The 144,179-nt window shown below is 43.5% G+C and overlaps 2 protein-coding genes, 2 long non-coding RNA genes and 1 other non-coding gene across 5 annotated transcripts; 2 read left to right on the top strand and 3 right to left on the bottom strand.

Annotated features, from left to right (window-relative positions):
• Nucleotides 1–16,361: 16,361 nt before the first annotated feature.
• PDK3 (pyruvate dehydrogenase kinase 3) lies at nt 16,362–95,684 on the bottom strand. The gene is made up of 11 exons (XM_045006724.1): nt 95,423–95,684; nt 68,656–68,797; nt 52,429–52,500; nt 46,757–46,941; nt 44,451–44,540; nt 36,475–36,552; nt 35,825–35,901; nt 33,702–33,803; nt 33,340–33,450; nt 26,657–26,770; nt 16,362–18,775 (listed from the first exon to the last, which is right to left on the bottom strand). Exons 1-11 carry the CDS (start codon nt 95,526–95,528, stop codon nt 18,632–18,634), a joined length of 1,221 nt encoding a protein of 406 aa, XP_044862659.1. The 5' UTR covers nt 95,529–95,684; the 3' UTR covers nt 16,362–18,631.
• A 298-nt stretch (nt 95,685–95,982) lies between these two features.
• Nucleotides 95,983–96,332, top strand: LOC123348936 (ubiquitin). The gene has a single exon (XM_044986645.1). It carries the CDS (start codon nt 96,030–96,032, stop codon nt 96,261–96,263), a length of 234 nt encoding a protein of 77 aa, XP_044842580.1. The 5' UTR covers nt 95,983–96,029; the 3' UTR covers nt 96,264–96,332.
• A 2,616-nt stretch (nt 96,333–98,948) lies between these two features.
• On the bottom strand, nt 98,949–109,501 carry LOC123348944. The gene is made up of 3 exons (XR_006573286.1): nt 109,422–109,501; nt 107,843–107,966; nt 98,949–99,071 (listed from the first exon to the last, which is right to left on the bottom strand). It is a non-coding gene; the product is annotated as an uncharacterized LOC123348944 (long non-coding RNA).
• Nucleotides 109,502–109,660: 159 nt separating this feature from the next.
• On the top strand, nt 109,661–117,512 carry LOC123366445. Its single transcript, XR_006578072.1, has 3 exons — nt 109,661–109,904; nt 115,331–115,466; nt 117,455–117,512. It is a non-coding gene; the product is annotated as an uncharacterized LOC123366445 (long non-coding RNA).
• Nucleotides 117,513–139,050: 21,538 nt separating this feature from the next.
• LOC123362308 lies at nt 139,051–139,213 on the bottom strand. The gene has a single exon (XR_006576416.1). It is a non-coding gene; the product is annotated as a U1 spliceosomal RNA (small nuclear RNA).
• Nucleotides 139,214–144,179: the final 4,966 nt, after the last annotated feature.

Consider the following 144,179-nt stretch of genomic DNA (forward strand, 5'->3'; position numbering starts at 1 on the left):
GGGAGGGTTCTCTGGCCTGGACCTGACTGTGGCCTCATGGCAACTTCCATGAGGTGCTTCTTGAGCTGGAAAGTTCAGCCTTCCTGGGTATGGGCAGGGAAGGAGAGGCAGATACTGCATCTGGATGCAACATGGGCTTCTCCCAAGCAATACAGGCAGCACTGGTGCTCATCACTGATTGAAAATGAATAAGGGCAGGAAGTGCAGCTCTTGAACCCAGCATCTTTGGCATAGTCCAGTACCCAGGCATGGGTACGGGGGGCTGAGGGAGAGGAGAGGTGGGAAACTGCCAAAGCAGCATCGCAAAGTCCTTGAAAACTACTACTAATACTAAAAAAATACTACACAAACAATAAAAATGCTAACTATGTACAAGAATGAACCAGTCTTTTCAGAAAAAACTGGAAAGTGCGTCACAAGGTACAAGACAGCAGAAGCTCTGACTCAGACCATGTGACAGTGAAAAGAAACTGAGGGCACATTCAGTCCACCCACCCTTTATTGCCTCGGTTGAAGCCATGAGATGGTACAAGGGCACAACAGTGGACCAACAGACACTACTACTTTTTAAAGCACTGGCTCCGGATGCATGCATGTAACCCTCAGTGGAATACAAGAAGAAGCATCACTCGAAGAACCTGCTTTCCCCCCTGCCCAGTCAATGCACAGCCTGTCATTATATCTCAGGAGAGAGACTGGTTTTGACTCAGCTGTAGGCTCATTCATTAAGGCCGGTGATGACTACTATTAAGGGAAGTGAGTCTTATGTATCACACAATCTCCAATTAAATAAAGGGCTCAAATGAGTCCATTACTTATTCCTGAGATCTCTGAGAGTGATGAAAACAGAATTCAGTGTGGACCAAGAGATTTGCCAGTGAGCTGCTAACAAAAGTACCCCCATGACTACAAAAGGATACTTTCATAATTTTTATAATTTTATCCTTAAATTAATTTTTCTGAATAATCCTTTTTCCAAACACAAAAAGGGTTATTTTCTGCCTACATGCCTTACTTCAGACCAAAGAAAATGAAGTAAAGCCTCCTTATGAGGACAGCACATGCATAATGACTCATTAACATCCTGCATGTGAACTGAAACACAAAATGGCTGCTGCCTCACAACTGAGCCAGAGGCAGGGCAGAGATTCCTCTACATGTAAACTTGCAGAACAAAATTACTATCTCCTTTCAGCTATTCTTAAACTGAAGTCTTTTAGGGTATGTCCTCACTGCAGAGTTAATCAGGGCTTTGACTCAGGTGTTGGCCCAACCTGGCCACAATCCACACACAAAACATTCTCACCAGAGCTTGATGGTGATTTAACTGGCTCCTTTGGGGGTATATGAGCCAGACTTTCACTTGGGCTGGTAACCTGCTCTCTTTGCTGTGAGGACACAGGTTAAACCACTTGAGTCTAACAGTCTTCTCATCCCTTCTGACAATTTCCCAGGTGTGCTCAGGAGGACAGAAGTTCTCCCACAATTCCCTGGGAAGAATCATAGCAAGTGAGCTTTCTACAGCACAGACAACCATGGATACACCCCCAGGAGTCCACACACATCACAGAGCAGTAGCAGTGAGGACATAGTAACTTTGGTAGGGCTTTGCGGTGCCTGGCTAACACTCAGGCTAGGCTAACCCAGGGGCTGATCACTCAAGTTAACTACAGTGAAGAGACATACCCTTACAGAAAATAGGTGCAATGACAGAGAGCGCAAGTTCCAGACTTTTCCTTTGCTGTTAACCAGAGACCACACCCAGTCTGGAACTCACAGCATAGAGACATCTAGTGGCTGCATAATGTACTTCAAGTAAATGCTTTGTGTACCCTTTATTTTCCTCCCATTTTGCTTTAAAAAGAAATCATAGTAGCTATTCTACAAGCATCCTGTTGCAATACGTAAGAATTTAAAATATAGAATTTGCGCTCAAATAAAATCCTAATTCAACACACACATTACATAAAGATTTTAAAGTTTTTTTTTTCTAAAATACAATTATTTGGTGGCAAGAAGCTCTTTGGAGGCGTCCTCCCAACAGAGACTAACTCTGGTGAATAAAGTCTACAGTTTCAATTGCAATTTTGTGTCATGGGTCTGCCACAACCTGTAGCATCTTCCAGTCAAAGTTAATAGATTTGCAAGTGGTTAGGTCAGTCTCTCCATTACCAAACACACCAGGGCATCCCCAGCAGTAAAGAAGGTGTTGCACCATGTTAACTAGTATGTGGCAATTAACACATGGTAAAATTCTAGTGTGGACAAGGCAGCTGTAAATTCTCTCAAATGTTGGCAGGCTCTTCCCTAGTGTTCACCTCGACCTGCTAATTCAACTGCCATGTTCACATAAAGATTTTACCAAGTGTTTGGTCACATATCATAAGCTTGCACCTTTTGCTTAGCAAACATAAGGCCTAAGCCTGGAAGGAAAATTGATCTTCAACCCATAATACGATTGTGCTCCCCTTACTGCTCCTTTGTGATATAGAATAGTGGCCTGTTTATTTGTTTTAAAATATTCTTATTTATTCTGTATGCTAAAAAGATCAGGTCCTGACTCTTTCCAGGAGGACTTCAGCAATATTTGGAGAAATGGGAAGAGGACATCACAGGAAGCCAAAACTTGAGTTGTAGGTCTCTTCAGGTGCATCCACACGAGGAAAAACAGTAATTTCTTAGTTACCACATGGTAACTAACACAGGGAAAACCCTAGTGAAAATAAAGCGCTTTGTAATTTTCACAGGTGTTAGCCGCTAAACTAGGGAGGGAGCCAATTCCACATGCTAGAGACCCTAAGACCACAAATTCAGGAGAAACAGGTAAAATAAATTTAGCAGGGAAGCAACAATTTTAATGTCACCTCTACCAACTCTACACCAGGGGATTTTTATCCTACTTAGGGACAATTCTCCACTGGGAATCTTTGGTCAGTTTAAAATATTCCTTAGTTCAGCCATAGGTTACTGGGCTAAATGTAGGAATATTTAGTAATATTCTATGGCCTATGTTATCCAGGAGATAAGACTAGATTGTATTAGTCCCCTTTTGTCTTAAAAACCTTTGAGGAAGGAGCTGGAGCTCATATGAGTTGATCAGGATTTGGGTATTTGCCTTTTTTGTTGCGTGTTCTGGGCTTTGTGGCTTTAACTTTGCATTTGTAGTTTGTAAGAAAAACTGGTCTCTTTAGGGATCCTTTTGGTGTGGGTTTGAGCCCCTGTGCTTAACATATTGCAATATATGATTAGAGACAAGGTAAGAGTAGATCCCTTTAAGAGTTCAGATTCCCATCCTGAGAAGACAGGGAATCAGGAAGTATGCCAGACTCCTTGCAAAGTGATTATCACCCAGCTAACTATGTGGAAGAGGATGATGGAGCTTTCCCAGGTGACTGAACTGGCAAGGATTTTATGGACTTTCCCCTGAAGATTCCTTCATCAGTGAGGCTGCAGTGGCATGGTAAATCCCAGGTGCTCACAAAGACTGACCTGCCCTTGTGAAAATGTCCTAGCTGGTGTAGGTCCTCACTCCAAGTCCCATCTCATTGCAAAACAAGAGTTCATGGGCTGGGAGTAGTTGTGGCAGAGTGCCCTTTTTGTGGCTTCTGAGAGGGCCTCCACACAGATAGTGCTTCTTGGCCTCCTCTATGTCCCTCCGGATGGAGGGACAAGTAGCAGGTGGGCAGAGTCCTGGAAATTTTAAGGTAAAAGAAAGTAAGGAAAAATGTTGCTTGCTCTTGCCCCAAAATAAGGCTTACAAGATGGACTGCAATGGATAAATCAGGGATACTGAACAGCTGCTCCATTTGAATAGATGGAGGAAGAGACTATGGAAGGGGCCATCAAGACCCAGAACCCCATGAACAAGCATGAACAGCTTTCAGCATTTGGGGGTGAGGGGGAGATGCAACCTAAATCTCTGGAGAAGAGATCAGATCCAGAAACACTTTGTTTTCCTTTGGAGGTGCCCATGGTTAATGGCACAGACCAAGAATGTATACATTATACGATACAATCTTTTGGTTCACAAAAAAACTAGCTTTAAACTAACCCTTCGGCAGTTCAAGAAAGCAGATAAAGAAATCAAATGGTCTAATACCTCAAAATAATGATCCTCATGTTTTTAAGCATATAAAGAAGGTAAAATGCAGAGAGGAAAATTCCCCAAGTTGCACAGTGAATTAGAACACATTTTCTTCCTAGCAGAGATGTGCCTCTTTCAACGTAATCCAGAAAAAGATGTGTTACAATAAGTTTATGGTCTGTTGCTCAATTTATGGAAACATTTTTACCTGCTCCATATATTTTTTCTAATCAGGTTTCCCAACAAACAAAATCTTTTTTTTCCATTAAAAATATAGAAAATTAACTGAACTATAAAGCCATCATCCATTTATGAAATGTAGATTATTTATAATCTGCTTCCCATCACTGAACAGCTAGCTGGTTGGAGTGACCATAAGGCAAGGTGGTCCTAACATATGTACTGTACATATGTATTAACTTGTATTTTCTTTTCACCTTGAAGGTAACCCAGAAAAATACTTTCCATACTTTTATGAATATTTGCTGTCCTCAATTTACAAGTGCAGTAGTTCCTTTTTTACTGGATCACAGCAGTTTATAATTAAGAGAGTCAAATGTCAACACACTGCATTTATGCAAATCTGCAGCAAACAAGATCTGACACTTATTTTACCACATAAAACTATTCCTCATTATCAAAGTGATTTATGCTGAGTTGATTTTTCTGATTTGGCTGTCTGAAGGGTCTCAGGTATGCATGCTATTCCAAATAAAGAAAACAAGGAGGATCTTTTTAATATTCATACTGTATGTGTACGTAAGTAAAAAGTGACAGAAGACTTCCTGCATAAGAATTAACATTAGTTTTCATCAGAGACAAACTCATTTTAAGTCGAAAAGTGATCCAAATAAGAGGCCAAGTTTTGTAATTTCTCTCCCTCATGAAATAGCCCACAGTGAGACCACTAACATGAGAAAAGATTGCTGGATCAGGTCCAGTATTTGTATCTAGTTATACCAATCATCAATAAGATTGGTGCCAGCTACTCCAATGGCCGGCTGCCTGGAATTTTATTTTGAAACACTAGGTCCCCCAATTAGAGAGAAAACAGAAATCAATTCATTGTTAAAATCACATGGATAAAACGTAGGTGCACAAAACAAGTTTATTCTTTAATTAGAATGCAGCCAATCAATGATGGCCCAGAGAACAAGTGCTATCATTACTGCACCACCAGACAAAGTGACTCCATGTATATCAGTCGCTTGAAATAACGGAGCTCCAGGACAATGCAACAGGATCATCTTTGTTTCAGTATTTGGGGTTTTTATAGATGTTTGAACCTTTATCTCAAAGCAGGAGACTTGTAACACTGTCCAGTGCCACAAACATTGCTTAGGTATAAGTTATTTTCATGCCCCATTAAAATGAAGATGATGTTCAGTTTGTGTACTGTAAAACAAAAACTTTCAGAAAAATAACGCCATAATAAAGCATACAGTGCAATATTAAGATCTAATGCTTTTAAATATATCAGAAGATTCAGACTCTTACTGAAACATATTTGAAGATCCCGAGTGCATGATATCATGTTTGTGCAATAACAGTTAAACTAGTGTGCTACAATACAGAATAAACCTTTTTGGCTTGATACACGATGCAGCATACACAGTAGTTCTCAAACACTGATGTACTTTGCAAAATTTTGGGCACTATCTTGTAGGTGGTTAGGAGTTGTTGATGCCACCCTCTTTTAAAGATAAATGAAGGTCACCGATCTCCTGCTGGAAAAACTAAACCTTTAGTTCACCAACATCCTGAAGTCCAGAAACCACCCGTCATGCAGCATACAGAATGGTATATGAACAAACAAAATGAAGAGAGAAAAGAATAAAATAGGTTCCTCAAACTATTTAACCTTGTATTCAGTTAATTTGCAACAACATGACTCACTCTTTTATAGTGACAGAGTTGTCTTAAGCTTAGATATGTAAAAGAATCATTCATGGACCAAAGTCACATATTAAACGTGCTTCTACAGAACAGTGGGTCTATTAACATAAAAAGAACACATGATTAAGGTGAAACAAAACAGGAAAAATAGAAAATGTTGCATAGGGAAAGAATACCAGTGCGAAGTCTATACCCCAATACAATGTGCAGCATGCTAAAATGGGTTTCGCATTTTAGGTGCCCACACACTTTACATACATGGGAAAACCCTGTGTCACTTTTTAAAAAACACAAAAAATACTAGTGACCCTATCCATTGAAAGAAGTAGTCCAGTGTAATACAAAAAGTAGCAACACCTGATCAATGTTAAAGGGTGGGATTGAAAGTTACAATAATAAGGGATTGTCTATATGAAAACATACTGCAAACATAATTTACTTGTTTAATCATAAAGAGCAATGCCAATTTAACTTGATTAAGTGTTTACTTCACTGCATTGCTTTTTTTCCCCAATCATAAACAATTTCAAATTACTTAGATTAAGAGCAAAGTAAAAGAAAGTGTTGGCAGCTACCAATTTAAGTGTTTTGCCTTGCTAACCTTCACTCCAGCAGAAGCAAACGAGGTGCATACTGTCCTCAGAACAGAAGACACATAAAAAGGAATATGTTTGAATGAGAGATCCAGGAGTAGGTTGTCTCAAAGGCGGATACGGAACAGTCTTCTAATGAATTGCTTGGAATGAGTCACCGGCCCAACTGATGCTTTTGATCAGAATATGTAATAGATTTAATTTACTAATTAATATAATTTTATAATACGGTTTGAAAAATCAGTACAACCCCAACAAAAATGAACAGCCCCAACGGCAAGAGACACTATGAATACAGACAAATTTGACTCAAACAGCTTACAAGTTCAATTTTTCTATTAAGAAAATTCTTCAGACAAAAAAAATACAGTGTAGAAAATATTTTAAAACTGATTACTATTTAAGACTTCTGGTTACACTGGCAGAAAAAAATCCACATACTGAATAACCAGACTGAACTGCATTAAAGAAGTCTGCAAAATAAAAATCTATGAATAGTGTAATGGGAGATGAGTACTAGTGCATAAATTGGGTCTTTGATGTGATCCTGTGTCCTGGAGCTACACGTTAATTATATTGCTGCTGCAACTGGTAGCTCTCTATTCTAGGACAGCTACTGTCAGACATTAGATAATACATACTGACAGATTTTGCTATTTCAATGCTATGTAATTAACCGCTTCCTACCTCTGAGATGCCAATGGGCAGGCAGTGAGGAAATACAATGCAGATTCCTTACAGATAATAAAAGTATTTCTTCAGGGAAAAGAAAGTGACCTCAGACCTAGCAATATATTTATTCTTTAATTTAGTTGAGTGGTTAGAGAAAGAGACTGGGAATCAGGGAACCTGGGTTTCAATCCCTTTATCTGCCCCAGAAGTGTTAGGTAAGTAACTTAAACTCCTCTGTGCCCCTATTTTTCCTTCTATAAAATGAGGAAAATTATTCCGTACTTGCCTAACTTCACAAAGAGGTTTGAGAATTTCAGGATGAAAGTTGCCTGGTGTTCTTTTGACAGTTCAAATGTCCAATGTTATCTAAGAACATTTAAAGCCACAAAGCCACAAAGATGCACAAAAACAAACATTACAACTCAGAAAAAAAGAAATAGCATTTAATTATGGAAAAATGTGGTGACAAGACAAACTATCCAGACATACATATAAATACGGCACACTGGAATTTTAAATATTTTGCAAATCTATTTTTCTCAAATATAAGTAACATATTCCAAGACAACAAATAATGCTTTTCCATGCAAATCCAGTCTTCAAAATTAAAATAATTTAGGTATGAAAAATAATCCACTATATACTCATAATAATTAACCTTCCTGCGGTTGATTTTGTCATCCTTATTATTACTGAACAGGAGTGCTTAATAAAAATTCTAGTAGAAAATATTACCATCTATAGTTGAAAATTATTCAGAATTACAGTATCCAACAAAAGTCTAGCTACATCTAATTAAACTGGATTAGCATGTCTCTGAAAAGGATTTATAGCATAGGGGAAAAAGCGCTTTGCCAATCCAGTCCCATTTCATTGTTTAATTCTTAAGCTTTGACAGTATCAAAAATCCAAAGTCAGTAATTCCTCATCTGGTACATTAAGCATTTTATTTAAAAATGCATACAATTTAAAAATAAGATACACATGTAACAGAACCAGTTTGCAGACTCAAATCACTCGTTGCCATTATAGGTTTCCATCACACTTACCAGAGAAGAGGATGCACTGGAGTTCTAAGCATTTTACTAGCTACTGGCTCAATTTAGACACACGAGTTCAGATACTTGTCCTTCTCAGCTGCAGAACTTTCAACAGAGTTTCTACAGTTTATAGGTCACAGGGCAAACACGAGCTTCTGGACAGCTCAAGTGCAGGAACTTAAACTGGCGAGGAATCACTATATCCCAATGAAGTACATGGGAAGTAGCCTACACTGACTGCTGGCACTGTATCCATTCAACTAAGAGAGAACACTAATATTGACAGATAGGTGAGTCACTATGACCACATGAAACACAGTGCTATCATCTCTTTAAAATGGCTGCAGGATCTGCAATTTTTGTAGCACCTTGAATTGAGAAAGCCTTGAAGGTGCTCTGATACAATGGCAATGCACACAACACCTAGAAAGGTAAGTTCTCTGCCCCACCAGCAAATGTCACGGTACATTAGCAAATTCCCAAAGCTGCTTTTGAATTGCTTAATTATTGCTTGGGGATAAAAAAATCCTTGAGCAAAACCTAATCAAGTTAATTGTCAGAAGTGGCTGTATAGATTCTTCTCAAATGCAAAATGACAGCTGGTCTGTCCAACATGCTCATGGGACCCATAAGAACACCACAGTTTGCCCGGACACCCATGGTTTTAAGCAACAGCAATATCCACCAGTTGCCTTTTGCCTTCCTTCAGTCAGCAACTGGCATGCCAGATCCCAGTAAATTCAGATCTCAAGTTTTTTATGCAGTTTGAACCAGATTGTGATGTACAGGAGTGAAGACAATAGAAAGATATTAGAATGGTATCTTTCCCCTTTTTGCTTCACTTATCTTTTGGTTATATGAATGGTGAGATCAATCTTTCCCTGATCAAAGGACTATGTCCTGTCTACCAACAAGTTCCCTGAGACTTTAGCAGAAAGTTTGGAAGTCTTAAAGACATACCAGAAAAGTGAAATTGTACAGAAAGGAATTAATCACTTAAATTTCAAGCTTTTCAGGGGCAACAGTCTTCATATGCATTTGTACAATGCCCAACACTGGGACCCTCATTCTCACTGGGCTTCTGGGTAATAAATATCAAATAAAAATGGTCGATTTTCGCAACTAGTGACTTGAGCCACCATAAAATAAGCCTGATTTTCACGGAGTGGGCATCACTGGCAATCAGGCTGGTAACCAGGTAAGGGATCTCACTCTTTAAGAGAGTAACAGGCCCCGCTGAGCACATGGTTGCTCAGGGTGGAATATAAAAGGAAGGGGAAGCTGGGTCAAAAGGGGAAATAAAGGGAAGAGTGTGTCCTCTCCCCTGCTGGCTGTCTGAGGCAGGCAAAGCCTCTGGAGATTATCTGCCCAGTGTCTCTCAGCTGATTTGGGTTTTTGTTTTGTGAAGATTGTGTGGAAAGGCCCTTAAAAGGTTTGGTGGTTTATTTCCATTCCCTTGCTGGCGAAACGGCCCACCAGCTTACAGACTCCAAGTTGTCTCTAGTAGGGCACCCAAAATCACGTAACAAACAGATAGTGAGATAAAAGTCAAACAACCTACAGCAATCCTTGCACCAAAAAATGCTGGACATCAAGTTTAGAGTGTGTATTACATGTACAAGTACTGAAGCGCCTTAATTCTTCATGTTCTTCAATATAAACCTTGCTAGTGTTTTTTTCTATATACATGCTACTGTGTATATGTCCCTCTAATAGGACAGCTTTTTCCGGAACCCAACATCAGAGTTTTGCTGTGGTCTCTGGGTATTTCAAAAGAGCACTTCATATTTACAAACTGTCACACTGACCAATTTGACCAATTGACTGGTAGGTGGCAACTTACTTTATTTAAATTTACCACAGGACCCTTCAAGATAAAACAACCCCTGCAGTTGAATCCACTGACATTGAGGAGGAGGATAGGGATTGTTAGGAGCACCTGTTAGTACTATCACATTCTAGGCAGTAATTTCCCAATTCCTAGCCAAGAGACCTGGGGCTCTCACTCTCCTATGAATATGCTGAGGGAACAGCAACTAATTTGATTCAGGAAATACAAGTCCATCAGATATACACAGAATGAAAAACAGCTGTGATAAAAGTCACAGTCATAAGCTGTTGAGTTTAGATTATAAATGAAAAGAGGAAAGCAAGTTTTATTCTAGGATCGCCTGGGATAGCAGATTTACGAAGATATCAGATGAATGTGTGACAAAGTTTTTCAAAAGGCTGGACTCAGTATGGTTTGTGCAGTCATGAGTAAAGCATCTATTAAATTCTACAAAAATGCCAAAATCACACATATGCTTTCTGAGTTGTCATACTGTTTGGTAAGCAGCCATCTTTTGACTTATGATTCACAACTCTACCTACTTGTGTTTCAAAATCCTTCTCAAAGCAACTATTTTATTCAATTTTGTTTACTAAATTTTTTTTTTTACAAAAGTATTGCAGTGTTGTAGGTTCTTGGTATGGTGCCTTCATTAAAGAATTGTGTAATATAGACCTTGCTAGCATGAGGCTCTAGTTTCCTTAAAATAAGTCGTAATTATTCCGAGTGTCACAAGAGCCACTAGAAGATAAGTTAACTAAAAAAAGAAATTTAATTTTCATTTCCTTTAGATTGAAAATGAGAAGGCCTTATTGTCAAAGTAAATTGTTTATGACAAGGTTATGAGACTCTTTGGAAGTTGTGTTCAGAAGTTCCCTAAAAAGCAAGAACCTAGATCATATCTGACAGGAACGCAACAACATATATACACATCTATATTTATTAAACAGATTAAAACTTTCAACCTTAAAAATCAATCCAGAAAACTCAGATTACCTTGTAACTATGAAATAAATACACCTGAATGAAACCTACTGACAAGTCATGGTACTAGAGACGCTCTTTTTAAGGAAGCAGTTATATCGATTACATGCAGATCATAGATATAATTGAACATAAAACAAACAGAAACTAAGATTTGGCATTACTAAATAAACCTTTGGGGGGAAAACCATTTGAAACTCCCAAACCTCTGTGTCCAAGATAACCCGGGAAAAATTCAAAATGGCTGATAATAAAAACAGAGCAGACTAACAAAAACTCAACTATTTAAGTACTGATTTTGTGACACACAGTTACCCTGGGCTCTATATGGAAGTACTTCTGACATCAAAAGTAAAATCCACATCAAATTTGAAGAAACTAATGGTATGTTTACAGTTTCCTTGCTAAAACTGCCTAATACCCCCATTCAGCAATTCACTTAACCACCTGCTTAACTTTAACAAAGTCAGAGAAATTTAAGCATGTGCTTAAGCTAAATATGTACTTAAGCATGTTGCTGAATAAAGGCCTGAATAAAGCCCCTTCTGACTAATATACATCTACACAGTTGGTCAGTTCCCTTAAAGACCTCACCACCATATAATCTTTTTCTTAAAAATTTGACAACAATGAAAAGAAAAAAGGAAGGAAGCTTGAGCATATACAACAAACAGATGGTTCCCAGATTAGAAACAATTCCAACACAAACAAAAACTCATCTCCATGGAATGTCTTGAAAAAAGTTGACTACCCCTCTCCACACACACCTAAATAGCCAAACTAATTCAAACTGTTATTTACCAACATTATAACCCATGCCCCCTCAAGGGATTAACAATATGATAAAAGTGCTTTTGCTCTCGAGCATGCCTAGTGACCCAAAGCAGGTACCATTATGAATACTTTTCAGTGACCTATTATTCCAAGTGATTCTACCAGACAGGTATCTGCACCATAAACCATCTGACAACAATTTCATGCTATGTTAGCAGTTTCAGCAGAGAGAGAGCAAGGAAGGAATGGACATGGGGTCTCACACCTGAAGGCAGTCCCTGCTGAACAGGTTTGAAGCACATTGGCAGAGCAGAGTGGGGAAACTTGCACAACCATTGCCCATAGTTTGTAGATGGAGGACTTTGATTTCCAGGACTGTCAAACTGGCATCTTTCAGGGGTATTCAAATCAAAGGAAATTTTCAAACAAATAAATAAAAGAAATAAAAAAGGCATGCTACAGTACTAGGTGGCGCACATCAAAGTATCATGTAAAACATATACAGTCCTACCAATATTACCCAAGTGTTTTGAATTGTAGAAGAAAGGAGCAAATTTAATTATGCCAATCTGAACTACTTTAAGGCATCTTTAGTAATGAAATTAAAACAAATGAAATAAAAGATAATAAAAATTAAGTCAACAGAAAAAGTATTTTACAGAGCACCACAGATGGAGATTATTTTAAGGACTGTTGATAGTTTAGGTCCTGATCCTGCAAACTGATTGACTTGAATAGGATTACTCTCATGAGTAGTTAACACATCTATAAGTGTCTGCAGGACTGAGCCCTGAGGTTGCTATATCCTTAGTAGTTGTGTTTCTTTAATAATCTTTTGCTAAACTCCTCTTCTTATTAAATACTAAAATAAATCATCTTTAGTGTAAACTGCATCAGAGGATTCTTTTATTGCTGAACCACATTAGAATATTTTCATTCATGAGTAAGTGAATATCCAGAAAGAGGAGATGATGAGCTGTTACAAAACCACAGCATCTTTGCTACAACCAAGGAAACACGCATACTAATTAAATGACTAACAATTGCCAACTTGGCATGGATAGTGTCGAGAGATAAATATACTTGACCCTAAAATTTAGGTGTTTTTATACAAAATTATTTAAATCAGTCAAGCTCACTTTGCAATTTATAGCACCTTAGATGTACGCATCTAAAAGCACTTTATAAAAAAATTAAGGGTGAAATCAACGGGAGTTTTGCCACTGACTTCAACATGGCCAAGATTTCACCCAAATGCTTTGTCTAGCTTGTGAGATCACACCCCACCCCACTGAAATGCAGTCACCTTTAGGCTGGAAGCAAAAACTGTTTCATAGTAACATGAATTCTGCACAACATTTAAGGCTATTAAATATATATATCCAACTGGAGCTATAGGCAGGATTTATAACTGGAAATAAAATTGGCAAGAACACCAAGATGTACATCATAAAAACAAGAACGGGCATACCGGGTCAGACCAATGGTCCATCTAGCCCAGTATCCTGTCTTCCAACAGTGATCTGCATGACATGCTTCAGAGGGAAATGAACAAGGCAATTTATTGAGTAATCCATCCCGTTGTTCAGTCCCAGCTTCTGGCAGTCAGAGGTTTAGGAACACCAGTGCATAAGACTGCATCCCTGCCCATCTTGGCATTGACAGATCTATCCTCCATGAACGTATCCAATTCTTTTTTAAACTCAGTTATACTTTTGGCTTTCAGAACATCCTCTGGCAAGGAGTTCCACAGGTTGACTGTGTTTTGTGTGAAGTACTTCCTTAAATCTGCTGATTATTGATTTCATTGGGTGACACCTGGTTCTTGTGTTCTGTGAAGGGGTAAATACCTCCTTATGCACTCTCTCCTTACCATTCATGATTTCATAGATCTCTATCATATCCCTCCTTGCTTGTCTCTTTTCTAAGCTGAACAGTCCCAGTCTTCTTAATTTTTCCTCATGTGGAATCTGTTCTAGACCCTTAGTCATTTGTGTTGCCTTTCTCTGTACTTTTCCAATTCTAATATATCTGTTTTGAGATGGGGTAACCAGAACTGCAGTATTCAAGCTGTGGGCATACAATGGATTTATATAGTGGCATTATATTTTTTGTCTTATTATCTATCCCTTTCCTAATGGTACCTAATATTGTCAGCTTTTTTGACTGTGCTGCACATTGAGCAAATGTTCTCAGAGAACTATCCACAATGACCCAACAATCTCTTTCTTGGGTGGTAACAGCTAATTTAGATCCCATCATTTTGTATGTATAGTTGGGATCATGCTCTCCAATGTGCATAACTTTGCATTTATCAACATTCAATTTCATTTGCCATTTTGTTGCCCAGTCACCGAGTTTTGTGAGATCCCATTGTAGCTCTTCACAGTCAGCTTTGGACTCAACTATCTTGCATAATTGTGTGTCATCTGCAAATTTTGCTACCTCACTGTTTACCCCTTTTTCCAAGATCATCTGAGTATGTTAAGCAGCACAGGTCCCAGTACAAATCTTTGGAGGGTACCCAGCTATTGACCACTCCATTGTGAAAACTGACCATTTATTCCTACTCTTTGTATCCTATCTTTTAACCAGTTACTGATCCATGAGAGGACATCCATACTCCTTCAAAAAGTGGGAAGGGAACTACAAAACCATAGGAGGACAAAATCTCCATTTAAAATATTATCCAAAAGATAACACAAACTGCATGAAACTCTTCTCCCTATCAAACTTCCCCTGCTGACAATTCCTCTCCACTCCCACAGGCCAACATGCTGCAGAGGGAGATTACTTGAGTTAGGGAGATCAAACATGGGGCAGAAGTGAGCTCTGTGCGGGTAGGTAGGCTGGTGGCTTAGGTAAGGCAGAAAAAAAGAGGTACTCCCCTAGGGAAATCCTGCACAACTGCAGCACAGCAGAAAAATGCCCTCTCCACAGAATCCCTTTGCTTCCTTGCAGAAAATGGTTTCTGTGAGGAAGCAAAGAGAAGCTTCACCAGTGCTCACTCACCCCTCCTGACAGCTCAGATGCAGCTGTTCAGGCAGCCAGGGGAAGAGGAGTCTGGGGATACCCTGGCCACCCGGGGACGGACGTTAGGAGGGGTTTGGAGGAGGCCGGAGATGGAGTTCCCCCTCCCCACTTCCCTTCCCGAAGCAGCCAGGGCTGGGTCAGATCAAGCCCCAGGAACTTCTCCTGGCTACAGGAAGCTCTGCACCATGGGAGGGGTGTGTGTGTGTCTGGGTGCAGGAGGGCGGTGAGGCTCGGGGGGTTCCAAGAGCAGGGAGGTGAGGCTCAGTGGGGGACGGGTGTTGGTGCAGAGGGGGGGTCCGGATTCACAGGTATTGGGCGGACGGGGGGGGGGCAGCTTCCTGTACAGTGACCCCTCCCCCCAACCCGTGTAACTGGAATCCTACCCACTGAGTCCTCTTTGTATCAGGAGCCCCCCACACTCAGAACCCCCCCCACCGAGCCCCCCAAACCCCACCCTGCCTCCCCCCTGCATCAGGAGCCACCCCTAGCTAGACCCCCACCCCATTGAGCTCCAACCAGCTGCACCCTGACCAAGCCCTAACCACCTTCACCTCATACTCCCTTGCAGAGTCCCATTTCCCCTGCACCAGAACCTCGCACCGAGCCCCCGTGCACCGATTCCCTCCAGACCCTCCACCGAGCTGCTCACACGCAGGCTGCACCACACAGAACCTTGGCACTCTTGAGGAAATTCTGCACCAAAAAAAATAAAAACATTAAAATTCTGCAAAGTTCTGCATTTAATTGTCAAAATAACACAAACACAACAACAATATAATCATACCATTTTCAATTATTTTGGTATTTCAAAATACTTGTCAGCAAATAATTGAAAATGGTGTGATTATACCGTGTTATTTTGACAAATAAAAGATGCAGAATTTTAAAATATTTTGCGCAGAATATTTAATTTTTTGGCACAGAATTCCCTCAGGAGTAGGGAAAGGGAGACCAACCACTGGGAGTGGGGTCTGCCTGCACTCAGCAAGCGTGACAAGAGGATGACAGGAAAACAGAGGAAGTAGGAGAGCCTGGTGGAAAGAGAAGAGAGTAGAATCTGCTCTCATCTCCCTTCTCTGAACTATCAGGACATGCAGAGGATTCAACGAATAAATTGCCAATTGCAGCCATTTCAGAGGACATGAGTTTTCAAGTATGTAATAGGATGTGAAGAAAATGTATATGGCACCAACACCTCTTCCCTAGAGCAGTAAGGAGCATCTGGTGGCCAATCTGCAAGTGACAGAAACTTTCTTTGCTTAAGGAGGACCAAAGCATTCATCCTATTCAGTAGTCAGATTAGCCCTGAATGGCAAACAAATTGTTTTAGTTAAAGTAGTGACTCAGCCATTATGGTAATACCTGCCCTTCATATCTTCACTTCTCATTCACTGGCTTCTGTATTTATTTTCTTAATGTACTTCTGCTACACAAAAGGGAATTTCTGCTTAACATTCCTGTGCATGGACTATTTTATTCATTTTCATTTATAAACCAGTCACCCAAGATTTCCCCAAACAGAAGCAGTCTAGACCTAAAAATCACTCAATGAGTCGTAACATGACTTTTTCCTAATAACTGCAAAAATTTTACACTTCTCATACATGTACTCTGTTCTTTGAAGTTCGTAGTTAATTATATTTTCAAGCAAATTTTACATTTTGCCACTTCTTGCATAATCAGTTTCACAGTCTCCCCGTATGACCAGTTTTCATCTACTTTTTTGGGGAATCTTTCAAACAGCAACAAGGATACAACTTAAAAAGAAGGAGATTGTAAAAGTACAAAAGATGGCAGGAACATTTTTTTTTCAAACTGACTAGATTTCTGGTCTAATGTGTCCTTTAAAATTAAGACTCTAGCCATTTAAAGTATTCTTCAGTGACTACATTGATTTTTCCACAGTGACAGAAGGACCACTTGGCTGTAGCATGTGAATGGCAGTTTTCTCTCTCTTCAACCATGCGGGATTATTGTTTAACATCGGCCCTCAATCCTGCACACAATTTTACAGGTGGTTAACTTCCATACAAGTATGTGGAAGTGTCTGCAGGGTCAGGACTTTATCTTTTCTCAGTTTGTGCATCAAAAACATGGAGTGCTGAGAGACTGAATTGCTTACAAGGTGCTTTGAGATCCTTGGATGAAGTGTGTTATGTAAGTGCAAAGTAACATCATTACTCTAACTCAAACAAAGTTTTTTAAAAAAATATCCAGGAAGTTCTCACCCTTTCCTTATTTATCTAACAGACTAATTCTTACAAAATAAATATTCAGGAGGACAAAGGGATATTTTGCTGAGTTTTAGTAAACAAGCTTTGTCTAGTTAAAATCTTGCAATATCTTTCAAACAATATCAAAACACCAGAGATATTGAGGGTGCATCTTCAAGTACAGTTGTTATTAGAACCCATTCTACCTTTACTCTTGTAGTTAGGATATTACCAGAACGCCTGGCCTCTATAGTACACTCTATATCAGAGGCAACATTTGGTGGAAACTTGGTATAGTACAGCTTCTTGACATTCATAAGTAACTCTCAACCAATTTTAGAGAATGCTGTTAAATGAATCTCTCTCTCTCTCCTTGGAAGAAGTCATCAACTTCTTATCAGCCATCTCCTATTTTTAATTATCCTTCATTGTTTCTATTATGCTCCCAGTTAAATATTTAGACCAGTAATGCTTTCCAAAAGCCAGTGTGCAACTACTCTCTATATACAGTACAAATTCAAATTACCAGACTATTGTCTTTTGCTACATAGATAAATAACTTGGCAAATTATTTACCGTTTTACAACTAATCAGGTTCCAGGTGACCAACATTCTTAAGGCAAATTCATTTACGTGACTGGCTGTCTGGTTTCTCAGTATGCTTTCACAAAAGCAAAGCAAAAAAGTATCTGACAGGCAAAGAACATCACAAAATTTATTCTTTCACCTCTGTATCAATGGGAGTTACTTGCAAGAATGGAGAGAAGCACTGACCCCTTATAATCTTTTCTTAAAATAATTTATGTGATTTATCATTTGGCATTTTGTGCAAATTCAGTAAAACATTAAGGTGCATATTAAGAGGTGAAAGTTGCAATGCCTTACAAGAATATATACTTTTGGTTGCACTTGACAAATGGATTTGGGAATATGGGGAAAGCATCAGTTTAAAACTACAGAAACGTTCTAAGAACTATGCATCTCTGTTGTCATTAGCTATAAGATCTGAAGAGCCCAAAAGGATTTTATATAACAGATGACACTGAATGTGCAATATGAAACTGCAGCAAAGAGTGGATTTTCTAAGCACACATTCAGCTATGTTAGAACTTGTCTGTTACATCATATTGTTGTGTAAGATGCTATTGACTATTAAAGGGATTCTACAGATCTTGCTGATTTTTATTTGTGCCTAAAAACTGGCCTTTAAGAAGTAATACCCTTTCGCTATACAGTTGTGTACTTAAGTGCAATCACAGTGCAATTCCATTTGTCAATATAAAACCAAACTAACCAAGCATATTTTGATAAAGTTGTTATAACACCACCCACATCAAAAATGCTTAGTGCTTTTCTTAAGTTTCATACATCACTTTGTTTTTGCAATTTCAGTGCCCTGATAGGACTTTGTATGGAAGTAATTGGCTACTATGGTTCAGAGGATTTTGGAACAAAGCATAGACTTTAAACTGAATGCAGAAGTCATCTTCGGGAGAGACAAAGGTGGTAAATTATCGATTAGCTTTGTATTTAGACGCATCCCTGGGTTCACTGCTAGGATTGCTCCAGTCATCAGCTTCGGGTGTAGTCTTGTAGTGCCGCCATGCTGACTTATTAAAAACTGGAAGTCTTTCAAATGATTCACTTGAAAGAGCCTATAAAATGAAAGCAACGGTAAGAGATTGTTGTACGTATCTCAGCAACAAAGCAGTAGACAAGATAACAGACTCTTTGTGAACACTAACTTCTGCATTCAAAAAAAGTTTCAACTATTTACATGTCCCCCACACATGATATTTTAGAAGCCACTTTGACTATGCTTATGGTGACCCAGTTCAAAATGGGTTGACCATATTGCAATAAAAATCCATGAAAAAAAATCCATTTTGAAATGCTCCCCGTCTCCATGGGAATGGTGGCTAAAAAGAGAATAAAAAGAAAGTGGTTAAAAGAAAAAAGTTTTAGGGGGCACTTTAGTTGGTTTTTTAAAAAAACTATTTTGGCAGGCCCATTCCCCTAGAGCAGTGGCTCTCAACCTTTCCAGACTACTGTACCCCTTTCAGGAATCTGATTGGTCTTGCACACCCCCAAGTTTCACCTCACTTAAAAAAAGACAGTTACCTTTTCCGTAACTGGTGTTCTTCGAGATGTGTTGCTCATGTCTACTCCACAGTAGGTGTGCGTGCTCGCCACATGCACCGATGCTGAAAGTTTTTCCCCTAGCAGTACCCGTAGGGGGGGGGAGCACCCCCCGCAACCCTGGAGTGGTGCCTGCCTGGCATGGTATAAGGGGAGCTGCACACTCCACCCATCCTCAGTTTCTTCTTGCCAGGCAACTCCGACAGAGGGGAAGGATGGCGGGATGTGGAATAGATATGAGCAACACATCTTGAAGAATACCAGTTACAGAAAAGGTAACTGTCTTTTCTTCTTCGAGTGATTGCTCACGTGTATTCCACAGTAAGTGATTCCAAGCTATATCTGTTGGAGGTGGGTAGGAGTTCACAAGTTCCCAGGACGGATGACGGCCCTGCCGAACCTGGCGTCATCCCTGGTTTGGGAGACGATCGCATAGTGCGAGGTGAACGCGTGAACCGAAGACCACGTGGCAGCCCTACAAATGTCCTGAATGGGGATGTGGGCCATGAAGGCAGCTGACGAGGCCTGTGCCTGGGACAAGTGTGCTCTCATAATGGGCAGTGGGGAAATGCCGGCCAGTTCATAACAGCACTGGATGCACGAAGTGATCCAGTTGGAAAGCCTCTGGGTGGAGATCGGCTGGCCCCTTGCGCGCTCAGCCAAGGCGATAAACAGTTGCGAGGACTTCCTGAATGGCATAGTTCGCTCGAGGTAGAGAGCCAAGGCCCACTGCACATCAAGCGTGTGAAAGCGGTGTTCCTCACTGGATGCCTGAGGCTTGGGGTAGAGGACTGGTAGAAATGTGTCCTGACCCATGTCGTATGCGGAGACCACCTTAGAGAGGAAAGCGAGGTGTGGGTGGAGCTGGACCTTGTCCTTGTGAAAGACCGTGTATGGGGGGTTCAGCGGTCAGGGCCCTGAGCTCTGAGACTTGTCTAGCCGACGTGATAGCAACCAGGAAGGCCACCTTCCACAAGAGGTGATACTAGGAGCACGTGGTCAGCGGTTCAAACGGGGGCCCTGTGAGACGAGCTAAGACCAGGTTTATGTCCCACTGTGGAACTGGGGGTCTACAGTACAGGAAGAGGAGTTCCAGACTTTTAAGGAACTGGCCACTCATAGCGTGGGAGAACACCGTGTGTCCTTGCACTGGCAGATGGAAGGCCGATATGGCCGCCAGGTGCACCTTGACCAATGAGGGCGCCAGGCCCTGGGCCCTCAGGTGGAGGAGGTAATCAAGGATAAGCTGGATAGAGGGGGACACTGGGGAGACACCCTGGTCCGCCGCCCAGTTTCAAGGAGGATGCGCTGAACCTGTTCCAAGCACACCCTCTTCTCTCCTCCTAACCATTGAGCAGCCACTCCATGTGATGGAGAGCCGCTGGTTTGGTTTGGAGGAGGTGGCCCTGTGACAGCAGGTCCGAGCGGAGCTGTAACAGCCACGGCGGAGGTACCACCAGGCTCATGAGGCTCCCGTACCAGTACTGACTCGGCCATGTCGGGGTGATCAGGAGGACCCGGGCCTTTCCAAGACCCTGCTGATTAGAGGGAACCAGGGAAAGGCATAGAGAAGCCTGCCTGACCAGGACAGGAGAAAGGCATTGGTAATAACGCCCCTCCCCAGACCCATCCTGGAGCAGAACCGGGGGGATCCCCGGTTCTGTCAAGTCACGAACAGGTCCACCTGAGGAGTTCCCCACCTTCGGAAGAGCCAGTGGGCCACTTCCTGGTGGAGAGACCACTCGTGTTGCGAGGAGAAGTCCCTGCTTAGGCGATCCACCTCCTTGTTCTGGAAGCCCGGTAAGTGGAAGGCCTTCAGGTGGATATTGTGGGCTATACAGAAGTCCCATAGCCCGAGGGCTTCTTGGCAGAGGATCGGGCCCTGCCTTACCTATTGATATAGAATATGGAGGCCGTGTTGTCCATGAGGACCTTGACTACCTTGGTCTCCAGATGGGAGTGGAAGGCCATACACGCCAGCCGCACCGCCCTGAGTTCTTTGACACTTATGTGTAGAGTCAGGTCTTGAGCCGACCACAGGCCTTGGGTCTGAATGCTCCCCACGTGGGCACCCCAACCCAGGTCAGACGCATCGGACACCGGCTCCAACGATGGGGCCTCATCCCTGAACGGGACCCCTTGGATCACGTTGACTGGGGTGGACTACCACCTCAGGGAGGTGATCACCTAGTGTGGCACTGTGAGGACCTTCTACATCCTGTCTGTGGCCTGGGAGAAATTTGAGGCCAGCCAGAGCTGGAGGGGTCTCATCCTGAGTCTGGAGTGATGGACCACGTACGTGCACGCCAACATATGACCCAAGAGCTGCAGGCAAACCCTGGCTATTGTAACTGGGAACCTCATGACCGAGTCGATGAGACCCTTCAGAGTCTTGAACCTGCCTGGCGGGAGGGAGGCCTTGGCTGACACTGCATCCAAGAGCTACCCGATAAACTCTATGCATTGGACCAGGATTAATGTGGACTTGGTGTTGTTTACCAGAAGGCCCAAGGTGGTGCACATGGACAGGAGGAGTGCCACGTGATTCCTCACCTGCGACCGGGAGGTGCCCTTGACTAGCCAATTGTCCAGATGTGGAAAGTTCTGGACCCCCTGCCATCTGAGGTAGGCCGCTACCACTGACATGCATTTTGTAGACACCCTGGGGGCAGTAGACAGTCCAAATGGGAGGACCATAAATTGGTAATGATTGTGTCCCACCGGGAATGGGGAACCGCAGCTGTGTCGGATGTGGAAGTACGTGTCCTGCAGATCGAGGGCGATGTACCAGTCCCCAGGATCCAGGGTGGGAATGATGGAGGCCAGGGAGACCATGTGGAACTTGAGCTTCACCATGTGCTGGTTTAGGCCCCATAGGTTCAGTATGGGTCTGAGCCCCCTTTGGCCTTCATGATAAGGAAGTAATGGGAGTAGTACCCCATGCCCGTGAATTGCTCAGACACTGCCTCTATCGCTCCTTGTTCCAGGAGCCGCCCCACCTCCTGCTCGAGCAGGGCTTCGTGTGAGGGGTCCCTCGGGAGGGACAGGGGCGGGGGGTGGTTGGGCGGGGAGGAGTTAAACTGGAGGGTGTAACCCCAGGAGATGGTGCTGAGGACCCATCGGTCCGAGGTGATCCACGACCATTCTGGGAGGAAAGCACACAACTGGTTGGAGAAGGGAAGCTTTATTGCGGTTGGATCCCTGACAAGGACTGGCGGGTTGCCCCCGAGCGTCCTGTCAAAAATGCCTTTTCCCCGCCTGCTTGCCCTTGGAGGGACCAGGCTGGAGGGCAGGTCGAAACTGTCTATGAGGGCATCTCTTATAGTCCCACTGCTTCTTATGGGCGGCCTCATACTTCAGAAGGGAAGCCGGGGTAGAACTCTGCTGCAGCTTAAATTTAGGTTTTGCCGGAGCCGGGACATATAGACCCAGTGTTTGGAGGGTCATGCAGGAGTCATTCATGCCATGCAGCCTTGTATCTGTTTCCTCTGCAAACAGAGCTTTCCCATCAAACGGGAGGTCCTGCATGGAAGACTGCATCTTGCTGGACAGCCCAGAGAGCAAGAGCCATGACGCCCGTCTCATGGACACCGCTGAGGCCACAGATAACGCAGCTGTCTCCACAGTATCCGAGGCAGCCTGCAGGGAAGCTCAAGCTGCTGATGTCCCTTCCTCCACGAGCACCCTGAACTCCTTCTTATCATGCTCCTGGAGGGAGTCCTCAAACTTGGACAGGGAGCCCCACAGATTGAATTCGTACTGGCCCAGGAGAGCCTGATGGTTCGCCACCCGTAACTGAAAGCTCGAAGATTAATAAATTTTCCTACCGAATGAGTCCAGTCTCCGAGAGTCTTTGTTCTTTGGGGTCGCGGCTGGCTGACCTTGTCATTCCCTGTGGTTGACCGACTCAACCACAAGGGAGTATATAGATACTCATGCCCTTAGCGGGTATGAAGTACTTTCACTCTGCCTTCTTTGATATAGGGGCCGAGGCCAGTGTTTGCCACAGGGCATTCAAAATCTTAGCCACCCTTTCATGGAGTGGCAAGGCCACCCTACCCAGTGCTGATGGGGACTGCACGTTGAACAGGGAGTCCGCAGGCTCTTCCATCTCGTCTGCCTGGAGGGCGTAGGCTTGCTGCCACCCTCTTTAAGAGGTCTTGGTGGGCCCTGAAGTCCTCCTGCGGGATTCAGGGGGGCAGGGCCGCAATTGCCTCATCCAGGTGGGTGAAGAGGCTAGCGCGGTGCTCAGGGCATCATCCGGCACTGGAGGATCTACCACCTGGTCGGACTCCGGGCATGGTGCCAAGGACGTGTGTTCCACCGACTCTCTTGTTGGGGGTCTGGAGATGGAAGCTGACGGAGCCTCCGAAGCTCCGGCCACCGAGCGAGCTCCCGCTGGAGCCCACAGTGCCCACTGGTACCACTGGGCCGGCCACAACGCTCAGTGCTACTGCACTTGCTGTGGCACTGGTGGAGCCGGCTGTCCGAGTTGGCCGGTCTGGCTCGTTGAAGCGCGGCTACGAACGGAGACCCGGCTGGCGTAGGATCCATTGCTGTCTCTCGACCGAGAGGAGCAGCGGTGCCGGGATCTGTGATGATCACAGGACGATGATCTCGACATAGAGGACCAGTACCGATGGTAACTGCTGCTCTGCAAACAGCCTTGACAGGCGGACCTGTGACAGTGAGACGCCGGCGATCGACGCCCAGGGCTGCGATGTCTCGGCGGAGACTCAGAGCGGAGTCTGAGCGGGAACAGCGTCGAGGACCGTGCCTTGACGGACTGCAGTACCCTCTCCAGGACGAGGACCGATGACAACGTCTGCCGCGGTCCCATGGATATCCGCTGTCTGAGGAGGACCAGTGCCGTGAGTCCTGGTCAGACAGAACCAAGCCCGACAGTCTAGTCGGCATCAGGGGCGATCCACGTGGACTTTGCCCCGAGCAGACGCTGGGCGGTGATCCACGTCGGGAACGTTCCCTTGATCGAGACCGGTACTGAGCCAAGGAGATCCCAAATGGTGGCTTGCCTCTGGAGCTGGGGGCCGACATCAGTGGAGCTCTGGGCACCAGCATGGGCACCCCTGCACTGCCTCTTTCCTGCCCCCATTCCAACCCCTTCCCCGAAATCCCCACCCCAACTCTGCCCCCTCCCTGCCCCCGGGAACGGTGGGTCGGGGTCAGCGCCGACTCAATCAGAATTGCCCGTTGCCTAATGTCTCTTTCCCTTTTAATCCAGGGCTTAAACTATTTGCAAATTTTGCACCTTTCGCTGCTGTAGGTTTCTCCCAAACAGCTCAAACAGTCTGTGTGCGGGTCACTTCTTGGCATAGAATGCCGACAAGAACCACACGACTTAAATGCCAGGGCTTGGGGCATGCCCCTGCCCGGACTCACTAACTAAAACTAACTATTCAGCTAACTAACTACAGGTACTAAACGAACAAACAGTTCTGGGAACGAGCTACAGCGAAGCTGGAGCAGAGCAGTTCCGATGCACTTTCACTGGCAGCAAGAAGGAACTGAGGGTGGGTGGAGTGTGGGGCTCCCCTTATACCGCGCCAGGCAGGTGCCACTCCAGGAGTCGCGGGGGACACCCTCCCCCCCCCCCTACGGTTTCGGCTAGGGGAAAAACTTTCGGCACTGGTGCACGTGGTGAGCACGCACACCTACTGTGGAATACACATGAGCAATCACTCCAAGAACTACCTGCTTACAAAATCAGACATAAAAATACAAAAATGTCATAGCACACTATTACTGCTTATTTTCTCATTTTTACCATATAATCATAAAATAAATCATTTAGAATATAAATACTGTACTTACATTTCAGTTTATAGTACTATACAGAGCAGTATAAACAAGTCATTGTCTGTATGAAATTTTAGTTTGTACCTACTTCACTAGTGCTTCTTATGCTGCCTGTTGTAAAACTAGGCAAATATCGAGATGACGATGTACCCCCTGGAAAACCTCTGCGTAGCCCCATGGGTACATGTACCCCTGGTTGAGAACCACTGCCCTAGATCTAACGTGATTAATTTGAATCTAGAACTGAAGCCAGCTGGCTTGACACAATCCAGGCAAGACTGAGATAGTGTTGGTGGGTCATGGAGAAGCAGCTGGAAGAGGTGGTACGATTCAAAGAGGGACCACAACTGTGAGTTGTAACATGAGTGCACAACTTGGGGTTTCTGTTAGATCCTGGGCTGCTCCTGGATGTACAGGTAGCAGTTTTTTCTATTTATTGCATTTTCCTAGGCTGGTGAGTAAGCCCACCAACATTCAACTTCTCTCTCCAGTTAGGACCTTGCCACACTTATCCACACCTTCGTCAAATCAAGATTAGATTATTGTAATGCACTCTATGTGGGGTTACACTTTGGTACCATTCAGAAGATGAAGCTAGTGGAGAATTACTTATTAAGTGCTTACTCAGTGCAGCTGCACGGACTAGCACTATGTGACATGCACTGGCTTGAAATAAGCTTCTGGGTCAGATTCAAGCAGTTGGCTTTAAATGTCCTGATTTATTTGCGACCTGGTTACCTGAGTGATGCCTCTCCCCGCAGGATATACTGCTACAGTTGAGCTCAGCAGACACTCTCGAGATGGAACTCCCTTAATATAAGAGAGGGGGAGCGCCTGGCAGAACGTTCGCCATGAGAGTTCCTCTATTTTGTGATGATCTAGAGTCTGACCTCCTGTATAACACAGGCCATAAAACTTCCCCACAATAATTCCTACAGCGCATCTTTTAGAAAAACATCCAATCCTGATTTAAAGCTTGCCAGTGATGGAGAATCAATCCTTGGTAAATTCAAACAATAATTATCTAACCTTCATTGGCTAGGGGCAAGGTTCGTACTAAGGGGGGAGCCCCAAAGATGGGGGAAGTAAAAGTGAAGACAGAGGAGGAGAAAAAAAAATAGATATGGAACATTTTAACCTGTATCATTATTCTACACTCCAATGTGCACTTCTTCCTGCTCTCCCAATTTAATTGTGGTCACAAGTGTCAGAAACCAAAAGAACAAAAGTATTAACAAAAGTTGCCTGCCATCAAACCAGAGTCTTGGGTATCTCATCACTTTAATATGGATCAAAATCAAAATCTGGAACAAAGACCCAACATTAAGGGATAAAAAACATACTGGAAACAAGCTAATTCAATATCAAAGCCTGTTGTCAAAAATGCCACATTTATAACTTCAGTTTTTAGATTCTGCATGTCTGATTTAAATAAAGTACAATAATACAAGTTAAAAAACTGTACATATACACTGGAAACAAACTTAAGTGTGAAATGAGGAACAGCTGACTGTTCTGCCTGACAAGAGAATTAATTATATTGAGAGCTTTACTATCTTAAGATGGAATCAAGTTGTTACCTTCAAATAAATTACAGCATCAGTACCCACGCCTTCCATTGAATAGAGTTTGAGATCTCCTTGAAAGTATCTAGCATAAAGACGAGAGATTGGCAAACCATACCCAAATCCAGCCTACAAAACAAAACAAGAATTTGTGGTGAGGAAGTTAAAAATCAATACACTGTATGAGCTATAATTATTTATCAAAACAAGGTTAAAGAAAGCTAATTATTTGCACCAATTTGCCCTTCAGACTTTCTTTTGTTCCTCAGCCTATATAATATATTGCAGCCTTCTTTCTGCCTATACAAGATTTACTCGCTTAAATATTAAAAAGAAAAATCGCCAACAGCAGTATACATTTTGGCAATATACAAAAATAAGGATCAAATCTGATTAGAGGCTTTAGTAGACTAGCTCATGCATGTTGTTACTTTCCCAAGAATACAGTTAATTTAGCAGCACAAACAGTAAGCAGTCCCTACCAAACAAAAGAGGATGATGCTCTGTACAGTTCTCTCATGAGATAGCTTGTGCTGCAATATTTCATTCATTGTTGGTGGTACTGAGTAGCTGACAGCAGTTTACTATCTTGGAATAGAATGTGGAAAAAGCAAGACACAGCCCTGCATACTTCAGCTGATCTAACAATGTAGACCAATGACTGTTGATGGCATGTTGCAACATGCTGCAATGGAGGACAGAAGGGAGGTGTAGGGAAAGTAAGGACTCCAACTTTACCAATAATATACAAAATAGTAATAAGCAGATAGCCCTTGCTATGGTTACCCATCACCAAAAAAAATCATGCTGCAGCATAGTAGCCCTTCTGTTAAATATTAAGGCCCCATTATAAGCCACACTCTACTTGCCTAGGCACAGACTCCTCATTCATAGGCTTGAAGTGGTTACACACTAAGACCTGTATCCCCAATTACATAGGAGACAAAGTCTTCCTCTTTCATGACCCTAGCCTATGGAAATGAGGGTTATCATACTGGCAGTCTTCTCTTTCACTGCAGATAGTGGAACAAGTTTTTACCTGCAGATCCAAACTTTCAGCCCCTGTGACAGAGTGCAGAGAGTTACCAGGTGAGCTTGCACTCTGATCACTCAGTTCCCTCAGAAAAGGATGATTAGATAATTAACTTAAATTACTCCACACAGGAGTGTGTGAGGGGGGGGAGGCTGGGCGAGCTGAAGAGCCAACTGGCCCATCAGCTCAAGGCTGATAAGAAGGGCACAGGAAAGCAGCGAGGGGGAGAGAGGATCAGGGCTAGCTGAGCCCACTCTCATCTGGATCTCAGACTAAAAAAAAAACGCAGCTCCTCTCAGGCCCCGGGGGAAGGGCCAAAAGCACAAGGTACACTGCAAATAGTACTGCTGAAAGAGACTGTAAATTAATGGCACAGTTGGATAAACAACTAAGGGAGTCTAAGCAGGTTTCTTTGATGCAAAAAGACAGGAGCGGAGCATGCCCTGTTTCAACCCCCCACAACGTGTGCCCAGCTGAGGCAGAGAATCACCATACTTGTTATTTGTTTGCATCCCCCTATATTGGCAAGGACTTTCCAAAGTAAGAAAGATAGGCTGCAATAAACAAAGTGCTTGAAAACTATGCTCTTACAAAGCAATGACCAACAAAATGCTGCCAAGAAAGTCTGAACTACAGCAAAACAACAAGAAAGGCAAACCAGAATCACAGGAAAAGGACCGAAATGCTCATTTAACATTCAGTCATTTATATAATCTAGTCCTTGTGGAGAATCACATCCCACAAACGTGGGCAGGCAAATGGCTGCTCCAGCTTCTAGGCTAACTAACGCACTGACTAGAGGAATCACTTACCTCTGTGGTTCCCTAGCAAGCCCATCCACTGTTTGGAGGGCAGTAATGACGAACAGAGCTGTTGTACGAAACCCTGTATGGGAATTCTAGTACCACCAATATCCAGTAACAAGTTGCATAATAAGGCTGTTAATGTGTCATCTTGACAGACTTCAGAGAAAAGTTACTAATGAGGTTAGTGTTAATAACCCTGGCTTGAGCCAGGCATTATGTATGTGAGTTGCTGTGCTAACTTCCTCACATAGCTCTGCCAAAGAACCTCAGCCCTGACTTTTTTCAGAAAATCAACAATGGTCCAAGCATCACATTGCGTACAAACTGCATTATTATAATCTTGCTCTGTCTTCGCCTCTTCTCCATCTCCTTAATTTAGGACCTTAATTATAAAAGTAAAGTACATCACACTGTCTTCCTCTTGAGTGATACACTTTAAGCTGTATGGAAAAGTAGCATCAAATTGCAATGAGTCACTCACTACACAAGCATATATCCACTGGGAGCACTATACTTATTACTATGGCCACCATCTTGAAAGCAGAAACTTTCAATCAGTTCAGACCCAAAATCTGCCTCCCAGAAAAGAAGGTAAATATCATGTAAGGTCCTCAGGGAAATAGAGTAATACATGCAATGAACACACAAATGATATACATGTACATACATTAAAATTATTAGTATGCATATTGTGTTACAAACAAAAACGTGTACACAGAGTGGAAGAGTATCTTGTGAGAAGTGTACCTTGTGATTCTTTAGGGCAAGACCTGGGCATTTTATATTTTGGAAAACCAGGAAACCCCCATTCCAATACAATGTTTCTAGCCTTGGTAGACTGCAAGATATGTGGTGTCAGATCCTTAGCTGATGTAAAATGGCACTGAAGTCAACAATGCAACACTGAATTTACATCAGCTGAGGATCAGGCCTGGATTTTAAAATACACAATGGGATGCTATGTTATAAAGGTTTTACTAGCATGAGTTTGGGATGCCCTACACAATTAATGCATGGCTTCAACACTCATGAGTAATACAGCTATTCCAAACTCATATTGATAAAACCTTTATACCCCACCTCCCATGACATATTCTCTCATGTTATGCAGCTTTATCATTTCTATCTTTACAGACACACATACTACACATACACACTCTTCCAGGGAAGTTGCCTGATTTTTACAGAAGCTAAATGCAGAGACCTGGATTGGTTTACAGCATTGCTCAACTTTTAAGTTGATGGCTATAACAGTAAGTTGGAGGGAAATGGAGGCGAGAAATGGTGAAGATAATTCCTGGAAACACTTGTCATGCTGCTTGTTATATAGTTATTAGTATCTGTGCTTCCACTGTGAAAATAGCTGTCTGCTTACTTGCTCTTTCTTTTAAATTAAAAAACAGCATGCCATAAACTCACTTCTCAAAGACTGCCATTAACACAGGACATACAGACACATGCATCACTTGGAGACATCTCATTTTAAGAGCACATTTATTTCTTGTGAATCGTTAACAAGGGAAGAATTCTTCCTAGGACAGCAAAATAATCAATTTCCAAAGAAATGTTTTAAAAAACAACACTCAAATCTTTGCTGGACATAGGACACTAATTATTTTGCTAAAGTCAAAAAGCATGTGAATTGGGAGAGCTAACAGTTGACATGATTCACCCTCAAGAGTGGATCAAGACTAAACAGAACCCACTGTCCCTAAATTTTGGGCACGCAGTCTTTCTTGTTTCCTGTCCCTTTTGTTTGTGCCATCCCACACCAATTCATTCCTTTATTCTACCTTTCCCTCCCCATATTCTCCAGCTCACTCTTTGGAAAGCAAACTTCCTATTTTTCATGCAGTGTTTTGGTGGACACCCTGAAGGCCATAAGGTTCAGATTCCAGGGATCTTGTTTTAACATGACCCTGTTCTCTCAAGTAAAAGTACACCAACTAACACACATTAATTGCTGTGTCAGGGCTGTCCTTGCTCTAGGACACAGAATACAGGCAATGGGGGCAAAACTCTGGTCTTTGAGAAAACAAGCTTTCTAACATCAATCTTTCATCACGCATTAGACTGTGCAGCAGATACATGGGAAATGTATTCCACACTGTATTAAATATGCTCTGTTAGCATTATCTATTAGATCTAAATTAAAGCACATTTTCCCCACTATAAATAGTTACCTTGTATATATCAGGCAGATTTTAAATGTGTGACTTAAACCATTCTCTTAAAGATTTAACTGTCATTAAACATAAGTGTTAATGGACTCAACTGTTGTCAATTATAAATACATAGTATGGGCGATCCCAAGACCTTGTCAGGATCAGTGGGGGCCCTAAGCAGGAATATTTTTGGTGCCTCCCCCACACAACACGTACGAATAATTAATGGGGGAGGGGCGTGAGCTGCTTGGGGCCCTAAGCAATTGCTTAGTTTGCTGATGCCTACCACGAGGACTGGCTGCCATGGTAACAAGGTTTCTCCACTGACCTAATTTTGTAGCAGAAGTTATTGAAATAGAAGGAACATTAATCAATGAACAAAAACCAAAATCAAAGTTAAAAACAGAAAAATAAAAGTAATCATTTTACATTATATGACAAGGTCTGATATATGTTACATAAACTAAAATAAGAGTATCATATAATCTCAGGGGAAATAGAAGATGGCACAACTGGATAAGCAAAAGCCCCAATTCTGCAAGCACTGATGCACATGCTTAGAAATAAGCATGCTTGTCAGTTGTTGCAGGATTGGGTCCCAAGTGAGAAGGTATGGATTAAGTGGATGAGAGATTAGATATTAAATGGAACTATTCTATACAGAATTAGGAAAGACAGGAAGGCGGTTTTTAACTGGCTTCACAGATGGAAAAGAAGTGACTGAAAATGACACAGGAAATAATTTGCTCATAATAGTCTAGATCTTACAAAAGTTTAAAAGGGCAGGAGTTTAGGAAAACTATAAAAGGAGAAATTAAAGTAGTGATGACAAAATGTGATTAAGGAATGAATAAGAGATTTTATCGGATTCATGGTATGGATGAGTTCTAGACAAAGGTGGTGCAGTAAGAAGAGAGACTAGAGTCAAGGAGGACTAAACAATTCCTGATACTGGGAACAAACTTCAGGTTTAAATTAAAGAGCCCATTCCATGTTGCTGACTATCCAAGAGGATTTACTAGAAAAAGAGCACTTCTGTTTTTGAAGCATTTGGTATTAATCTAGAATATGAAAGAGTCAAAAGCAGCAATAGAAAGATGAGAGTGCAAGTCAACAGAGATGTAGATTGGGGTTCATTTGCACTGAAGGAGCATCTGTGGCTGAAGCAAACAATGAGACACCCAAAAAGAGAAGCAGATGGTTGAGGTGGAGCCTTGAAGCTCTCCACTCAAATAACCTGAAGGAAAACAGTAATTTTCTCTGTACCAATGAGATTGTTCCATGCCAGAACTAGATTTTAAGCTCTCTAGTGCAGGCATAATACCTTCTTATTTGCTTACAAACAGCAAAGCAAACTAATGGAGTTCACCACCACTGCCAAATACCAACAAGAACACGCTTGGTAGGATAGTATTTAAAAGATGAAGAGGAAAGTGCCAAAGATACCATTTTTACTTGACATACTCAAGGATAAAAACCGCATAAGAAACTGTACAGAACAAACAAGATGAGAAGAGGGGTATCTATGATTAGAGGCAAGTGTACTGTAGGTCATTAACCAATCTTCTTATTAAATAATGCCAGCCAAGTGGTACACTAGTGAGACCAATTTTTCAATGATCCAATACATACAAAATGTATAAATCCTGTAATAAGGAATCATATATAACAGAAGGGCCAAATCTGAAAAGTATTCCGCACCCAGCAGCTCCCATTGTTCTTAATGGGAGCTACTGGGTGCTGAACATTTTTGTAAATCTGGCACAGAAGATACTACTGAAGAGGAATAGAATGACAGATGCCACTATTAAAGAGCAAAGACTAAAATGAGTTAGCTGGTGACACCACATATTACAAACAAATTTTGATTTCATTTTTTTTTAGAGGACAAAGACTTAAACCTGTATAAAAAAAAAGTCATTTTTTAAAAATCTGATACAAACTCACTTCTACTTACTCTGTAAGTGCTATAATACTGAAAAATGTGGCTCAGCTAATTGGCTACTATTTGGTGTACATGCAAAACACTATAGCAGGGGTAGGCAACCTATGGCACGCGTGCCGAAGTCAGCACATGAGCTGATTTTCAGTGGCACTCATACTGCCCGGGTCCTGGCCACCGGTCTGGGGGGCTCTGCATTTTAATTTAATTTTAAATGAAGCTTCTTAAACATTTTAAAAACCTTATTTACTTTACATACAAAAATAGTTTACTTATATATTATAGACATAGAAAGAGACCTTCTAAAAACGTTAAAATGTATTACTGGCACACGAAACCTTAAATTAGAGAGAATAAATGAAGACTCGGCACACCACTTCTGAAAGGTTGCCAACTCCTGCACTATAGGCTAGTTAGTTTAGATACTAAACACCTTTCACACTAGTGTTTTAAAATGCTGCGCTGTAGATAGATCTAGTTATTTCCAATAATATGGTTTTCAGGACACTCAAAGGAAAGTAATTTCCTACTCCACAGTTAAGTTGCTAAAAATGAATAATAGTGAAGAATCAGCAGCGTTTTCTCCTGGTAAGTTTTGCCAACACAGATTTCCTGATGATATCCAATTTCTGTGATAGAAAAACTTCAACAAGTTTTAATGTAGGAAAACAGATTACTCTAGGAGAGAGACTAGAGTGTAACTGCACTTACGTTCTGAAAAAAGTATTTTACCCTGACCCACAGATGCTTACCAAAGGTGCAGCTCTTGTTGGCTCCAAACTAGGCCTAGGTGCTGTTGAGTACATGTAGTTAAACAGTCGATCTATTTTTCTCAGAGGGACACCACCTCCTTGATCACTTATCTACAGAAAAAAGTCAAGGTTTTACTTGAACACTCAATATCTGCTCGGGAACAGAAAGTTCAAGCATCAAACACGGACAAAGCATTATTTAAATTACTTGTATAAACATTAATGCAAATGGAATGAGTGCCAGAACCTATACAGAGAACATAATTTAGTCGTAAAATTAAAGATAAATTTATCAAAAACATTACTAATGTGAGCATTTCTTTGAAAGTCAGTTCAGCAGTTTAAAAATATTATTAGTTTACCTTTATGGATAGATCTTCTTTCCCCAAAGTGACTAATGTTTTAATTGATGGATAGCCTTCTTTCCTACCTTCATGTAATTCCACTGTAGCTCTCATTGAGTTCTAAAGTTAAAACCATATGTTTTAGATTCTGATATATTCTCCACCTCAACTTTACCATAAATACTTTTAGTAAGAATGTACAAACTGGATACATTTTCACTGTGTTATTCTGAAAAACTTGTGAATAAAACTGCCCTACATGTATACATGGATACAGAAGAGGATATAGGTGAGTGAATTCAAGATGTAATTGACAGCAAGTCAACTATCAATTTATTACATTTTTATATTGTAATAGTTTACTGTAAGTAACTTAATATTTCTATTGGATACAATACCAGAAAGCACAAAACAATACAGTAGAACCTTGGAGTTATGAACACCAGAGTTACGAACTGACCAGTCAACCACAAATCTCATTTGGAACTGGAAGTACACAATCAGGCAGCAGCAGAGACAAAATAAAAACAAACAAAGAGAAGCAAATACAGTACAGTAGTGTGTTAAATGTAAATTACTAAAAAGATAAAGAGAAAGCAGCATTTTTCTTTTGCACAGTAAAATTTCAAAGCTGTATTAACTCAATGTTCAGTTGTAAACTTTTGAAAGAACAACCATAAAGTTTTGTTAAGAGTTACCAGCATTTCAGAGTTACAAACGACCTCCATTTCCGAGATGTTCGTAACTCTAAGGTTCTACTGTAAAGAAACGTATTTCTACATTAAATTACTCATACATACCAACACTGCCCACCTCCACAGTACAGACATTAACACTTGTATTAGTCATATAGATGAAATAAATCACTATACTTTGAAAATAAGTGCAACAGAAGTATAGTAAAGCCTTGATGTGCCTGACCCACATCAAAACTGTTATGTTGCAGTCATTTAATCAATGCAATTTGCACTCACAGTACATCACAAATGTAACACCACTTAAAGCTACTACTGTGTGTCTGACTTCTATATTAGTGCACAAATGATATTTTATAGTTTTACAAACACATCTACAGCATCACTCCACAAATTCGCACCAACTCTGTCCTAGAGAAAGTCACATATCATATAGCTCATGACAGGAAAGGGGAAAGATAGCAGTCAAGTACATGCACATTAATGGAGAACACAAAAAGAAAAATATATTCTTTGGAAAAACTCCACATTGCTTTCTACTGAATTTATTTGTTTTCTTTAATTTATAAAATGTGCGCAATTATGCCTTTCAGGGAACTTGCACATTATTTCACAAAACATACAATTTTTGCAGTTTAATATCTCTCCTATTGTCTCTGCTTTACAGTTTAACTTGTCAGTTATTCTGAAAATTAGTAAACAATTTTTTAAAAGTTAAACCATTCAAAAAGAAAACTGACATCCCTCAAGAGGAACACTAGCAGCCACCCAAATATTCCAGCCTTTAAACCAGGGGCCAGCAACCTCTGGCACGCGGCTCGCCAGGGTAAGTACTCTGGGGGGCCAGACCAGTTTGCTTACCTGCTGCGTCGGCAGGTTTGGGGGACCGTGGCTCCCACTGGCCACGGTTCGCCGTCCCAGGCCAATGGGGATGGCGGGAAGCAGCGCGGGTGAGGGATGTGCTGGCCGCGGCTTCCCGCCACCCCCATTGGCCTGGGACGGCGAACCGTGGCCAGTGGGAGCCGTGGTCCGCCGACGCAGCAGGTAAACAAACTGGCCTGGCCCACCAGGGTGCTTACCCTGGCGAGCCGCGTGCCAGAGGTTGCTGACCCCTGCTTTAAACCATCCAATAAGGCACAAATCCTGAGCAAAATAATAAGGTTTTGTACTGTACCATGAAGGTTAGTGTTAGAAATTTTACCACAAGCTGTTTTGAGTTAACCAAATGCAGAAAAGGGTACAACCATCACTGGAGAGTAAATGAGCGTTTGAAGTGTGTGCACTAGGGAAGGGCTCAAGAGCTAACTGTCATCACGTCACTCCAAACTTTCAAAAACAAAAAAATATGAGAACGCGAGGAAGAATTTTTTTTCCAAACATAATGGCTGAGAAGAACCTTAACTACAACATGCAATTACAATCAAAGCATTAATAAATCTTACCTACCTTGAACAACTCAAATAGCATATGAAACAGATGTGAGGGTACATAGACTACTTGAATAGGCTTGTCTGGAGCTTTAGCTAGAAATAAATAAAATTTCAGTTAGCTAAAAAGTTTTTTCAACATATTCCCTTTATGGTATCACAATTCACTCCATCTACTGTAGTAAGCTGAATTTGTAACAAATAAAGACAACTGTATAACTATGTTCTCTCTCACTTTCCAAACATGTAATAGTAGAACTTGAAAACATACTTCACGATTAAACACAGAATGCAGTCATATCAGATGGTAAGTAGAATCAGGCCTGGTAATTACCTACACAAGGTAACTCGGAAGAAAGCAAATGCAGCTGCCGGAAGTGATATTTGATTCACCATGCAGCACTTTCCCCTCAGCATCAAGAATTAAACAAATGCTCCTCTATGTTAGGGTACTCCTACCACTGGAGTCACTTTATTTAACTAATTAACTTTGCTGCCCCAAAAGGGAGAGTAATTAGGAGGGCAAGGGAAGAGACATCTCTGTATATGATCTTTGTAACTCAGTTTAAAAACTTATCTATTGAGTAAACAACAGCTAGCAATTATTCTTGTTCTATTAAACTTATATACCCCCTTATAGCACTTAAAATAAAATGAACTTCCTATTACCATTGAATTCTTCAACGTCCAACTCTGGTGCAACCAGATAGTACTGCTCACACAACATCTTAGCTGTTTCATAAGCATCTGTGAAAGAATAAAGCAGCATACTTTATCCCGAATTCTGCATTTATACAAAAAGGCTAGCAATGTTCATTCAACATCTCAGAATAACAAGGCTGCAAGCAGATATCTGACTTTTTAGGCACTGATTTACAAGTCTGAAATCAGTGTGCATTTTCATGTTACTTTTACTGTATATCTATGTTCCCATCCCCCAAGAAAGGGCACATTATTTTAAAAAAGGATTTACTATTGTAAGTACTGAGTTATATGGGTTGTGCAAGTAGAGGCAAACAACAGTCATCTTGCCTTGGAAATGTATGGTAGTATGAGAGCATACTTAACAGCACACAACCAGGCAAACGGCATCCTTAGGACAAGAGCCAAGGGGTGGGTTACAAGATCTGGCAACTCTGGGATGGTTTAAGCCAGGGTTTCTCAAACAGGGGTCGCCGCTTGTGTAGGGAAAGCCCCTGGTGGGCTGGGCCGGTGTGTTTACCTGCCCCGTCTGCAGGTCCAGCCAGTGGGAGCTGCGATTGGCCGGACCTGCGGACGAGGCAGGTAAACACACCGGCCCAGCCCGCCAGGGGTTTTCCCTACACAAGCGGCGACCCCTGTTTGAGAAACCCTGGTTTAAGCAGAGTAGGTGAAAGTAGTTGAGTATAGGCCAGCTGCCGTTCACTAAGGGTATGTCTACACTACACTACTGGATTATTCCAATTTTACAGAAATCGAGTTTTGGAAACAGACTGCATAAAGCCCAGTCAAGGCAGGGGTGAGGTCCATAGGTGAACTGTGTATGAAGCCGAAAAGGGGATTGGGGAGTACCAGATAGAACATCCCTCCCTATAATCCCTGTGTTTATGTTATACACAGGTACACTGAATTCTGACGGAGATATAGTAGACTCAGGAGTCATTAGGAGAAGCCTCCATACTCTGGTCTGAGGCTGATAAAGAAAAGGAATACTCCTCTAATGGTGGAACAGGAATCACTGTAATTTCTTTGGGGACAACCCTTACAGACACCATATGTGCACTCTGTGCCAAACTTCTAGTGCAGCTTGGACCGATGTGGGATGATGACTTGGGAAGCAGAAATTGCTGTAGCATGCATCAAAGAGGCAGGATCCCAGGAACTGGTAGCAGACCCAGTGCTTACTAAGGAACTAAGATTGCTCAGATTTGGATGGATCTTGTTTACCCAGATCAGAGGCTGGTCTCAGATTTATCCAAGAGAAAAAAGGTTTCAGTGAGCTTCTCTTGTTTTCTGAGTTTGTTATGAAAATGAACAACCAACAGAACATTTGCTCATGATATGCCGCTCAGTGAATATAAAAATAAACATTTTAAATGGCCACAATTAAGCGGTATAGCTGTCTTGCTTACAATACTTAGCAATACTTAAAACTGCTTGGAGATGTTTGTTCAGCCGCGAGGATTGAAGACCCAGTGCCAGATAACAGAAAAAAGTGTTTAAAAGCATTACCTGAAAAGAAACCTAACAACATACACTTAACTAACAAAACTATACTACAACTATTCTAAAAGTAACTGTAGTAAGAGGAGGTCCTGAGATATAAACCTTGATATTAGAGGCCCAGTATGAGGCCTAAGGCCTGAACTAAAGTAATGGTCAAGACTTTGCTAACATAAAGCAAAGTTAAGCTGTGAGCCAGAGACAGGCCCTGCTCACAGAAGCTGGCAAGGAAAGGGCTGATGCGGCAAAAAGAGACATACCTAAAAGGTACTGGACACCAGATATCAGAACATTCGCATACTTGTACACTCCACACAGATAATAAGGAACAAGCTGACCCATCCCAATGACAGGGCCAAAAGGGTAATATGATGGATAGAGTTGTTTTGTTCGAACCAGCATGTACAAGATGAGAGGCGGCACCTTACTACGTAAAGGGGTTGCACCTCAATACGTCAGGAGTGATGTGTAACTTGTTTGTACCTCTGTATAAGAATACACCTCTGAGTGGATGTCTTTGTCCAGCCTAAGGGGCAGTGGAAAGTCACGCCACTGACTGAGCTGAGTCCATTGCCAGGGGGCACATATTCGTAGTATGTCCTGTAGAGTAAAGTCTAGAGGGAACTATTACTGTGCTTCGTTTGACAATAAACCTGGCCGATGTGCCTTCGTACCTTACTAGAGTCTGTGGTCACTGGGGGTTCTCGTCGGGTCTGCTGTGTCAGCTATTTGCGCAGAGTTGGGACAGCACATAGAGGGAACACACGCACACAGATGATTGATATCAACATTGAACAGAGCAGAGCACCACACCGGTAGCTACTGACGACAGTAACTATCTATACAAATTTAAAAATTAATTATGCAAATATGCAAAAATAAACATATTGCTTGCAAGTCTGTATCTTACCCGTGGGCATTAAGAAGGACCTCAAAGACAGTTGGTCCCACCCTGCCATTTTATGCTCTCAGGAGGTAGGCTTGAGGGCACTTACAATACAGGCCTGGGCCAAAGGATACTGCTGGCCAAAAGATTCCAATCTCAAGAGCACTAGGAACACACGGGCACCAAGAGTGGAACACATATCGAAAAGCACTTGAAGAACTCACTTAGAAGGGTGAAACTGATAGGTGTGGATCCATGGTGTGTGTAGCTTAAATTAATTATTGTAGAAACTTGAAATGTGTTTTCCGTGTTTATTTTTCATGATTAATATAAGTTACTACACCTCTACCCTGATATAATGCGGTCCTCGGGAGCCAAAAAAATCTCACTGCCTTATAGGTGACACTGCTTTATATCGGGTACGCCGTGCCGGACTGGACCGGCTTCCCCGGTGGTGATTTAAAGGGCCTGGTGCTCCAGCTGCTGCGGAGAGCCCCAGGCCCTTTAAATCACCACCAGAGCTCTGGCAGCGGGGCTCGGGTGGGGATTTAAAGGGCCCGGGGCTCCACACAAATTCGGATATAACGCGGTAAAGCAGCAGGGCTCGGGTGGCGCTTTAAAGGGCTCGGGGCTCCCCGCTGCTTTACCGCGTTATATCCGAATTCGTGTTATATCGTGACACGTTCTATTGGGGTAGAGGTGTATTTTGTCTAATGGCAGTATCTTAGTGCTGCGTAACAATGTCAACCTTACACCAGTCCTTAGAACAGGGCTCTCTATCCTGGGTGCATATCTTGATCCTCAGCAATCCCTTTGATCACACAGACACTGCTGAGAGTCACAGCTACTTGCCTTTTTTTTTTTTTTTTTTTTTTTTTTTTTAAATCACAGAGTCCCATTGGTCAGGAATAGGATGAGAAGCACGCATTAACAGAATGCTGCTGCTTACTACAGTCTTTCATCTTCCCTCTAATTAATTAATTAAATTTTCCTTGGCAATATTTCTAACATAAATCTGATTAAGCATGTGGATTTCAGAACATGGCTCTTAAACCAGAAACTGTATCCTCAGGGCCCAACTTCCAGAAGAAGACCATGCAGAGTACAGGCTGAAAGCAACTAATGATTAAAGGTCTAGAAAACATGACCTATGAGAAAAGATTGAAAAAAAACAAACCTAGGTTTGTTTAGTCTGGAGAAGAGAAGACTGGGTGGGGGAGGAAGGGGGAGAGACATGATAACAGTTTTCAAGTACATAAAAGGTTGTTACAAGAAGGAGGGAGAAAAAATATTCTAGTTAACCTCAGAGGATAGGACAAGAAGCAATTAACTTAAATTGCAGAAAGGGAGGTTTAGGTTGGACATTAGGAAAAATTTCCTAACTGTCAGGGGAGCTAAGAACTGGAACAAATTGCCTAAGCAGTCTGTGGAATCTCCATCATTGAAGATTTTTAAGAACAGGTTAGACAAACACCTGTCAGGAATGGTCCAGTTATTACTTAGTGCTGCCTTGGATGCAGGGGACTGGACTAGAAGACCTCTTGAGGTCCCTTCCAGTCCTACACTGCTATGACTCTTTGCACAAAATATACATTCTTTGAAATCTACTTAGGGCAGAGCTCAAACTCACCGTATGTGGGTACTTCTCAGGTTCACTGGCTACAGTATGTCAGTTTTTTGGTTTGGTGGACTATTTGGGGTGTCCCTTAGTCAAAATATGAGGTCATTTGAACACTAACCCTGGCCCCAGGCCTCCTCAAGACACAGCAACTTTCAACAAATAAACGTGGATTTTAGCACACTTAGAAAAATCAGTAAGCTAGTCTCAACTAGAAAATGCATTTTGAGGGGTACTGAAACTATGAGAATTTGGGTCAAATTCAGCAAATAGTTTTAGCTGGGAAAAAAACCCAAAATGAAAATTTTAAAAATGTCATTTCATATCAACATTTTGTTTCAATATATCATTTCAAATTGATATTAAAAATATTTCATTTTACCTTAATAAAAAGAATTTAAGTTTTTTGTTTTATCAAGAAAAAATGAATAAATTCAAGTTTCAGTTTGAAACTGTTTTATTCCCCCCCTTCTAATTTTTCAGTTCAGCCACTGAATCAAAAAACAATTATTAATCAACTCTAGTCTCATCTTTAACTAGTGGTGCTACAGTCTCACTATAACAAAACAACTCAAGGATTATATAGCCGTGCCCAAGTGATCAATACTTGTTAGATTTGAATGTTGTAATACAGTAGCTTAGATTTCAAGACTCATCAATATGGCATCAATAATTACTATGGTTTAGAACAGGAAAACAAAATCAAAGGAACATCAAGAATCCATTTTGATTATATTTCCTGCTTTGGCAATCTATGCCATATCTCCACCTGCTGACAAAAAATTGCAACACAATGCACACAAAAGCTATCTTGGAAACACACTGCACAAAACAGCACTTCTTATAAGGCAGCCATTGTTAACTGATAAAAATAAACTGTTTCACCAATTACAATGTATACTGGAAAACACTAATTTATGAAGAATTTGCAACTGCAATGACTTCATAAAAAAAAAGAAAATCTGAATCTATAGGGTTAGAATTCTTTGATATCAAAATAACACAAACTCTTATAATTTATTCTCAAGTTTTGTAATTTATAGTTATTTATAATTCATACACTACATTTCACATGGTTTCACCAAACATTCAAAAACTCCTTTTAAAAAAGCTCAGTAAAAATGAGGTCACTTTGAGATAGTCACTTACTCCAAAAGCAAAACTGGGATAAGGTTAACATTAATTTCAAATGCTTATAAAGCAGCAAGACTGTAAGTGAAACATTACAGACACATCAACTGATACACAAATGTATAACAAAGGGTGAAATAAAGTACCACATTGCTTGAATACAGTTTCACTTGCAATCAGTACTACGGAATTAGTATATATATTAGGCAGCTGCTACTTAAATATTGAAAAAAGCTTTGTAATTCTGCTGTATTAGAGGCTTGCTGAACAAACTTGTTCTGTAGGGTTTAGCATGTCTTTTTTCTTCCTTTTTAATATACTTGAACTTCTATACTGTTGCTTACATAAATTATGTATTTTATAGCATATATCAAAATAAAAATTTCAAGTACGAGCATGGATAGATTCTGTAGTTTTAAAAAGGTGCTTTGTGTTCCACTAGTTTCTCATGTGGTGTCTCTCCTTCCTTCATAAGGATCATAATACCCTCTCCTAGCACTAAGGATTCCCTCCAACTACTTTCTTCATTTTTCTTCCCTCTTTTAAAGCATTGTGGTCACACTCCCTTAGAGGCGATCAGTTTTGCTCTTTGAGTTAATATGGAGGAAATCAGATCAACGGAGAACAGCATGAAGAGATACCTCCTCTCATGAGTGTAAAATGGTTATGCTTCCACTATGTTCATAGCCCTTGTCAACCCAAGAACTGAAGATCAAGATTTGATGCCCAACACCAGTTCTCATATGGCATCCCAATATTCTTGCACTAGATTACATCCTGGCATAGTTGGACAAAATATGTCTTCACATGAGAATATATCAACTGAGAATTCAGATACACACATTCCATACACAGATAACACTTATAGATACCCAATGTTTGTATGCCTGTACTGTTACAGACAACAAAAAAGATTCAGGGTTATTAATACAGTACTTTGAGTAATAATTCATTTAAAGTACAATACAGAAATATATTTCTTGCACCCCTCAGAAGCAGTGCAAAGGCTTAGGGGAGTTGGGGTAACAGCGGACTTGAGGGAGAAGGAAGTAATTGCTGGGAAAGGAGCCTGGGTGTGAACTTCGAGGGTTGTTGGGTATGGGTGGGAAAAGTATGAAACAGGTTTTTTGCGGGGGTGGGGAGGGATTGTTAGGGAGCTTCCCCCATGCAGACCCTGGCTGACCCCTAGTCTCTTCCATTCAGTCAGGAACATCTGCCCCTGTCCCCCATGTGTCCTTGAACTTCCTGTCCACATGTATTCCTCCACTCCCACTCAGACATTTATTCTCCCCATCCAGCTCTGCACCTCCTCCCCCATACCCAGGTGTCCCTGCACCCCTTCTCCCTGTTATAGAATATCAGGGTTGGAAGGGACCTTAGGAGGTCATCTAGTCTAGCTCAAAGCAGGACCGATCCCCAGATTTTTGCCCCAGATCCCTATATGGCCCCCTCAAGGACTAAACTCACAACCCTGGGTTTAGCAGGCCAATGCTCAAACCACTGAGCTATCCCTGTCCTCCATCTCCACACATCTCTGTATCCGCACTCAGCCAACCCCTGTCCCTATGTGGCCCTGCACCCCCTCCACCATTCCCATGTGTCTCTGTGCCCCCACTTAGACACCCCCATCTCCCTATCTGGCCTTGCAGCTCCCTCCCCTCGGTGGCCCTATGCCTGCACTCCCATTCAGCCCCTGCCCCAGTCTGTCCTCCCTCACTAGCCCTTATGAGCCCCTGTCCAATCCCCCAGCAGCATCATGCTGTCTGTCTCCTCATAGCTCCTGTCTCCTGACCTCGTCCGACAGGCGCCCCGAAAAAAGCAGTTTCTCTCTTCCCCAGATGGCTGGAAGCTGCTGCTTTGTTCTATCTCCACAGTGCCCTCTGGTGGGCAAAAGGCAGAACTGCAGCAACTTTCCAGTGAAGTTACAGTATTTTCTGATGGGACTGATGGGAGAGGCTGCTCTGTTCTAGCACCAAAGCGCTCTCTGATGAGCAAAAGGTGTAATTGCAGCAACTTTCCAGTAGAAGCTTTTTTCTGCACAAAAAATTTAAAATTATGTCTGGCTCATTAACTATGTGTGCACGCAGTGCGACAGAATTCCCCCAGGAGTAATTATAATGTCACTTTCTTATGGTGTTTGTTTCTTTATTGTAGAGCCTTACTTGAATAATTGTACAAGAACAGATGATTACCTATACCCTTGATTTCCTTTAGAAAGTAGAATATGTATTCTTAAATACTTTCTGGAAAATAATTTAACAACCACATCAAACATAAGAAAAGGATAAAAAACTTTAATCTGTCCTTGTAGTACAAAATAAAGTTATAATTCTATTTTTTGTAGCTATATTAACATTCCACTAGTTTCAGATTTTTGGATTTTGAGGCTACTAGAAAGTGTGATCTAGTAGATAAAGCACCAGGCTCAGACACAGAGACATGAGTTCTAGTTCCAGTTCTAGTTCTGCCCCTGGCCTGCTGGGTGTCCTTGGACAAGACTGTACTTCACCTCTGTCTCAGTTTCCCAATATGTAAAAAGGAGATAACTGTACCCACCTTCCTAGTCAAGTACATTGAGATCCACAGATGAAAAGTGCTGTAAGAGCTAGATATTAATAATATTATTAGAAACTTTGATATTTTTATGGCCTCGCTATAAGCAACTGAATGTGTATCATTCCTTAGAGGTTTTTTAAAATTTTAATTAAATGGAAATAAATTTTCTGCCTTGGACACCTTAACTAGTTATGTATGTATAACTGTAAATTGGGGTTTGAAACAATACAAATATTAAATTTATCTACTTACCTTTCACTACCTCAGCCACATTACAGGTAGGATCAATACTTCCAATATGCTTGGGATGAGCAGGATTAGTATCTCCACCAAAAAGGAGTGCTAAGAGGAAAAAAAGTTGATAGTTAAGTGAATGGCTATTACATTTAAAACAACATAAAAAAAGTTAAATCAGACAATGTGTTGACAAGATTCGGTGTCACACTGCAAAAAAAGATACTCCTCCATAATGTCAGTCCCTGATCAAGACTATTGCCCTCTTGCTAGAAAAAAACCACTTTGTTTAGTAATTATAGCTTGCAATATCTGATATGATGTGAGAAATGAATGCATTGGAGTCCATTTATGTCTATCCAGAAGAAAGAGAAAAAGTCTCATAGTTTTGGGGATAGATTAGAGCAGGGGTAGGCAACCTATGGCATGCGTGTTCAGTGGCACTCACACTGCCTGGGATCCTGGTCACCGGTCCGGTGGGCTCTGCATTTTAATTTAATTTTAAATGAAGCTTCTTAAACATTTTAAAAATCTTATTTACTTTACATACAACAATAGTTTAGTTATATATTATAGACTTATAGAAAGAGACCTTTCTAAAAACATTAAAATGTATTACTGGCACGCAAAACCTTAAATTAGCGTGACTAAATGAAGACTCGGCACAGCACTTCTGAAAGGTTGCCAACCCCTGGACTAGAGTCAGTACAGATACAACTGAATTCATATAATTATCTCAGTGCACAGCTATTACAATAATGAGGATGTTACAATAAGAAGGTCCCAGTAGGTAGGAACTGTAAGTATAAAAGGTTTCTAATACTTAGCACCCATTTGTCAACAATAAATTAAACAAAATTCTGTAGGGGTCAAGGCCAAATTACATGAAGCCTCTGTTTTCAAAACTTGTCCTAGCCATCTCTCTTTCAACACTTGAGAGCCATTTGCCCTTAACTAATCAAGGCTGGACCACTAGAGTTTGTATACACAAAGAAATTCCCCCAGTTTGATTAAAGGTGTAATATTAAACTGGTTTAGTTAAACTGCTGCAACTCTGTACAAACTAATGATATAAGCCAGGTTTAAATTGGTATGAGTGTCCAGATTCAATGTTGCACCAGCTAACTAAACCAGTTAACATCACAGTTAGTTAAACGGGTGCAACTGGTTTCCTTAGACTAGACCTACAAACTCTGATAATAATAAATAAAGGTTTCATCCTAACATTTATTTTCTAAGAGGGGCCTTTTTATTTATCTAGCTTTGTTGTCTTTGTTTCTATGTCTGGCCAGATTTATTGCTAAGTGGATATACTATTCTAATCTTTTTATCCTTGTTATACTAGTGCATTTAACACCTTTCACTGGTCATATTATAAATAAAAGTTACTGGATACATATGTAATTGTTAGTAAAATACCCTGGATTTAACCTTTTTCCTACTATATAATCCTACCATATGTAGTGTGCCCATGTTTCTAAGATGTCACAAACAGAAAAATACTGGACAGGGAATGAAACCCTAGAGCCATGATACAAATATACACTTCAAGAGATCACAAGATTGACCTTAACTTTGAAATGCAACAAATATTGGTTACTGGGAGCTATGTAAGTAATTTCTTTCACACTACAAGATGAATACCAACAATGGATACTTAAACAGTACAAACCTGAGAATCTAATTTGAGGGAAAGTGTGAAAATCAGAACTACTGTGTTGATTAATAAAGGGAAGAATAAAAATTTAACTCTCAGGTGAGAAATACAGTTTTTTTTAGAAAAGAAAAAAAGAAGAGGTTGGTGAATTAACAACAGGAGACAGCATAACTTGCTGGAAACTATTTAGCTCTTAAAATATGCACAGTGAACAAACACACAAAAAACTGAAAAGGAGGAAGACTTTTTTGTGTCTGATGATGAAACGTGTCAAATCTACAGAGCGGACTGGTAGGCAGAGAAGATGCAGTTATTTTACTAGTACCTAAAAATACCTTATACATCACCTTGCACACTGTATCTGCTAACAGAGTGAAAAAAATGTACAGTCACATTGACAAAATAGAACTGTGGAGTTTCACTGCAAGCCTATCACTTTGGAATACAGGGCTATTATTCTGCTTAGTGGTTCAGATTAATTTCTAGACACCTCAAAAATACTGCACTACTTAAAAAACCAATTGTCACAATATATCATATACCATCTTCACCTCAGAATATTAAAATTAGTCATTGGTGCGAGGAATGCCAAATCAATGCTGTCATTTTAGGTTTATAAGCAACAACCAATTATTCCTCCAAGTTGAAAAACAAAGCAATTACTTACTGTGCTGGTTAATAAGCATGCGGAAAGAGATGCGGTTGGTGTAGAACCTATCTAGAAAATACTGGATGTTACTGCTAACAAATGGATCAAAGCCATACTTTTCCTTGTACTCAATCACCCCTTGAGCCATGGTAGGAACCACATCATTGTGTCTGTTTCTTACTTTAATTAAAACTTCTAAAAAGCTGAAAGAAACAAAATTAGAAAGAGAATGTTAGAGTAACAGGAATCTCTGCATCTCACACCACATATAAGAATTTCTTATTGTTTATCCCCCAGAGTCTCCAAAAGTTTATCAAAGAAACAAAAGTCCAACTACATTACTACCTACCACACGTCATGCTAAAGGGAAATATATTAGGGTGCAACTGTATGTTCAAACTAGTGTAAACATTCAAGGCCTCTTGATAACTAGTTATGTCCCATAAAAAATTATTTAAAATTGTGTTTTTGCCAGACCTTTCTTATCTGTCAATCCAGAACAGATGTCACATATTCTGCTTGGTTCGCAAATTCTGCAGGAGACAGTGGATTGGTGGGGAGCTCTCTCAGAAGAGACCAGTTAGCTGATTATCAGAATTACCAGAAAGGTGTCCCCAGAGTTTGTTTTTAGAATAGATACCAGATGGAAGGAATTTATGAGGATGATTATGTTTAGGTAATGAGCAGTATCGCCATGTGCACAGACAATTCTGTTCAGTTTCTTTTTATGCCTCTAGAGGGCAGAAAACACACAATGGTGCTTTCTCCTTTTTCCTGTGGTATCTTCCCCTTTGAGATCAAGAAGTTTTAGGAGCATACTTTCAGTTATTCTTTTTAATGGTATTGATGCAAGACAACAGTAGGCATATGTTCTAAAATAGATGGAAAATGTTACTTTCTTGTCAAAGCAGACCAGAGCCTGTGATACTTAAAGAATTACCCTTTCCTTTTACATACAATTCTTTTGAGGTACAAAATATTGAAAAGAACCATTCACATTTTTAAAAAGGATGACTTGAATATCTTTTTATTAATCTCAAAACATGAAAAGTTAGCAATCTTCACCTCTGACACTTTTCTCATTGACATTAATGACGATCATATACTACATTGACAATGCTTTCTTCCTTCCTTCAGGATCAAATAGAAACAAATGCAACATACTTTCCAAAAGGAAGCAAAGATGGTGATGCTTTTATTAAGTTGTAGCTGTGTCTGCAAAACTAAGGAGTCTTTTTATATGCTAACTCAATGGGTTTATAATGAGCACAGAAGAACAGTATTTGACAAACTGAGTGAATAATTCATTAAATTAGAACCTAAGCACCACCTCTGGAAGGAAATAATAATAATACATTAGATTGTATGAAGTTATAGAAAATGGAAGACTGATTAGTCACTAGAATTTACTTCTTCTAAGGCCTTGTTTACACTACAGAGTTTTGTCAACGCAAATTATGCGGACAATCAAAAACCACTATAATCACATTGCTTGTGCACATTCACATAACACCCTTTCCGTTGGCAAAGCATGTCCACAGTTGGTGCTCTAGCATCAACAGTGAGAGCAATGCACTGTAGGTTGCTATCCCACTGTGCTTCTCGCCATTTTCTGCAGCTAGCAATTGTGGGAAGGCGGAGTGGATTGCAATGCATCATGGGTGCAGACAATGTCCTATGATGCAGTTTTTTCCATCTCATCATTCCATAGACTTCTGACTGCATTCTGCAGCATTTCCAACGGCCCCTGTTTACTGTGCACCTGCCATCTCAGTCTAAAAGGATGGATCCTGCACTGTCGTCTACTGTTGTGGTCACTGGTCTGAACATATTGCACATGGTCATGTAGTATATCACAAGCTCCCAATCTGAACAGGAATCAGAAGTGCCTGACCTGCTGTGTGCCATGGAAACAAGCAACACCAGATTACTGCTGGCATTCATGGAGCAGCTGCACATGGTGGACCATTGATTTTGAGCTTTGGAAACAAGCATTGAATGGTGGGATCGTATTGTGATGCAGGTCTGGGATGACGAGCAGTGGCTGCAGAACTTTTGGATGCGGAAAGCCACCTTCCAGGGACTGGGTAAAGAGCTCGCCCCAGCATTGCAGGGTGAGGACACCAAAATGAGACTTTCGCCCTTGAACTCTGTAGTCAACAAACTTGTTTTATCTAAACCAGTGTGTTTGGTTTGAAGTGTTTGGGAAACTCCATTCCAGGTAACAGGATTTGTGCACATAATTTTCTATTAATGAAATGATGGACTTTATATGAGCTTGTATTGTCCAGAAGGAGAGAGCTGGGCACTACAAGATGCACATGTCTAGGGGAAAGTCTGGGACTTGGAGTTTGCTGGTGTTGCCCTGCAGCGTAATTCATTGGTGGCTGGCTATAGCAATCAAAGTAATATCTGGGAGTAATTCACATGCTGAAGGCTGCGTGTGAGCTAAGCAAGAGTGGTTGCTCTCACAGTAAACAGTATAAAAGGCACCCCAGGCTGGAGAAGTGAGTGGACACTGCTGTTCAACAGTCCAGATTGTACCCTGGGTAATGTCACATGTACCTCTCTTAATGAGTAATAATGTATCCATTTCCCCTAAAGATGCTTTCCCCTTCAGCCTACATTGCTGATTGTGAAGGAATGTTCCTCTTTTAAAATAACATATTCACCATCTCCCATCTAATCAGCAATTCTTAAGTGCCTCCACAAATGGCTCATCTAGTCTTTCAAAATGACATCTTACTTTGCAAAATAAGCAGTAATGTGGAAGTCTTAACAGACCACTGCCTAATCCCAAATCTAAAGAATTTTAAAATAAAGAAGGGCTGTTCTTACATACTCACCTCCCTTGATGATTGGACAAGCATCCCCTCTTCAAAACTACTTTAATGCTTAAGGCTTCAGAGATTCTTTTAAATAGATTAGGCCTTTCTGATTATGTGTGATCTGTAACCACTGAAATCTCAGAGTTAAATGCCAAGAAAAGAGAGGTTTCAGCCCTCTGCTTCCTAGCTGTGAATGGCAAAATCATTTTTTTGGTTGCAAAGAAGTACAGTAACATAAAATCTTATTTTCTCTTCTGCAAATAGAGACACAGTGCTACAAGGAAACAAACCTGAATTTCTTTATGTTTCATATCAGAAAGCATGCTTGCCTAGAAACCAGAATCCTTCAGCAGTACAGAGGACGACATATATTATAAAGGAATCCTTAGTTATTTCTAGGATGCAACTGCTCCTCCTCCTATCTTCAAAGATGCTTTGCTTCACTCTTGAATATATTTCTGTCTATGAACTAAGATAGTTCTAAATGTTTTTTAAAAAGGCTAACAAACTGAATATATGTTTATTTGAGTTTATCACTTTTTCTTAATCTTGCTATGTCCCATGTCTGTCAAGTTGGCCCCTGATCTTTTCACGTTAGACTGTAGAAGAGCACCAATTATTTCAAACAAAGCTCACATAACACCAGAATGGAGAAATTTATTAATATTCTGAGTTAGTCATTAGTAACCAAGTTTTCAAAATACTGCATACCATTTCACCAAGACCAGAGTAAGTAACAGTGAGTTGCACAGAGCAGGAATTCTTAGAAAGCTGATTAAACCTAGTCAACTTCATGTGCTTTGGCAGATGTGCATGAAGGCAGCATCAATAAGAAAAAGAGGAGTTCTATACTCCTTCATTTTATAACTTCCTACCCAGAAACAATAGCTACATGAAGACAAGCTGAGATTATGTAACAAGATCCATAGTAGATCTTAGTAGTCAATACATTTGGAGAATTCTATTGGCAAATAACCTTGTATTTTTCATGAAAAATCTTTCACTGATGCCCCCACTTACAGAGATTACCTAGCATTAACCCCTTTGGAGCAAGGCTGAAGAGCTCCATAATTTGTAAACAGACCAAAGGAGCAGTTTTACCAAAATGTGCATCAGATCTAACTTCTGACCTGGCTTTTGTATAAGCACAAGAGTGTCACCACAGCTTTAGCAGAGTAAGCGTGGTAACCTGTAATAGCAATTTCTGAATAAGTCACAATTCAAGTGACTATCCATTTAGATTACTACTGATTGGATATGTTAACCCTTTTTGACCTATCCTCAAACACAAGAAAAGAGTTATGCAAAAACTTTCATCTCTCCACCTAAAAGGAGAAGGCATTTTTGATATCCAGCGTATGGAGAAAGTCTTCCACTTGAAGGATTTATAATGAGAGATAGGCAGAGGGACTCATTTTAAATGGAATTTGTATATAAGCTGAGTGAGAAATTTGTGATGAAGTTTGAGAATCACTTAAAAACCAAGAATGAAACATGAGGACATATCTTATTTACCTTTTATTTACCAGAAGAGAAAATAGCTATTAGAAATGTCAGTTTAAAGTGCAGTTCTGGTCTACACAGGAAAAAACTAAACACAACATCTTACGCAACAGATCAGCAACAAGTCTAATCCGTTTACTTTAATGACAAAAAGAATTTATTACTTCAATTCTGTTAGCACTGCAGAACCAATATAACTGAGGGAGCATCGGCAGAGTTTATTCCTTCTCATGCATCATCCACAAAATTGTCTACCAAGTTTCAAATGAAGGGCCAAATTCTGTGTTCAGTCATACCTGTGTAAACTCAAAGGAATCATATGGTTATGCAGATGTAATGGAGAACTTTTGGAACTTGCTTTCTCCTCAACTCTGTAACAGTCCAAGTCCATTAGCCTTCAGAGTCCCCACCTTCTCTCCCTTGACTATGAAGATATGAATGTAGGACAGGGCTGAATAGCAGTGGTGTTGGAGTCTGTTGATTAGTTTTTGTTATATTTATGCTGTTACTAGATTATTTGATATGATTTTGGGTAACTGATGGGTCAGCCTATATATTAGTATATTTTTAAGAGAGTGTCAAGGGTGCCTACAGTATTGGATGGACTCTCTAAATTGCAGTTTATTAAACATCTAAGGTAAATAAAAAGACAATCTACAGAATCTTTCCTTTAATGGTATTGATGCATGAGCAAGAAAGGAGCTAGTATGATTTTCTCATCTGAGGTAGAGTGTTTGTTACTGACAGTAAGAAAATCAGAATAAGATTGATCTTCAGTGGAAGTTGTGGCTTGCTCTTCTCTGGTCTGAATTTGGCCCATGAAATCTTTCACTTCGAAGTCACTAGTCTGAATTCAGCTCTGATAGATAGCAATGAAGGGTTAAATCCTGTCCCCATTGTAATCAATGGCAACACTCCCATTGTGTGTCCAATAGTGACAGGATTTCACCCGAAGTAGTTTTTATTGCCTGGTAAGTGTTCTGTTCCAAGTTATAGATCTGTGTGAAATATTAATACATTAACATAATATATTAAAATATTATAACAGAGTACCTGAGCTCGAGGAAAACAGAGTACTTAAGTAGGTTTTTTAGTAGTACCTTTAGTATACCTTTATTTATATATAATTTTTTCTTTTACATATCTTTAATTTAACACATTATACAGTATTGCAAGTTAGGAACTAGCAGGATACAGCATAGGTTGTTCAAACAAACTTAGATTTTATGTTTGAGTTAGTACAAACTCAGTCTTTACCTGAATTCTACGTTTCAAATTTGATTACTTCTGTGCTGTTACAATAAACAGAAATCCTGGCTTGTAACAGATCATTTTAGTTTAAAATAAATCATTACTTACTTATCCAGAATATGAGGATCCTCAGGGCTTTTATTTTCATATTCTAAAAACTCAAGGAAACTTTGCATGTACCTGAAATATAAAGAGAGGTGACATTAAGAACTAGGGGTAAAATGTTCAAAGACACCTAAGTGACACAGAAGCCCACTCAGACAGATCATATCTGGCCATGGCACTCTTACTGAAGAAATATCAGGACTTACAGAAACCATCCTCAAGCCACTCACCACACAAAGGGCCAGCTTCCTTCAAGACATAACCAACTTCCTCTAGAAACTCCACAGCATTAACAACCTCTCTCAGAACATCATCCTTGCCATTGCAGATGTCACCTCCCTATAACCCACATCCTTCACAATGATGGCATGACCACCTGCCTCACATATGTACAAGGCAATGGACACCACTCACTATTGCCCAAGCATACTGTCAAACTCATCCATTTCATCCTCACCCATAATATTTTTACATTCAACAACGCTTTGTCCAAACCCTAGGAACCGCCACGGGTACTAGGATGGTTCTCCAATATATGGCAACCTCTTCATGGGATACCTTGAAGAAGAATTTCTGGACAAATGCACCATGAAACCAACTATATACCTTAGATATATTGATGATACTTTCATCCTCTGGACAACCAACCGAAATTCCCTCACTGATTTCCACCACAACTTCAATGATCACCACAATTCCATTAAACTCTCTCTAGAACACTCCCGGCACCAACATCAACTTCCCGGACACCCTGATCAGCTTCAGCAATGGAACCCTACTGACCACTGTATACAAGAAACCCATGGCTCATCACACTTACATACACAGATCAAGTAACCACCCCAAATACACCAAGAAACCTGTTATCTGCAGCCAGGCACTCAGATATCACAGAATATACTCAGTGGAGAAAGTCCAGGATACACCTTAACACACTTAAAACTGCCTTCACCAAACAAGACCACTCCCCCAGAGAAGTAGATCGTGTCATGGAACACGCCACCCAAATACTCCAAGAGAAACGCCTTCAAAACAGGAAAAAACCCTCTGACCACAGACACCTAGTTGTCACCTACCACCCCATACTGGAATCCATACAGGGTATCATTTAATAGTTACAACCTATACTTGTTGAGGAACACATCTTGAAAGAAATCTTTCCCAAACCCCCTCTTCTGGTCTTCAAACAACAGACACCCCTGCCCCACAATCTCACCAAGCTCATTATCAGAAGCAAGTCCCCCACAGACCAGGACCCACCAACTCAATGCAGCACCAGACCCTACCATAACTGATGAAAAACTTGCAGACATATACAATGGTCAATACCCTTCAACACACTTTTCAAGATCCATGGGTCATATACATGCCTATCACAATATGTTGCGTACCTCATCCAGTGCACTAAATACCCCAATAACTATTTGGGTGAAACCAAACACTACACTTTTGAATGAATTCACAGAGAAAAATGATAAAAGACAGGACACCATATCACCTGTGGGCAAACACTTTTCTCAAAATGACAACTGACCTCTCAGTCCTCATCCTCAAAGGAAACCTACACAACACCTTCAACAGACAAACCTGAAAGCTTAAATTCATAACTTTGCTCTACACTAAAAATCAGGGTCTTAATAAAGACACTGGATTTATGGCTTGTTCAACAATCTGTAGCCCAATAATCTCCCTTTTTTGTTCTATGACTGCAGCCGTGTTAACAGGCTACATCACCCTGAATAGTATCTTAGAATGTGTTAACTACTTATGTTAAACAATCTGTTACAACTTGTATTTAGCTGTGACACCCTGAGTAGGTTTATAAACCCAAAGAAGAGCTCTGAAAGCTCAAAAGCCGTCCCAGGGCAATGGGGGTGGCGGGAACTGCGATCGGCCGAACCTGCCGACAAGGCAGGTAAACAAACTGGCCTGGTCCGGCCCACCAGGGTGCTTAGCCTGGCGAGCCGTGTGCTAGAGGTTGCCGATCCCTGACATATACAGTACACAAAAAGAGTTCCCTACAAAGGCTGCTACAAAGTGGGACAATTCCAAGAAAAGAAAAAAAAAGGACAGTCAGAATTAGCATGCATAAAAAAATCTATAATTTAAACCAAAAAACAGAAATCCACACTTTTAAATTAAAAAATCTAATTTAAATAATCAATTTCTTTAAATTAAATACAGGTTCTTTTTTAAAAATAAACCTATTCAATATTCAATTTGAAATTGACAACCTATGTTAAGTATCAGAGGGGTAGCCGTGTTAGTCTGGTTCTGTAGAAGCAGCAAAGAATCCTGTGGCACCTTATAGACTAACAGATGTTTTGCAGCATGAGCTTTCGTGGGTGCTTGCTTGCATCCAAAGAAGTGGGTATTCACCCACGAAAGCTCATGCTGCAAAACGTCTGTTAGTCTATAAGGTGCCACAGGAACCTATGTTAAGGCAAACTTATTATAAGCCCTAAAAATAATTTAAATACCAAAAATAATATTAAGCAGTACACGTGTTGGCTGCCAAGTTTTAAAGAAAGTCAAACCATTAAAATGGTTGAAGTCACTGGCTAAAGCACCTGAAATAGGAGGTCTTGGCAATATGCATCAGAGCCCAGATTGCAGGTATCCGTGGCAACTGTGATAGTAAGGAAGATAAAAGCTCTCCTACCAAGGAAGCTGCTGGAACACTCAAGTCTCCTTTGAAGACTGTTTCCACTGGTGTGCAGTAATGCACCACAGAGTGCTGCAAAGATCTCATATTCAGATGAGCAAAGAGTGTGACACAGGTCATGAGGAGACTATCAGGCCCAGCAGTCTTAGGACAAGTTGTGTAGTTGTTCCAAGATTTGCCAAGGAGTCTTGAATTTTCAAAAAAAAAAACAACAACCCATCTCTCTTCTGGAAGAAAGTCTCTGGCCCAAATGGAGTCCAGGACAGCTCCGATGAAAGTAATCCTTTGCACAGGTTGAAGTGAGGACTTTCTCAAGACTGGAAGAATATGTAAATGTATAGGATCTGAGGAGACTCCTGTTAAGAGTTGACCCTTCGGAGTCAGTCATCCAGATATGTCGGCAAATATTCCTGAGTGTCTGAAGTGAGCAGCAACCACCACAAGCCAAAAGGAAGGACTCACTTGGTAGTGTCTCGTCCTCACACAAAGAATCTCAAGTATTTGATGTGAGTGATTTCCAAATGACAGTGGATAACTTTTAAACCAAGAGAGTCATACTAATCTCCTGGAGATAATGAAGGGATAACAAATGACCATCCTTAACATGAATGTACCTGTTGAGGTTTTTGAGATCCAGGATCAGTCTCAGAGTGCCCCTTTTCTTCGTGATTAGAAAACAGTAGAAAATATGGCCCTGAGACTAGAGTGCCAAAAATGTGTTTCGAGTCCTGTGTCAAAAGACTTTGGAATAGAGGCTGGGCTCTCAGAACCATTGATGGGCCTGTCACAGTATCACACTGTGGAGACTGAGAAATCACTGATGAGCCTCAAGCCTCTTCCCCATCTAGCAGAGGAAGTGAAGACATAGGAAATCACACGCTAGGTTACCCACTGGGTCTCACCGAGACATAGAAAGGACTGGACATGGGTGCTTGTCTCAAGTACGATCACTGGACAAGAAGAGCACCTCTTGAAGCCCTTACATAGTCCCAGTGAGAGCTGAAGGTTCATAGCCTTCTCTTGTGCCATCTTATACATGTCTAAACTGTTTACAAAAAATAGTTAGACTATTTAGCTAGACTAAAGGAAAGGGTATTCCAGAAGAAAAGGTGTGTTCCTTGTGCTCTCTGCAGTTGTGGCAAAGAAACTGAGGTATACACCACCTTCAACACAGAGTAAGACAACATCACCACACTAGTGCAAAAACTCATGCACTCCCCAGAAAACACTACTCTTCAAATAATTCTGCAGCTCAATGGCAGGGGCGCTGTATCCGAGAAGTTGGAATCAGAGACCTCCAAAGTTATTTTTCTTAACCTCAAATCTAAGGCCTGGTCTACACTAAGGGGGGGGGGGGTGTCCAACTAAGGTACGGGACTTCAGCTACGCGAATAGCGTAGCTGAAGTCGAAGTACCTTAGTTCAGGCTACTCACCCGTCCAGACGCCGCGGGAACGAAGTCCGCGGCTCCCCTGTCGACTCCGCCACCGCCGTTTGCGGTGGTGGAGTTCCGGAGTCGACGGGAGCGCGTCCAGAGTTCGAACTATCGCGTCTAGATTAGACGCGATAGTTCGAACTCCGAGAAGTCGAACACCGCCCGTCGACCCGGCAGGTAAGTGTAGACCTACCCTGAGTTCTTCAACCTTTCTACACTAACCTTGTCAGACGGTTCAAAGCCCCATCTAACTAGCAAGTGGAGGGAAAAAAGTAACCCTAACTGAAACATATATCCAAGTCATCTGCAGCTGTTTCCCTAGCAGCTTGTAGCACCTTAATGCACAGAGTGAAAAATAAAGATTAAGAATGCAAACCTAGTCAGAGTGGATTTGGGGTTGTACTGAAACTTTGAACATCAGCTCAAGTCCTTGAATTGATGCCGTTCCATATTTTTCTTTTCTTTTATTTGAAGTTAGTTTTTCAATCTGCTTTCAGGCACATTTATTAAACATCTTTCTGCTTACCTAAGAGCAGTTTGAAAAACTATTAAACTTCAACAAAATAGAAAGGTATAAAACTGAACAAATTTACTTGAAATGGAGATGCACAATTCTGATAAATTAAGTATGTTTCATTATCCAAGTTATATTCTTCCCAATATGCTATAGCAGAAACTGCCTAGGCAAACAGAAAAATGGGCAGAAAAGCAATTCATTTCTATAGTATAATCTGTTGATATACAAGTTATTTCATTCCACGTTGCACTTTCCTTTGATCATGAACATGGAAAGACAGATTTGAGTAGCTGAATGTGGGAACAAGAACGGATTTACGCCTGGACAATGTCTGGCAACATTTTAGCAAAACATTACATATAGTGACTGTTACTGAGCAGGAGGAAGGAAAGCACTATCCAGTAGTGGTGTGCTGTACCACTATAAAATAGACACATACATTATAGGATTTGAACTTTCAAAAAATAACTAGCTGATTGGCATAATTTATAAACACAAAGTCAATTACAGTTTACAGTTCTGGATGAGTCACTGATCACAGCCTGTACAATCTTAAAATTTGTCTTCCCCTTGGCATTGAAGTGTTTGTGTTTTCCAACTGTCTTTAAAAAAAAATGGCAGCACAGGAATATTAAACATCTGCAGTGTTAGGGGTTTGTTTGTTTGTTAATAAAAGTAAATTCAATATGGCACACTTTCAGGTGAAAGCAGTGTAAGAAGTGGCCACACTATCGGCTCCTAAATTCTCTCTTTATTGTTTACTCTACATTTTCTTTACTGGTGCTAGGAGTATGTAGAAATAGAAAATGGTAGGCCAATGCCCCTGCTAAGGTTTTCCTTTAGAGACCATCTCTGTTGTACTCAAGCACTGAACAAATATATTACATCTTCACAGCAAGTCCTGTTAATATAGTCTCAGTGTGTGCTGTGAAAGACTTCTTCACAGCCATCCCCTAAATGGCCATGGCTTCTCCACTTGGGTCAAGGATCAAGGATTGTTTTTCCACAGAGGAAAAAAATTAATTAAAATTAGCATATGTTACTATATAGAAGACGAGTACTTATTCTCAAAATGTGTTACCTATTTAAAATAGGCTCAGTTAAAATAGGCATTTTGAAAATGACTGTGTAGGGCTTTCTGCAAATGTTTATAAATTTGTCACCTTCAAGACTCCTAACAGCACTGGCTCCATCTGTTTGCTTTCCCTACCACTCCGTTAAACCAACGATGCTAGACTCTACTATCCATTGTCCATTTTTCACACCTTCACGCTTGCTTCCATACTGCACCTTACGCTTTATATGCCCTCTGAAAATTTGCCTATAAAGACCCACTTCTCCCAGGAAGCTAGGAAACTGCCCACCTATACTGGCTGTATTAGGGGCCAGTGAGGATTACTGGTAATTAGTCATATTTAAAAAAATAAAAATAATTTGGAACCATCAAAATGTAAACAGGTCTATGTAACTCTAATCTTATTACCATAACTCTGATCCTCTTTTTCCTTCCCCTCCAATTTCTTTAACACAGACTTATGCCTTATCTTTACTTAGATTATATACTCTTTGGTATGGAGTTAGTGTCTCTTGTTTGGGCTACCTTCATGACAGTGGGGCTCCGGGGCACTACTGTAATACAAATAAATAATTTAAATTACCATTAACTATTGCAGCACTGATTGGCAGACTTGTTGCAAATGAATAACGCATCACATGACTGACTCTGTTCATTTATTTTGTCAAATGTTGTTTAGTTTTACTTGTTTGATAAAACCTGGCAGCATACAAATAAATACAGTATCGTATCTTTCATAAAAATAGTAAGATTTTAGAATTACAACATCTGCTGACAAATTTTGCTGAAGTAAGAAAAGACTATGGTTTGGGGAGGGGAGTTGGCATTTTATAAAGTGCACCATTTAGCTAAATGTGATTAGTAAAACTCTGCTGTATAAAATTCAGAAACATCTTTGAATAATGCTTATAAACAAACAGTTACTCACCTTCTCATAACTGTTGTTCTTTGAGATATGCTGCATACATCCATTCCACCATAGGCTGTGCGTCTTGTGCACCAGTGCCTAAGTTTTCCCTAGCGGTACACCTAGGGGCAGCCATGCCTATGCTTTGGCTTCCCTCATGATCCAAGACAAAGGTATAGAACACCGTTTCCCAAACTTGGGACGCCGCTTGTTTAGGAAAAGCCCCTGGTGGGCCGGGCTGGTTTGTTTACCTGCCACGTCCACAGGTCCGGCCGATCACGGCTCCCACTGGCTGCGGTTTGCCGCTACAGGCCAATGGGAGCTGCTGAAAACGGCGCGGGCCGAGGGACGTACTGACCGCCGCTTCCCGCAGCCTGTGGCTGACTGGAAAAGTGACTGAAGAGGCAGAAGGTGGAGACCTTCTTCTTTGTGATCTTTGTTTTCATCTAGAATGGTCAGGTTGTCTGTAGGGATAGCCTGAGCTGGAAATGAGGATGGTGAGCATTGCCCTGCTAAACCCAGGACTGTGAGTTCAATCCTTGAGGGGGCCACTAGGGATCTGGGGCAAAATCAGTACTTGGTCCTGCAAGTGAAGGCAGGGGGCGGGACTCGATGACCTTTCAAGGTCCCTTCCAGTTCTATGAGATAGGTGCCTCTCCATATATTAAATATTAAAAAAAATTGTCCTCTTTGTGGCCAGTGTGCATAGGCCTAGGGACTTTAAGGGTATGTCTACATAGCAATTAAACACTTGTGGCTGGCCTGTGTCAGCTGACTAAGACTCAGACTGCAGGGCAGTAAAACTGTGGTGCAGACATTTGGGCTTGTGCTGGAGCCCAGGCTCTGGGACCCTCTGGTACTTCTGCAGGAATCCCCGAAAACCACAACCACAAGGAACTGTGCAGTTACTGATGTCACCATGACCTTCGCTGCAGAATCTGCGGTATCTAAGGAAGGCTGCAAAGTACATCAAGAAACCAAACACCTTTCCACCAAGAGGCACTAAAACTCTTCTTTGGAGTCATCAGGCAATTTATTTACAAATCTAGACACTGCCTCCGAATTTGAATAGTCATACCGAGCCAAGAGGGGCTGGTAGTTGGCAATGTGAAGTTGTAACCCTGCAGTCAAATAAATCTCTCTCCCCAAAAGCTCAAGCTTTTTTACATACTTTTCTTTTGGGGTAGCCTTAGGTCTACCTTGACAATGTCCTTCATTCACTGCAGCCACAACCAGTGAACCTGGGATAGTGTGAATAAAAATCTGTTCCAACCACTGGGATGGAACCTGGTATTTGCGCTCTATGAGCTTAGCCATTGGTGGAATAGATGAGTGGGTTTGCCAGAGTGACCTGGTTAACTGCATTATCACCTCACTCATAGGAAGGGCTACTTTCCCTGCAATAGCCGGGTACAATATGTCTGTAAGCTTATGCAGATCTTCCTCCATCATCTCCATCTAAATACCAAGATCTACAGCCACTCTTTTCAGGATCTCTTGGTAGCTTTATAAGTCATCTGGTACAATGGAGGAAACTTCCAGTACCATAATCTCATCCAGTGACAAGGATAATGTAATCAGAGGAGACAAGGCAGAATTCTCATGAGGCTGATCTTGCACTACTGAGGCAGACAGCTGGTCCAAGGAAGGGTCCAGAAATTTGATATCCAGAAGCTGTTTGGTACTCAGTACTAGCAGTCTCTCAATACTGGGTAAGGAAGCCTCCCTTCTCATGGTCTGCTTCTATGAGAAAGAGGAGATATCCATCTCAATGCTAGAGAGGCATCACCACAGGCACCCAATATGGCCAATGAGGGAGCTGATACGGCATCAGAGACCAGTTGTGCCTAGACCAGGTTTACCAATCCTTCAGTCTGCTCATGTCAGAATACCTTCTGTGAAAGTGGGAATGGGTTCTGGAGGAAACCCTGGACTCTCTGAAGTAGGAGACATGGACCTACTTTGGACTCCAACAGGGAGTAACAGTACTCCCAAGGCCAAGATGGTGCGGTATCAGGAGACATCCTCTGATACTGGGATTGGAATCTATGTTAAGACTGTAATACCAGGGGTAGCATCAAAGGCTTCCTGGCTATTGGTACTGCGTGTTGAGGTGAAGCAGGTACTAGGAGCGTAGACACTGTCAATGAAAAAATCATTGAGGATGGTACCAGTCTTGAGACTGCATCAGTACCGAAGACTGCGCAAATTGTGACAGTTCTGGCAGAGGACCTTTGCCTTGAATCAGCAGTGAGAGTGGTACCAAAAGGCACAGCAAATCCTTCACGGCCACACAGATCTCTGGTATTGTCAGCACTGAAATGGATAGTAGTCATTGCTGCTTATACTGGGACAATCTACTGTCATTACCAATGAAACAGCCAGTCTTGACAGTCCTGGGGCAGGCACTGGTGTCAACAAGTCAGTCTTGTGAGAGCCACAGTGGGTCAATACTGGAGAGCAGTGAGCCTAGGGACATGCTCTACCTTGAATAATGGAGTGGCCTTCCACTGCCGAGGAGTCCCAGCACTGAGGACTTTGAAGAAGCTGATTCCATCTTCTTCTTAAGCTTCAGACAGGAGTGGTCCACGCTCTTATGCTTTCTAGAGGACAGCCCCAGCGGAGGGGATCTCCTATGATTTCTGTCTGTTGACAGGGCTGGGGGGGCATGACTAGATGGAGTGGTTAAAGAGCTCCCATGACCCAAATGAGTGGGTTCTGATGCTGGGCAAAGAGCACCCTCTATGAGGCTGTATCTAAAAGATTAGATCTCTCTCTGCTTCTTTGTTCTGTATTTGAAGCAGTGGCAGATCAGACACCTGTAGTACTCAAGTAACCTCACCCAAGTACTTTGAGCAATGAGAGTTCAGGTCACTAATGGGCATCGCCTTATGACAGGGAGAGCAGGGCTTTTTACTAGAACACCTTGGCACAAGCTCTTCGAGTACCTGATGAGGCCCAGAAAGACCTACATAAAGAAAGTAAAATAAAGGTTTAAAAACCAAGAATAAAAGGAATAAAGAAAGAAAACCACCAAGAGAGGCAATAGCAAGTATCCCTAGTAAAAGTTAACTATAAAAAATATTTGAAATAGGTATTCACCCATGAAAGCTTATGCTCCAATACATCTGTTAGTCAATAAGGTGCCACAGGACTCTCTGTTGCTTTTTATAAAAAATATTGATCACAGAGGAATGCTTTTTGACTGTAAAGTACTGAAATTCTCTGACCACTGATCATGGATGGTAAGAAAGAACTGAGGGATAGGCAGGGTGGCTCCACTCTTTATACCAGGGGTGGCCAAACTTACTGACTCTCCGAATCGCATATGACAATCTTCAGAAGTTTGAGAGCTGGGGCAGGCCTGCCGGGGCTTGGGGTTTCAGGCCCACAGGAGGCACCTGACAGGGCTCTGGGCTTCAGCCCTGTGTGGAAAGGGATCTCGGGACTTCAGCTCCGTGGGAGGCGCCTGCCAGGACTCAGGACTTCAGCCCTGCGTGGATGGGGTCTTGGGATTTCAGGCTCACAGGAGGTACCTGCCACGGCTTCAGGCTTCAACCCTGTGAGAAGTGCCTGCCTGGGCTCAGGGCTTCAGCCCTGTTCCTGATGAAGCACTGAGCCCCAGAAGGCATGCGCTACAGTGCTGAAGCCCTGAGCCCTCCCTCTCTGCTGGGCAGAAGACAGAGGCGACGGGGGGAGGGGAGTCATAGGGGGTAACGTGCCATCTGAGAGTTTTGCCAGGGTTTGATGGCCCCACTCTGTCACAAGGTGCTGCTGGGTCCCCTCCTTCCTGCATGGCAGCTGCTGAAGCCGGCAAGCTGGGAGCTGTGGCCAAGCGGGGGAGAGAGTGGCAAACAGATAGGAGCTGCAGGGAGAGCTGTGGCTTTTGCTGCTACCTCTCCTTATGGAGCTAAAGCACTGGCTCTCCACATGGAGCTAACATCTGGGAGCTGCAGGGAGGAGTCACTGAGGATAAGACCGGGGGTATCTTGAGGGGGCATGACTCAAGCTGTTGGGGGGGGAGGGGAGATAATCTTTAAATTGTGCCCCCCCCCCCAGCATGCATCAGTTGTCTCTAGCAGAAGCCCCTAGCTCCACCACCCCACCACAGGGCAGAAACCCTGGGCTCCCCACATTCCCCTAGTAGACGGAGAATGGGGGCAGGAGGTTTGGGGGGGGGCTCCACAAGCTGCACTTTAACAGTAAAAATGCCGCAGTTTAGCCATCTTTATACCCTCAGCTTAAAGCATGAGGGAAGCCAAGGCTCAGGTGTGGCTGCCCCAGTACTGATGCATGAGACACACACACACTTACGGTGGAACAGACATATGGATTCACTTGAAGAAACTTGGCTTAAAATACCAAATCATTAAAGATGTTGACAAGCATGCTTGAAGCTGCAACCACCACCGCTGTAATTTTACATGCAGTTCTCCTATCGGCAGCCAGCAAAATACATGCATCCTTGCCCTTTGGGAATGCCTTACTTTTAAAAGCAAATGAAATGTGATGTTTCTCATTTATATTAATTCAGTATACACAAAAGTCTAGTACTTCTTATGACGTTATCTGATTAAAATATGACCACACAGATCATTGTTGCAACCACTGTTATATATCTGCAACAAAACTTGTGCAAAATGTGGCATGTACGATGTCTATGGAAAGGTTAGAATTTTCTGAATATGATTATGCTATTTGTATGCATGTATCATTTTTATATTTAAAGTTTGAGTATTTGCTCTATACCTGTATTTCTAACGTATTTGCTTCTGGGAAACACCCACAAGATGTATAGCCAGCACATTTTAAAGGAACTATTCAAATTAAGTGTCTCATCAGGAAACACTTAACTGACATTGGACCATGGGAGACGCCCATCTACACTGAATGGACTGTCCTGCAAACATACTGTCTGGAGCATAGGTAATGGCTTCCTGCAATGACTAGGGTATGTCTTCACTAGCAACGTTAAAGTGCTGCCGCAGCAGTGCTTTAACGTGGCTGTGTAGTTGCAGCACCAGCGCTGGGAGAGCTGTCTCCCAGAGCTGTAAAAAAACAAAACAAAATAAAAAAAACACCCCACAAAGGGAGTAGCTCCCAGCGCTGGTCTACACTGCCACTTTACAGCACTGAAACTTGCAGCGCTCGGGGGGGTGTTTTTTCACACCCCTAAGCAAGAAAGTTGCAGCACTGTAAAGTGGCAGTGTAGACAAGGCCTAAGCAAAATCGGGCATGCACAGGTGACTTGCCCATGTGACTCCAAAAAAGTCTGATGGGGAACTACATCTTACCATCCGTAATTTTCCACTAGCTGTGCTGAGGGCTTTGTTTGAAACAATGGGTTTCCCTCTACATGGCAGAAGATATAAAAGGCCCCGGGAACCTGTCCATTTTGCCTCTTTCCTGCTTAAACCTCTAGACTATGGACTAACCAATGGACTGAGGACCTTCCAATGATTTGGAAGCAGCCAGAGACTTCACTTACGCCAGCAGTTTATTCCATCACTGCTACAAGCCTGAACCGAGAACTTTGCATTTATTGTATGTATTTGATTCCTTTAACCAATTTTAACTCTCACCTTTTGTTCTTCCTTTTTATAAATAAACCTTTCGATTCTAGATACTAAAGGATTGGCAACAGTGTGATTTTGGGGTGAGATCTGAGCTGTATATTGACCTGGGTGTGTGGCTGGTCCTTTGGGATCAGAAGAACCTGTTATTTGATGAAACTGGTTTTAAAGAACCACTCATCTTCAAATCTAGTGTTTTTGGCAGTGATTTAAGGACTGGGATATCTCAGGAAACTGCTTTTATGACTTCCTGTTAGCCAGTGTGGTCAAACAGAAGTTTACTTTTGCTGCGCGTTTGGTATATCTTATGGGAGATATAACCCAAAACTGGAGGTTATCTGCCCTATTTCTCAGCAGTTTGTCCTGAATTTGGTATTCTCAGTTGTGTCCCACAAAGGCATGGTTACACTTGTGAAAAATTCACAAGTTGATGGATTTATGACGATTTGAAAGTATTAGACAATATTTAAAATATGACATTTAGGAGGTGATTAATTTCAGGTATAATAAATTTTGTCCAAGATTCTTCATCAATAAATTTAAGTGACCTGTTAAAACGCTTGAATTTCAGAAGGAAAAAAAAAAAGATTTATTCTTCTAACATTAATGAGTTAGTAAATTTGGCCTTATACAAGTAAATATTTTTCTTTTTAAATAACATCTGATTGCCAAAACAAAATATTTGAGAGAGAAACATAACATCATTTGAGGAAATACAAAAATCCATATCTTTTAACAACTCTTTAGAGTCAACATTTATATGACATGGAAATACAACACTGAAAATATTTGTTGCAATTTCTCACAATCAAATATTATCTGTTAAAAGTCCAAAACCACATGTATTTCTATTTTCTCAAAAAAAGCCGATTTCACACATCGTGTTATTAAACAGAAGATCAAGAATTTAATCTTCCTAAAATGAACCCATTACAATAACAAACAAACATAATACATTCCTCTAATCATGGACTTCAAATGTCATTTCCTGAACCATTACAAAAACTCCATCTGTGAGGTTATCAGTTAGACCTCTGCGCCATCTTGAAGACATTGGTGATTCATTAATATCCTGACAATAAAAGACAGTTACCTACTTTTTCATACGTGTTGTTCTTCAAGATGTGTTGCTCCGACTTGGGTGCCGGCTGTGCCGGGGGCAGCTTGTCTGATGTGGCCTGGGAGGAACAGTGGGAGTACAGAACTGGTACAACAGGTACACCCCACGGGTTCCAGTACTGCCACTGAACAGGCCATTGCCCCTACCTCCACACCACTGCCGGAGGAGCCATGCTGGTCTCGCGGGCTGGTGGCGATTCGTCTTTTATAGGTGAGGTGCTGAACTCCCCTTCAGACTTGGACCATGGCCCTTCTGGTGACCAGGGCAGAGCCATAGATGCCTGAGTCTGCTGACTGACCCTCGTCGGTGATGAGTAAGGAGAGAGTCAGGACCGGTGCCTGCCCAAGGAGTGGTACCGGGGAGCCGGAGACCGGTGCCGCAACCAGGAACAATCCCGCACCGGGAGCGATCCATGCCTGGGAGACTGCCTAGGCAATGGGGATCTGCGCCACTGCAAACTCTGGCAGGAGGTCTGACGGTACCATGGGTATGGGGATCGGCATCGCGACTCAGATGTCCCGTGCCTTGGAGGTGGAGACCTTTGTGTCAGGGACCTATGTCTTCTAACTAGGGACTGAGGCTGCAGTGCTGGGGTCCAAGGCCACGGCAGTGGGGACCGTCACCTGCGGCGTTGGGATCAGGGATGCTCCGCTGCTTTAGGGGGCAGTCCCATAACCGTCTTGCTCGTAGATACTGGGGGCCTTGGTTGGGTCCATCCCCTGGCTTGAGGTCTGCTGTGCCGGTCAGCCTGCTTGCTCTTTGGCCACTGGGCCCACTTCGGACACAGATGACCCTACTAGGGGCCAGGACCCACTGCCGCTCCCAGGAGTCAGAGGTGAGTCCCTGGCTGGACTAGGGGGTCTGACCGCAGCGGTACTCCCGAGCAGCTCTGGGGCGGGCACATGGCCTGACACAGGTCCTTTGTCCAAAGCCCCCTTTTCCTCTGGTGCTGGAGGGTCCGTCGACTTCTTCTTAGGCACCAGGGAGGGGGAACGGTGCCGGGAGGGTTCCGTTGCCGGTGATGCGCTGCGCACCAATGCCAAGGTTCCGGGTGTGGAGTCCAATCAAGAGGGCTCCAAGGTCTGACGAAGCGCAGCCTCTATGAGGAGAGCACTCAAGTGGATATCCTGCTCCTTCTGAGTTCAAGGGCGAAAGTCTTTGCAGATCCTGCATTTATCCTGTCTGTGGGACTCCCCAAACACTTTAAACAGCTCTCATGGGGGTCACTAATGGCAAATGGCCGGCTGCACGATGAACATGGCTTAAAGCCTGGAGAACAGGGCATGCCCAGCTCCAAGGCATAGTCCCAGCCTGGACTCTAACACTTAGGTACTTAGTTAGATCTTTAAGTTAACAACTAACAACAAAGGAGACAGAACAATGGACTGTAAGAACCGCTAACGCTCCTGCAATGCGGTAAGAAGGAACTGAAAGGCTGTAGGGTCAGCAGGGCCTAATATACTAGCACATGAGCACAGCACTCAAGAAGGCACTACAGCCGATCCTATGGGTAACACTAAGGCAAAAATCTCTGATGACTGTGCATGTGGCCGTGCACACACCTAGAATGGAATCGACATGAGCAAGTACTCCAGGAAGAACTAACTATACACATTTCAGAGTAACATCCGTGTTAGTCTATCTGCAAAAAGAACAGAAGTACTTTGTTAGTCTCTAAGGTACCACAAGTATTCCTGTTCTTTATACACATTTGCAGCTCACAATATAGAGAGGCACTGATAGCTCAGTTTAAAGCAAGATCTTAACTTGAGATGCAAATATTCCTAACTTCCATAGCTCTACTGTATTTTTCACACATGAATTCACTTTCACATTTCATGTATTTGGCATAGACTTACTGATTTTTAGGTAATGAAGTTTGAAATGGTCTGTAAGAAAACAGCTGGGATTGCATGATATCTTTACATGAATAAGACAAGTTTAAACCAGATATTGCACAAAATCTAACACTAATTTATATTTTTTAGGTCTGAAGTTTGAGATATGACCAAACATTAAATAATTAACCTATTACTTTACCACCTGAAAAGATTAATGTTATTGAATTCCCATCAAGTTAAGATGCAACTTATGAATACAAAAATTGTGGCCAAATTCACTCGAGAAATTCCACAGAGTATACAAAAGGTATTTTTACATAAATTTTGTGGATTTATTCTTCTCAAACATGAACAGCATGAAGAGTTGTGCCTCATGGCAGAACTTGTTCAGAGCCCAATGAATGCAACCAAGGAAGAAGTTTACAGACCTTTGCTCAACTTACAAGTAGAGATAAATGGCATTGAGTAGATGCCAGAATTTGGTATTAACACTAATTCAAATCAGCTGAGAAGATAGGATGAATAGTTTGTCTCAGGCCAACTGGACAAACTACAGAGTTTTGGAGTTCCAAGAGACCAACAGAATTAAAGCTTTAAAAACACAAGCTATGAGAACAGGAAAAGCTTAAATCAGTTTTCAAATTTTTTGATGAGGGGATAGCTGGAGAAAGAAGAAACTTTTTAAATGTGCAGGGACCTATTCTGATGAGAGAATCCATGATAGCTACAATTAAATTAGGTTGATGTTTAGTCTTCCCTTTAAAAAGAAGCAGGCCTTGTAGCAGCTACTGATTTAGAACTCTAAAATCTTCCACTGAAATCACTCATGCACAGAATTTCTGGGCTCCTACTCAAAAAAACAATTGATGGAGTCCCCATTCTATCTCTGAAAATTGTATCAGAGTATTTGTTTAGTATCAAACAGCAGAAAATGAGGCCTCATTTGTATATGTATAATAGTTCAACGGGGAAAAATGTTATAAAAATAAATTATTCAAATTAGAGAACTGGATAATATTCATTTTCATATGTAAAACTTTTAAATACATTTACAGTGGCAGAAATATACTGATTTCTTAATCCATTCTCCATACTTACCAACTCTGAACTAGTGCAACTGAAGGCCTGTTTAGCAAGTTATCAGGCAGCAAATTGACTTCTCTCATGGTATTAGCTAGCCGCACAGGAAGTTCTTTCCGTAGGAACATATATGATGTTTTCTCACATGCATTATCACGTCCTGTTAGAAAAAATAAAGAATTCTATTGAAATAGACTACGGTATAGAATTTGCAGCTCTAGAATGAAATAAAATGTTGCTGTTAGAAAACAAAGATCAAGTAAAGTACCCTAAGTCTGGTCCCCCTTTGATCCCTCCAGTTCCCTTCTCACTCTTCAGGATACTACATTTATCTTTACCTCTCTAGCTCCTTCCCCATGTCCATCTGTCAGTACCCCTTTCAAGCCCCTTTCCTTCATTTCATATCTTCAGGTTGCACCTGCCTTAAAAGGTCCTGCCCCCAATTCATTCTTCCAAGCTCTACCCAATCACAGTTTGTCTCTAGTGCTCAAAACCTCTACCCCAGCCACACACACACACACACACACACACACACACACGGAAAAAAAAAGCTTACTACAAAAGAAAAATAATTTACAGTAATTTTCTCCAATACCAGGAGGCTTTTTTTTCCTATTGCTTTTGTTGTAGAAGCAATTCCATAGCAATTGTACTTCTACAATGCTCTTGTCTACAATGCTAGCACTTCTGTTCTAGAAAAGCTACTAATGTTATAGAATCATTTTTGATACAAGGATTTCTTAGATTCCCTTTTAAAATCAATATTAAATAAACTTGCCTATGCAGGATAAAATACCTACTAACTCTTTTCAGCACTATTACTACTTTATCAAGAGTTATAATCCCACATTTGGGATTGTGAAGAGACTGTATACAAAACTACTCAAGATAGTTAAGTCCCAGGCAGACTGCGAAGAACTACAAAAGGATCTCTCAAAACTGGGTGACTGGGCAACAAAATGGCAGAAGAAACTCAATGCTGATAAATTCAAAGTAATGCACATTGGAAAACATAATCCCAGATATACATATAAAATGATGGGGTCTAAATTAGCTGTTACCACTCAAGAAAGAGATCTTGGAGTCATTGTGGATAGTTCTCTGAAAACACCCACTCAATGTGCAGCACCAGTCAAAAAAGCAAACAGAATGCTGGGAATCATTAAGAAAGGGATACATAATAAGACAGAAAATATCATATTGTCTCTATATAAATCCATGGTACACCTTGAATACTGCGTGTAGATGTGGTCACCGCATCTCAAAAAAGATGTATTGGAATTGGAAAAAGTTCAGAAAAGGGCAACAAAAATTATTAGAGGTATGGAACGGCTTCCGTATTAAGAGAGATTAATAAGACTTGGACTTTTCAGATTGGAAAAGAGACGACTAAGGGGGGATATGATTGAGGTCTATAAAATCATGACTGTTCTGGAGAAAGTAAATAAGGAAGTGCTATTTACTCCTCATAACACAAGAACTAGGGATCACAAAATGAAATTAGTAAGCAGCAGGTTTAAAAAACAAACAAAAAGGAAGTATTTCTTCACACGATGCACAGTCAACCTGTGGAACTCTTTCCCAGAGGATGTTGTGAAACCCAAGACTGTAACAGGGTTCAAAAAAGAACTAGATAAATTCATGGAGGACAGGTCCACCAATGGCTATTAGCCAGAATGGGCAGAGATGGTGTCCCCAGCCTCTGTTTGCCAGAAGCTGGGAATGAGCTACAGGGAAGGGATCACTTGATGATTACCTGTTCTGTTCATTCCCTCTGGGGCACCTGGCATTGGCCACTGTCAGAAGACAGGATACTGGGCTAGATGGATCTTTGGTCTGACCCAGTATGGCCGTTCTTATTTTCTTAGGTATCAAAATTGAGACGTACAACATAATTTTTGTATATATATTCCATAAGTTTCCTTTGCCAAGTCTCACACTGATGACTTGGCAGATCCAAGGCTATCTTCTGTGTAGGTTTGTTCCACTGCTTGACATTTTGTCAGTACATAACAGAACCTCTTAAAACAAAAACTTTTTTTTATTCTCAACTAATACCTTTATCTACCTGCATACCATCTCCTATATTTTCTCTAACATAAAATATATAAGTTCTATAGATAACTAGTGACTCCAGTAACCTAACCAATTTATATGCTAGCTTTACTTTTACATTTCTCATATTTTATGCAAGCTGGAAAGTTTTGGTTGCCATTATACATAAAAATGTTGCCCATAATCAGAGTCCAATTAAACATTTCAAAACCTAAAACGAACACACATATACAATCAATACAAACATGAGGCCCGCTTCTTCCCTCAGCTACACAAGTGAAGGTCAATATCACTACTACTACTACTAATTGCAGTCATGAAAGCAGAACTGGGCTCCTTTTTACCAACCCTAATTTTGTAAATTCACATATACAGGGTGTTTCTAGAGAGGTGGTTAGAAAAAAAAATCTTAAATTGTAATATCATCTAGCAAATTTCATTGAGTAGAATCGCACAATGCCATTTTTATAATCCTTTTTAAACTATAAGCACTCTTTAAACTGTACATTAGGAGACTGAGTCTGCCTTTGTCCAGTTAAATTCTTGAACCTCTACAGTCCTGTAAAGTCAATTGTATTTAGTACCGGTATTAGCAGAAATATTGAAAAATTCTGGCAAGCTCAGTTGGAATAGTACTGTAAATATAGCAACTTTATGACTGTTAATATTTGCAATACCCAGGGTAAAAGATGCAGAAGGAAAACTAATTTCACAGCAGTGAATCTGTGGCAACAAGTTTCCTGGTTTAGCTCCATAGCTTAAAAATGTTTCATGATAAAAATATTCCTTTGAATCTCTCTTAGGGTGACCAGACAGCAAATGTGAAAAATCGGGACAGAGGTGGGGGGTAATAGGAGCCTATATAAGAAAAAGACGCAAACATCGGGACTATCCCTATAAAATCGGGACATCTGGTCACCCCAATCTCTCTTCATTTCTAAGGTGAATTTTTAAAACTGTCATTCTGCAAAACATTGCTTTGCAAACTATTTATATTCTGTGCTTCCGAAGTCAAAGTTTAGTTAACATTGCTACAAAAACTGCCTTTTGCATTCTAATAGCATTACTAAATAAGGAACGCAAAATAAAATTAGGCCCTGGTCCACCAAAAAAGTTGACGCTGTAGCTACTGGTCTACCAAATCTTTGTGCCATAACTGGAGAAACCTATGAGCACATTATTTGTGAATGGCAGCATTCTGTGCATCCTTTCCCCCATACCTACAATGGCAGTTGTGAACAGCCAGACTGTCATAACAGTATATGGCAACTTGGCTTCTGAGAGGGCTTTTCCAAGAATATTCAGCAGCCATCCAAAGAGGAGGCATAGTCAACATAGCTTGTTAACTTGTAAAGAGGTTGGAAGGGGGAGTGAGCTAACATGTTCTTTCTAGCTGTCATTTCTGTTCATCTAGTCAACTATAAAAGAGCAAGCAGAGGACAGCAGGGCTCAAGTATTTAAGGGGAGGAGAAGAAAAAAAGATTCTCCAGTAGTCAGATGAAACCAACAAGTCTTGTCAAGAAGCTTTCAATCCCCGCCCCCAAACATATCTCTCCTATGAATAGATTTTGTTGGGCATGGGGAGCAGGCAATTGTGAAGAGGACTGACTGAAAAAGAGTGACTGGCACAGCTAATTCATTTCAGGACAAGACATTTTCCAAGAATTGGATAATGTTATTCTGCCATTTTGCTAGAGTTAACTAAAGTTGATTTACCACTTCATTAGCGATTACAAGTAAGAATAGGGTGTGATGGGGTGTCCACCTCACTTGAGGCCTAAAGGTGTAAATTATGCCAGTTAATCTTAGGCTGCACCTGGAGGAAACCTAGGGAGTGCTACAGCCTAATTGCAAATGAAATCCAACTGGAGAGAGGAGCTGGGCAGGGTCTATAAAGAGAGGAAGTTGGCAGACTGCAGGAGGAAACCTGCAGCTGCACTCCCTGATACAAGGGGGAAGAGCAAGACGCTGCAAGGACAGAGTAGGAAGCAGTCCAGGGAAGGAGCAGTAAGGGCTAGGAGAGTAAAAGTCCAGAGCTGCTGGATTAAGGGTCCCTGGACAGGAACCTGGTGTAAAGGGTGGGCTCCAGTTCCCCTACTAGCCACTGGGGGAGCAGCACAGACCAGGTAGTGGGGAGACAACAGCCTGGGACAGTTTGCCTGTGATACCCTGGAAGGGGGAAGAATTTAAATGGGGCTTGGCCCAAGGGCTAAGCTATGAAGAGGACAATGCTGCGGGTATGTCTACACGGGCAACTTCAAGCGCTGCTGTGGGAATGCTCCTGCGGCAGCGCTTTGAAGTGCGAGTGTGGTCGCACACGAGCACTGGGAGAGAGCTCTCCCAGCACTCCTGGTAATCCACCTCCACGAGGGGATTAGCTCCGAGCACTGGGATATAAGGTTTTTATATTTTTCTGCAGTTTTGGTGGGGAATAGTTTTTTTAAACCATTTGGTGAAAGTGACACACCTTCACAAAATATTTTGGTCAAATGAATCTACATTTTTTGCTGCAAAAATTTATCAAAAATGTCATCCCTCTTTACTATTTATCTTTCACTAAAATTCAGCTTGTGCTTTGTCAGCTGTATTCTCTAAGGCAGCGGTGGGCAACCTGCGGTCCACGGGCCACATGCAGCCTATCAGGGTAATCGCTGGCGGGCTGCGAAACAGTTTGTTTACATTGATCGTCCACAGGCACGGCCACCCATAGCTCCCAGTGGCCGCGGTTTGCGGTTCCCAGCCAAAGGGAGCTGCGGGAAGTGGTGGCCAGCATGTCCCTGCAGCCCGCTCTGCTTCCCGCAGCTCCCATTGGCCGGGAACAGCAAATCACAGCCAGTGGGAGCTGTGGGCGGCTGTGCCTGTGGACGGTCAATGTAAACAAACCGCCTTGCGTGTGGCCCACAGGGGAGGAGGCGGAGAAGAGGTGGGGCGGAGTCAAGCACCCACCGGGAACAGTGGAAGTCAGCGCCTATGCTTTTGTGGGTATGACTTATGTCTCTCAGGGGTGTGAAAAAAACAACAAAAAACCACCCTTGAGTGACATAAGTTACACCGACAGAAATGTTGATGTGGACGGTGCTATGTCAGCGGGAGAGCTACCACTCATGGAGGCAGTTTTATTATGCCGACATGAGAGTTCTCTCCTGTCTGCATAGAGCGGCAACACGAGCATCAGTACAGCTGTACCACTGTAAGCTTTCTAGTGTAAACATGGCCTAAGAAAATTGAAATTTCCTTTGAGTTTCCACTTTAATCTTAAAATGTATCATTTTACTGGATTCCCATTGTGTGAATAAACAAAAGTATTCATTGGAGACATCTGTGTCAAAATATATACACAGGTATTTGAAATATATATTCAATACTAATATATACTAATTAGTATATACTATGTCCGTAAGCATACTAGTGATGCTTACGGACACTATCCTTCACTGCAGAGCTTAATTGAGTGATTAGGCCTTTGACTCAGAGACTATGCGTATTTTCAGATTTCCCACCCTTACCCAGGAGTAGAAAATTCTATGGCAATATCCAAACAGACTAGGTAGGCTCAGAGACCTGTGTTTTACTTGTCATGGGCTATAAGTATTTCACTATAGGCAAAAGAGAAACTGAAAGTGTCTTTTGTGACTATGACCAACACAACTGCTTAAAAAATGAACAAAAAATACAAGGTACTGATTAAGATACGTTCAGGCAGCCCAAGAAAGGTTAAAAGCATTGCTATGCATATAATAACTAAGATTTGCAATTTGAAAACCCCTCAAGCACATTGCAACTGGCACAATCAAGGTCACACTTTAAGACAGTCCCATTATAATCAGTTGAACAGCACAGCATTCAACATCTGTTCACAGATAACATACACTAGTAAGACAGCGCCCAATCAGGTTTAAAACAAGCATTTGAAGCTTTTTTTGTGTGCTCGTTTAAGGCATGTCAATCAATGGACTGTTATGTTCTATGGACTTCTGTAATTGTTGTTTTAAGGCCCAATCCTGCAAATACTTAATATTAATTTTACTCACATGTGTTTTTGCAGAATGTGCCCCTTCAGTTACACATAAGTAAATTCTGAAAATGTTGTATTAGTCAGCAAGTGCTAGCCACTAAAAGAACTAATTATAAAACTGTATAGTTGCTTTCAATAAAATACACTGATAATAAAGGCTGCATGTCGGTCATGGAAGTCACAGGTTCCATGACTTTCTGGGACCTGTGCGACTTCTTCAGTGACCGGTGCAGCTGACCCCGGGGCAGCTCTGGGGCCAGCCACACTGGCTGCTGCTTGGCCATTGCCCCAGAGCAGCTGGTCCTGGGCATTGCCCCAGAACAGTAGCCTGGGAGCAGCAGTGGCACCCCGAACCACCCTCCCAATTGGAGTAGAAGCAGTCGGCGCTGCCGCTCCCCCCTCCCCAGCAGTGGCAGCGGGGGGGGGGGGGGGGGCCCGAGCGCCTCCCAGTAGCAGCAGTGGCATCCCGGGCCGACCCCCCCTCCTTGGCAGTGGTGGAGCCCCGGAGCACACCCACCTCCGAGCAGCAGCATCCCTGGGGTCCCAGAGCGCATGCATGGAACGCCCCTCCCCACCAGCACCTGAGATTTAGCTAGGGGTATTTTTAGTCAAAGTCATGGACAGGTCACAGGCAATAACCAAAAAGTCATGGCCCAGTGACCTGTCCATGACTTTTACGAAAAATACCCATGATTAAACCATAGCCTTATGAGGATATACAATAGGAGTCCTATTTTGTCATGTACTTCATTAGATTTAAAAAATCTTAGCATTTTGGACCCCCATGTAACCACCTGGTAATGGTTTTCTTTGTGTAGCTACTTCGAAAAATTCCTGAAAAAAATTGGAAGGAAACTCAGGTAAGGGACAGGAGTCTTATTTGTCAATGAAGTGGCAGATTTGGCCCTCAACCCATAGATTTCTGGTCATCCTCAAGGGACAGAACGATTTTAATGTAGTCCCAGGACCTCTGCAGAGTTTCCTTGACTCCCAACTACAGTCTCAGCAGTTGCGCTGCCATACATCAAAACCCATCCTCAAAAGGGAATGGGAAGGTAGGGAAAGAGAAAAGAGGAATTACTGCTCATCTGACCAGCACCAACTGTGGGTGTTTTTCCAGACTGAAATCCACACACACATGCAGGAAGCATGCCATGTCCAGGGGTTGCTTCTTAGCAGTTCCTTTTCCCATCGGGAGCTGCAAAAAGGACATCCCGCTTGGGCTATGTCTACACTACCGCAGTAAGTCGATCTACACTATGCAACTCCAGCTACATGAATAACGTAGCTGGAGTCGATGTACTTTAGGTCGAGTTACTGAGGGGCGGGTCAACAGGAGAAAATCTCCCGTCAACTTACCTTACTGTTTTCGTCGGGGGTAGAGTACAAGGGTTGACTGGAGAGCGATCTGCTGTCAATTTGGCAGGTCTTCACTAGACCCGCTAAACCAACCGCCGATGGATCAATCCCAGAGTGTCAATTCCGGCTGTAGTATAGACCTGCCCTAAGTCTGGGGGCAATGGAAAAACACAGCTGAGCCATTAATCTTTCCTCACCATGGATCTAGCCCCTAATTTAGAGCATATTTTGTTACCTTCAATTCTGTGAAGCAGAGGGTAGGATATGGTCCATTATTTTAGGGAATTACTTCTTCATACAGATATTAAGCACTTTTCACAATTAAGATTGCCCAACGTGCTTCCCAGGAACCATCATTTATTAAATTTCACAACCTTTTTAACATGTTCAAACTAAAACCAACCTTTGAAAATGAAATTTCTGAACTTATTGTAGTGTCTTCAAACTTTTTGTTATACTGATCAATTTTTTCTTTCAAAAAGTATATGTCCTGTCTCCTACAAGTATGAAGTGTTTTTATGGTTTTATTTTTATCTCTACAGTTTAGTCAATACACATACTTCAGGTCAGATTTTAGTACCTGTTATTCTGGTGTAAATATGGATTAACTCTATGAGCACCAACAAACTAACTTTGAAATTACATTGGTGTGGTTAAGATTGGAATCTGACCCTAAATTTATAAAGCATTTATAAAGCAGCCTTTTCCAAGGCACTACACTATAATATAGATGTATAAAATATAATAAAGACATACTACCATGCTTTTAAGATTCTGCATGAAAGAAAGAAATAGCAGAGGAAAGGGATGTGCAACAAAGAAAAAGGCAGGCATTGGGAGGAAATATTTTAAACATGAGGGACAACAGTGATCATACTTTATATTTTCCCAAAATGTGGTTTTTTAAACATTTTTTAATTAAATTTTGTAAAAGAGTTGAAGACTTCGCAGATTTCAAGCGGTAACAAATTACAATGGTATAGAAAGGTAAGCCACATGGTACCATAAACATAGCTCTTGTTATAAATTACTACTCAACAGCCTGCTGTTTTCCTACTTCAAGTAATACATCACAAATACAGCTTTATGTTGTCTTGTTAAATTATATGAAATTAAAAAGCATGTATAGCAATGAGGAGTCATGAATTCCTGCCCTGAAGATGCTAAATTACAAGATATCAAATTTTGCTCAAGTGTGATAAGTAGAAATCGGTTTGAAGAAAAAACAGAACAGAATCTGAAAGTCACTATTACGGATAAAAGAAGGGCTGCATCCTAAAAAAAAATTAGTGAGTAACTTTATTCACTTGAGTAGTTCCCACAACGTAAGTGGAACTACTGACAGAGTGGTTGGGAATTTTTCAAACCAGCTTTTGCATTGGACAATACCAATTCATCAACACAAACCTTTTGCAGAAAGTTTCTGAGGTCGAAGAGGGAAATTGTGGTGAGAGAGTCTCTAGAATAGCCAACAGGCCCAGGTTCAAGTCCCAGCTCTGCCATTCTGCCTTATCCCAGATGAATACCTGAACTACCAGGTTACATCTGGGATAGGGTCATTCACTGGGCAAAAGAGAGAATGACTCTATAGCCTGGTGATTAGGGCACATACCTGGGATGTGGGAGCATGGACTTGAACCTGGGATTCCCACATCCCCAGTGAGTATCCTGACCATAAGGCTATTGGATGGGCAGATTCTCTCTCTCTCCCCCTCACCCCAATCTCCCAATGCAGAATGGGAAAGATTTTTGAAATCTCAAAGTTTTGCAGGACAGAAGAACCGTTTCCCATCCAGCTCTAACTCAGATGAGTAAAGAGCTTAACTGTTTGCAGAAATGGGACCTAAAAGGAAAAAAGCCTCAGATTTAGGAGCTCAAAAGCTATGGGATCCATAGAGTCTTGTGCTTGTGCACAGACAAGTGCTGAATCTGATACTAAGGGAGGAAAAGAGTACAAAAATATTCAAGTAGGGAGTTAGGACAGCTGGTACATGGCTTGTTAGTGCTTTTTCCCAAAATAAATTAAAGAAGTAATACCATGATCTGTACCAAATTCTTACTTTGGTATTAAAATCCATACCTAGCCACCATTGCCTCAACTGTAGGTTATTAATCCTAGCCTCACATTTCTTGTTTGGTATTTTAACCCTGGCTTTTTCATTCTTCAGATATTTTATTTTTACTTTATTTTTTTTATTTATAAATTTAAACTCTTCCCTTTTTATTTTTAATTCTTGTCTGTATTTTAAAATTTATTTTTAGCTTTCACCTTTTCATCTATGTTTATTTTGTAGAAGCTTAACTAGTTTGTATTCAAGTGAATACAAGTGAGTTAACCTCAAACTCTTAATGGGATTTTATTTTCTCTAAGTGATGGATGTACCTTCTTTGAAATATTATTAAACGTGTTCCTTAATGAGCAAGATTTTTAGTCATAAGCTGAGTTACATTATATTTACATATATAATTCACATATTTCTACATATTTCTAACTTAACAAGCACAAGTAAAGTGAAACCTGACGTTTTTCCACAGAACAACAAACAGATTCCAATGTACTGAATAATGTATTTGTATTAATCAATCTCCTCCTCTTCAGTAGAATGCAGTCTGCTGAAGAAGCATACACCTTTCTCATACTGACTGATTCTGGTTCCCCATGGTGATAACACTCTTCCATCTTGGTGGTGGGTTTTTTTGGTGACAAATAGTTAAGTACTGAGAACCCCTCAAGTTTTAGTCACATGTCTACTGATTAAGCACAATGGAACTGTAACATCTAAAGTTGTTGGTTCAAGACTTCTCTTTTAAAGTTACTCACTCTTTAAAAACACTGAACCCCGCTGGCTACTTTAACTTACACCGGACACATTTTGGCCCATTAAGCTGCCCAAAATCTGAAGCTCAGGTAAGTGGTATAAAACCACGTTTGCTCCCCAGCCAGCATCTGTGCCTCACTTCACCAGCTATAACTCAGTATAGAAGTCCTAAGTCTTCTGACCCAGTCAGAGGCCAGGACATTATTTAGTTAGACATTTCAACTATTTTTTTAAATTATTTTTAGCTTTAACCTTTTTCATCTATGTCTATTTTATAAGGGCGTAACTAGTTGGTATGCAAGTGAATACAAGTGAGTTATCCTCAACACTCTTAATAAAAGGTCAGATTTTATGTATACCAGACAAAAATTTTAAGAGCCCACTAAAAAAAATGAATTTTTTTTGGAGGGAGAACATTCTTTCAGCAGCTTTTTAGTCCAGAAGTGTCAGTTTTATAAAGATTTTAAATACCATTTCATATGTAGTCAACCTAACATATTCAAGAATCTGCTTTAGAAAAAAAGATTTCAAGACTACACTGCTGCTACTCTGAAACATATTAAATGTGTTTTTACAGATCCCTGCATAAAACACTGTGCAGAGATCCTTACTGAGGAATTAGTAAATGGTTTGCATGACTGTTGCAGCTCCTGTAGGAGAATGTAGAGTGGTGAGATAACAGTGTTGTTAATTCAGCACTTCCGTTCTTAAAATGTCCCCTCATTCCAGGTACTTATAGTGTCTCAATCAAAATTCCTACTGAGCAACTTGATAAACACATTTGCTGCACAGAGGGGATTTGAAAGAGAGATTTGCTGGGGGGGGGAAGGAATCTAGATTTTATACATGCACAAGATAAGCAGGGCAGCTTGTTTTGGCTATGTTCTGGATTCTCTTCATCACACTTGGCAACAAAACACAATGCATTTCCTTTAGAACAGTGGTTCTCAAACTAGGGCCGCTGCTTGTTCAGGGAAAGCCCCTGGCGGGCCGGACCGGTTTGTTTACCTGCCGCGTGCACAGGTTTGGCCGATTGCAGCTCCCACTGGCTGCGGTTCCCCAAAAGAGTCTGGATTTTTATATAAGATTATACACTTTATTAGGTGTGTGGGGAACAAGTGAAAGCAAAACAAAGATTAATACTAGCTAGCTACAAAATGTAATAGCTATAAACTTTCTGTAACAAATTCAGTTCTGGTGTAAAAAGGTACAACTCCACTGGCATCTGTGTGAAATCCACTGGAATCTATGTCGTAGAACTGACTTCAGCCTGCTCACTTCTAGCTAAAATGACATTTACAATAGTAATTAAAAATTATTTAAAAAACACTTTCTGGTTGTGTTTTCTAACTTTTTTCTGAATTGGAAACCTGAGAACTTGGGTGTATACCAGTTTCACTGGAACCTGCATAATTTACTTCCAAATGGCAGATCTACGTAGCCCTTCACTAGCTAATGATTGAGTTTTCTCAAGTGGTCAAGGTACCACCTACATACAATGTTTACAGAAACATTTTACCCTCCAAGAGTATTATTTCCTGAGCAAATCTATGGTGCCATAACAAAATTCAAGTGTTTGTTGGAGTTGCAGGTAAATCGAATGTGCTGATGTCCAAATTATATACATTCATCTTCTCTGATTACTTCCAAGTGCTCTTCACGAAGCAACAAAGTTTTGTTTAATTCCATTTGAAAGAAAGAACAATAAGACCAAATAGTACTTTAACCAGAGCACCCACTAATTTTTCCCTATGGGTGCTCCAGCACCGGCGCACCCATGCAGTCGGCGCCTATGTTTACACACCCCACCCTTCAATCTCATTCCTCTTCCCAGCCTGCTTTGAGGCAGGGAGAGAGGAAGGAGGTGTGTGACAGTTGCTACCGCAAGCTCCAAACATTAAGGGACTCTCTACCACATAGCTACTGCACCTGGTTCTGATCCTCACTGCCCTACTCCTCCAGTAAAAAGAGAAGTGGTTCTGGTTGTTCTCAGCACCAGTTCCAGTTGCATTGATTGCCAGCTCTCCCCTTACCCTGAGAAATGCAGCAGCTCCTCATCCCAAATTAACTCAGCTGGCTTGGCAGGTTTTTGAGCCCTGCTCATAGAATATCAGGATTGGAAGGGACCTCAGGAGGTCATCTAGTCCAATCCCCTGCTCAAAGCAGGACCAATCCCCAAATCGCCTCCTCAAGGATTGAACTCACAACCCTGGGTTTAGCAGGCCAATGCTCAAACCACTGAGCTATCCCTCCCCTCATATTACTAATTCCGCTAGAGACTACAGGCATTCAAAATACATCACTTTATTTAGATCACAATGAAATTAGCTTAAAATTAGTTAGTATTTCCATTGCAGACAACATCACAAAGAGAAAAATACCAGGTTTCAAGAGTGTCTTAGTTCACAAAAAAAAAATTGGAGATTGTATTGTATCCAATAAAAGGATGTATGAATCTCCCCAAATGACTACAGCTACTTCATAAATGGATGAAGGTGGGAGGGTAAAGAGAAAAGTTAGACCCCATAATAGGATTAGAATATCCAATCTTCAGGACAAAGAGGCTTGCCTTTTTATTTTCCAGTGCCACATATGCCAAGGATGATAAAAAAAAATGCAACAGGCAATGCCTTATTCACGCTAGCTGTTTGTGTGCACAAATATTTATTTCTTCTGCACGTATATTATCCAGCCACCAAGCAAAAAGCTACCTTTTAAACCAAGTTCAGTGAAAGAGTTACAGTTTGATTATAGACAAAACATCAGTGTGAATTAAGAACACACTTCCTATCTAGGAGTTGGGGATTAATATATTATCATTGTTAATTATTTGTATTGCCATAGCACCTAGAATCCCCAGTCATAGACCCCAATGAGCTAGGCACTGTACAAATATAGACCAAAAGGATGGTCTCTGCCCAAGAGAGATTACAATCTAAGTATAAGATGAGACAATAGATGGATACAGACAGATTGACAGGGGAGTACAAGGAAACAGTGAGGTAATACCAGTCAGCATGATAGGCAGAGGTCTCGGCATAGCCTTACCCATAACTAATGAAGTATTATCCTGTGATGGGGCACTCTTTCTGAGTGGAATAAAATAGCCATAAGAAAGCACAATGAAACTTGGACTGAAGCTTAGGCTTGCTCTATAACGGGGGTCGGCAACCTTTCAGCAGTGGTGTGCCGAGTCTTCATTTATTCACTTTAATTTAAGGTTTCGTGTGCCGGCAATACATTTTAATGTTTTTTAGAAGGTCTCTCTCTATAAGTCTATATATTATATAACTAAACTAGTGTTGTATTGTAAAATAAATAAGGTTTTCAAAATGTTTAAGAAGCTTCATTTAAAATTAAATTAAAATGTTGATCTTATGCCACCAGCCTGCTGGTCTGGGGTTCTGTTCACCTAGGCTGGCAGCGGGCTGAGTGAGGCCTGCAGCCGGGACCCCAGCTGGCGAGGGTCCAGCAGCCAGAACCCCAGACCAGCAGCGGGCTGTGTGGGGCCAGCAGCTGGGATCCCAGACCGGCAGTGGGCTGAGCAGCTCAGCCTGCTGCCGCTCAGGGGCTCCGACCAGCCAGCTGCCAGTCTGAGGTCCCCGGCCCTGCCCACATACAGTGGGTACCTACCTTCTCCCTGGTTCAGGCCCATTCTCTTCCTCTGTCTGCACTGAGCTGAGGGTGGGAGTGCATTGAGCACAGGGCTGGGGGTGAAGGGTCTGGCCAGGAGCTAGAATAAGGGAGGGGGCTCAGGGTTGGGGCAGGAGGTTTGGGTGTGGGGCACTTACCTGGGCAGCTCCCATTTGGTGCGAGGGGTGCAGATAGGAATGGGGGGGTGCAGGAGCTCCCGTTTGGTGCTAGGGTGGGGGTGGGGTATGTGTGGGGGTGCCAGAGTCAGGGCTGGGGTCGTGGGGGGGTGTGTGAAGGAGTCAAGCAGAGGGCTGGGTGTGTATGAGGGGGGTACAGGGCTCTGGACACGGGCCTGGGGGGTGTGCAGGGCTGCGGGGCTCAGGGCAGAGGTGGGTGTGTGTGGGGGTGTGTGTGTGTGTGTGTGTGTGCGCGCGTGCGGTCAGGGCAGAGGGCTGGATGTGTGTGAGGGGGGGTCAGAGCTCCCCCCACTCCTGCGGCCCCCAGCCAGCTCACCCACTCGGGGCCCTGCACCGCACGAGTGCAACTATCATCCCCCGGCGAGAGAGTCCCCTCTGGCTGTGTCTGGAGGAGCCTCTTCGGGCGGCGCATAACCCCCGCGATATGCAAGCGCCTCGCCCCAGGGCTCTCTGGCCACCACTGATTCCCGCTCGCCTGCACCTGCTACGTGCTCAGCGCTGCCGGCCGTGGGGCTCTCCGCTCCTCCTAGCTCACAAACAGCAGGTACCGATCCATGGCCGCGGCCGGGCACCTCCTCCTGGGGACGCTCAGCAGCCGGTGCTGCTGCCGCCACCGGCCTCTCCCACCTCCACCGCTCCTGCTTCCTGCCACCGGGAGTCGGGACCAGGTCCGGCAGCGAACCCGCTCCCGTGGCACACCGCCAATCCACCATGGCCAGCTATACCAAGGCGGCCAAGGTGAGTGGGCCCCTCCGCGCACCCAGGCAGGGCTCCTCGCCGGGTGAGGGAATGCGGGAGCCCATGGGCAGGCCGCTGAGGCGGCTCCTCTCTCAGGGAGCACGGGCTCTGTCCCTCACTAGCTGTGTGTTCACGGGACTCCGGCAGGCAGCAGCGTGCCATTAAAAATCGGTTCATGTGCCGTCTTTGGCACACATGCCATAGGTTGCTGACCCCTGCTCTATAAGATTTTAAGAATCAAAGATGGTGCTCTGGGAGTAGGAAAGATTGGGTCTTACTAGCAACATCTGCCTCCTCTCATCCTCCGCTTGTGTTGTGGAACATCTCTAGCAGAAATCCCACGACCAACTTGACTTCCTCCACAATGAATTTATTCTCCTCTTCTCCACTTTTGCCATCTTTCTAGCTAACCAATTCTGCGTTTCCAATTTATTGAATCCCATGTCCACAATCCCAGCTGCCTTTTTGCCAGCTTTAGCTCACTCCTCAACCCCTGCCCTCTTCCTTTCTCTCTACACAGGGTCTCTTGGCAGTTTCCTCCAAGAGAAAATTGACAAAATACAACATGATCCCTCTTCCCTTTCCCTCTTACAATTTTTCTCCTCTCATCACAAACACAGAAGTTTCTCATCTGCTGCTCCTGAGTAGACTATGGTTTTAAATTGAGTTTAGATATTAGCATGAGTAATAGGCCAAAAGCATGTGACCTTTCTTACTATTTCCTTCTTTTTGGAGGATTGTTTGTGTTAAACTTGTAGAGACTCTTGAAATACCAGTATTATATTATTTAAGGTTAGGGATGAGGTCATAGAACTACAGGAAATATGGTTTATTACAGGGATCAGCAGCCTTTTGCATGCGGCCCATCAAGGAAATCCGCTGGTGAGCCAGGACGGTTTGTTTACCTGTAGTGCCCGCAGGTTCGGCTGATTGCAGCTCCCACTGGTCGCGGTTCTCCAATCCAGGCCACTGAGAGCTGCAGGAAGTGATGGCCAGCACATCCCTCGGCCTGCGCCATTTTAGGCAGCCCCTATTGGCCTGGAACAGCGAACCACAGCCAGTGGGAGCAGCAATTGGCCAAACCTGCGGACGCTGCAGGTAAACAAGCCAGCCCGGCCCGCCAGTGGATTTCCCTGATGGGCCGCGTGCCAAAGGTTGCCGATCCCTGGTTTATTAGGTAACAGGTACAGTAAATATTTGGTTTGTTTAGTTTATTATAAAGAAATGCTTAGTTCTCTAGTTAGGAAGAAATATGGTAAAATAAGATAAGAAAGCCTTGGAGAAAGAGGCCCAGTCATTAATCTTGTCTTGATCAGGGCAAAGAACAGGATTTCATCTGGCCTTAGCTAAGGTTCATTTACCAGCAATGACATCAGTTGTTTGTTACAGTGAAGAAAAAAAGCCAAGATTTCCTATGTTTTTTTGTCAGAACTTTCCTCAACTCCCTCTCCCTCCTTGAGTCACACTACAATAGGAACCTACCTCCCACACCTGATCCTGTTGTAAATATTTTGGCCAATGCTTATAACTGTAATGTTGCTAGGATATGGAATATAGGCATGTATATGCTTAGATCTGTGTTTTGAATGTAAGCAACAAGTGGCATTTGGACTAATAAAGGAATGCTTGTGTGGAAACTGAGTCATGATATACCTTAAAAACTTATTAGGAAATTAGTTCCAACATACTTGGTGCTTTCAAAGGGCCAATTTCATATAGCTGAAAACAATTATGACCTTTCAGCTGGAAGGAAGAATTTAGTTAGAGAAATGTGAAAAATAATTAGGAATGTTTAAGAATACTTTATTAGATACCCAAAAAGCCACAACTGAAGGCAGCGGCTTTATTGGTCAAAAAACAAACAAACAAACAAAAAAACAGATCTGGTTTAGAGGGGAAGTGAAGGCAGCTATAAAACATAAAAAAAATTAACAAATGGAAAAGAGGGGAAGCTGACAGTAATAAAGATAAGTCAGAAGCTAGGAAATGTGGAAAATTGATAACGGAAGCAAAGGGACAAAAGGGAAAGACTATGGCCAGCAGAGTTAAGGACAATATGAAGGAGTTTTTAAATGTATGTTAGATATAAAAAAGAATCTTAACAATGGTATTGGTCCACTACTAGAATGAAATGGAAGAATTATCAATAGTAATGCAGAAAAGGCAAAAGTGTTCAATAAACATCTATGTTCTATATTTTGGAAAAAAGTAGATGTAATCATATAATATAACACTCTTCCCATTCCACTGGTATCTCAGGAGGATGTTAAATATCAGCTATTAAGGTTAGACATTTTTAAATAAGCAGGTCCAGATAACTTGCACCCAAGAGTTCTAAAAGAGCTGGCTAATGAAGACCATTAATGACGATTTTCAGTAAGTCTTGGCACACTGGGGACGTTCCAACAGACTGGAAGAAAGCTATGTTGTGACAATATTTAAAAAAAAAGGGTAAATGGGATGACCCAGGTAATTATAGGCCTGTCAGTCTGATATCAATCTCAGGCAAGATAATGGAATGGCTAATACAGGACTTGATTAATAATAAAATTAATGCCAATCAACATGGGTTTATGGAAAACAGATCCTGCCAAACTTTCTTTTTTAAGAGATTATAAATTTGGTTGATAAAGGTAATAGTGTTGATGTAATATACTTAAACTTCTGTAGGGCATTTGACTTAGTACAGCACGACACTTTGATTAAAAAACTAGAATATAAAGTTAACATGGCTCACATTAAATGGATTAAGAACTGGCTAATTGATAGGTCTCAAAATGTAACTAAACAAGAATCATCATGGAATGGGTGTATTTCTAGTAGTGTCCAACAGGGATTTATTTAGCATTTTTATCTACGGTATGACCTGGAATCACTGATAAAGTCTGCAGATGACACAAAAATTGGGAGGAGTGATAAATAATGAAAAGAAGAGGTATTGATATAGAGCAATCTGGATCATTTTGTAAACTGGGCACAAGCAAACAATTCATGTTTTGATATGAATAAATGTAAATGTATATACATCTAGGAACAAAGAACATAGGCTATACTTACAGTATGGGGGACTCTATACTTTGAAGCGGTGATTCTAAAAAGATTTGGGGGTTGTAGTGGATAATCAGCTGAACATGAGCTCCCAGTATAATGCTGTAGCCAAAAGGGCTAATGCAATCCTTGGATGTACAAATACAGGAATCTCAAGTAGAAGTGGAGAGGGTATCGTACTTCTATATTTGGCATTTCTGCGACCACAGCTGGAACACTGTGTCCAGTTCCAGTATCCACAATTGAAGAAATAGGTTGAAAAATTGGACAGGGTTCAGAGAGGAAAACCTACCTTGTAGTGACAGACTCAGGGGGCTCAGTCTATTGAATGTACTAAAGAGAGTGAAGGGGTTTAATTATACTCTAAGTACCTACATGGGGAACACATATTTAATAATGGGCTCTTCAATCTAGCAGACAAAGATATAACATGATCCAATGGCTGGAAGTTGAAGCTAAACAAATTCAAACAGGAAATAAGGCATACATTTTTAACAGTGAGAGTAATTAACCACTGGTACAATTTACCAAGGGTAGTGGTGGATTCTCTATAACTAAGGCCGCGAGTCATTCACGGAGATCACAGAAGTCACAGCTTCTGTGACTTTCCATGACCTCCATGAATTTTGCAGTCGCAGTTGCAGCTGACCCCAGGGCCATCCCAGCAGTGGTGAGGCCCCGGAGCCAACCGCGGTCCAGGACCAACAGCAGCATCCTGGGCCGGCCCCCCAGCAGTGGCAGGGGGCCCTGCTCTGCCTCTCTTTCCCCCCTCCCCTTCCAGGAGCAGCATCCCTCAGGAGCTGTCCCCTCCCAGTAGGTAAGATTTAATCACAGGTATTTTTAGTAAAAGTCATGAACAGGTCACAGGGCCATGACTGACTTTTACTAAAAATACCCATGACTAAAAAGTAGCCTTATCTATAATTGACCATTTTAAAATAAAGAATGGATGTTTTTCTAAAAGATGTTCTCTGTATTGTTTTGGGGAGGTTCTGTGGCTTGTGTTATATAGGAGGGCAGATTAGATCAGCGGTTCCCAAACTGGGGTTCATGAAATGTTACAGGGGGTTCTTGGGAAAAATTCCCTAATGGTGGACAGAGCTGTCCCTAGGAACTCTGGGTAACATGCGGCCAGCAGGACGGACCCCTTGGACTTCCGAGAGCTAAGCAGATCAAAGCAAGCATATCTATCACACTGAGGAGATTTAAACTTCATGACTTGTTATAAGAAATGGGAAGGGAGGTGGATATTTTTTGCTGTTTTTTAAATTATTATGAAGAACAAGTTTAAGCTTTGTTGTAATGTGTGTTGTTTGCCTGCACTGCTCAAGACCTGAAAGCTTATGTAGGAGGAACAATTGGAGTTGGCTTCTTAAATACCTTCATGAGGTTTCACATCTGATACTCCTTGATGAAACGTAAGAGCCTTGTCTTATAAACAGGCTTATTCAAAGTGATACAAGCTACAAAAGTGAGATCTTGGAAGAGTGTTGCCGTTTACATAATGTAATAAAAGAATTATAATGACAAATAATAATAGTGTGTAATAAGCATGTCATAAAAACAAATTTTATATTTCCAAGATCACTGCTTTTTATAATTTATAATCAAGTAAAGGAGAAAATCCCTGGAAATATTCATTTTCAGGAGCGGGTTTGCAAGACTTGACATTTTAGTGAAAGGTGTTTACAAGTTGTTAAAGTTTGAGAACCACTGGGCTAGATCACAATGATCTGTTCTGGCCTTGAATCTATGAATATTACTTTTCTGTGACAACTGCTGTAATTGCCACAGAAATGGAAAGGGAAGGAGGACCATGAGACCCTCCCATATTAAGACGTGGAAATCTCATCTATTAAGACATTTGAAGAAGTCTGAGAATCCAACCCCCAAGGCTTTATATCTTAACGGACTGCTACAAATCTACAGTCTGCTTTCCCACTCATTGCTAGCTCTTTTGCACATTACAAACATAGGTCCTGATTCACGGATGCCATGCACCTGGAACCCCAACATTGCACACATTGCTAACACCAAAATCAAATAATTGAGCATCGCTGCAGCTGGGCCACTGTAAGCTCTCTAGTGTAGCCACTAGAGGAGAGAGCTCTCCCGTCAGCTTAATTACGCCAGCTCCCATGAGTGGCGGTAGCTCTCCCACCGACATAGCACAGTCCACACCAGCGCTTAAGTCACCATAAATTATGTCTCTTGGGGGGGGTGGCTAATTCATACCCCTGAGTGACATAACTTATGTCAACTTAAGCTGTAGTGTAGCCATAGCCGTTAGCCACAGGACATTGATTATTTGGATGAGTTCGTTCCCCACCCCTCCTCTGCCAGCCAAGTAGTGGCTATTTGATATTTGAATTTTTATATATTGTCATTTTAAATAGGAGGGGAAAGTCTGATCCCTACTTTTTAAGATACATTTAAATTTAACCTTATAGCTGCAGAATCCATCTCACAAATGTGTTAATGCTGAACTATACCCCTAACCAAGGAAATATTAGGGTAACTGGCCAAGCTAAGTTCTAGCCTAATAGCTCCAAATTACTTAATTATGGGTTTTTGATAACTTATTTTTCTTGACTGAGCTCTACAATAGCCATGATTGTATTGGCCGCACTTCCTGCAGCTCCCATTGGCCTGGAGCAGCAAACCGCAGCCACTGGGAGCCGCGATCGGCCAGACCTGCGGATGCGGCAAATAAAGAAACTGGCCCAGCCCACCAGGGGCTTTCCCTACATAAGCAGCATCCCAAGTTTGGGAAACACTGGTTTAAATGGAAGACCCATCCAAGTAAGTATCACACTAAGGCCCCATACTGGGTGAGGGGAGATTTACAATGCTAGAAGGAATGCCCTACTAAATCCTTTAAAAAACTTAATCACTGAAGGGTGAGAGAACACGGTATACTCTTGAATACTAATAGCTGCACACCACGCTATTAACTATTTACAATAAAAGTTACTAAAAGAGTAAAGAGGAGCACAAGTGCAAGTGACAGCTAGCTGGCTCCACAGGAGACAAGGAGAAACTGAGGGTTGGTTGGTCGGTCGCTCAGTCCTCTTTAAACCTTCAGTTGAGGGGCCCCCTCAAGCGCATGAAGAGAACAGGTGGATACTGCTAGTTAAAGTGTTCTGATCTCCAGCACACTAGGTTCATGCACACCAGAAGTGAAACACATAATGGACTTGTCTACACTTACAGAGCTGCAGTGGCACTTAGTGAGGATGCTACCTACGCTGACAAGAGCTTCTATCCTTAAGCTTCATCGTAGATACTCCGCCTCCCTCAGAGGCGGTAGCTATGTCAACAAGAGAAGCCCTCCCATCGACGTAGTTGTCTACGCCAGGAGTTAGGCTGATATAACTGCGTTGCTCAGGGGTGTCTACACCCCTGAGCAACACAGTTATACCAACATAAGTTTATAGAGTAGATCTGGGCAAAGACAAACACTCGAAGAACAACATTTTAAAAAACCATAGGGGAAAATACATTTAACACAAAATTCACAAATGGACACAGGACACCATCAGGTTAAAAACTGTTATTTTAACCAAAAAGTTAATGTTATACATTAGAAAGGGTAGTACTTTCAAAGTCTAACTTCCACTATTTTTGCATGCAGTGTTGTAGCTGTGTTGGTCCCAGGATTTTAGCTTTAATGTGGCTGTGTAGTCACGGCACCAGTGCTGGGAGAGAGCTCTCCCAATGCTGTAAAAAAAAAAAAAAACCACCCCCACAAAGGGAGTAGCTCCCAGCACTGTCCATGCACTGCTACTTCACAGTGCTGAAACTTGCAGCACTCAGGGGGGTGTTTTTTCACACCCCTGAGCAAGAAAGTTGCAGTTCTGTAAAGTGGCAGTGTAGACAGGGCCTTAGAGAGACAAGGTGGGTGAGTACAAGTGAACTCTCACAGGAAAAAGATAAAAGATAAAAACACCACATCAGTGGTGTGTAAACACTTTTCACAAAGCAACGACTCCGCATCTGACCTATAAGGCCTCATCCTCAAAGGAAATCTGCACAACACTTTCAAAAGACATGATTGGGAGCTTTTTTATATGTGTATGTATATATATATATATTTATAATTGGAGACATACCAATCTCCTAGAACTGGAAGGGACCTTGAAAGGTCATTGAGTCCAGCCCCCTGCCTTCACTAGCAGGACCAATTTTTGCCCCAAATCCCTAAGTGGCCCCCTCAAGGATTGAACTCACAATCCTGGGTTTAGCAGGCCAATGCTCAAACCACTGAGCTATCCCTCCCCCCTAAATGCATCAAGCTTAAATTCATAAACTTTGCTAGATACTAAAAAGTATGGACTGAATAGAAACAGTGGATTTATGGCTTATTACAATCTGTAACCCACTCATAACCTTTCCCCCCTGTGACTGGATGGGTGTTAAGGGGCCACTTACCACACCTTTCAAAGGACCATTCAAGGTGAATTACTTAGATAATGTTTTCACCCCGTGGGTAAGGTAATATCTTTTTACAGGACTGTCATAAACAGATAGTTAAGGGTTAAAGTCTCTTTTACCTGTAAAGGGTTAACAAGCTCAGTAACCTGATGAACACCTGACCAGAGGATCAATCAAGGGACAAGATAATTTCAAATCTCTGTGGAGGGAAGGCTTTGTCTGTGTCCTTTGTTTGGATTGCCATTCTCTCTTTGGATTTAAGAGAGGCCAGATATATTCTTCAAGTTCTCCAAGGTTTCCTGAAATATTTTCTTCTATTCAGTATAGTGAGTATTAGAAGGCGGTTTAGTCTTATAATTGATTTCTACATTTGCAATTGTGTGTTTGCTGAAGAAATATCTTTATTTCTGTTTGCTGTTACTTTGATTATTCTGAGGAAGAAGGGGGCGGGGGAAAAGCCTCTCCAGGCTTCTAAGTTAGACCCTGTATTTTTCATCCTGGTAATACAGAGATAGTGTACTTTTTTTCTTTCTTTTAATAAAATCTTTTCTTTTAGAACCTGATTGATTTCTTCCCTTGTTTGGATTTTCAGGGGAAGGGGAGGGGGGAAAAGTGAATCCCTCTTTGTTTTGATTCAAGGAGTTTGAATCTGTGGTGATCTCTCCCAAGGGGAAGGGGAAGAAGGTGGGGGGAATGGATTATTTCCCCTTTGTGTTAAGATCCAAGGAAGTTGGGATCTGTGTTCCCCAGGGAAAGTTTGGGGGAACAGGTAGTGTACTAGACACTGGAATTTCTAGTTGGTGGCAGCGTACCAGATCTAAACTAGGATTTTAGTTTAGAGGAGTCCATGCAGGTCCCCATCTTGTGGACGCTAAAGTTCAAAGTGGGGAATAAACCTATGACAAGGACCAACTACTGTTGGTGAGAGAGACAAGCTTTCCAATCTTAGGGCATGGCTACACTTGCAGATGTACAGCGCTGTGAGTTAAACCAGCCTTTGGAGACCACAGCAGGGAAAACGCTGCCGTGTCAGCTGCAATCACACTGGCGTGGCCACATTAACAGCTCTTGCAATGCCACAAAGAGCAGTGCATTGTTGTAGCTATCCCAGTGTGCAAGTGGCTGCAATGTGCTTTTCAAATGGGGGGCGGCAGAGTGTAACAGGGAGTGTGTTGTGTGTAGGTATTTTGGGGGGCTGAGTGTGTGTCAGCATGCTGTCTTGTAAGTTCAGACAGCTGCAGACCCCCCTCCCCGCAGCCTCTCTCTCACACACAAGCAAGCAGCATTCCATGGTAATGGTTGCTTTGTCCTGGAGCAGATAAGCATGCCAGCTGTCAGAAACAGAGCTTTAAAAGGGCATATCCACATTCCTGTAGCCGATTTCGAAACAATGAGACGAGTGGCCACTTGACTTCAGAGGTTTATGGGACGTTTCCAGAGGCCAATCACAGTGCAGTAATGCAACAGCTCATTCACACTGACGCCCGGGCATTTCAGCCAGGGCACAGCAAGCTTTATGCTTTTCATGGAGGTGGATTACCAGGAGCACTCCAGCTGCAGAGTCCAGGCACTCTATGTGCCTTGCTAGTGTGGACACATCAGGAGTTAGTGCACCCGGGGCTGCTTTAATGTGATCTAACTTGCAAGTGTAGCCAAGCCCTTACACAGAGCTCTTCTTCAGGTCACCTTTTATTTAGCAGCAACACTCAGACTATGGCCTTGGCTACACTGGTGCTTTACAGCGCTGCAACTTTCTCACTCAGGGGTGTGAAAACACATCCCTGAGCGCAGCAAGTTACAGCTCTGTAAAGCGCCAGTGTAAACAGTGCCCCAGCGCTGGGAGCAAGCTAATCCCCACGGGGAGGTGGAGTATGTGCAGTGCTGGGAGCGCTCTCTCCCAGTGCTGGCGCTGCGACCACACTTGCACTTCAAAGCGCTGCCGCGGGAGCGCTCCCGCGGCAGCGCTTTGAAGTTGCAAGTGTAGCCATACCCTATGTCTACACAACAGCAGCTGCACCACTGTAGCACTTCTGGTGAAGACGCCCTAAGGCTATGTCTACATTATCCCTTTTGTCAGCATAACTTATGTCACTCAGGGGTGTGAAAAAACACCCCTCTGAGCGACATAAGTTACACCCACAGAAGCGCTGGTGTGGACAGCACTATGTTGACAGGAGATGCTCTCCTGCCTATATAGCTACCACCGCTCAACAGAAGGACTCTCCCACTGGCATAGAGCAGCTACACAAGCGATCTTACAGCAGCACAGCTGCATCGGTACAGCTGTGTTGCTGTAAGATCACTAGTGTAGACATGGCCAAAACTGATGGGAAAGAGTTCTCCCTTCGGCTTAATAGCTGGTGCCTCTTGTGGAGGTAGGAGTTATGTTGGCGGGAGAAGTTCTCCCACCGACATAGTGCTGTCCACACTGGCGCTTAGGTCAATATAACTTACGTCAATCAGGGGTGTGGATTATTCAAAACCCACCCTGAGCAACACATGTTATACCAAAGTAATTTGTAGTGTAGACATAGCCTGAGTTAGTTTCCCAGACCTGAAGAAGAGCTCTGTGTAAGCTGGAAAGCTTTTTTCTCTCACCAAACAGAAGCTGGTCCAATAAAAGATATTATCTCACCCACCTTCTTTCATTATTTTTTCACTCACACATGCTAACAATGAAAACTGACTGGTCAGTTTGACTTTCTGGGTTGTTTGCAGAGGGGAATCAGAGAAAGGTCTAAAAGCAGTAGCTAAAGAACCATTGTATTAGAACAATAACTGATTGTTTGGGTTGCAAACACACAACATAGAAATATTTAAGTCCCAACAAAACATTATTGATTTTAGATGGGAACAGAATGAAACAAACCCCATTATGGATACCTGACAGTTTCCCTTCAAATAATTAATATTTCTGTCACAGGAAATTTCAACTGCTAATAGAGATACAAGAAGGGCTATTTTAAAGATAATTAGCAAAAGAAAAATTGTGTGATTTATTTTATTTCTTTATTGTGTATAAAGAAGGACTAAAACGTTTTTCCTCATCCTCCCCTTATTTTTTAATATTGGAAATCAAGCCTATAAAATATCTGAAAGACTAATTACCTGGAGAACATCAGAAGAGCCAAGGGAGTGGAAGTTGTCTAAGAGGGGAAGGAATTTTAAATTAGACTATTTAAAACTGTCTTTTTGTATGTAATTTCAATCATGAATAAATATTTTGGAAAAAGGAAGGCTTTGCTAAGGATTCAAATACCTTCAACCAACATACTGAAGGCCCTAGAAGTCCACCACCAAAAGCAAGGAAGACCAAACTCAACATTCCTCATACTTCTAATACAAAAACCAAAGAGAAAAAAATCCTTTCAAATGACCTTTATTGTACAAAATGAAGAAGTTTGAAAGCACAAGCCCAATTTTAAAAAATTCTTTGCAGATTATTTTTAAATTAATCATACACACATATCTTTTTAAAGAGTACCAAGAGGAATGAAATCCCGTTACCCTACACCCTGAGTTAGAGGAGTCAAAAGCACAACTCCACTCACAGGTCTCAAGGGATTGAAGAGAAGAGGGTATTTGCTACCAACCACCTGCATTGACATAAGGCCTCACACACAAAAATCTCTAGCTCAAATTAAGTGTTGCTTTAAATCCAAGCTAGCTGGCCACCCAGGGAGTGCTGCTGATGCTTGAGTTAGTAATGCAATGAGGATGCAGCACTCTGTGCAGATAATACAGTCACGCTGTACAGCTTGCAGCGTGATTGCTCTCACTTGAACGAGGCTAACTCTACAGGAGTGAACTGGAGCGTAGCTAACTCCAGAGAGCACTGCAGTGAGGACAGCCCATATACAGTCACAGAAAAAGTAGCCTCCCTCTCTTCCCTGTCTCATGTATGCCATCTCCTCACAGCCGGTGTCTCAGCCTGGCCCCCTCCAGCTCCCAAGGATCCTCAGTTGTAGTAACAACACAATAATCCTGAGCCAGGCCTCTGCAACCCTTCACTGAGTCCTTCGGCTACTCCTAGCTCCAGCCTGTTCCCCGCCAGCAGGGTTACCCCGAGAGGCGCCGCGCAGAGGGCAAGCCAGGGCCTGCAGCTCTCTGGGCAGCTTCCCGGGAGCAGAAGTTTTCCAGTGGGAGGAGAAACATGAACGCTGCCGTAGCCGCAGGAGCCTGCTCGGCCTCCCACGGCGGCGGCGGCCCCTCCAACCTGGGCGGGCTGAGCCCCCGGCCCAGCGAAGGGGAGAGGCGGAGCGGCCTCCTGAGCGGCAGCGGGGCCGGGCGCACCACCGCCCCGTGGTGCGGCATGTGCCTGACGAGTATCCCCGCACCCACCCACCCACCCACGCCAGGGGCCACCCCTCCCCCAACTGCGCGTTTCCCCTCCCCACCAGAGACAGCAGCCGAGGGGGGCGGGGGGGGGGAGGCTGCTGCGAGGGCAGCCGGGGCCGACACCCCCGCCGGGGGGCGGCGCCACTCACCGAAGTCCAGGAACTGCTTGATGGAGAGCGGCGAGGGGGAGAAGCGCGAGTAGTGCTCGAGCTGCTTGGGGATGGGGCTCTTCAGCAGCGCCCCGCACAGCCGCATGGTGCGGCGCGGCCGGGCTAGTGAGCGGGGGCCGCGGCGCAGCCGCCCCCCCTCATGCCGGGCAGCAGCAGCAGCGGGGCCGGCTCCGCCTGTCACCGGCAGCCAACGGGGCCGACTGCTGGGACGGAGCCCGGCGACAGCACCTGGCGCGCACGCGCACCCCCCGCCCGCGGCCTGGGCACTGCGCAGCCGGCAACCGCCGGGCCCTGCCCCCCCCTCCATCACCCGGGCGCGTGCGCCAACTGGCCGGCAGCGGGCCCGGGCTGGCGGGGAATCGGGGGTTGAGAGGAGAGCGGTGTAAGCGGGACCGCCGGCCTCAGACAGCGGGCGGGACTGTCACACACACACAGCAACACCCTGCCTATCTCTCCTCGAGTTTCACAGGCGGAGAGACTGTCAGACTCCCCCTTCCTTGCCTCCCTCACAGAAGAGAAAACACTGTTACAGGCCCAGCACCAGAAAGAATCCACCCTGCACTTGGTCCTGCGCCTCAGAGGTGGTATGCAGATCTTTGTGAAAACCTTGACGGGCAAAACCATTACCCTAGAAGTAGAGCCCAGTGACACCATTGAGAATGTCAAGGCCAAAATCCAAGACAAAGAAGGCATTCCTCCAGATCAGCAGAGGCTGATCTTTGCTGGAAAGCAGCTGGAAGATGGGCGCACCCTGTCTGACTACAACATTCAGAAAGAATCCACCCTGCACTTGGTCCTGCGTTTAAGGGGCGGTAACTGAACTTGCTCCTACTAGCATCTGAATAAAAATTTCACTGCACCTTGTTCCAATAAAGCTGTTGCATTCACACACAAAAAAAAAAACCACTCTCACATCCACAGCAGGGGAACCACTGAATGAAAATACACCCAGCAAAACTCTCTTCTCTCCCTCTCTCCACCACACAGGAGAACAGCCTGTAGCACACCCTTCACCTCCACACAAGGAACTAAGCAACCATGTTCACTGCCAAAAAAAAAAGTGTGTTTTTACATAAAGATGTTTAATGGTGTAAAATCCCAGTGGAGACAAAGCATTGATAGTTTCACCTAATGTAACCTGGTGTCAGTGTAGGTTGACCTCAACTAGCTACATCTAGGTTAAAAACTACTTATGATTTATCTCCATTGATCTTGTTTCTAGAGTTAGGTATCTCAATGTAAAATGAACCTCTTTTGCAGTGAAAAAGCCAGAGACTGTAAGATCTTGTGAGCTCGGAGTAATGGTGTATTTTTAACCCATGTTAAGGTAACTCCTGTTAGAATTCTAATATAGATAAGGCAAGTTGTAGTTTCAACCCATATTACCTGGTCAAAGAAAACCTTCACATCCTCCCAATAGGCATGCCCCCCTGGACCAGCGTAGATAGGTTAAAACTATAACTGCTTCATTAGGATTTTAACATGGCTTAAATACCTTTTTTCCTAGTGAAGTGACAGCCTAACTCACCCAGTAATATTGCCCATCTTCACATAGGTGGGGACACTAACACATACAGTAATATCTGTTGTCAGAAGTGTTGTCAGAGTGCTACCAATGTGGTGCTCTGCTTTCTCCAATGTTGATATCACTCAGCTGCGTGCGTGTGTTCCCTCTGTGTGCTGTCCCAGCTCTTCGAAGATAGCTGACACAGCAGACCTGACGAGAACCCCCAATAACCACAGAGTCTAGTAAGATGCAAAGTCATATCGACTAGGTTTATTGCGACAATTGCAGTTCCCTGTAGGTTTCTTAGCCTAATTTAGGACATACTACGAGAACGTGCCTCTTGGCAATGGACTCAGCTCAGTCAGTGGCGGGACTTTCCACTGCCCCCTTGGCTGGAATAAAAGGTAATAATTGGAGATATACCAATCTCCTAGAACTGGAAGGGACCTTGAAAGGTCATCAAGTCCAACCCCCTGCCTTCACTAGCAAGACCAATTTTTGCCCCAGATCCCTAAGTGGCCCCCTCAAGGATTGAACTCACAACCCTGGGTTTAGCAGGCTAATACTCAAACCACTAAGCTATCCCTCCCCCCATTCTTATACACAGGTACAAACAAGTTACACATCACTCCTGATGTATGAGGTGCAACCCCTCTACATAGCAAGGTACAACCCCTCTACGTAGTAAGGTGCCACCTCTCCGCTTGTACATGTTGGTTTGAACAAAACAACTCTATCCATCATATTACACTTTTGCCTCTGTCATTGAGATAGGCCAGCCTGTTCTTTATTATCTGTGTGGAATGTGCAAGTATGTGAATGTTCTGATATCTGGTGTTCAGTACCTTTTAGGTACGTATCTTCTTGCAGCAGCAGCCCTTTCCTTGCCAGCTTCTGTGAGCAGGGCCTGCCTCTGGCTCACAGCTTAACTTTGCTTTATGTTAGCACAGTCTTGACCATTACTTTAGTTCAGGCCTCAGGCCTCATACTGGGCCTCTGATACCAAGGTTTATATCTTAGGGCCTCCTCTTACTACAATATCCACCTGAGAGAATATAATACAGCAAAATCTTCTAATCTGAGGGACAAAGTGAGGAGCACACATGCAGCTCTCACATTTGTCCATGGTAAAGCAATCTCTCCACATGCATAAAAGGTTAGGATTATCAAGTGTAGAAAGGTGACAAATGTTACTGTCTTTATTAGCCATACATAGCAAAAAGACTTCTGAGTACTGACAGGTGACCTAGCCTAGAGTGACACTATTAATAGCAACTGCATAGGTAAGAGTGGGAGATGATGAATTAGGTGTTAGATAGTTGGGGGTCATTTTATCTCAGTGGGTAGTTGGGCAATGAGTTGGGCAGGAAGGAGCACTGCTCTTTTGTAGGGGTGGGAAATTATTAATGTAGGTGGGTATATTAGTCTGGACAGAGCAATTAGGGGCTAAATTTAGTATCAAAGTAAGCATTAACTTCAGGGCGGGAAGTGAGGGAGCAAAAAGTTTGAGGCAATGTTATGGGGAGGAAAGGGAACAGCCAGATGTAGTGCAAAAGAGAGTGAGAGAGAAAGAAAGGATTTGGGCCAGCTGATGCTATACAGAGAGGAAGTTGAACACACCAGCATACAGTACTCATTTATTAAATGAAATGTTGGAACCCGTACCTGGAATTTATGGTGCAATCTGGTCCTTCACAATAAAGCATAATTTATTGATATGCAGGGAGAGGGCTGCTCCATAGCTAGTGTATCAGATGTAATCTTTACACTCTTTAGAGCCCTCATATGTAGACTATTGTCAGTGTATGCTAACACAAATGAAGCATTACAGGTCTGTCGGAACTTTAAATTGCGGTGGAGCCCTTTAAATCCTGCCCACAGCTCCGGCGGCTGGGCCGGGGCGGCATTTAAAAGGCTTGGGGATGTAATTTTGAGTATACGCGGTTTTCGCTTTACGCGCTAACCACGGAATGGAACCCCCGCGTAAGATAAGACTTGCCTGTATCTATGTCATTATGTCACAGTAGCACTTGGATGCTTCACCGGTGACCAGGGTCCCATCATGCTAGGCACTGTACAAACACATCGTAAGAGAAAATTCCAGCTGCAAAAACCCTCCATCTAAATAGGTAAGACAGGCAGAGGATGGGAAGGGAAAGAAAGGCAAAATGATTTGTCCATGGTCACAAAGCACATCAATGGCAGAGCTGAGATAGAACCCAGGTGTCCTGGGTAGTGTAACATCCACTGAACTAAGTTGCCTGTGTAGTAATGCCTGAGGCCATCCAAATATTTTTTAAAGTTTTTGTATTTTTTTCTTTTTCTTTTTGAGAAGCCAAATCCCAAAGCTTTGATTGACTTCAACAGATTCAAAATTTACCCCCTACTGTGCCTACAATAATTTTCTAAGGCCTGGTCTACACTAGGACTTTAATTCGAATTTAGCAGCATTAATTCGAATTAACCGTGCACCCGTCCACACCAGGAAGCCATTTAGTTCGACCTAGAGGGCTCTTTAGTTCGAATTCGGTACTCCACCCCGACGAGGGGAGTAGCGCTAAATTCGACATGGCTATGTCGAATTAGGCTAGGTGTGGATGCAAATCGAACTTACTAGCTCCGGGAGCTATCCCACACTGCACCACTCTGTTGACGCTCTGGACAGCAGTCCGAGCTCGGATGCTCTGACCAGCCACACAGGAAAAGTCCCGGGAAAATTTGAATTCCTTTTCCTGTCTGGACAGTTAGAATCTCATTTTGTGGTTGGACATCGGGGCGAGCTCAGCAGCACCGGCAGCGATGCAGAGCTCTCCAGCAGAGGAGTTCATGTAATCTCTGAATAGAAAGAGGGACCCAGCATAGACTGACCGGGAACTCTTGGATCTGATCGGAGTGAGGGGCGAGGAGTCTCTGCTTTCGGAGCTGCGCTCCAAATAACGGAATGCAAAGACCTACGAGAAGGTCTCCAAAGCCATGAGAGACAGAGGATACAGCCGGGATGCAACGCAGCGCCGCGTGAAAATCAAGGACCCCAGACAAGGCTACCAAAAAAACAAAGCGGCAAACGGACGCTACGGAGCCTGCCACCACTGCCCCACCAGTGACCATGGACTCTGACGATGGGACAGTGTCGACGGCCAGTTCCTCGGCGATGTTCGCGGACAGGGAAGATGAAGAAGAGTTTCTGGAGGACGAGGCAGGCAACAGCGCTTACAACGCTGGTTTCCCCGACAGCCAGGATCTCTTCATTACCGTCACGGAGATCCCCTACCAACCGTCCCCGGCCATTAACCCGGATCCTGAATCAGGGGAAGGAGCAGTCGGTAAGTGCTTTAACCATGTAAACTTTTATTCTTAATACAACAGGAATCTGAAGTATGTGAAAAGGAGGTCTCTCTATATATGGGGATAGAACAGAAATCCTCCTGGGAGATCTCCACGAAGCTCTCCTGGAGGTAATCGAAAAGCCTCCGCAGGAGGTTCCTGGGGAGAGCTGCCTTATTGGGTGCTCCGTGGTAGCACACTTTTCCGCGCCAGGCTTTCATGAGGTACTCAGGGAGCATTGCCTCCCCGAGCACGGCTGCGTAGGGCCCTGGTTTGTGCTGGCTTTCACGCAGCATGCGCTCTCTATCTCCTTCAGTGACCGTCCTCAGGGTGATCTCGCTCGGAGACTCCTGCATGTAATTAGGGGAATTACTGTAATGTTACGCCTGGTCCAAAGTATTTTTAAAAAATCTCCGGACAGACGGCATAGCAGAGACTCAGCACGCTGCTGCGTGACGAGCGTAACGGAAAGCCAAAGAATCAAATGGACGCTCATGGAGCGAGGGGGGACTGAGGACGCAAGGTATCCCACAGTTCCTGCTGTCTCCGAAAAGCATTTGCATTCTTGGCTGAGCTCCAAATGCTTCTCGGGTCAAAAACAGTGTCCGCGGTGGGTCAGGGCATAGCTCGGCAATTTACACAGCCCCCCAACCACCCCCAGAAGTGAAAGGGAAAACAATCCTCTCTTGACTCTTTTACATGTCAGCCTATCTTTACTGAATGCTGCAGATAGACGCGATGGTGCAGCACTGAACACCAACATCCTTGCTCCCCCCCCGCCATGGGTGGCTGATGGTACAAAATGATTGGTACCCGTCCTCATCATCAGCCTATTGGCACATGGGGCAGTGCAAAAGGACTAGTAACCATGCAGACTACCATCCGTTAGGTCGATCAAGGGCGCCTGGCCCTAATTTTTCCTGGTAGATGGTACAATATGGCTGATAACCATCGTCATCATTGCAACAGGGGGCTGAGCTTCATCAGCCCCCAACCCTTCATGTGTAAAGAAAAGATTCAATTGCCCCTGGACTAGCAGCAGGATGCTGGGCTCCTCTCCTCCACACTCCTTAATGTCCTATCTGGACTATCATAGCAACTGGAGGCTGCCTTCCACTCATTTCTCACTAACAAGTCACTGTGTCTTATTCCTGCATTCTTTCTTACTTCATCACACAAGTGGGGGGACAATGCTATGGTAGCCCAGGAAGGCTGGGGAAGAATGGAATGAACAGATGGGGTTGTTGCAGGAGCACCCCCTGTGAATAGCATACAGCTCATAATCTATGCAGGATCTGACACAGAGCAGCTGTGCTCTCTGGTTCTCTGATACAGTGGTTCTCTAGTACACTTGCCCATATTCTAGGCAGGACTGATTCTATTTTTAGATACCAAAAAGGAGGGATTGACTCAGGGAGTCATTCCCAATTTTGGCTTTTGCGCCCCTGGCTAAGAGCAGCCAGGGGCACTTATGACAGCAGCAAATGGTGCAGTGCAAAAGGACTGCTAACCATGCCCATCTTATTACCAATTTATGGTGTGGTAGATGGTACAATATGGCTGGTAACCATCTCTGCTGTCATGCAAAAGCAAAAGCATGCTGCTGTGTAGCGCTGCTGAACCGCCTCTGTCAGCGGCATCTAGTACGCATACGGTGACAGGCACAAAAGGCAAAACAGGCTCCATGGTTTCCACGCTGTGGCGTCTGCCAGGGCAATCCAGGGAAAACGGGCTTGAAATGATTGTCTGCTGTAGCTTTCCCGGAGGAAGGGATGACTAACGACATTTACCCAGAACCACCCGCGAAAATGGTTTTTGCCCCATCAGGCACTGGGATCTCAACCCAGAATTCACAGAGACAGATTAGACTGTGTTCATTCTTCGCAAAAATTTATCTTGGCAAGGAATTCACTCCCTTTTTCCCATCACACAGCTTGGACTGTCTCCAGACCCGCCACAGCATCCCCCTCACAGAGGCTGGCAAAGATTAGGCGGCGAAATAAAAAGACACGGGACGAGATGTTCGCTGAACTTATGGGGTGCTCCCGAGACGACGCGGACCAGCAGAGCCAGTGGAGGGAGACCCTCTCTCTGTACCAGCGCTCACTCAGCGAACGGGAGGAGAGGTGGCGTGAGGAAGACAAGCAGGCGACTCAAACGCTGCTTGGACTAATGAGAGAGCAAATGGACATGCTTCTGCGCCTTGTGCATGTTCTGCAGGACCTCCGGCAGGAGGACAGAGCCCCCCTGCAGTGTATCTGCAACCGCCGTCCCCCGCCACAAAGTCCCATACCCCCCTCACCCAAAATAACCAGAAGGAGGGGCGCCAGAGGCCGTGTAAACTGTCACTGCACCCCAGCAGAGTGCTCAAGTACCCAAAAGCTCTCATACCCTACATTTTGAAAAGTCCTTTTCTTCCCGCCTCACCCAAGCCCCCATCCCAGTTTCATCCCCTAACTGTCTAGTTGATAATAAAAAATACTTTTCTGTTAATTACTGTTTCCGTCATGTTCTTTTAGAGGAGACTATGTTTGAAGGGGGGGAAGGGGGTTGGTAATTTGACAGGACAATCACCTTTACCAGGGTACAGACATGGGGGCAGGATCAGCAGCAGGTCACACACACACTGCAGTCAGTACGCACCCTGGTCGGTATGGGAGGTGGTTTGCAGGTTCTGTGTGGGGGGGGGGGTACGTGACTTTGTAGCGGGGGAGGGGGGTTACAGATCTCATGCAACGGTCCCTGTCCTGGACCACAGAGCCACGCAGCAGAGGAATCTGTATCCGTCCTCCCCCGCCAAAAGGCCACATAGCCCCCGCACACAGAGTCCCAAAAAGGAGGGATGGCAGGCTCCGTTGAAACATCCAGTCTGGCACTGCAGACCGCTCTGGGAGCAGGAGCCTGTCATTCCTCGAGTTTACAGGCGGTCTTTACATCACTGCACACCCTACCCAGCACAGTCCGTGTCCCAGTTTCAACCCTGTAACGCAAAGTCATCAATAAAGAAACCTTTGTAAAGTTACAGTGGAACATGTATTTTATTTTTAAACGTGTGTTGGAAGTTGGGGAAGCGGGGTGGGCGGGGTATGTAACTGCAGATGCTAGTCAACAGTCACTTGGTAAAGAAACAGGGGCAGCTTCAGCTTCTCTGTAAAGAAACTGAACAGTCACAGGTCACGCTGCTCGCTGCTCGCTGATACTTGAAGAGTTCCTTGTCGCTGTGAAAGGCGCCTGCACAGAGCTTCACGAGCCAGGGCATTAGCGGGTAGGCTGGATCCCCGACGATCACTATAGGCATCTGCACATCCCCAAGACTTATTTTGTGGTCCGGGAAGAAACTACCTTCCTGCAGGCGTCTAAACAGACCAGAGTTCCTGAAAACACGCACGTCATGAACTTTGCCTGGCCACCCGACGTTGATGTTGGTAAAACGTCCCCCATGGTCCACCAGTGCTCGCAGCACCATTGAAAAGTAGCCCTATTTCTCAGCAGCTGACTGTGGAAGAGGTGGACGATAAGGTGCGAGGAGTTGGCAACGGCCATAACTGCAGCGGGATCCGTGCTCAAAGTGCTGTGGCGCCCACGCTGTCACTGAGCAGAAAAGTGCACGAACAGATTGCCCGCAGGCGCTTTCAGGGAGGGAGGGAGGGAGGGAGGGCGTGATTGACGGTTCAATGATGACAGTTACCCAAAACCACCCTCGACACATTTTTCCCCCCAGCATGCATTGGGGGGGAAATCCCAGGATTCCAATGGGCAGCGGGGAGTGCGGGAACTGTGGGATAGCTTCCCACAGTGCACCGCTTCCAAAGTCGACACTGGCCCCGTTACTGTGGACTCACACAGTCGAACTAGTGTATTTAGTGTGGATACACAACTTCGACTTCATACGGTCGATTCCACAAATTCAAATTAAATTGATTCGAAATAGTCTTGTAGTGTAGACATACCCTAAGAAATGTTTGTTTCAAAGGTAATTTTCTTCTTTAACCATTTCACTACTTTGCATTTTGTGTTATTTCTGCCTAGACTTCAGAATTGCTCATTCTTTTTCTAGCCTTTGCCAGTGGTTGGTTATTTCCTTAATATACTATAATAAAATAATGAAACCATTTTAATTCCAAGAAAGATATTTATGTCTCTTTTCTTGGAGGTATTTGAATTTTCGTGTCTGAGAGCAATATTGAGAGAGACTTAGACTGTGGGACTAACAGGAGAACAAAAAGGCAAGGAAAATTGGCGGGTGTCACTAAGCATCCTAAATGGCAATCCATATAGTTAGTGATGGGGAGATGTCATAATAACAGATGTAAGAAAGGGACAAGCTTCTGCTCAGACCAGGTATGTCTTGTGCGCTGAACTTGGACTCCAATCCTGTAAACACACGTGATTGACTGTAAGCATATGCATGTTTGCAGAATCAAGGCCATATTGCACACCTGGGTATACCAGATAAATAGTCTTGCAGAAAAAGGGGACTTGATACTGCTCCAGATGAGGTAATTATAATTTTGCCACTACTCAAAAACAATTTAATTGCATGTTAGTGGGTCTTCAAATTTCTAAAATGTTACCTTCTCTGTCTACCTCACAGGGAAAATACAAGTCCATGTATAGTCCAAGAACGTGTTTGCTTTTTGTTTCACTTTAAGAACTTAAAAGTTCAGGAATTCAAAGTTCCAATTCAGGAAAGCACTTAAGTATATACTTAAATCCTATTGACTTCAATCAGCCTTAAACACAAATGCATGTGTTTTTCTGAGCGGAGAGGCCTTCCTGAATCGGGGGCCAGAATTCTGCAGTGGTTTAAGTCAGAATTCTGCAATCATTTTCTAAAGATTCTGCAGTACTAAACTAGTAGTTTTGAACCTCACTCTGGAAGTCATAAAAAGTATTATTTTTCCAACTCTAAGTGATTAAACTAAACTGGGAGGAGTGGTTGATACGCTGGAGGGTAGGGATAGGATACAGAGGGACCTAGACAAATTAGAGGATTGGGCCAAAAGAAATATGATGAGGTTCAACAAGGACAAGTACAGAGTCCTGCACTTAGGACGGAAGAATCCCATGCACTGCTATAGACTAGGGACCGAATGGCTGGGCGGCAGTTCTGCAGAAAAGGACCTAGGGGTTATGGTGGACGAAAAGCTGAATATGAGTCAACAGTGTGCCCTTGTTGCCAAGAAAGCTAATGGTATTTTGGGTTGTATAAGTAGGGGCATTTCCAGCAGATCGAGGGACGTGATCATTCCCCTCTATTCAGCACTGGTGAGGCCTCATCTGGAGTACTGTGTCCAGTTTTGGGCCCCACACTACAAGAAGGATGTGGATAAATTGGAGAGAGTCCAGCGGAGGGCAACAAAAATGATTAGGGGGCTGGAGCACATGACTTATGAGGAGAGGCTGAGGGAACTGGGATTGTTTAGCCTGCAGAAGAGAAGAATGAGGGGGGATTTGATAGCTGCTTTCAACTACCTGAAAGGGGGTTCCAAAGAGGATGGATCTAGACTGTTCTCAGTGGTAGAAGATGACAGAACAAGGAGTAATGGTCTCAAGTTGCAGAGGGGGAGGTTTAGGTTGGACATTAGGAAAAACTTTTTCACTAGTAGGGTGGTGAAGAAATGGAATGGGTTACCTAGGGAGGTGGTGGAATCTCCTTCCTTAGAGGTTTTTAAGGTCAGGCTTGACAAAGCCCTGGCTGGGATGATTTAGTTGGGTTTGGTCCTGCTTTGAGCAGGGGGTTGGACTAGATGACCTCCTGAGGTCCCTTCCAACCCTGAGATTCTATGATTCTATGATTCTAAACATGTTCTTTAGGCAGACTGTGTCTCACTAACATAAATAGCACAGATTTTTCTGAAGAATTCCATAAACTTTTTTCTTTATTTTATAATATGACCCTCAGTTGTCTTACCCTTGGAGAAAATCACACCTGCATTTAGTATTTTATAACATGTTATTTATGTATTTAGAACAGAAAGAAAAGTTAACTTTGTGTGTTGCGAGGCCCAGGGGTTGATATAATTTTCTTCCAGTGTTTCTTAATACTTTATTATTTACACCAATACATAGTTTACATCTTCAAAGCATTATTCATTAATGCTTATAATAAGGGAAATAGTATTACCCCATTTTATTCACTGGAAACAGAGAGCCTCATTCTCGCCAGTCTTTCGTCACATGTAGTCATAGTAGTTATAAAATGGTACTGTTCTAATTTGGTAGTTTTTACATCCCCTTTGCACATGTGTAAATGGCTGAGATAATGAACTATCCACCCCACAGCAGAATCCACTCAGAGAATTTGTGAGTTGCCATGGGCCAACAATGATTCAGTGTCATAGATATGATTAGAACTAAGGCAGTTTGATGCAGTTACATGCTCTGTCCTCCAGACCATGCTGCCTCCTTCAGGAAGGATTACAACAATGTAAATATCAACCTGTTGGTTTTTTTAGTCAAATATTCATTATTATTTATTCTATACATTCTTGCTGTATCTTTCTTGGCTCTACTAGGTTTCGCAGTTTGCCTCTAAACTAGAAATTTGTGCCTCTAGCTCTGACGAATTTATTGGCACAAATATTTGTCGAAGAATTCATGAGAGTAGAACTAATTTCCAAGATTAGAAGATCCTTAACTAAGGGACCATGCCTTCCTCTATGCTTAGGCAGGGCCACCCATGCTGATAGATGCCCAATAAATATTAATAAATAATTACACATCTTCCAAGTACTTTGGAATGTTTGAATAGCCTTGTTTATGACCTCTGGTCTATTACCCTTTTCATCTGTTCCTTATCCCTAGCCACATGGTCTGATTTCTTCTTCCCACCCTGCTCCATAATTTGCTTTTAGCTAGGGCACCTCCAGAATATAGTGGCTGGACTGAATGGTCATTTAAACTATTCATAGACCTAAGATATCCCATTCTCTGCAGCAAGTAAAGTGATACATAGACACGATGTGTTCAAAATGGAGTATATTTGTGTGATGCTAGCAGACCAGGTGCCAGCTCATGCCAAACAACCCCTAGCCTCAACCGAACTCTGACCAATACATAGGTGGAAAACAGTCTGACCGTTCTTATGTTCTTTTGGTCCACCCATCTCCCAGCCAGCAGTTGTCAGACAGCTTCCTTTTCCTCCCAAAATCTTTCTTTTAAGGACCACCAAAGGGAGTGATGGGTGGAATAGCTCATCCCAACATTCTTTTCTCCACCAATTAAGTCTAATTTCTGTCATACTGATTTTGGTCCTTTGATTTCTGGTGTTACCCACACCCTACCTATTCCCTACCAATGGCTTTAGGCGTGACCCAGTCAATTTAGACACCCCACCACCACCCTTTCCCTTCCAAGGGCTCAGGGCATAAGGCACCTACCCTTACTCCCAGGCTCAGGAAGCAACCTGGTCAATTTAAGTACCCACCATTACCCCCAGGGCTCAGGGATCTAGGCGCCTGCGAGACCTTTTCCCAATGAAAGAGCCTTACACTGCTGTGCTCTAAACATCTATTTATTAGCAAGACATACAGAATACACATGCCAAGCAAATCTCTTATGCTCACCACTCCCAATATACATCTGATGGCCAGTCAGGATTCACTTGTCTGGGGGTTCCCGGTGCTCTTACACGTCATGGTCGTGTAGGGTATGATGTCTTGTTGCTTGTTGTTGTACTGCAGTCCGGAGCTGATTCCCAAAGAGCATTATTTTTCATTTACATTAAATAGGTAAAACTAATTACCTCCTTCAAATTTACTAAACCTATCACATTATCCCACACCCCTAAGGAAAAAAAAATGTAACCAATCACATTGGCACCTATGTGTCCTCCTTCCTGCCCAAGCTTTTTACAATTTATCTTTCATGTCCAATTGTCACTTATTTGTGACCTTCTGTGTTTGTGCTGATGGTCAGAGCCTATCTTACCATTTGTTGAGTGTCTCTGTATCCTCCCTAAAATTTCCCAGCACCTGCGTGTCTTTACTTTACAATTCTTTATAACAACAACAGTGCTGCTCAGCACCCATCAGCCACCTGCCGATCAGCCCCTCCCCAGGGCCTCCCGCCGCCACCAATCAGCTGTTTGGCAGCATGCGAGAGGCACTGGGAAAGAGAGGAGCAGGGACAGGAAGAGGCGGGGAGGGGATGGAGCCTCGGGAGAGGGGGCGGAGCAGGGGCAGGAAGAGGTGGAGCGAGGGTGGGGCCTTGGGGGAAGGCACAGAGTGGGGGCAAGGCCTCGGGGGCAGAGCAGGGGTGGAGCACTCCTGGAGAAAGCTGAAAGTCAGAACCTGTGCTTGGTGGTAATAACTCTTGTTAGGGACATTCCTGAGGTGGGCATGTTCTATCACAGGGGTAGGCAACCTATGGCACACATGCCAAAGGCGGCACACGAGCTGATTTTCAGTGGCACTCATACTGCCCAGGTCCTGGCCACCAGTCCAGGTGGCTCTGCATTTTAATTTAATTTTAGATGAAGCTTCTTAAACATTTTAAAAACCTTATTTACTTTACATACAACAATAGTTTAGTTATATATTATAGACTTATAGAAAGAGACCTTCTAAAAATGTTAAAATGTATTACTGTCACGAGAAACCTTAAATTAGAGTAAATAAATGAAGACTCGGTACACCACTTCTGAAAAGTTGCTGACCCCTGCTCTATCAGCAGCAGCAGAGCATTCTTTTTTTCAGTTTTAGTGGTGAACTCCCTGAATTTCACCCAAGGCTGGTTTAATATGGGGGGAGAGGGGGAGTGATTAGGTCCCAGGCCTACTCTTGGTGCCACTCTTTTTTGTTTACCATTCATGATCTTAAAACAGTCCCTTACTTACAGGGCCGGCTCTAGACCCCAGCGCGCCAAGCGGGCGCTTGGGGCGGCATGCCGCCGAGAAGGCGGCAGGCGGCTGCGGTGGACCTCCCGCAGGCACGCCTGCAGAGGGTCCGCTGGTCCCGCAGCTCGGGTGGACCTCCCACAGGGGTGCCTGCGGATGCTCCACCGGAGCCGCGGGACCAGCGGACCCTCCGCGGACACGTCTGCAGGAGGTCCACCGGAGCCGCGGGACCGGGGACCGCCAGAGCGCCTCCCGCGGTGTGCCGCCTTGCTTGGGGCGGCGAAATTGCTAGAGCCACCCCTACTTACTTATATCAGTTGGCCTTTTTGTCTGGACTAATGCAGTCTTTCTGGAGCCCTTTTGCACCTTTTCCTATCAACATTTATTGTTATAGGTTATTGTGACATTTTTGAACTTTCACTTATTTCTCACAAGTGAGCTCATAATGAGTGTAAATGTGTGGGCCCCATTATTACAACATAATACAAGTGCGCTCAGTCTATTAGCTTTTCAACCAATGTGTTGTCCAGTTCTCCTCTGAGGAGGGATAGATGACATCAGTGAAAATGCTAATGGTCAGTCTCATCTCATTGGGCAGCTCTATAATAAGAGTTCCAGATTCTCACCAGCAGTACCACATTGGGCATTTTTAATACCAAAAAGGCATCTCCTCTAGTATATCTTTGGCCTAATCTTTTTCTCATTATTTGTCTACCTTTTTATGGAGGATCTTGACAGATCGGGCCAAATCTTGCTCATCCTATCCATTTAGTCCCATTGATTTCAAAATGGTGAGTTTTAGAACCCACACAGCACTTTACAGAGGAGTTGTGATAATTGTTAACATTTGTAATGTAGGCAGGTATTATCCCATTTTACAAAGGGGGGAAATGGGGCACAGAGAGGTTAAGGCCAACATTTTCAAACTTGAGTAAATGAAGTTAAGCACCAGACTATATTTAAGCATCTAAACAAAAGTGACCTTATTTTTAGAGATGCTGAGCGCTCATAGTTCAGACTGAAGTCATTGGAAGCTTTGACTCATCAGTAGCTTTAGATTTAGGTGCCTACGTTTAGATATCCAGGTTTGAAAATTTTGTCCTATATGATTTAACAAAAGGCCACAGAAATGGTCAGTTTCAGAGCAGGGATTAGTCTCCTGCTCAGTCATCTTGAACTTTTGAGCTAAATCTCCTTTTATACATAGGTCATGCTAGCTACACAGCAGAGGACTTGGCTCAGTCACAGACAGCTGTCTGATAGTGACTTTTCAATAATACTAATGTTGTTGTAGCCATGTTGGTCCCATGAGGTGAGTGAGGTAATATCTTTTATTAGACCAATTTCTATTGCTGAGACAGACAAGCTCTCAAGCTTACACAGAGCTCTTCTTCAGGTCTGGGAAACATATTTTAGAGTGTCACAGCTAAATACAAGGTGGAACAGATTGCTTAGCATAAGTATTTAATACATATTTCAAGGGACAATTCATGGTGAAGTGGCCTGTTAACACCTCTCCAGTCATAGGGGGGAAAGGACGGCAAGAGGCAGCTGCGGGGAGAGGGGGTTGTTAGTACTAGTGTCATTTACAGTAGTCCAGGCAGCACTGTGAAATGACTGGGGCTCTTCTCAAATATCAACAGACCTATTGCTATTGGTTTTCCAGTCTCCAAAGGCAGGACTGGGCTTTGTGGGGGGCCACCTGGGAGACCACCCAGGGCACCATGGTTCGGGGGGTGCCATGCAGCAGCACAGAGATGTGCACTGCCAGCAGGCAGAGGAGCTTCACAAACTCACAGAAGAGACATGTGGGGGAGCACCCAGATTTCTCTCTGCTTCCTCCTGGCAGAGGAACATAGGGTGGGGGGTCAAGAGCGGTGACTCACAGGTACTGCTCCCCCCATGTTCTTCTGTGCCCCCTAGGGGTCTGTGAGGTGGGGAGCAAGGAGCAGCACCAAGCACTCCATGCATCCAGGTCACTTTCCCCATCTGAGCTATGCTGTGAAGTACCGGTAAGTGAGCATCAGGAACTGCTGCTTTCCTGCCTTCCCCTTACACAGCCAAGATGAGGAAAGTGATCTGGATGCAGGGAGCCCATGGCTATCTTGGGAAGAAAGAGGGCCTGAAATGTACTTTTAAAAAATGAAAGCTGAGATTCTTTGTATAGGAGTCCTCTGAGGTTGTCTCCCAGATGGTGGGAGAACCTGACCACACCCAGTTACTTGTTGTCATAAACAGATAGTTAAGGGTTAATGTCTCTTTTACCTGTAAAGGGTTAAGAAGCTCAATAAACCTGGCTGACACCTGACCAGAGGACCAATAAGGGGACAAAATACTTTCAAATCTTGGTGGAGGGAAGTCTTTTGTTTGTGCTCTTTGTTTTGGGGGTTGTTCGCTCTTGGGACTAAGAGGGACCAGACATCAATCCAGACTCTCCAAATCTTTCTGAATCAGTATCTCATGTTTCAAACTTGTAAGTAATAGCCAGGCAAGGTGTGTTAGTCTTATTTTTGTTTTCTCAACTTGTAAAGGTTCCTTTTTGCTGAGAGGATTTTACCTCTGTTTGCTGTAACTTTGAACCTAAGGCTAGAGGGGGTTCCTCTGGGCTATATGAATCTGATTACCCTGTAAAGTATTTTCCATCCTGATTTTACAGAGAGAATTTTTACCTTTCTTTCTTTAATTAAAAGCTTTCTTTTTAAGAACCTGATTGATTTTTTCCTTGTGTTAAGATCCAAGGGATTGGATCTGGACTCACCAGGAATTGGTGGGGGAAGGGAGGGGGGATGGTTAAATTCTCCTTGTGTTAAGATCCAAGGGATTGGATCTGGACTCACCAGGAATTGGTGGGGGAAGGGAGGGGGGATGGTTAAATTCTCCTTGTGTTAAGATCCAAGGGGTTGGATTGGTGTTCACCAGGAACTTGGTGAAAAAGCCTCTCAAGGCTGCCCAGGGAGGGGAAGGTTTTTGGGGGACAGAAAGTGATCCAGACACTGAAATTTCTGGATGGTGGCAGTGTTACCAGATCTAAGCTAGTAATTAAGCTTAGAAGTGTCCATGCAGGTCCCCACATCTGTACCCTAAAGTTCAGAGTGGGGGAGGAACCTTGACACTTGTACTGGGAGGCTCCTGCACAGCCCCTAGTTCCTTCCTTCTTACATAGGCCCTTACCAATTGCAGGCCTTCTTAAGTCTCTCCCGGGGAGTTTACTGCACTCCACATAGGTTCAGGGTGAAGACCTTCTCACTGGGAGGTCCTCCTGTGGTCACACCAGCAGTCACCTGATTAGCAATCCTGCTACTTCTCCTCCCACTCCAGCTGACTGCAGTCTCCTCCCTTTTAAAGGCCTCCTGTGTATCTTACATGACTAACAAGGCCAGCAGCAGTACCGGATTTACAATGGCGCCAGGCCCAGAGTCAGAAGGGGCCCTGGCCAGCCCGATCCCCCCGCCGGGCCCTGGCCAGCCCGATCCCTGCCCCTGCGTGCCCCGCCTCTTCCCAGCCCTGTTCCGCCCCAGCCCAGCCCCGCCCCACTCCACCCCTTCCCCCGAGCAACGTCCCGGGGACTGCAGCAGGGGTCAGGCCCGGCCCCAGCCCACTCCGTGCCGCCGGTGAGTGCTGGGGGGCAGTTCCTCCCTGTCCCCCAGTCCCAAGGCTGGGAGCCAGGAGAGCAGAGCGGAGCCGGCTGGGGCTGGGTCACTACACTTTCCGCCACCCCATGAGTGCGCGCTCGGCCGAACCTGCGGATGCGGCAGGTAAACAAACCGGCCCGGCCCGCCAATGGGCTTATCCTGGTGGGCCGCGTGCCAAAGGTTGCCGATCCCTGGATAAATAAGGATCTGGATACTGTTCCAGATGGGGTACTTTTTATCCATCCCTGGATAAAAGCCTTAGCTGCCAGACTCTCACACATGTGACTGGTCTTTACTCATGTGAGTAGCCCCACAGAACAAGTCAGATTTGGCTACACATGTTCATTTTTTATAGTGTTTTGTGGCCTGCTGTACACTAGAAATTGGTCGGTTTAACTATGTCAGTCGGTTGTGAAATATCCGCACCCCTAAATAGCACTGTTAAGACAACCTAAGTCCCCATGTAACCAGCACTAGGTCAGCGAAAGAGTTCTTCCATTAACCTAGCTACCTCCTCTTCGGGAGGTGGATCACCAGCACCGATGAGAGAACCTGTGCCAGAGGCATAAGAAGTTTCTACACTGAAGTGTGCCACAGAGAAATTACATTTCCAAATCATGTTTTACAAAATGATAGAAAAACAGCCACTATATAGAGAAACTGGTACGACTATAGTTCTTTACACTTCAGATTCACATGGTATATGTCGTAGTGCTGATTTTTCTCAATAATATATAAAGGCAATGGAGGAAATAGAGCACCTTTAAGGACAAATTAAGGCAGCAGACAGTGGGAGGACATGTTGGGATCACTTCTTATATGTGGAAAGACAAGGATCTTTAAACTTTCTCAAATTTCAAAAAGATTTGGGGTTGTTTCCTACTTTTACTCATTTTGCCCATGCCTAGAGTTCATTGGGATAAGTTTGGGTGGGTTATTGCCTATGTTGCTCAAAAGCCTAACAACATACAGAGACAAGTACTTCACATGAAGTAAAAATAGAGTATTTACATTTAGAAGTCCACAGGTGGTGTTACCAAGGAGTTGCACTTGTATTAGAATCTAGCTGTCAGCCATTTCTGTCTGTTACTTGGGGAAACTCCATTTGTATCCCAATACACTCCTTAGCAAAGGCTGAAACTCATTATATTTCGATTTCTCCATCTTGTATAATAGATTCTAAAAGATCAGGAATTTTCCAGTGAAAGGAGTTCTTTATTTGTAGTCATAGGAAGAATGTGCACCTGGGAAAAGGTGTGTAAGTAACTAACTCAGATGTATTACAATGGATTTTAGAGTACAAACTGTTTTCCTCCATTAACTACTCAGGCACTCTGAGTTAGCTTATTGATGATTTAGGTCAAGGGAGGAAATGATTCCTTTCTTAAATTACATAGGACATCTATTAGATAAAGCCTCTCCCAGCCTTTTCCTTTCCCTTATTCTGGATTTTCCTTGCAATTGTTTTTTGGCTGGAGATCATCATTTCCTTTCTTTTTCCTCACCACAGGGTTTGACCTTGCCCCTTTCCTAACAGCATTTTTTAGAGGAGGAAGGAGAGGTGTGCATAGTGAAAGAAAATCTTTGTACTTGTCTAATGCCCTGTCTATACTGCAATAATAACTATTAAACACAATTCTGAAACTTGATTGTAATACAATTGAAGTTGGGTGAAATTTTTTCAGCATATAGTTTTTTCACTGAAAAATGCAGGATCAGTCAACCTGAAATTATTTGCATATTTGTGGATGGATGTCCATATTTACAGGATGATCCTGCTTCACACCCTGGAGGCACACCACTATGAAAATCCCATTGTAGCAGTCCTGTGGACTGTAACATGAAGAAGAATAGGAAACTTTATACATGCTTACCTGACAAATTCCTATCTTTAGGTAATAAGGTCCACAGATCTGGCTCACCCTGGAGACAGATGGATCCAGAATAGAGATAGAAATTGACATCCATTTTGGATTGGGGTTTGTTGTCATTAAGTGGAATTTACCATGCTATACGGTAGGAGAAATTATGTTTTTTCCTTAAGATATATTTAACGCAGTCTATAATTTAGGAAATAGATTTGAATTATCCTGACTGTGGAAGTTATCTCGGCTGGAGGAAACTTCAGGAATAGAGCTTGTGGGGAATTTTCCATTAGAATGATTTTCTGATGGAAATTTCACTTCCCACAAAATAAGGATTTTCAATAGAAAAATTTCAGTTTTGCTTGAAAATGTTGATTTTCTATTAGAAAATAATTCCCAGCTCCATGGCTCCCCTGCTTTTCAGCAGCCTACCATCAGGCGGCTGAGGAGCCTGGGCTTCCAAGCTCCCTGGTTCTGTGGCAGCTGGTTAGATGTGAAGCCGAGCTTCTCAGGGAAAACAGTTTGTTTCAGGAACATCAAAGAGTTCCCACTATGGAAATATTTTGGTGTTTCCAAGAAAAAATATTGCAGAATTTCAGTTCTGTGAAAATGTTCAGTTTTTTTTCTGGGGTGTGTGTGTGTGGAGACTGTTTGTCTTGATTTGGGATAAAAAAAAATCTGAAAATGCAAAAATTGATAGAATTGAAATTCTTTCCACAGCCAGCTCCACTCTGAAGACAGGGCATTCCCTTGCTGCCACAACAGGTCTGGTTCTGCCCCCACCTTGCAAGCAGGCTGTAGTACTCCCCTGTAATGGATCTGTGAATCACATTACTCAAAGAAAGGACATTTTCAGGTAAGCACAGATACATTTCCTTACTCTCTCCTTTCCCAGGGCTGGGGTCATAGGCAAACGCGGCCAGGTAGTAAGAGCCTCCACTGCAGTCACAGCAGCCTCTCCCCAACATTTGAGGTTGCTCCTTGTAATCAGTCATCTTTTCTCCCCTATTATGGTATTTCTAGGCATATCTCATCCTTCAGACTTCAAAGATTTTTTAATCCAGTATTGTATCAAGTACTTACTGAAATCGATGTACATTACATCCACCAGATTGTCTTTGTCTAATACACATTTAATTATAACCTTTTAGATAGCAAGTGTGACCTGATCATTTTATTAACCTGAGTTCCTTGTTGCTCATTGAGTTCCCTCCCACAACTGTTTACACATAGATTTGTTAGTTATTCATTTTAGATTTTACATGGGACTAAAATTAAACTCACTGGGTCATAATTTCCTGTCTCCATTTTTAAAATGTTTTACAGCATTATTGTGACCAGTAAATCTTTAATTGCTCTTAAATGATTTCTTCCAAGTGTTGGTTTTTTTCCCTTGTTTGTTTCACATGTTTATTCTACATTGCTGATTTGCAAATACACCACAGAAAAACTGCTTGCATTGGAACGCAAGTTAAATATTATCTTTAACCTGTCTCTGATATCATGACCTTCAAATATACTCTTGCACCTTCTGCTGATACTTTGGCATGGATGTAATGCTTCCTGCCAGATTCTGAAGGCCCTGAATATTTCTCCATACTGAAGTGTGCAATAAGCAGTGTATTGTAATACAGATTTTGTTTGGTTTTGGATAACATTTCACAAACTGAAGCTTTGTGCCCATCATTTAAAAAGAGTTCTACAAACCTGTCTCCTTGTCTAGTCCAGAATCCTGGCTCCTAATCAGGGGCGGCTCTAGGAATTTGCATCCGAAGAAGTGGGTATTCACCCACGAAAGCTCATGCTGCAAAACGTCTGTTAGTCTATAAGGTGCCACAGGATTCTTTGCTGCTTCTGCAGAACCAGACTAACACGGCTACCCCTCTGATTCTAGGAATTTGGCCGCCCCAAGCAGGGCGGCATGCCGCAGGGGGAGCGCTGCCGGTCCCGCGGCTCCGGGGGACCTTTTGCAGACGCGCCTGTGGAGGGTGCGCTGGGAGGGCGGCAGGCGGCTCCGGCGGACCTTCCACAGTCATGACTGCGGAAGGTCCGCCGGAGCCGCCTGCCGCCCTGCCGGCAAAATGCCGCCCCAAGCGCTCGCTTGGCGCGCTGGGGTCTCGAGCCGGCCCTGCTCCTAATTCATTCAAACAAACAGTGGCAAAGTTCACATGAGGGGACAAATGTCACAGCTCAGACCTATGTCTGTAATGGAACTCAAGATGAACCCCAGATCAAAACCTTCAGAAATTTCTATTTACCCGTATGTTTCTACCTCCCCCTCCAGCTATGTACACCACTCTTATTGCTATAATATTCAAGTACCTGATCTTGGGAGAGTTTGAATCTGGATCTGAATTCAGGGGCTGAGGTCCATCTCTAATTTGGTTAGATGACAGCTATTCCAATGTTATCTCTCATGTACTCCTCATGGGTCTCTAAAAAAAAGTGTTTCCTAAAAGCACTAAGGGCAAGAATGCCACAACTGGGCAAAAGCACTAAGGCAAGAATGCCACAAAAAAATCCCAAATTTCTAAACAAAATTTTAAAAATCATTTCCCCCCTTCTACACAAATAACATTTTCAAGACGCAAGTTCTATATGTGTTCTGTTGTTTAACGTATTTAATTTTTTTTAAGATTACATTATTTTAACATAACTAAAGTACATCCAAAAGCCATTCTCCTGCAAGCAACATCCTGCCATTCATTTGACTAGTGAATATAACCACTAAGCAACACACAAAATCTTATCTTGCAAGATATTCTGGTGAGCAGTAAGCAAGACAGTGCCCAAAGCACTCCACACCTGGGGAAGAAAACCTTTATTTGGTTGTTTGCTTTTTAGATTGGAGACATTTAAGTGGATTTATTCCGCATGAAAGGTGTAAAATCACAGACAATGGAACTTGATCCTCCTTCCAAAGAGTAAGTACAGCACAAACAGCACAAATGCAACTTCCTCGCATTTATCTGCAAGCTGCACCTGCCTCATGATAATAAAAGTAATTAAATGCTATGTTTCAGGACATAAACTGATAATATATACCGATCTGACTGTAAGCAAGACATTCCTGCCCCCATGCAAACCATTGTACTGTTTGGTAGCTTATTAAAGGGTGGATTAGATTTCTCTGACAGATTTGTTATTGCTTGGAACAGCACCGCTGTTTCAGTGGATTGGGAGCCAGGGTTCAAGTTCATCTATACCACATTAATAGTTAACAACCAACCTAGAAAGTTCTACAATCAAGTGGTTAAAAAAATTTCCACTTTCCCTACAGCTAGAATACTTCACTTCCTTGTGAATAGTGTGTTTTTGTGATTTGGATACCTACCTACTGGAAGTTGGACTGAGATTTAAACTATCATTGTAGGCAGAGTAGTAGCACCACCTCGTATTAAGGTTTTTTGACACTTCGCATTATAAGATCCTGTTTTCAGTTTCTTATATCTTTGACAAATTAACTATGTGGGCTGAAATTTTCCTTGCTGGGTGTCTGGTTCAGACTGAACAGTTTTGGAAAATTTCAGCCAAAACAGTTCAGCTTTTTCTGACAATGAGGCTACTGAAAAAAAATGTTATTTAGTACAGTGGTTCTCAAAGCCGGTCTGCCACTTGTTCAGGGAAAGCCTCTGGAGGGCCTGGCCAGTTTGTTTACCTGCTGCGTCTGCAGGTTCAGCTGATCGCGGCTCCCACTGGCCACAGTTCGCCGCTCCAGGCCAATGGGGGCTGCGGGAAGCAGCACGGGCCAAGGGATGTGCTGGCTGCCCTTGCTGCAGCCCCCATTGGCCTGGAGCGGCAAACCACAGCCAGTGAGAGCTGCGATCAGCCGAACCTGCGGACGCGGCAGGTAAACAAACTGGCCCAGCCTGCCAGGGGCTTTCCCTGAGCAAGCGGCAGACTGGCTTTGAGAATCACTGATTTAGTACATGTTTAATTCTGGTTGCCTTTTCTTTGAACAACCCCCCCCCCCCCAGGCTCTGCAACACAAACTCGACATTGTGGCCTTTGTATCAGAGATGTGCCTTTTGCTGTCCCCAGGAAAATCCCCCCAAATCTGGCCAAATTGTAAGCCTCTGGGGAAAACACAGAGTTTGTGCATGCTCAGAGACTTTCAGTTTTAACAGCCAAAATCTCTGAACATTCTGTCTTCGCTGAGCATGTTGAGCCTCTCACGGCTGTTCCTGCTGACCAGACTGTGCATGCTGCATCCCCTCACGCCTCCTATTGATGATTAAACTGTGCGTATTCCATCCCCATAAGACCAATTGAGCATGCTCCCTCCAGCCCATAGCTACAGGGGTGAAGCCAGGCTTTCCCTGTAATGGCTATTCCCAGCTGCTCTGGACTGAGGTGGAGCCAGTCACTGGTATTGAGCAGAAAGCCTCCCTCTCCTGTGCTCTCGGTAACCCCCATGCTGACAATCAGGCTGTGTGGACGAGGAAGCCACCTGATTTGAATGCAGAGAGTGCATAAGCCAGACCAGGGTGAAGGGAAAAGAATAGATTGTGACAAGGAGTCTTGTGATATGGAGACTGGCTGGGTGAGGTGACTGGGACTAGGAACCAAGGAAGAGGAGGCTGGACAAGGAGAATGGGGGCTGATAAGGGAAAAGGGGGACACTGGGACATCTCAGATCAGCTAAGGAGCTGGGGGGAGTGGAAGAGTAGGACTGGCTGTACAAGGAGACTGGGCCTAGGAGCCAGTGAGTGCAGGAATTGGGGTGGCAGAAAGGAGAAACATCTGATGAGGAGCTGGGGTGCAGGGAAAGAACTGGGACCAGCTAGGAAAAGATACTGGAACAATGAGCCAGAGAGTGGGGAGACAAGAGTGAGGAGCTGAGGAGGAGATGGAAGGAGAGACTGAAACTCGATGAGGAGCCTGGGGAGAGAAATTAGGACTGGGAACCAGTGTGGGAAGAAGAGAAGACAGATTGGATGATGAACCAGAAGGGAGGAACTGAGACAGCTGGGAAAGGAGACTGAGATGGGGTGTGGGGAGTAGGAGAGACTGGAAATCAGGGAGGACATTGGGAAAGCAAGCTCAGCGAGGGAGACTAGGACTGGGATGGGGAGAGTGGGACAAGGAGAAGGAGCCAGAAGTGATGAAGAGACCATAGTGGGTCAAGGATGGAGCAAAAATGTCTGTGCTCACTACAGCATGCTCCCCTCCAGAGCCTGGAAAGGAACCCAAGATTCCCAAATTTCAACATTCCTCGGCTATCAGCAAATATCTGTGAAACTCACCGGCAAAGTGTGTGTCACTTCCCCCTCTAATGCTGGGTCACATAGACAATTACAATCCACTATTGCTGACAGTTATTCCATTAGCTCACTTGGCAGAGATCTGTGTGGTGGACCTAAAGATTCCAACACTGCTGATGACCCACACAGGTGTCAATATGATGCTACATGGTGGAATTTCTAGGGGGGGTTCAGTTTGCTTTTCTAAAAATCTAAGAAATCACACACACCCCTGTGTTAAAATAACATTATTAGGGTTACTAGTCAAGCATTCAGAAGTTAGGAAATGCCAGAATTAAGGTTTTCGGTGCAATTAAATTAATGTAATGTTTGTGAAGCATTCAGCTGCTAAAATGCGAAGTGCCGCAGAATGAGGAAATTAATAATTCTGTCTTCAGAGCCAGGTTAGAAGCGTGTACAGTAAATAATGCATGGGGGCCACATGATGAAATGTGAAGAGAAAACAAATGATGGAACAGCTGCTCATTAGCTAAGAACCAGTCAACCTGTGCACTGAATGAGTAGGGGTCCTGTGGAAAAAAATGAAATGATCATGTAACTAAAGAGTGTATCATAGGGGGCCAAATTAAGCTTGCATTGGCAAGTGTAATTGTGACATTTCCCAATCTTTGAGCAGTTGATTTGGAATCTTAACAATGTCCTTTTATCAGTTTTTTATGTGTAATATAACTATTAATTGGCAGTAAGTTCTAATGGCCCTGCTAAGCAGGGAACTACAATTCAGCCCCAGCCCCACTGAATATACCTTGTTCCTGGCTACGCAGAGACTAAGTTTTCCAGAACCCACTGCACTTCCCCGTCCCCATAGTATGTAAGAAGGTCCCGAACAGCTCTGTTGGAAAAGCAACAGCTGCACGCAAGCCAGGAACTGGAGAGAAACTGCATGCAGAGTAGAAGCCCCAGGAACCACATGAGGAACAGGCAGAGTTTGCTGGCTGATACAACTGGGTGCAGGTCTGTGTGGGACTTTCAGGGAAGCAGCAGTAGCTGAGCAGGGAGTCAGTGTAGAAGCCCCATGAGAGACACTAACTGAGCCTAGCCTGGAAACCTGCAAACCCCCATTTGTTGAACAGCAACTGAGCTGTAGAGGGCACTCCAAGCACTAAGCCTGCAGAGCCCTAACTTTCAGTTGGACTGTCCCCGAGACCCAAACGAGAACTGCTATTGCTCATGTTGAACAGGAACTGTTTAAGCCTCTGTACCTAGGGTATTTGCAACCTTTCCCCTTTTTCATAAGCCCTAGTTAAAAACCTTTTCACTTAGACATGTATCTGAATGATTATTGGGACCCACAGACCTGGTGCCTACAAGGCCTAGCTGCTGAAGCATCTACAATGGTTGCCTCTGAGGTATGTTACACCTGGCATGCTACTGGCACCTTAGGGCAGGAGTTCTCAAACTTCATTGCAACAAACCTCATTTGACAACAAAAATTACTACATGATCTCAGGACGGGGGACCGAAGCCTGAGTCCGCCAGAGTCCCACCGCCCCAAGTTGGGGGCCAAAGCCTGAGCATCACTGCCCCAGGCAGGGAAGGGGTGAAAGCCCCAGCCCAAGGACTTCAGCCCCAGCCAGGTGGCCTATAACCTGAGCCTCGCTGCCCAGGGCTGTGGGGCTTCGGCTTCAGCCCCAAGCCCCAGCTAGTCTAAGCCAGCCCTGGGGTCCCAATCTATAGTTTGAGAACCCCTGCTTTAGAGGTTTGGTGTATTCTAGTGCTGAGCAGTCACTATTATTACAAAGTTTTGATCACTTTTAACCTGAATGTGGGTTGCATTAATGTTAGTGATCTACTGCTGAAGAGATCCACGTCCCTTGGTACATTTGTTTTTTAAATTGTTCTAAGGCAATTACCATAGTGTTAAGATGGCTCTAACAGTTATAAGAGGCTAAGCTGAAGAATAGCATAGCAGGTCTCTGAACCATGAGCCCAATACAACCATCTCAAACAAGGGCTCGGTAACTAGAGAAGTCATAAAACATTTTTTATTTTAATATACGACATTGACAAGAACGCCTCTTCTATCTTGCAATTTTACTGATGTTTGACCTTATCCTTCAGAAATTACAGTATTTATTGCAGAATAGAGCAAAAATCAGCCTTAGATGAGAGAATACAAATTAAGTCACATTTCCCAATAGATTTCATCAGAGAAGCTAGGGGCCATAGTATTCCCTTGGTAACACCGCCCCAAAAATCAAGAAACACGTTGTTTGGTACTAGCACGTAAGGAACCTGCTCTGTGTAGTGCAGGAGTCTAGGAAAATTCCAAAATGGCTTGTAGGCAGGTGGACGGAGTCATTGGCAGAGAGGTTTGTACCATATAATTTCCCCTACAGAAAATATAATTAAAAATTAAGATAGAGCAGTACAGTGTTAACTTCTGAGGTTGTGTTCAGTGTGCATTTTGGATAGGAGAGAGCATATAAGTAGTCCTAGGTCTTGTCTATACTGGCAAAAATGGAAACATCCGTACAGCTTCACTAGTAGAAGCTGTAGCAAAAGAGGATTAAGAGTCCAGTGAAAATATGGTGCTAAAATGCCTGAGTCCTGTCTACTCTGCAGCAGCTACCATTGGCGGAGCATAAGTGGTAAATTGCAGATCTCATTTTTGCCAGTTAAGATACAGCTCCCAAAATGAACTACCGCACAGAATAGGAGGCAGCCATGCAGAGTAGACACACTGAGAGCCTAACAGCAAGTAGGAACACTTGAGCAAACTAATATAGGAAATTATATAATCCTAAACAGTTAACAAGTCTCTCTAGAGAGGGAGGAGGGTTCAGTTGTCTGGGAGCTGTTCACAGAGAGCCGATGGACTGAGACACAGGCCCTGCAGGATGGGTCTGGAGCGACTAGGCTTGCCCAAGCTTGGAGGGAAATTATAAGCTTTAGGTAAGAGCAAGGCATAGAGGCAATTTTCCTTCTTATATCCCTGTTCTCTGATTGTTCTGTATATTTGGGTGAATTAACAATGTTCGTTTTGAAGAAGTTGTTTTGCGTCCATTTAATTAGCTGTTGGTCACAAGCTCCCAGAGGGAAATTTCTTGCAGCTGACAAATATAGTTGCAGGTGTGTGAACATGGTTGGTAAATGGGGCTGCTGCCCAGAGATCCAGTCTGAGGATGGTAGAATCTCTTGGTTTCGCCCAGGGAAGCATGAAGGTAGCACAACCTGGCACTTGGAGATTAGCCAAAGTGCAGCACCATTCTGGCATGCCTCCCCTAACTGGCTGCAATGCAACATTCCTCCTACAGAGAGGGCTGCAAGAGGGAGGGGTGGAATGCTGGGTCTATGCAACTTAGGATTCCTCCATACTGGTTAGAGCAATTTTCCAGCCTAATGGGGCAATATTGAAGGCAAGCATCCGGCTCAATTTAAAACAAACATAACCTTGTATTGCACTCTCAACTGTAAACCCTCATTCAGCTGAGTGACTTGCATTTCCCTTTAAGAACAGAGCTGCTATAGCATCCACAAATTAATCAATAGATGAGGTAATGCTAATATTTGCCTAAGATAAAAGAACTTTCCAACCTTTAGACAGTATAACTTAAATGCACCTCCTGCCATCTTCCCAACTGGTAGCACAAAGTAAGTGTTTTTTAATCACTGTGCTCTGTTCATGGAACATGCAGCTGATATGAAGCTTGAAACAGTTTTCTTCACAGGAAAAATGGAGCTCAGTAGATTTATCCCAAATAAAGGAGAGGATTAACACTGAAAAATCTCAAAGCCATATTCAAACACTACTTGGTTTTGAAAATAATGGCAATGGTTAACAGACCAAAGCAGCCTGCGTGGAGAGATGGTGTATTTACAGGACTCCCACTTCCAGCTCTAGCGGAGTACCATAATCTGTACTTCCGACAAAGCAGGGCCCAAGTCTTGTACTCAGGGGGCAGACACATCAGTGCCACAAAGGCAGATTTGCTGCCAATTCTTTTCTTTTTATTGCAGGAAGCACTTACCCATCTACAGTAGCTGCTTTTGTTAAGTAGCTTTTTCTATTTCTAATAAACTGCTAATAAAATACAAAAAAGAAAAGCAAACAATACACACACCATAGAGCAACTGTAAGCAGCTATTATAAACGCATTAGCCCGTTTGGTCAGATTGTTATGGCCAATCCAGAGGAACAGGGCAAGTGGGGAAAAAAAATCAAAATTGTAAAGGAGAAAGAAAAGAAATGCTGTCTGTCATGGAGTTACATTCACTGTAAAGGCTCCCAGGAGCCCCATCCCAAGTGACCGAAGACTGCCTTCATCTCCACTGAGAGCTCTTTGACATATTAGAATCAGTAGCTCAAATCTTTCTGAAGACCCTAGTCCTTATGTGCACATTATGTGCAACTACCAACAGCTGCTTGTACCAAGAATTTTCCTTAAATTTGCACCTAAACAAAACTTTTCCCCTCAGCCGGCACTCTCTTGTGAGATGTCAGCAAGGTAGCTCACTCAGCAATACACACCTGCCAGATTGAAGCTGGTAAGGTTGACCTTCTTAGGAAAAAGGTACAGTCCTTTTTTTTTAAAAGTATAGGGGAGGTCCATGCTTATTGTCTCCAGATCAAAGTCTCAGTTTTCAAGTTCTTTTGCTAACTGCCAACCTTGTAAGCTCAAAGTGAGATTTAAAAGCAAAGCTGTGGCTTTTTTTTCTTTTTCTCAGTTGTACATTACTACCTGGAAAGATTCCAGAGCCTACAGACCCATGACCACATGTTTTAGTGTCCTAGAGGCCACCCTTTCCAAGTGCAGGGAGGATCATGAATAGCCCATGATCTTTACTGCAAAAAGTCACAGTAATAGAACATAAGTCCTAGTGACTGGTTTCCATGTGAAGGCTGTCTTTGCAAGACAAAGCTGTAGATCAGGAGTGGCCAACCTGAGCCTGAGAAGGAGCCAGAATTTACCAATGTACATTGCCGAAGAGCCACAGTAACATGTCAGCAGACCCCACATCAGCTCCCACCCCACTCCCAGCACCTTCCGGCCACCGGCAGCCCTGCAGATCAGCGCCTCCCCATCCCTCCCTGCACCTCTCGATCAGCTGTTTGGTGGTGTGCAGGAGGCTCGGAGGGGAAGGGGGAGGAGCGAGGGCATAGCAGGCTCAGGGGAAGGGGTAGAGTGGGGGCAGAACCAGGGTTTGAGCAGTGAGCACCCCCGGCATATTGGAAAGTTGGCGCCTATAGCTCCAGCCCCAGAGTCGGTGCCTATACAAGGAGCCGCATCTTAATTTCTGAAAGCTGCATGTGGCTCCAGAGCCACAGGTTGGCCACCCCTGGTGTAGATGCTTCCCTGGAGGGGGGAGGGGGACAGAGAGAGAGCGAGGGAGAGATTCTCTTTCACATGTTTATGTTGCAGTATGGTCAACCTCAAGAGATCAGCCCTACCCAGCCTCACCTATGCTCCCCAAGGGACTCTTCATATGCCTCTCCTGGGCCTATGAGGGACTGCAATGGGATCCCCTATCCCCCTTCTGGGGGGGGGGGCAGCTCCAAAGGCTCTTCACGCTCCTCTGCCCCTTTTCAGGCTGGGTGCTATAGGGGGGAAGAATCCGGTCCCTGTTGCTCACAGGGAGGGAGGGGCAGAGCACCCTGAGCAGCTAGACTCTTAAGTTCTCTCCTCCCTTCTTGTGAGAATGGCTTCATGTTGCTAGATAGGGAGAGGGCCTGCAGTAGTTCTGATTCTGCCCAATGAGGTGAGCAAGTGGAGCAGACAGCCAGTCAGAGAGCTTGAATTTACTAGAAGGCTGGCACTTCTTGCTACTCATCACCAGATCAGCTCTAGCCCCAGCTCAAATCATGGGTGATAAGATGGTCTTGTGGTTAAGGCAGTGGACTGATTCTCAGAAGAGCTGGGTACAGTTCTAGGCTGCACCACAGACTCTCTGGGTGACCGGGGTCAAGTCACTTCATCTCTCTGTTCCACAGCTAAAATCATGTCAGTGGTAAAAAGATTGTTCAAGCTGGTCATGCTGTTATCCACAAAAACTAGGGGGCCTGAAGCAATGTTTTTCACAGACTTCAAAGGTCTACTCTACTCCAGGCTTTTCAGCAAGTAATTACACTTGTATTCCACACCCAGTCAGTGAAAATTGCATTCATTTACCTCTTACCTATGTCATATAACTGACATACTCATTTTATCAGCACTGAAATTGGCCCATTGTTATTTCTTCCAAGTTTGTCAAAAGTCTTAATGGAAAGCCTGTCCCAACTACTGTCAGAAGAGTTTATTGGAACAATATCTGAATATCTGGGAGGTGGCTACAGCACAGGTACTAAAATTCACAGCAGTCTCCTCCAGGACAGAGCATACTGATATTATAGGCCCATCAGAGCCAGTGAGAGTTTGAAGGCAGGTACAATAGCAAATATGATTAACATTGTATTGATTTCTCTGCAGTAAATTTTGATTAACTGTCAAATCAAAGAGCTTGTTTCCAGCTGTAATATCAAGATCACAAGCTTAGTTCTCTCCAGATGTGGTTTCTGATAACAAAAAGGACTCTTTATCAAATAGCTAAGAGCATTTCTACTCTGCTGTTACGGTGACTAAGATGGAGACCCCTCTCTTTCCCATCAGCCTGAGTATTAAAATCAATTTTTTAAAAAGTCTTGTTTGTACGCTACAAAAAGATCCCCTCACAAAATCAATTGTTCATATCTTCTGCAGCCGATTTCAGAAACCAGGCTTTTTATTGAAAGTGTATCTGATCTATTTGGTCACATTAGATGCTGCTTATCCTGCACAAACAATTAACCAGCAGAACAATTTGCCACGGGTTGGTAAGTTCCATCACTGAACATTTTTAAATTAAGAATGACTGTTTTTCCGAATGGTATATTCTAGTTTAAACAGGAATTGATCCAAGGAAGGTCCATGGCCTATGTTGCACAGGAGGTCAGACTAGATGATCACAGTGGTCCCTTCTGGTCGCAGAATCTAATCATCTAAATGCTATGTTCAAAAACCAGTTAAAGATACTGTTTTAATAACTGGTGAGACGTCAGTATAGGTGACATAATAATCAGGGATGTAATACATGCATCTCCATTTTGATGGGAACTTACATCTAGCTGTCAAACACTTTCCTTTACCCCCATTTCCTCTCCAGCGTGTGTGTGTTACTGTGACCCTAAGAATCTCTCAGTGCTGACTGGTAAAGGGTTCAGTGTTCTGCAATAGCAACTCCTATCAGGAAAAGCATTATTATCCCAATTATTTTTACATGTGGGAAACAGGCACAGTGGGGGAAGTAATTTAGCAGAGGAGCCAGGAATAGAATGCTGGTATCCAGACTCCCAGTCCTGTGCTTTATGCACTGGATCCCTCTCTTGAGTACACAGGGGGTCCCATATGTGAGTGGTGCAGTCCTAGGCATGCCCTCTTCTTCCCTGCTTTATTCGTCCCTGTCATACACATCAATCTCAAGGTCCTAGGTCAGGTCCTACTATCATTACCTACGATAGTAGTGGATAAACCAGGGGTCGGCAACCTATGGCACGCAAGCCAATTTTTAATGGAACGCTGCTGCATGCCAGAGTCCCAGCAGGCAGCAGCGTGCCATTTAAAATCCTGCCCAGCCCGGCCTGCTCTTCTCCGCCCCCCACCACCCTGCAGGGGCAGAAGCATAGGTGTGTGCACAGGGTGTGCACAGGCACACCCTGATGCAGGGGTGGGCAAATGGCCCCACTCTCCCAGCCCAGCAAGCTGCCAGCCCCTCCCCCACCTTTCCTCCTCTCCTGGAGCCATGCCACTGCGTGCGCAGCGCTCTGAGGGGCAGGGCTGCCTGCTCCCGCGGGGCAGTGTGTCTGGCTCTGCACGGAGCAGAACACGCTGCTAGGAGCCTCATGGTAAGGGGGCTGGGGCTGGGGGGGTTGGATAAGGGGTAGGGGCAGTCAGAGGACAGGGAGCGGGGTGGGTTGGATAGAGGGTGGGGGTGATGGTGGTTAGGGGCGGGGGTATCTCTGGAGGAAGCAGTCAGGGAGCAGGAGGGGTTGGATGGGGCATGGGAGTCCCATGGTCTGTCAGGGGGCAAGGGGTGGATAGGGGTCAGGGCAGTCAGGGGACAGAGAGTAAGGAGGGTCTTGGGGGGGCAGTTAGGGTGGGGGGTCTCTGGAGAGGGTGGTCAGGGGACAAGGAGCTGGGGGGGTTGGATAAGTCGGGAGTTCTGGGGGGGCTGTCAGGAGGCAGGGGTGTGGAGAGGGGTTGGGGCAGGCAGGGAACAGGGGGGGTTGGATGGGTTAGGAGTTCTGGGGGTCCTGTCAGGGGGCGGGGAGCGGTTGGATGAGGCATGGGAGTCTATCTGGGGGGGGTGGATAAGGGTTGGGGCAGTCCGGGGACAGGTAGGAGGTAGGGTCCTAGGGGGGGCAGTCAGGGGACAAGGAGCAGGGAGGCTTAGATAGGGGTTGGGGTCATGGGGGGCAGTTAGGGGCAAGGGTCCCAGGAGGGGGTAGTCCGGGGACAAGGAGTGGGGGGGTTGGGGATTCTGAGGGGGCAGTCTGGGGGCAGGAAGTAGGAGGGAGTGGATGGGGGCAGGGCTAGGGCAGGGCTTCCTGGGTGCACATCCTAACGAAATGTGCTGCGCACGCCTATGGGCAGAAGCTTGGTCCTGCCGGCTCCCCTGCCTCTTCCCCTAGTGTGCTGGGTTCCCGCCCCTCCTCCGCCTCTCCGTCCCTCCTAGGGTGACCAGATGGCAAATGTGAAAAATCGGGACGGGAGTGGGGGGTAATATAAGCCTATATAACAAAAGATCCAAAAATCGGAACTGTCCCGATAAAATCAGGACATCTGGTCACCCTAGTCCCTCCCTCCCTGCCGGCTGATCAGCTGATGGCCCTTGCGAGGGAGGGGGTCGGGAAGGAGCAGAGTCGGCGTGCTCACTGCTCCCGGTGGAGGCAGAGAAGAAGCGGGGGCAGGGCCTTAGGGAAGGAGGGGGGTGAACAGGGGCATATCCCCTCCAGCCCCCTGCCTTGACCCCCCCCTCACACACACCCAGCCCTCTGCCCTGAGCCCCGCACACACCCCAGGCCCCTGCCCTGAGCCCTGTACCCCCCTCATACACACCCAGCCCTATGCTTGACTCCTTCATCCCCCTCACGACCCCAGCCCTGACTCTGGCACCCCCAAACATACCCAACCCCCTCTCCCTGACACCTGGACCCCCCTCACATGCCCCCAGTCCTCTGCCCTGACTCTTGCACCCCCCCACATCCCCACCCTGAGCACCAAACAGGAGCTCCTGCACATGCCCCCCCACATTCCCACATGCACCTCTCGCACCAATGGGAGCTGCCCAGGTAAGTGCCCTGCACCCAAACCTCCTGCCCCAACCCTGAGTCCCCTCCCTTATTCTAGCTCCTGGCCAGACCCTTCACCCCCAGCCCTGTGCTCAATGCACTCCCACCCTCAGCTCAGTGCAGACAGAGGAAGAGAATGGGCCAGAACCCGGGAGAAGGTAGGTACCCACTGTATGTGGGCAGGGCTGGGACCCCAGACCGGCAGCGGGCTGAGCGAGTCCAGCAGCCGGGATCCCGGCTGGCAGGAGCCGGCGGATGGAACCCCTGAGCGGCAGTGGGCTGAGCGGCTCAGCCCACTGCCAGTCTGGGGTCCCGGCCACAGGCCCCACTCAGCCCACTGCTGGCCTAGGTGAACAGAACCCCAGACCAGCAGCAGGCTGAGCGGACCGGTGGTGTAAGATCAACATTTTAATTTAATTTTAAATGAAGCTTCTTAAACATTTTGAAAACCTTATTTATTTTACAATACAACACTAGTTTAGTTATATAATATATAGACTTATAGAGAGAGACCTTCTAAAAAACGTTAAAATGTATACCGGCACACGAAACCTTAAATTAGAGTGAATAAATGAAGACTTGGCACACCACTGCTGAAAGGTTGCTGACCCCTGGGAAAACCTGACTGCACCACTGGACCACACCGATATCACTCCTTGAATGGCAAAGGGGTTGCTGATAAGTGTCATGAGGAATTCGTCTTCTGTTAAGTGCTATCAGCAGACTATCTCCACCCACCCTTAGGGAGCAACTGTCTCTCCAGCCTGACTACTGCTCCTAGGCCACCCAAAACCACGTTTAGTCAACCAAGGGAGCAGAAGAGATCCCAGTGACGGGGAAAGAACCAGAGGTGACACGTAACTCTTGATAGTGGGCAGACACAATGTAAAGGCGCTGGGTGGCACAAAACGGCCTCAGGCATTGCTTCTGGCCCCTTACCCACTTCCCCCACCATAGGTGCCAGCTTCCTCATCTCCCCGGGGGTGCTCGACCCCCACTGCACCCAGGCCCCACCCCCAATCCACCCCTTTCCCCAAGACCCCATCTCAGTCCTGCTCTTCCCACCCAACTCCCACCCCGCTTCTTCCCAGCGCCCACCCTCTGTCCACTCTCACCCCCTGCACAGCTGATTTGCACCGGGTGGGAGGTGCTGGGAGGGAGGGGAAAAAGCTGATCTGTGGGGCTGCCGGTGGGTGCTAAGCACCCGCTGTTTTTTCCCCTTGGATTCTCCAGTCCCAGTGCATCCATGGAGTTTGCGCCTATGCCCCCCATGCCTCCATATCAGCACCACCCAGTTCCCACTCCCCTCACAGCTCCTTCCCCACTGCTTCCATGGTCTCCCTGCTGTGGGCATGGTGCACAGGCCAGGGTGGGCTCCAGCCACCTACTACTGAGCATCGATAACCGCGACTGTGGGCAAGGAAGGGACAGGACTAAACCGGCTTCCCCTTGCCCTGTCTGGCAGAGCTGAGCTGCCAGCCTGGTGTCTCTTCCCTGCTCCAGGTGCCTCCTAGCGGGGCTCAGCAGAAGAGCTAGGTGCCGGTGCCTTTCTCAGGCACATCCCCCTTAGCTGTGCTCAGCCTGACTCCCACCCTGGCAGAAATCAAGGAGGGGGGGACAGCATGTGACTCCACATGCCCTCTCCCACACGTCACCTCTGGAAAGAATTAAAGCTGTTAAGGAGCACATCTGTGAGGGCTGACTGCTATTCCAACATAGGCAGATGAGATGAAAATTAGCAAGGCGGAACACAGAGCTTCTCTGTAGGAATCTTCAGCTTCTCCTGGGCACTGTAGGCCGATACAGAACAGAAACATAACCAGTTGCCTGCAGCATAGAATAGAATCTATCTAGATTCTTTATGCCATGTCCATCAGCACCTCAGGACTGCAAAGCCTGTGATGGACATATCTGGCATCACATGGAAACAAAGAAGTGATATTCTCCTTAATCCAAGGGGAGAATCATTTTGAAATCTATAAATTTGAAGTAAATGTATGGAATGGAGACCAATTGGTGAAAAGGATGAAGACCTAGGAAGCTTTATGTTATCCCGAAGGTACAATTTGACCCAGGGAAGAGGTGCTTCACGATATTAGGGAGGAGCTTTTAACCTGTACTGGACAAAGAGCAAAATTCATCCCTGCACAAATGGCCAGGCAATACAGACACTTGTTGGAATGATGATAATTAATGGGACATAGTAATACCAGGGTACAAGTTGTGCACCACTTACATTCAACTAAACCCTGATTTGAGGACATGGGCCAGATCCTGCAAATGGGCATGCCCTATAAGTAGTCTTTTGTGGGTCCTCTGCACAGGTGAAAATTTCACCCAGAATTAAGCTGTAAGGGGGTATTTTTTTGTACAGCATTAATGATGATTTATTTATTTGGGGGGTTTACAGCACCCAAGCCTACTAGGTGCTGCATAGTACAAAGAGAAAGCCTTTGTCCCCAGACTGAAGAAGCTTATGTGATAGATGCATACTAAGTTATCAATCAACATTTCTTTCCATCATGCAGTTTGAGCTTACATTTTTTTTCTGATGGTAACTGAAAGTCAGTGTGATGCTAGGCTACTATATGCAGTATTTGTGGCAATGATGTCAATCATGACGGCTCTTACAGTTTTAAAATATTTGGAATTGTAAATTAAGTTGTTCCTCCTTCCCCCCATGAAGGCAAACTGATCAGTGAATGTTGTTTGTTTCCAATATAATAGCAGTGTCTGAGGGTGCGTGTGTGTGGTGCCCCAAGTCATTATTTCCCCCAAAACAAGTCACAACAAGTAATCCATGTCTTGCAGCAGCAACGGCAGCAGCAGGAGTGGAAAGCCTGGTTTATGGCTTTTTTTTGCAGACATTCCTCAAGGCAACTGAGGAGCACACAGTCCTTCAACATTACAGTCACTGAGACTTATTTAGAAGCACAGAAACTGAGCTTGTGTATTAAACTGCAATTTTACCAATTAAAGAAGAAAACTGAAGGAAAAACGAAAGTAGTACAAAGAATCTCTAATAAGGTTGTGTGCTTATTAAGGCACCTCTTGCTTCTCTCAATAATAACGTTTTCTAGGGATAAATATTGAAAAAGGTAAGAAATCGACAATTGTGAACTGTTCAAGTGTGCCACCTAGTGGTACTCATTTGTACTACAATGAAGTCCACAAATATTTGCTATGACACAATAATGTTATATATACTTTACAAGCTTTTTACATCTTGTCACTAATTATATACTGTGGAGACTATCCAATCAAATGTGAGATTGCTTAAAAATCAATGTATTTTTCTATATCAACATCTTATGATGAAGAACAGATCAGATTGGACCCTCCATACCTGATGAACCTGCATAATCCATGACGAATTACAATCTGGGGCCATTTTAATTTGTAAATTAGTGACACTAAGGACTGGAAAAACTCTGACTTCCAATTCTATCAATTTCTTTGGAAGATTCATATATTATCTTGCTGCCCATTGCCAGTTAGTAATTTACATATGGATTTAAATAACATGTGTTCAGAGGATCTGACAAAAAGTATTGTGAAGCAAAGGTAGGTAAGAGGTCATTTTAGCTGAAATGAGGTGAAGTAGAAGATTTTTTTTCAGCCCTAACTTTCTCAGTCCTGATCCTGGGAAGAGTTTGGTAAGTGTATAAGTTTGCTCAAATGAATAGTTCTGTTCAAGTCACTGCATACATGCAGTTACACATGTGTAAATTTTTGCATGTTCAGGAGGTTAGGAACCTAAACACCTTTGAGGAGCTGATCCTGAAATATTATGCATTTTCTAAGTTGCAGTAAGCTCTTAAAGATACTTCTAGAAAAAAAAGAAAAAGGCTGCATAAAAACGGCATACTGGGTCAGACCAAAGGTCCATCTAGCCCAGTATCCTGTCTTCCGACAGTGGCCAGTGCCAGGTGCCCCAGAGGGAATGGACAGAACAGGTAATCACCAACTGATCCATCCCCTGTCATTCATTCCCAGCTTCTGGCAAACAGAGGCTAGGGACACTATTCCGGCCCATCCTGGCTAATAGCCATTGATGGACCTATCCTCCATGAATTTATCTAGTTCTTTTTTGAACCCTGTTATGGTCTTGGCCTTCACAACATCCTCTGGCAAGAGTTCCACTGGTTGACTGTGCTTTGTGTGAAGAAATGCAGTTTTTTGTATACTTTGGTGTGATTATTATACAACTATTTCTCTGTGCCTTTCTATGTTGAATACAGCTAATTTGAAACTAGTAAAATAGGCAAAAAATGAACAGCATGCCATTCACTTTTCTTCTAGCAGGGATGATCTTCTTATACCAGATTTGGTAAATAATGTGTTAAACTTTAGTGTAGCAACTCCCATGTTAAGCCACTCACAGTGAAGATGTTGCAAGAAAAGACAACAGTGGCTGGAGAGAGAGATCCACAAAATATATACGTTTAAAAATCACTTTAGAAGTCTATTTTGTTGATAAATTGTGTGGTAAAGCAATTGATTATATTTCGGTTTATTACAAAATATATTCAAGAAATCAAATAACCAATGTCAGTCAAGTGTATTGTTAAAAGCCAATAATAATATAGTACAGGAAACCAATTCGATATAATACTAGTCTCCAGGAAGCCATCTTGTTCATCACTGTTACATTCACCTTACACAGAAAGTGCTCCCAAAGTTATAAATTTTAGCTGGTAGTATGTATAGGATGATTTTACAAGTCACTAAAATTCAGCCTATCAGTTTGTCCTGGTTCTTTTCTTTATCTTTCTTTTGGATACTAATATTGCAGGCACATCCATGAAGGAATCTTCTATGTTTGTATCAAGGTTGGACAGTCATGTATCTTGTCCTCTTCCTTTGGGATGTTTCAGTAGTAGCCTGTGAGAATAACTTCCTTTCTGTTGCTATGGTAAAGCACTCATCTGTCAAAGGTAATAATTGGAGATATACCAATCTCCTAGAACTGGAAGGGACCTTGAAAGGTCATCGAGTCCAGCCCCCTGCCTTCACTAGCAGGACCAATTTTTGCCCCAGATCCCTAAGTGGTCCCCTCAAGGATTGAACTCACAACGCCTGGGTTTAGCAGGCCAATGCTCAAACCACTGAGCTATCCCCCCTGATATTGACAGCTTCCATATTTGCTCAAGGCAAAAAGTTTACTTCAGTCAGTGCAAGGGGTTATGGGATTCTTAGTGTAAGTGAGCAGGGTTATATAAAAATCATGACCAATTTAGGCTATAACTCTGCTATACTATTTGTGCTTAATGAATACTAATGTGTGTGGATAATGTGTGTGTATACACACACGTGTACGTGTCAGCATATATTGGTCAGTTTTTTGTAACAAATTTAATTTTTTTTAGACTGAAAAATAAAGATTAAGAGACTGGCAGCTATAGTCAATTTACAGTTAAAAATAAATGAAGACTATAGATATGTTTGCATATTATCTAGAAAAGGTTTCTAACAATATTTCCATGCTGTCATTTATATGTTAGATTGTTCATATATAGCCAGGGAGTAGGCTTTTCATCCAGCATTATCAACTGTATCAGCCTATTGTCCGTCTATGTTTTGTTTGCTAGTTTTGTACCTAATTCAATAAAATCTTTCTAAATCAAAAATAGAAAAGCTACCGCAGGGGGGAAAAAATCCGTTTTTGCAACTGGAGAAGCATCTCAAGATTTAATCAAGTCTCAGACAATAAGTGAGCAGATATTTAGTAGAATGATTTACTATTCAGACTCCTGTAGTTGTAATTTTCTGCTTGCTGGTGACATCTGCTTCATTACTATCTTTAAGATACCAAAATATGAACTTCCAGAACCAAGTGCTGATTTAAATCCTGTGAAGCAGGCCAATTATAATAACCAGGTGGGTATCCTGGATTAGTGGCAGTTGCCTCAGGGTGAAATTCATCAGGGCTAAATCCCATTAACATGAAGCATAAAACAACATGCTAACCCTCTGCCCAGGGGTGAATTTCACCCCATGAGCTTTGGGCTTATACTATGAAGGGCTTTATTGCCATTTGTATATCACCATAACTGTGCTGAGTGCTTTATGGAGGAATACAAAAGGTTGGTTGAAATTTTCAAAGTTGAATAGGGCATTTAGCCAAACAATTGCCTTTGAAAATTGTAGCTATTGCCTCTGCCTCAAACTGTTTACAATCTAAGGGCCCAAATAGTTTCATTTGAGTATATTTACTACAGTGGATACTACCCCTGAAATCAGTCACAGGTTTGCAGGATCAAGGGCCAAGTGAAGACACAACACGAGAAGGGGGATGTAACAAAAATCAGGGATAGGGAGGGCAAGAGGTAAATAAAATAATGCAGGTACTTGTATTAACATTGCAGAGCTTGAGGGCTTTGTGGATAGTTTTAAAATGAAGCCATCACAATGAGGGACAACTTAAGTTTGTAGGTCATGAAGAAGTACTTTTTAAAGAGATACTGAGTCGAGGAGGAGGAGGCGGCAGCACCATGGCAGAGCAGGTCAGGAAGGGGGTTCCTGGTAGAAGGGGATACATAGATTATGCTCAAAGATAAGAGGAGAGGGAAATAGAGTGGGTGGTTGTTTTTAAACTTAGTCTCATAAAAATATTCCATCCAGGATGGGAAAGTAGACAGGACCCAATATAGCAGATACATTAACAAGGGGCCCAATTCTGCCTTCATTCAGACAGGCAAAATTCCCATCAACTTTCAAGAACATTGCACCAATGAAAGAAAATAATTTAGCCTTAAGTTGCCTATTTTAGTTTTGCTAGTATGGAGACCTGTTCAGTCAGAACTGGCCTGAGCGCACTAATTTATTTCTCATGGAGTACTAAGTTGGCATTAGATGATAGCTCAGTTCAGACCCAGTCCACTTCTTTGAAGTATAGAAATTCTCAAAACAAGGGACCTGAACTGTACCCAATTCTCCCATCAAGTCTACACATGATTGCAATGTGATCTGTAGCTGGTGGGGGTGGGCTCGCGGGGGTGGATGTTCCACATAAAGAAGAGAAAATGTTTACCTAAATGTTGGGGGGGCAGGGAACCACAAGACGTAAAACCTCACTTATGACTCTTAGAATCTTACATTCAGCAAACTGCCTGTAACCAACGCAACCAAATCAAATGTGCAAGATCTGTATTATATGTAGCACACAGGTAGCAGCTGCTGATGGCATTGACAAAAGCACATAGACACACAGTGACAGTGCAACAGATGAATGGATAATGGAACTGCAATCCAGAATCCAAGCAGAAAAATAATCCATACCTAATAGTACCCTAAAGCAGATGTGCATGAGAAGAGAATTCACAATGACGCAAACAGGAATGTGAACAGCTCCCACTGCTAACATCCTATCCAATGCCACTGCCCACACAGCATTAATGTTGCTGGACAGCCATGCACATGTATGATTGGCAATAGCATTTTCATGGAGTGGAAATTTAGTCTCTGTTTACATTAATTTAGAAATACAGTAAAAAAAGACCAAGGCCCTAACCTATAACAGGTATCTGACCTATTCAGAACACCTTGGTTAAATGAAACATTAATTCAATAGGAAAGTGCCCCCACACTACACTAGTTACATACCCCTGAATGATCGGCAGTACACATCCCTACACAGACGGCTTCCAATATATGCCTAGTCTGTAGGATAGTAATGTGACCAGCATATAAATAATTGACTCTTTACTGTCTTAGTCACTGATCCACCCCAAGTCCTCCCAGGGATTAGGAACCCTACCTGGGCACCAATTTCTGCTGAGGATCCAGTACATTCAGAGTGAATGAGCTGCAAGTTAAAGCTACTTTAAGCAGTTTTCAGTTGCCTTAAAAAAAAATGCTGTTTCTCAAGGGGAACATAGTGAATGAAGACTTAGATAATGGCAGCAGGTGGGTAACATCCATGAACAGACTACCACTTCCTGAGCCCCCTAGCTCACAACAACATGATTAGTCCTCTCATGAGTTGAGCTAGCACCTTTTTGTCAAAAACCTGCCCTGTACTACACAGGCCAATGAACCCTCTGGAGTAGTGTAGATTTAGTAATCGAGAGATTAAATCCTGTTCTCTGCTAATCCCTTAAACCATCCAATACTGCTACATAGATAGCAATCCAAAAGAAGCATTACCATGCATTTGTATATTCATATTTCAGAAATGCCATAAGAATTGTCCTGTTACAATCTAGAGGCTTCAAACCAAGGCTCTGGTCTAACAATAAGGTTCACCTAAACAGATCTCATTACAGGATTGGGCCAATAATTCGGGGTGTGTGTGTGGAGAAAACAGATTAACAAGTGAGGGTGGGGAAATAGAGCTATCTTCATTCAAAATTAGTGGCCTGTAGCAAACAAAATCCAAGTCTGAGGCCCACATTACTTATCCACACTAACACTAAGAGATACAAGTAAGTACAAAATCAAGTTCACTACATAATAAACATCAGACATTATGCATTCTAGACCTCTAAAAGTATGGCAACAAACAAAGTGCTTGGGGAACATAGATCACACCCTCTCTCATTCTCAGAAAACTAATCCTTTACCCATTCACCTTCACATAGGTTTAGATGGTATACCATGTGGTAATTATTTCCAAATCACAAGTGCAAACACTCACCCTGATTGGAAAATTAGCAGATTTCAAACTCAGGTAATTTGCCCCTAATGAGGAACTTGTTGAACTGAATTTAACAATTAGCTCATATCCTTTCCTGGATGTATGTGATAGGGCTACAGAAAGGCTCAGAAAACTCACCTTTTCAAAGATTTTCGGTGAAAACCCAGAAATATTATCCTACTTCTCTACATAGCCCTTAGACTGGTAGTTCAAGGATTGTGGTCCTTGAAGAGCTGGCTGATCACATGATCCTGGCTCTCCTCCTTGTTTCTAGTTGCTAAACTGCATTAAAAGATGCTAAAAAAACCCACATTACTTCCCTAATGTTACTTTTCTACATGAGCAGCTGCTGTAGTTGCCAGATGGGTGCTCTGCAATCAGGTATGCGAGAAGAGGAGGTCCGTACATAGTTGTGAATGGCAGAACGCAACAGTCAATGCAAGGGAAAATGTCCACAAAATAATCTCACTGTTAAATTGTGATCTACACTAGAACTGGTTGAAAACCTTTGAAATCTCACCAGGTTTTTCCCCACCCCCTCAAAACTTTGTCAACATTTTGGGAAAGCTTTTTGCTCTTTTCAAACCAGCGTTTTATAGCAGATAACATTTTACAGCAATTGGGAACTCCGATGAAAAAGTTTTCAATTAGCTCTGGCCACTCTAGAAAAATTCCTGTCCTAGAGTGGTGCAGCCCTGGCATACCAAGAGCTTTATCATTTATCACTGTAACTGGCATCAGAATATTCCCAGAGAACATGTCAGCAAGTTAAAAAAGGACAACATGCAGCGGAGAAAGGGTGAAGAGAATCGTTTGCAGAAAACAAAGGACACTTGAGAGCTACACCTGTACATGGTGCCTCTGACTGCCTTTGTGCTGAAGCAGTAGGCATTTTAATAGAAGCTGAGAGTCTCAGGAGTGAAGGATGCTATGTTTATGCAAGGAGACAGTAGAGCTTGTCTACCTATGAGGTTGCACTTTGACCTCTCTGGAACTGCATTATGGTGTGCCTTAAAGAGAAAAGAGCACAGGAGTATCCTGCATATTTTCTCTTATGAATCAACTGTACAAAGGTCCACTCCTCACATCAATTCTACAGGCTGTGAAACTTGATCTAGATGACCTCTCACCCAAAGATTATATAGGCTGGAGATTTGAACATAGCAAACAGCAAATTGTTTTATTCTTCTGCCTAGTAAGGCCTTAACTGCCAGTAAGATTATTTTTTTTCCCCCAGGGGAAAGCACGAACGCAGTCCCCCACTACCACAAATTTGCAGTTGAGTTTCCTGCATTTGCGGAAATGGCAGGGGTTAGCACACCTGCAGTGCAATGGTTGAGCCTCCCCCTGGGAAAGCCACCTTCGTGATCATGGTATCTCCCCTGCCAAGTAAGCATGATAGGTTAATTCACTATCCTACTGCATTTATCCTAGTAGACAGTGCACAGAAGCAGAAGCTAAAAACTTCTGAGTTCTAATCCTGGCTTTGGTACTGATTCCCCCCTGTAGCTTTGAGCAACTCACTTAACTTCTCTGCCTCAATTTCCCCCTCTGTACAATAATGATAATAATACTCACCAAGTTCACGGAGGTGGTGGTGGTGGTAGGATTAGCTAGTTAACATTTTTAAAGGACTTTCAAAATATGCAGTATAAACGGTGCATATATTCTGCTTTTCACCCATCAGTCTTAAATTGCTTTATAAAAATGTGTGTATTTTACATTGGGGATGCAGAGACACAAGCAGATTAAATAACTTTCCTGGGGCCAGAAAGCAAATCAGTGGTAGGGTCAGAAAGAAAATCAGGGTCCAAAATAGTTACAAGACTGTACAAAAAGAGTAAAGATGATAAATAGCAATGTATCAGTTTGGGGGAAAAGAGAGCAGAGAGATCTGTGGTCTTTATTTACCAGTCATGATCTGCTGGAGATGATAAACATCACAGTAATGATGTTTGCAAATGATATTCTTTGATTTAGTCTCCCTTTACATCACCCCACCTGCCCTCTCCACTCTACCAATGACAGCAGCCTCAGTACTCCTGTTGTGTCCTCCTCTCACCGACAGCCACATCTGAGGCCTCTTCCATGCTGCCCTTATGCTCGGCATGCCCTTCCATTCCCTGTTCCAGCATTGCCAATGCTTGTGAATTCACTGCAAAATTTGATTGTTTTCCTAAATCCCCAGCCCCTGGATTCATAGGATTACAAGGGAATCTCAGCTTTCATTTTTTAAAAAGTAAGTTTCCACTCCTTATAACTGTGTAGAAAAGCCTGAAAGCATGAACCATAAAGGTGCAGAAAACAGAAGGCAAGTAAATTATTTTTAAAAAATCCTCATGATTTTAAAGCCATGACAGAACAAGGAGCAGTGGTCTCAAGTTGCAGCGGGAGAGGGTTAGGTTGGATATTAGGAAAAACTTTTTCACAAGGAGGGTGGTGAAGCACTGGAATGGGTTACCTAGGGAGGTGGTAGAATCTCCTTCCTTAGAGGTTTTTAAGGTAGGGTGACCAGATGTCCCAATTTTATAGGGACAGTCCCGATTTTTGGGGCTTTTTCTTATATAGGCACCTATTACCCTCCACCCCATGTCCGGTCACTCTATTTTAAGGTCAGGCTTGACAAAGCCCTGGCTGGGATGATTTAGTTGGGGGATCAGTCTTGCTTTGAGCAGGCGGTTGGATTAGATGACCTCCTGGGGTCCCTTCCAACCCTGATATTCTATGATTTTGGGGGCCCAACTTGTGTTTGAAAATATGGGGTTGGCAATGGTGCTGGGCCCTAGAGCCTTGATCTTGCAGCAGCATCTGTGAAGGTGCAATTGCAGGGTCAGCGCCGAGCTGCTGCTCCCTCACCACATTCAAACCATTCTAAAAAGGCACTTCTGCCATCTCACCTATTAACAGTGAGGGGGAAGAAAAATAACCATAAAAAGCCCAACCCTTGAAGAGAATTGTCCACACATGGACACACCTTGCTATATAACCACACAAGAACTGTACTGTCACTCTTGTTCTTTTCTGTTTATTATTCTCCTCAGTCTCACTAATTTTCCAGATGCTTACAACATTTTTAACCTTTGATTGCATGTCCCCTGCACTTCTCGCTCCAGTTCTTTGTTTAATATGGATGGTGCTTTTTATCATCACAAAAGGCATGATAAAAATATCTTTATCCTTTCTTATATGACAATCTGAAGTAGGCTTGGCATCAAGGATATGAGAAGTTAACCCTGAGCTCTCTCATTTTATGGCAGCTGTTTGAAATTTGACTCACAGAACTTGCAGATCAGTCACTCTCTGGCCGAGAGAGCCTTGACGTTATAGTATTTGTAAACCTTTAACGTCACAAATACACACCATTGGAAACAAAATGTTCTTACTCTTTGAGAAGTGATTGTTACCACAATGAGGAGAATGCCGGAGGTCGAGCTAGGAGGAAAGACACATTACAAAACTAAAGTAGAAAACATTGTCATGTTTTATTTTTGGATAGTTAAAATAAAACATTAAGAACAAAATTGATACAGTCTGCCACTTTCATGATCATTTTGGCTCCGATTCAGGAAAGCATTCCTATTCAGGAAAACACAAACACATGCTTAAAATTACACAAGTCCTGTTCTGACCTAATTAGGGTTATACATAAGCATAAATGATTTTCTGAACTGGGGCCTTCAGCTCAGATCCTCAACGGTATTTAGGTTCCTAACTTCAACTGATTTCAGTGGAAATCTGTCTTCTTAGCTGACAGCAGAAAAGTCCACTTAATCCATTTGCTAATCACTACCTAAGCTGTAAATTTAATTGCTCAAATATGCAATGTAGTTATAGTTGTGTCAGTCCTACCTTGAATGGTCCCTTAGAGTATATGCTAACTACTGATGCTCAAGAGTCTGTTTCACTTTGCATTTAGCTGTGATGCTGGAGTACCTTTCCGGCTTTCCCAAACCTAAAGAAGAGCTCTGTGTGGATTGAAAGCCTGTCTCTCTCACAAACAGAAGTTGGTCCAATAAAAGATATTAGCTCACTCACTTCATCTTTCTATTGCTCAAATATGACACTTGGATAATAGTAGAAGTATTAAAAATCTACTCTAAAAGCATAATAGCCAAAGAGATTCTCATGGTTAAACTAAGCTCACATTGATTTTAAAATATAAATCTATTTTAATGAGCATTTCAGATATGTGATTGTGACAAATGCTTGGTTGACAGTGATGGAAAATGAAGCCTTCTCTCCACAGAATAGGTTAATCAGAGGAAGTATCAGAAAAGGCTTCTTGCTTTGCCCAGATGACACACCTTTAACTGTGTGGGGGGAAGATCCAAGTAATTCATTCTCCATGCCTGTTCCCAACACTTGATTTGAGTTCTAAATACCCATATATACTAGGAAATTGATCAGTTATTAGCAACAGGCCCCAGTGAAGCGATGCTGAAAGCCATTTAATTTAATGTATGGAACAAGACAATTTTCAACCTCAGAGAAAAATCATAATCTTTGAAAATGATTTTGTCTCATTTGCACTAGCAATTAAACTGTTTCCAACCCCAATTCATGAGAAGACTTGTTGGCTCTAAATAGTCTATTTTCTTCTATGTGGGGTCCCATGAAGTCACAGCCAGCCATTATAAAACACTAGCAAATGCCATTTTATGTGGTGTGACAAAGTTCCTCCTCTACCTTGGTGGGTCCTGCACTTATTAGCAGATTTGCTCACCTCAGTGATCTTCCCCTCTGGTGGAACCTATAGTCTGGGTCAACTCCTCCTGTGTTTGATCAGGAGTTGGGAGGAACCCAGGACCACCCTCTACTCCAGGTTCCAGCCCAGGGCCCTGTGGATTGCAGCTGTCTATAGTGCCTCCTGTAACAGCTGCATGACAGCTACAACTCCGTGGGCTACTTCCCCATGGCCTCCTCCAAACACCTTCTTTATCCTCACCACAGGACCTTCCTCCTGGTGTCTGATAATGCTTGTATTCCTTAGTCCTCCAACAGCACTCCTACACCTCTTGCTCCCAGCTCCTCACATACACTTCTTCTCCTCTGGCTCCCCCCTCCCTGACTGGAGTGAGCTCCTTTTTAAACCCAGGTGCCCTGATTAGCCTGCCTTGATTGGCTGCAGGTGATCTAATCAGCCTGTCTCCCTTAATTGGTTCTAGCAGGTTCCTGATTACTCTAGTGCAGCCCCTGCTCTGGTCACTCAGGGAACAGAACCCTCTTTCTCCAGTGACTAGAAGCTCTCCCTTCTGCTACTCTGCTGTAGAGGGTAGGAGGGAGAGGGCTGCTGCTGCTGCTGCTGTTCCTGCTGGGCCCTTGCTGCTGCTGTTGCTGCTGCTCTGGCTGCTCCCCTGGCTGGGCTAGACACCACCACCCACCCCCTTTCTCTGCTACCTGCTTGCTGGCTGGCTAGTAGATTTCCCCCCCACCACCTCAGTTACTGCTGTTACTCCACCCACAGCCCCTTGCGGGGGGGGCTGCTGGCCTGCTCCCCAGAGGAGGGGAGTGAGGGACCCCAGCTCCAGCCCTTGTTGCTGGGGGCTCCACCACCACCATCTTCTGAGCGGGGTCCCTCCTGCCCGGCCACTAGATCACCACCTGGAGCTGCTGGAGCTGCTGTGTTTGCTATTGGGGAGCTGCTGGAGCCCCGAGGAGGAGGAGGAGAGTACTGCCTGCTGCTGCTGGAGGACCTCGTAGAGACTCTGAAGGCCACCGTGGAGGGGGCACCTAAGGACTGAGTATTTTTCGGACTGTGCTCTTGTGGTGGGGGCTTGGACTGTGTCTGTTGGGACACTGGGGGTGTGGCGTGGAGCCTGCCCCCGGTCCATCTGTGTCCCCCTTCGCCCCCACCACCGTCGTTGCCCCCTCCACCACCCCCGCTGGCGTTTTTCCATCTGCCTCCTTCTCCTGCCTCTGGGACTGAGCTGCTCACCTGGCTTGCCACGCCCACCTCCACCATTTGGGCCTGCAGCAGCAGCCAGCTGCATTGACTTTTTGCACAAGTGACCGTGGGCGCACCCCCCACCCCCACCCCCTTGGCCTGGCCCCCTCTCCTTTGCCACATTTGTCTGCCCCACCCATTTCCCTCTGTGGCCCTGATTGTCCTGCCCCAGCCCTGTAGCTAGCCCCGTGGTTCCTCTACCCCGCTCCTAGCTCAACTTCCCCCCCCCGTGATCCCCCAGCCCTCATTGGCCCCTCCCCTCGTGCGCCCATGCCCCCTCCCATGCGCTTGTGCCCTTCCCCCATTTGAGTTTGCCCTTGTTCACTGCACCACCCCCCTATGTTGTTAGCCCCCCTGATCCCCTAGTGCAACTAGAGGAGCCGGAATTCCCCTCTGGGTCGGTGGCCTGCCACCCTCCC

The sequence above is a fragment of the Mauremys mutica genome, chromosome 1 (assembly GCF_020497125.1).
Source record: "Mauremys mutica isolate MM-2020 ecotype Southern chromosome 1, ASM2049712v1, whole genome shotgun sequence".
NCBI classification, from domain to species: Eukaryota; Metazoa; Chordata; order Testudines; family Geoemydidae; genus Mauremys; species Mauremys mutica.

What these genes read in the sequence shown, in the direction of transcription:
- LOC123348936 (XM_044986645.1), top strand. Translation starts at nt 96,030, where the DNA reads ATGCAGATCTTTGTGAAAACCTTGACGGGCAAAACCATTACCCTAGAA.
- PDK3 (XM_045006724.1), bottom strand. Translation starts at nt 95,528, where the DNA reads ATGCGGCTGTGCGGGGCGCTGCTGAAGAGCCCCATCCCCAAGCAGCTC. An exon ending in GGACGTTGAAGAATTCAATG is followed by an intron (nt 35,902 to 36,474) that starts GTAATAGGAAGT and finishes ATTTATTTCTAG; the next exon opens with CTAAAGCTCCAGACAAGCCT. An exon ending in CAACAAGAGCTGCACCTTTG is followed by an intron (nt 26,771 to 33,339) that starts GTAAGCATCTGT and finishes TTTGTTTTGTAG; the next exon opens with GCTGGATTTGGGTATGGTTT.